The following is a 138,538-nucleotide window of genomic DNA, read 5'->3' as shown; positions in this document are numbered from 1 at the left end:
GTCCTTCAGTCCTTACTTGCTTCAGGTTAGTTCGCGCGCTGTCAGATCCAATCAAGTCGACACTCTTGACACAAAACGATGCGTAACTCTTCGAGAGGTTGCATGCAATTCATCAAAGGACCATGACCAGTGCCCCTGACTTTGGCTTGGCTTTGGCTCTGGATCTTTCAGGATCGCTAATTTGCCGACTTGCTTATGGACCTATTTTTACGTCTACCTCTCTAGCTCTCTTTTTATCTATCTGTCTCTCTCAAGTGCCTCGCAGCTGTCCAGCCAAATATGACAATAGCCAGTCCTAATTGCTGACTAGTCATTGCCTATAATTCAGGGATAAAAAGCTTCTTTATGCTAAAATATATTGTAAACTACTTATTATATAAATTTTAATTTATTTTAAATTTATTTATAGTAAATTTTTAAATTAAATTAAATTATTTTTACTATTAGTTTTTAGTTATTTTATAAACAGCGAGAAAAAAATTTGCTAAAATTTAAAAAACAATTATAAAATGGCTAAGTAAAATTAACAAATCAATTATATTATAAGGGATTTTAACTCCCAACTATAAAATACAAAATTTAAGCTAAAATTATTTAATTTAATAGTCAATATTGTAATAAATTTATAATCTTATAAATTTCTCATCAATCAAATGAAAATTTGCCCTTTTAGAGCTTCGTAACTAGTGTAATTTCTAAAATATCATAGATCATGCCGTCTTGATTATTTCTATCTTCAGGTCACTTTTCGTTCAACCTTCTCCCCCAGTCGAAAAACAAATGCCAGCTAATTGCAGGAAAACAGCATCCTGGCATACTTGATTCATTATCTTTCCCTGTTTTTTTATGAGTTGCGTTTTCAACTTTTGAACTCGTTTAAACCTATGAATTTAATTTAATTTAAACTTTAGCCCTAGATGTACCGTTTGCTGTCAATTGCCCCTGCTCTAGAGAACTTTGACCCTTGTCGCATTGTCTTTACCTGACCGAGAGCAGCGATCCTTTGCTGTAAGTTGCAACCCTTTTGTCACCTTTTAATTTGATGAACTCACTTCCGTTCAAGCCCCCAACCCAAATATTCAGCATCTCATCGCACAAGCCAAAGGCACATCTTCGGGATCGGAATTCGAATCGGAATCGGAATCTGGATCAGGCGAAGGATGGCGATGAGGATGAGGATCTGTCTTGTCTTGATCTCAAGCCGGTCTGTTGCCTTGTCAGTTTTGATTAGTTGAACCACTTCAGGTCGTTCCATACCCTGTCCCGTGTGGGAATGCGAGTCGAGTCCTTTTACCTGATCGTAATACGAGCAGCGATCTAGCAGCGGCGATAACACAATCTTCTACTCTATTCCTTGTGCAATTCCATATTGCACGTCCGAGTCTCGAGGTAGTTGCTTTTCATAATTTTCACATGACCAAAAGAGCTTAAGATCAAGTTAGCCATCTAAGCTGACAGCTGGCAGCCCCTTATGACAGTTCGCGAAACGTTAATCCCATCATAGACGTAAGTAAGCTCTCCTCCAGTTCCGTCCCAAGGAAATGCTCAACTGTTTCTTCTCCATTTCAAATTCAATTTCAGTTTCATTTGTTGTTTGTTATTTGCTATTTGTTGTTCTCTTTTTTTTTTTTGTGTTGTTTGCTTAGAAAGTTTTCCAAACATTGCCAAGTTAATCCCGCTAACCTGTTTTTCTGGCCCTATCGCTAACAGCATTATGTAAATTGCCAAGCAATTTAAAAACTATTTCCTTGGGACAGGGGGAGGGGCAGTGGGATGGGGGAACACCCAACTGATGATCAATAATAATCATAATGACAGTTTTAAGTGGGTTAGCCCTACGGCCCTACAACCATTGTGCATTTGCATTTATGTAAATCCGACCGACCGACAGACCGACCGACCGATGCGACGCCTTGATGGATAGCTGTCTGTCTCAGCTCAACTCAACTCACTTCAACTCAACTCATCTCATCATCTCTCTTACATCATAGCACTAAATACAATATGCAACCTTACATTGCTTCTTTTTATACACAATTTCCATTCTTTTGCCTCAGCTCCTACGAAGCAATCAATCAGCTTAGCGCTCGGCTTCATTATGATTATGATTATGGGCTTGTCCTTCATCCAACCGCATAGATTCTGCATATTCGCATATTTAAATGCATTCAAATGCCAATTTTTATGCCAAGATTGTCAAGATGCTCAATGCCTAATCCGACTGCCACTCTGCCTCTTCTCTCTATTCTAAGTTTCTTTGAGGTTTTTCCTTTTGAACTGACTCCATACAAAGCCTGAAAGAGCAAAAAAAAAAAAAGAAAAAGGAAAAATGAAGAATATCTGCCCATTGTTGGACCTTGCCTCTATTAATTCCTTTATAATTTGCGCCTGACTGACCAGGCTATAAGGGACAACCCACATCTTGGCCACTTCAACTCCCACACACACACACAGCAGCGTGTAAGCAGCTGAAGAGTTTAGGCATTGCTCGACTATGCTATTACCCTCTATTCAATGTTTATGATTGTTGCAGATTATCTAAAAATTAGCCTCTACTTCTTCCTTATATTGAATTATTGATTCAAAAATTTATTTCAGTCTTATTTTCCAAATTATCTCTAATTCAGAAATATTCTTTTAACCGAAAAATATTTACAAACTGTTGCTTATTTTATTAGCTTAATCAGAATACCCTACCCTGACTCAGTCACTGGGTATGACAAACAAAAATATGAAAGTTCCAATGGAAAAAAAAAAATGGAAAACATGACAAGAAGCAAAACCAAAGTATAGAAAAAGAAAAAAAGGAAAACTCAAGTATTTGTCATTTTTTTTTTTGGTTTGAGCAAAAAGCCAAGATTTTGCGGGTGTCCAGTTTGGGGATCCTTGAGTCGCAAAGTGGCAACTGATGCGTGTAACTACTCGTAACTGAATGGTCAGCCACAAATCGGATTAGCACTCGTCCGCAATTCAATTAGGTGACAGTAAAGCTCTAAGCAAAAGGTGCAAATTGCCTGGTCAAATGGGAAACGTATTGGAGCAGGGAAGAGCAAGAAGAAGGTGACGGAGAAGGGGATGTAGATGTGGAACGAGTCCTGTATCAAGCCTGACATTTGCTGCCATTAATTGGCCGCATCCTGTTTCCTTTTCTCAGCGACATAAATTACAAGTTTGCCAATGGGTTGACTTCGTTTTTTAGTAGGAAAATTCAATGAAAATTAGCGCATCCCATAAATTGTACCCTAATTTTCGGCACAAATTCTAATGATGCCACAGTTTAGGCCCATAAAATGCAACTTACAAGCTGAGAAAATATCCTGGCCCCGAAAAGGGGGTTGGCCCTAGCCCAAAAAGACAATCAAGGACTGACCCAAGGGCGGACGGATGTTACCTTAAAGATTGTCACATCGGGCAAAAAGGATAATAAAAAATTTGTAAGAATTACAACACAAGGGAGGGGAAGTAGAAGAAGTAAGGCAGGGGGAGAATCGACTGAAAGCATAGCGAAATTTATGTGTTTATGCTACATTTCCATGCTTGATCCGAAAGTTTTCCATTGTTTTGCTCAAATTGGAAAGTGCTTTCCATGAGATAGAAATTTCATTGGGTTTTCAGCTGCGCTGCAAGCGTTGGCGATGAGAAATTGCTTGAACCAATAGAACAATGAGAAGTTAATAACAAGAGCAACAAATAACAAATAATAATAACAAACAAACAACAACAACAACAGCGCAACGAGTGAAAAGATATGAAAAATGCAATGCATAACACAACGCATTTTTTTCGGGGCTTTTCTTTTCTTTCAATTCTTTCAATTCTTTTATTCTGTAGCTGTATCTGTCGGCTTAAAGGCGTGAAATACAACAATAACAATAAATATTTGTTAGTTGTTGTTGCATCTCAGTTTTGGGCATATTTTCATATGCTGTTTAAGTAGTTGTGATTGATGCGCACAGCGCGCGTGTTGAAAGATGCGCGTCGAGGCGATTTGTATCTGTAAGATACTTTAGCGCATGGTAAGCCAAGGGTAAGGGGAGTGTAGGCAGAAGGGCTGCTTAGCTGCTTGTTTGGGCACTTAATATGCAAGACTCACACTTCAATATTATGCTTGGACTTCAAAACGCATGCAGCAAGCTAATGAATATATCGATAACATATCGATCACATATTTAAAAAGTAAGTAAATGTAGTCATAAAATTATATCAATAAAAGCACATATTTTATAAATTTATTAAAGATTTGCTTGGTTTTAACTGCTGATTAATTACAGCAAAATTGGTTCGGTCTTAGATCTCAGGAACTATTAAGGCTTACGTGCTGAAATTTGGTATGTATGTAAACTATTGTACTGCCGTCTTGAAACTATTTCAACAGTCTAGAAAATTTCTTTATGTCCCAAAATAAACGCGCAATTCTATATATAGATTTCTATCGCTATTATTTAATCAAAACTTTCAGTCTCGACCCAAAGTAAACCTTTTCCCAAGCTATTCTTTAACATTAGCTGTCATTGTTTTTCCACGCTTTTTCCACTCAGAACTGTCGCATTGATAAATGAGCTTAGCTGGCTGGACAGTTACAATGACAATTGGCTTTTTGTGTAAGTTGCTTATAATTAAAATTTGGTGGTACAAACAAAAGGGCCAACAAACAACAGCAACTACTTAGAGCCACCGAAAAAGAAACGGCTCGAAAAAGTAGCGAAACGAATGTCACAAAAGCAATAGCAACAAACGAGAGAAAGGCAACAAGCAACAATAAAAACAACAAGCAAATACAACAACAAACAGCGAAGCAATCAAATGACAAAAGCCCACAAATCGGATTGCGGCCTGGACCTTTTCATGCCGTTCAATAACTAAACAACAAACCAATCTTTATTATTTGAACGTGTAATATGGCCAACCGACTGTCTAACTGATTGTATCTTTCGCTCTGTAAATGTATTTGTATCTGTAACGCATTTCTTTTTCTAATTAGAGTTAACGCAACGGTTTCAGCAGCGGTTCTGCAACTTTTGATTTCAATTGCTACCAAGCCGTTCTATATAGCGGTCTGCTCTCAGCTCAGACTTCGACCTCCTCCATTCCCTACTCCCTCCTTGAAAGACTTGCGCAATTCCCAATTGTCAGCGCTTTTCTAATATGCTTTATATCTTTCTAAAGTTCAGATATTATAAATTTCAAGTGGTCATGTGTGAGAGAAAACAAAACAATCCAATTTATTACCTATATTCATTGAAAATGGATCTACATTTTATCTTTTATATGGTAATTTTGTGCTTTATATTCAATATTTATTATCATCCAATTAATTGAAGAATACTATTCACATATTAAGAATTTTATTTTCGCATATAAATTGTGGTTGATCTTTAACAAAATATATTCTCAACAAACTTCATAATGGACCACTGTTTGATTTGCTTATAAATAGAAACTTCACCTTAATCTTTTAATAATTTGACAGAGTTTCGTAAATCAAACAGTTTTTAGACAATTGACTCTTCAAAATTAATTCTAATCTAAATTTGACAACTACGAATTATTTTACAATCAGAAGAAGAACGTTCTTTGTACAATATTTTTGAGATTAATGCAAAATAAATTTAGTTCATATTAATAATTTGGAATATTCTAAAATCCTAGATGATTAATAAAATCTTTTTATAAGTGCATTTAATAGTCGTTGTTACCCTTTGCTTATTAGCGCTTTTGTATCTTATGCTGACAATTTATTATAACAATTTATTTTTCGTTTGTTGACTTTATTGAATTGTTTAATTATTAAGCAATATTTGATTGATTGCGAATTCCATTTCATTTGTTGTTATACACTTATTTATTTTTTTAAGCTTTCTCGTGCTCTATTGTGGTTGTTGTTGCTATAGTTAATAGAAAATGCTTTGTATTTTGAACTTTTAGTACAATTTTGTCGCTCACACTCATTATTGTTACTTATTATTAACTACATATTTCGATCGTTATTTCTCACTTCTGCTTATTTTCTTAGCTTTGCCTTTTGTTATTACAAACGCTTATTGACCCAATTTCTGTTATATTCGCAATTTACCATTGAGCGTTAATTTCATAGCTTACAGAGGAGAAGACTGAAGGGGTAAGGGTGAGAGAGAGAGAGATAGAGGGAGGGGAGCACAGGAAGAGGGAGTAACTGCTGCCATAAACGCAGGCTCTGCCATTTGGCATTTCCAACTGTGCTCATAAATTTAAATCCATGACAAAGTTGCCAACTGCCTCGCAGAACCGCCCAAGTTGCCAACTCCGCCAAATTGACTACAGTTGGATCAACATGCGATATGAACTACAAATGGACACGGTTAGTGAGAGGAGGGAGAGAGAAACAGATAGAGTGGGACAGACAGGACGCAGTAACGCACGGTATTGCGACAACACTACAGAATAAGAAAAAGAAAAAAGATAAAGCAAAACCATTTTTAACACATTTTTCTAGCTGTTTTTTTTATCTTTTCCTTCCATTTTTTGCCTTTTTTGCTGAGCGCATTGCGCATTTTTGCCGCACTCTGGAATCTCAATGGAGTTGCGATTTCTGGCATGGGAGCTGGTGGCACAGTGTAGCTGTTGCTGCAAGTAGCTCAATTCATATTTTTATGACAATTTATTAAAACATTAAATATTATAAAAAGCCTAAAAGAGTTCTGTAGACTTTCTAGGGATTAGGGATTAAGAGATGAGCTTAATATAGAGTAAGAGTCCAATTGAAATCCAATAGCTGACTGCAGTTGTTAAAATTTTAGAAGGAGCTGTTTGCTAAAGAAAAAACTAGATAAATCTCTATAGCTTCTACTAAATTAATAATAATTATTTTAAAATTAACCTAAAATCTCCATCTCAGTTAAATTTATATTGCTATTATAGTACATACTAATTTGTGTTTTTAAATACTGATATTAAATTCTATAAAATGTGATGACATTTTTAAAGTAATTTTATAAATTAATATTTAAAGAGAAATAAATTGAAATTATATTTTACTATGGTATTATTGAAAATAATTGTAAAGTCTGAAAGGCACAATTTATGAGAACGCAATTTCATTCAGTTTTTGACATAAGTTGACCCAGTATGCCAGACGAAGTCATAATTCAGCTATTTCGCTTTCATTAGCTGATGCTTGGGTAGCCAAATGGACAGTTGTTGTTGTTGTTGTTTTGGCTGATGCTGAGAGAAACATTATCCTTTTGGGCGCTGATAGGCGCAACATATTTGGTTTGCTTTGCTTTCATTTGGTTTTCCCAGTTGCTGTTGTTGTTGCTGTTGCTGGTGCATTGATAAAGTGTGCCATAGCTTGGGGTTAATGTCGCGCCAATGATTTAGCACCTTGTTACAGAGAAGCCCCGCCTCCCCCTCTTCTCCTCCTCACCATTCTGTGATTCGACCCGAGGAGGCTTAATTGCGCTGATCGCGTGGACAGCAAACGGAGCAAGTTCCAGGTCCGATCGGAGCCCACCATGGGCGCGTGTCGAATTGGTTTTGTGTGGGTGCGTGCGCTGATTTGTTGTGATAAATAAGTGGCAGCCTATATAAGTAGTTACAGTTGCATGCCACATAAGAAAGAGACAACAGCAGAGACTGAGGCATCAACGCATTCGCATAAATTCCCAGCTCTTGTGGATTTTCATTAAAATTTTTTAGATTTCTTTTGTGGAGCCTTTTAATAAGAACAAACAGGCCGTTGAGTCGGCACAATCGCTTGGCGCCCCATGGTGCCACATATATATCCATATACATAAACACAAACTTGTACTTTCGTTGTTGTTGTTGCTGTTAATCCCCCAAGCCAAAAAAAGGCAGAAGAACGCGCACATAAAATTTTATTATTTATGGATGGCAACCAGTGCCATATCCTGTGGCATTTATGACACGACCGAAATTCCAATTGTTTCTGCCGCTCCCGTTGCTGCTGCTTCCCCTGTCCCCTATCCCCAACTCCCTCTCTCTCACACTCACGCACACATCATCTCTCTCTTTCGTTTTGTGGTCCTTTGCTGAGTCAAAGTCTGCATCCATGCAGTAGAGTGTAAAGCATCGCACGACCGCGCTTTGATTAACCTTAAGCGCATAAATAGTGGATTCAATCAGACCTGCAAGAGCTGCCATTCCGTGCCCAATCGACAAGGAACCGGTTCGCCTACACTGAAAAAGAATTAACTATAATTTTGTTAGAATAGAATTAAAAGAAGAAGTCTGATAGTTATTAGAATTGCAATAATTTTAAAGAATTTGAATACTCTTTCCATTAAAGAAATTAAAGAAATGATAAGATAAAGTTAAATAACATATAATTTACTGTAGATAATTGAATGATTTTGAAAACAGTTTATGTTAAAAGAGAAACGATAGAGCAAATAAAAAAAATATTTTTTGTAGAACAGACTGATTTTAAAATTTAAAGATCACAATTAATACCCAAGAATTTTGTCAAAATAAATAAAAAATAATAGAGAATATTGAGTTAAAATAATCAGATCAGTCAAAATCCCTACAAATAGAGAGGAAAAGATATGTTAAAAAAAAAAATAATTACTTGTATACTTTTTTATTTTTAAATTTTTTTTTTTTATCATTTCAGTTTTAATTTTAATTTTTCACAATTTCTTTATAATTTTAATCAACTGTTATTAACTGAAATATATAAATGTAAAAAAAAATTAAATCAATTATAAATTACTAATTATTGTCAAAAGTGTATTTAAATTTCTCTCAGTGCACGCTTCATATATGCAATGGCCTGTGCCCCGCCAGCAACTCATTAGGGTTCGATTCTTCTTTTGGGGGACTTCGTAAGAAACTTTTGCGGCCGCGTCATTGTTATTGTTGGACTGAGTTGCACTTTTGTTGCTGTTGCTGTCGCTGTTGTTGTTGTTGCTACAGTTGTTGCTATCTTTGTTGTTCGTAGTGTAACAAGTTGTGGATGCGCTTTTGTCAGATCTTGGAAAAGTAAAAATGAAATGAAAATGTTGTTGCTCTATTGATTATTGCATATTGATTGCTGTGTGGCTCTTTTTTATTGAGGCGAGCAGCGACAAATAAAAAATATAAAAAAATATATGCATTTCCCCCGTCTGCGCACACAGCTAAATTATTGATATGAAAACATTCCAACAGCCAGTTTCCCCCTTCTCCCTTTCCCCTTTCCTCTACACTTAGAGTCCACACAGAGTCCACTTGAGCTGGAGTCTCGGAGTCGCCGACTGGTCTGGTTATGGCCAGACAGTGTGGAGACCGGCTGTGGAGCCACCAGCTGTGTGTGCCATAACGAAGATCTTTGGGGGCACCTGGAGATCTCCAACTCCAACTCCACTCGAAACGCATTTCATACAAAGTCATCGTCATCGTCGTCGTCGTCGTCGAATGACAGTCGCCACTTTATAAGAGAGGCTGATCAATGGCTGGATCTTGGACCTGGACCTGTCTCTTGTCTCTTTTCTTTTCGTTTCTTGTCTTTTCTTGTCTTGTGGCAATGCATTTTCGTATTGTTTTGATCTGAAATTCGTTGAATTTTGAACAAAATTTTGACAGTTGCCACTCGGTTGCATTTGAAATTCCATGGAAATTGTATTTGTGGCGATCAAGTTAATTGAGTTATTTGCCCTGACAGCTGATTAGTTGAAGTTGCACAGTGGAGCATTATGCGGGGGTTGGGGGCAATTTCATGGTGCGTGGCAATGTGGCAAAGTGGAAAATTATTGTGTTGGCCCATTAAGTTGCCGGCATTGTGTGGCATCGACCCACGCATACGTTGTGGCACTCAAATTTCATGCCACATGCAAATTTTGTTGCACACTCTGCGCAGGCGTTGCCACGTTGCCACGTTGCATGCGGCAGCCAGCAGTCAGCTTTTTTTTCCCAGCGATCTTCAGTCAGGATAAAAGATTCAATTACAAGATGAGTCTTGATTCGTGTGACTTTTTTTATTTCTTTTTTTTTAAGCTGGCGAGTGGGCCAGACATGTAAACAACAACAACAAGAGGAAGAGGACGTTGCAACAAGCCATCAAAATGATGGATGACACTTTGATAGTCAACTTGGAAGTGTGCAATGCACTTCAGCGCAACCGCAAGGAAATTGCCAAACAACAAACAACAAAAAGGCAAACAGACAGCTGCCTGGCCAAAAAAAAAAAAAATAGAAGATAGATCTTAGAAGAGCGCAAAAAATCAAAAATAAATTAAAAATCAACAAACAGCAGACGACAGACGACACGTCAATGAATTTGAAATGCATGCAAATGCGAGCGGGCCAATTGTCCTCGGGGGGAGTTTTCTACTTCTTTTGGGTCCTGAACCAGGACATCTTTGCCATTTGAAGGCAATTCAAATGTCGCACAATCGATCTTTAGGGGTTTCTTTTTTCTTTTTTTTTGTTTCGGCAATTGGCAATGAATCTGCACATGAGTTGAGCTAAGTTGAACTTTTGCTTCATTTCGCCACGGTTGCAATTTCCTTTTGTTGTGCAATGAAATTGAATCTTTTTTCGGGTATTCGTTTGCGATTTGCATATAGATCGACATAAAGATCGCACACACTCGATTGATTTTGAATCGCAAATCAATGCATTTCATTTGCAAATTCATTCACTAGGTAAGTTGATACTTTAAATAAAGGTAACAAATATCAGATCAGGCCAGATCTGTGATATTGAGTGATCGCGTTTGCCTTTTGTGTTTTCTAGTCATTTCAAGATGTTCATTTTGCTTTGATTACGAAAGAATATCGTTTCCCAGATCATTCTTATCATATCTTACTATTCCACGTAGACTACGAGAGAAAAATCTAGAAAATTACCTTAAAATTTAAATCTGAGTAATAGACTAAAGCTTATTAAGAAATTCTTTATATTACCAATTTCTTCGGACTCCCGAAAATTAATTCTGTCTTTCGTTTATAGAAAATGTTAAATTTAAGCTGAGTTGTCATTGTAATATTGAATGCAAATTTTTAAACCAAGAGATTCCTGCCAATCAAAATAAAAGTTTAGTTGTATATTACGATCGAGTTTTCTAGTATTTTTGTAATTTTCAATAGATTCATAAATTTCCAGCAGTTACAAAACCTTTATTATTTTAAATGTCATGTTGATGTATGCAAATTCTTTTATTACTCTTACTTGAATAATTTGCATGTTCGTTAATTAAGTTGTTTTTTGATTGACAAAATCATTCAATTTAAGTCTTGTGAATTTTGCTCGTCCGTTTCCATTTCCATATAAGCCGCATGTCTTTCTTATTTTGGCGCGATTTCCTAATTTTCCGTATTTTCTTTTGCATGTTATTGCAATCAGGGAAACATTGTTTGCCCTCTAATGCAAAAATCAAACCCCTTTCTCAAACTATAGATATACATATATTTTTTTTTGCCAGTCAAATGTTGCTCTGATACCAATAAATAAACAACAAAAGAGTTAAATTCAATTGCAACAACTCTGTCTCGACCTTTGTCAATCCTCAATCTCAGACAATTACATGCTTGCAAATTTTCATTTTCGCCGTTCTCAATTATTTTGCACCTTTTGAACCGATCGAAGGATCAGCCGATGCGATCGCATAAACTCAATCAAGTCGAAAACCCAAGATGCGACCCCGTTTCCAATCCCAGATCGACCTACGACCCAGTTTTCAAATGCAAAAAACATAATAATGAAATGTATGTGACCCTTTTTCAAGAAGAGATCTCTTTCCTTTAAGATTCTTCTATTTTTTTGTCAACTGCGCAGGTGAGAGTTCGCAATTTGCGCTGATCGCTGATCTTTCACAGGGTTGCCCTTCGGAACGCATTGATTTCTTGACGGCATAAACAAAAACTACCACAACAACAACAAAAATGGCAAAAGGGTTGCGTACTTTGACAATCGATTGCCTAACGAATACCTTGATTTTCTTCAATTTCATTTTCTTTTGCCATTTTAGGGATTTTTGCAATGGTTTTGACTGTGAACACAAATCCATAAATCATAAGACTTGAGCAAATTTTGCATCGTGTGAACTTTATTCCGCTTTTAGCAGGATTCCTTGTTACAGTTTTTGAATTAAATTGTAGCTATTTGATAAATTATTTCTATTTTTAATATGTTCTTTATAGATCAGTGATTATTTTTTTTATCATAGGCGAGGATTCTCTGTACAGATCTATTCATCACAGATAATTGATCTTCTATTATTTTGGATCACTGTTAAAATTTCTCAAAAATGTAGGCAATGATATTTTTTAATTCTAACTAAAAATTTTTTTTTCAGCTCATAATTTGTATTTAATATTAATTTTAAATGTTAATTTTTGACATAATTTTTATTCTTAGTAATTTTTTTATTTGCCGACTGTTTTTAGTCGTGCATAAATAAATAAAATAAAAACATTTTGGTATGTTAATTGTGTACGCCTCTATATAGATCTCAGATCGTTGTAGATACCCGATGAAATTTCCCACAATTTGCATGCGGCTTTTAATTATACAAATCGCTGCTGAGCTGCGGTCATTTAAATCTGGCCATGGCTAACTGGCTAAGTCCTGTTGCCTGATAAGTAAAAGCCGGCTTAGGCTTAAACTTACTTACTCCTTCCTGTGTTTGTTTTTGCACCAGCTGTGCGAGCCTGGGAAACTCCGAGTTCTCCGAGCTCTCCTAGTCGTATCACAGGTGTTGTCGTTGTCGTTGTCATCCTCGTTGTCGTTGTCAATGTCATCCACGGATCGGTTGACTGTACCTCGGGCTATGCTTAAGTCTACCTGTTTGTTGCATTGTCTGGCTTAAACTACCTTTTATTTGGGAATTTCCCAAAACAAATGAAAATAAAGTGAAACGCACAACAAAAGTCAAATGCCCGGGGCACGGGTTCAATTCGGTTTTGGTTTTAGTATTATAGTATACTTGTCTCTAGTTTTGTTGGGCCTGGGTCACTGATCACTTACCACTGTGTAGGAGGCCATTGTTTTTGTATTCCCTTTCTCTGTCACTCTTTGTGTAAGTGATCCCCTTCTGTCTTTTATTTACATTTCTCTCAGTCTTGTGTCTTTATTTTTGTCTCGCTCTTATTGTGCGTGTTTTTATGTCCGCTCAGCTACTTGTCTGTCTCTCAGCCTCCCTCACTTACTCCCTAGCCCTCTCACTCTCACACTCCCTCTCCCTATTTCCCTCATATCGTGTGTTGGCGACAGACTGTCTGGCGTGTCGGCGTCTGAGTTCGACTCTCTTGTAGTTAAGTACCCCATATACAGGGTATATACATAAATACATACTTCAAGTGTTGTTCTATAGCGGAATATCATTAATATTATGGGATTATTGAAATCTGTTTGAGATCTGCTTATACTATTCTTATTTAAACTAAGCTATTCTATGTTGTTTAAAGATCTACCTTAAAAACTTGGTAGAATCGATAGATAAACTGAGATATTGACTAATGTTGTTCTAAAAAACTATCTTCATTAATTTTCAAGATATCTTCTTGTGTGGGAAATTTTGCGAAAGTCAAATGATGATAATTCTATATTAATTCCTTATAGATTTCTCAAATTTCATTCCTCTCGTCATATCTAAATGATCTCAATGTGAACAAAAGTATATTCAAAAGATTGTAGCTTCTTTTCGAACGAGTTTTCCTCACACAATTTGATGATGCACCCTAACAATTTGGTTGGGTATTTCCTTTTGTCGGATTCAACCCAAATGACACTCCAATTTGGAGAGGCATTTCCACATTAATAAGCAGAAACACATTGGTCATAAAAGCCAACTAAATAAATGTCATATAAAGCAAGAAGAAAAGATGAGGAAAATGCATTTTTATGGTGGGGCGCAGTCAAAAGGGAGAGAGAGAAAAAAAGACAAGAATAAGTAGAAGAAGCCGTTGTCTCTGTGCATTCTTCTATTGCATTTCAGTTCTACAGCTCTACAGTTCTCCAGTTGTTCTCTTGTTCTGTTGTTCCCTTGTTCTACTGTTTTGTCACACACTGTTCTACGAAAAGCGTGGTCAACAATGGAAATGGATCGTGTATGGTCTAGGCAGCAGACACATAAACTATTCCCAATGCCCAATGCCCAATGGACAATGGACTTCCTTTTGAGTCAGCTCGTAGGGATCTACCTGCTACATGGTCGCCAGCATGTCTGGCAGGAACAATGGATAGAGTCGGATAGAGAGTCGCCCTGCTGTCTGTTAGATTAGTATAGAATTGCAGATCATTCTGAAATTTCATTTCGTTTCATTCATTGTAATAATCGATTTTCTTTTAAATGTCCAACAATCAACTAAATATGCTCTCGAACTGTGCCGTGAAGTGCCAACAAACGGCGACAGACTGTCTGCCAGGATCACTAGACAAATCTGCTTCTTTCTCTTTTTTTTTCTTCTTGTATTCATTCTTCGTATTCTTGCTGTTCTATTGTCTAGGGTTAATCATCTTGCGACAATTCACTAAACTGTTTTATATCGATATATGTAGATAGTTTCTCTCTATAGGTTAGGAAGCAAGTGCTTTTACTGACAAAGCTGACCCTGGTCTTCGTTCCTGTTTCTGTTCCTGTTCCTACCCCTGGTCGCAAACAGAACAACCCCTCTTGAGAGGGAAAACAATGCAAAAATTAAATCCAAGCTTAGCATAATAAAAATTCAAACGAGCGTAAAACGCTAATCTCTGCCACAGAAAGTATCTGTATCTGTATCTCTGTATCTATATGTAACTTTAGAGGGTCCTGTGTCCTGAAATTTGTTTATTGGAAAATCTGTGCAACGATGCATCTCTGTCCAAATGTCAGATTAGATCAACGTTGACAGCATCCACTGCTACAAGAGAGAGCTACAAATGTGAGCTAAAATAGAGAGAGAGAGAGAAAAGCAGAGGAAGGTACAGTTATCCTTAGTCTAGGGGATCAATTAAAATGCTGTCATAATGCGCATTTAGTTGTTGTTAGTGCCATGCTCCATATAAATTAATGCCCATTGTAGCCACTTCAGACAGACTTCTCCTTCCCCCTTCCCCCTACCCTCATCCCTATTTTTTCGGGAATATCAGACGTAATAATGCTCGGGCATATAAAGCGCGAACAAAGCAAAACGATGCGATGACTGCGACTGTTGATTGTGAATGAAAGAAGGAAAAAAACAACAACAACAACAGCACACACACACACACAAACACACACACAAACAACACAACAAAGGCGGCAACACATATTGCGCAGGATATAGATACAAGGACACACCGTACATTGCAGGGGTGTGGGGTGAGAGGGGGTTGGGAAGGGGATTTATGTTTCAACAATTTCAATTGTTTCCTAATGTTTTTGTATTGCGTTTTTGCCATTGTATTTTGTTGTATTTTGAATTGTCTAATATGTCAGACGGGGCGAGAGTTCAAAGATTACATATACACTTCATGGATTTTGTATCAAATTCGATTGCTCCAGGTTATCGATAGGCAGCAGGCGGCAGTTATCGAACGGCAGCCGGCAATTCAATGTGGCATTTCAACATTAAAGTGTGAAATTTCAAGTGAATTTTGACAAGAAATCAGTCGGGGACGCTAATCGCTACTCGTTTTGTATCGTTTTGCTTATGTCTTCTCGGAAGTCTCGGGTTAAATTCAGGAATTTCCTGTGCTCAATAAACCCACTAATAAGGCCAAACAGGCCGAACACTGCCAAGGCATTAGCATTAGGCCAAACAATGGACATGCTAGCCATTTAGCTTTTATGCAGGACACGCGTCCTTGCCAGAGGAATTTCCCAAACGCCCAGAGAAATCTGTTTCTACTTAGCCAAAAGTGCTTTACGATCTGCGATTTGTGAGAAAAGGTCACTTTGCCTAATAACTTTAGGTCACAAATACGCCTCACAATCACTCCTACCCGAAGCACTGACTGCTGATCCGATCCCTCTACTCTCCTCACCTCTGCCACACTTTTACGATGCCCCTTGTCTCAAATGGGTGTTGTGTATAAGTTTCTCATAAGGTAAGCAACATCCTAGCCTAAGTACAACTCGTAAGTCGTAAAGGACTTTGAAAATATACAAGGGTTTTATAGAAGAGAAATAAAGCAATAGATATATATTAGATACAGATATTGAGTAATATATTGATATACGTCTTTCGCACAAGATTGTAAAAATGTAACATTTAAAAACATATAAATATCTACGAGCACAAACAAATATCTGTACATTATCTGCTGTTGTTTACTGACCCTCAAATAAAAATATAAATTTAAAATATTTTAAAATTAATTTACCCACCGATAGCCGATTACCGATAACCCTTTAGACGAGGTCAAAAACAGAGAAGTCTTAGTTCCACAGAGCTCAAATAACTGTGACGTCATTAGATTTAGTAGTTTTCTTTTTATCAGGAATCTCTCATTAAGAAAAAACTAATGAAACATACTGAAAATTATATTTACTAGATAAAACCAATAATTTATTAATAAATTAAATGCATATAAAATTAAAAAATTAAAAATAAAAATTATAAAAAAAATTATTGATACAGGTTCTACCGAGATTTGAACTCGGATCGCTGGATTCAAAGTCCAGAGTGCTAACCATTACACCATAGAACCTCACATTTGCTTCACGAATTTATTAACAAACAAAGGCAAAGAGGGTTTTCTTTTGGAAACAACTGAAGTAAGGGAGATTGTACTTAATTTTACGATTGCGATGCCTATTTTTCCTTGGTAAAATTCACATAAGCTTAAGTTGCCATATTAGGTAATAGTACTCTACTGAAACTTATATTTCAACTAAAAAAAAAATAAAAAAAAAGTTTTTTTCTTGGTCTCTATGTATGTATTTAATAACACCATCTGATGCAAACAACAATTCTAATGAGTGCCCAAGGCGATGTTCACAGTTCAGGGCTTTAAGGCTGACAGGCTGAACGGGTAATAAAGCGACTTCTGTAATTTTGAAGTAAGTAACTTCCTGAACTGTTTCACGAAGGCCCAAAGAACCGAAACTGAAATTGAAAATATTTTTATGTGCCATTTACTGTTGGCACTTGAGAGGCATATAACCGTTTGCAGCATGCAGCACGTGCAGATGGCCAGCACTTTCAGAGCCAGGTCCAAACAAATGCGCCAACAACGAGTTGTGGAGGGCGTTGCATCATTGGCATTGACCAGTTTCTGTTGCAACTGCTGCAGGAGATGAACAAAGGCAACGAGTCGAAACGATGTCTTTTGGTATGCTAACAATATGAGAATTTATATGACAGACTTGTCATATTTTTACAAACGTTATAAATCATGGCTCGCTAAATGAGAGAGGTGTGAGGTTGAGTACAGATCCTACGGATCGTTCCGATCGTTCAGATCGTTCTTTGAGCTCAGAACCAAATGCAAATATGCTTCAAGGCACGCGATTCTACACGATTCTCCGATTCTGCGATTCCCCGATTCCATTCCCCGGCGTTTATTACCGTACTTGGCCTGGTACTGGTCTCAGCCAGTTTTATGGTCTTCTTTCGATGCCTTGCGGTGGGTCTTCCGTTCTCTACAGACACTTATGAGTGCACATTTCTCTTGAAAACATTCAAAACTGAAAACGGAAAACTCAAACTGAACTCAAACTAGTACGAAAATGCAAATTTCCTTTTGACGAATGACAATTGACAATTGTTTTGTGGCATGGTTCAAAAGGTAACCCGCCAATCGGCATAGAAGAGAACAGAGCGGGACATCAGTGTAAAAAGGACAATTGCGTGTTTAAAAATGTAATTTTTAGTTGAAAGAAATTGTGAATGCGGCCGCAACAATTGAGACAAATGTCGCATTGTCAACGCTGCCGCATCAAAGTCATATTGGGAGGTCCTTCATTGTCCTGGCCAAAGACAGGCAAAGACAGACAAAGAGCCGCGTCTAAGACGCATTTAGTGGTAAATGCTCATCAAAACAGGCTAACCAGATGGTCCACTTAGGTCCTGTCGTACGTAGTCCTGTTAAGCATCCTTTTGGGTTAAATGCAGCGTATGCAAATCTAGTCCTCGGCTCGTCCACCTGGCAAATATTCAATTAGCACAACGAGTCGCGCGTAAAGTAAAAATTGCATCGCGCCAATTGCCACTCGACCATGCCACAACAGACATAAGCCAGAAACCAGAAAGCATACATGGCCACAGCTTAGCTAGTTGCATGCCGCTTTTAATTACTGCCTCAGCATTATCCTTTCCACTCAGCGCACATTGGCAAATGTTTCCACATGCTTTGGCATTTCCGTTTCCGTTCCCGTTCTCGTTCTCCTTCCCGTTCCGGTTTCCGCCTGGCGCCATCAGCTCAGCTCAGCTCAGCTCAGCTCGGTGGTTCATCGTTGCCCCATTGTTTGCCCCAAAAGTCAAGTGGCGTAAATTAATTACAGCACCAGCAACCTTTTCCATACAGTACCATATTCAGATTTTCATAGAGAGCATTCTCTGATATATCTGCACACTTTTGTTTTTGTTCTCGTTTCCATGTTCCTCTAATTGCTCCAAATCTCTGACGATATACGCATATGAATGTTTATAATCCATATGTAGCCATTGTTCTACATTAAAGAGCAAAATTCGCATAGAAATTAAAATGTTAACATATTGAAAATCAAGGCGAAATATTTTAATTGGATATTGCGTTAATGTGTATTTTTTTATTTTTTTTTTTTTGTGATGATAACTAGAAGAGGAAAGAGAGAAGTGTTAAAAGTGACAGCTTTTAACTAGATAAACATTAAGGCACATTGTTATATCTAATAATTTACTTTTATTGATCAAAACTTGAAAGCTATTACTTTAAAACAATTTTAGAATTGTAGTTGACCTCGAGAAAATTGAAAAGATTTCAGAAACTATAAAATATCTTAATAGCTAGTGTTATTCTAATTAAACTTATTCGTCGATTTTTCCCTTAAATTTCAGCTAGTTCAAATTGCACTGAAGTGTTATATTATCATTAGCATTAATTAGCTTACATCATTAGCAACAGAACTGACCCGCTTTTGCAATTGCATTACGATGGACTTTGATCGTTTCACACAGATCAGATATCAACTAAATGCTGGTAGTCAGATGATCAATATATTGATTGAAACCATGCTAATGATCAGTTTCATCATTTCATTTGATTTTTTGCCATTGATTTGGCTGTTGTTTGTTTATCAAATCCGTTTTTCGTTTCTTTTCTTTTATATTTTTTTTGATGTGACAATAGGCGAGCAACATTGATGCGGGATCAGTTGATGCTGCAGTTCGTGGATCGGGGATCGTCAATGGTCACTAGTCCCTGACCGTTACGTGTCACACGCTCCAAAAATGTAACCAAACTCAATGTTTTTTCATATACATGCATAATTTTTTTGATATTTCTCGTTCGATTTGTAACGTGTTTCAAATTTTTATGAGTTGGCTCGCCCCCTTCTGACAGTTGCTGCATAAATTTCGAAGATAGAAAGAGAGCGGGGAAGAGAAAGAGGGAGAAAGATGTAGTGAGAGACCCGAAAAGGTAGCCGTAGCTCCCATAAAATTAACATCTTTGACGCTAAGCCGTGATTTACTTTTGTTTTAATGTCGCCGTCTTTGTGCTCTCCACTTGATACAATGCAAATCGAAGTCGATTTCGATTTCGATATCAAACTGAAGATGATAAAGATGATGATGATGACGCCTACCTGTCTTGCCTCTGGCAGACTCTTTAACTGATTCAAATTGGATTTGCATAAGGCACTTAAAATTTTAAATGAAATAGGCATATGAGATAGTTAGAGTTATTCAACTATGGGATACTCTGTAGTTATCATAAAGAATTTTTTTTTGGGATTTTTTCAAAACTTTTCAAACCCTTTTTTAAACATTTTTGCGCATTTATTTTCTGCAATTTTCCAATTTGATGGACATATTTTCTTACATTTATAAAACACTTTCTGTCGCTTGGCTACAGGGTATTCAAATGGTCTCATTCCTAGGCCAATCAGAGTGCTTAAAAGACTCGTTTCGATGTGAAGTTGCTTTTACGAGTAGCTGCCACTTTTGCACGTCTAGAAAAACATGCCAAATCCTTGTTTAACCTTTGAACCCAAGCGGCAGCTATTTAACTTTGGCAAACACATAACATGTCCAAATTTTCGCGCCGCCTCAGGCCACAGGGAGACGAAAGACAAACTTTTCGCACACAAGCACACACACACACACACTGAGTAAATGGGCTTGAGAAGGGTTCAGGTTGCAAACGGGTTCAACTGGAATTGGCAAAGGTATGGGGCGCCTTAGGGGCAAGGGAATCGGGGCAACGGGAAAAGGGGCCAACGTGGACGTGTCGCTTATAATCTTCACGCAGCGACTCGCCTGCCGTTGAAAGGATAATGGAACATTGATTATTATTTTGATACCACCACTCAAAGTCTGCAAATTAAGTACGCATTTATCTCAAGTAATTTGGGTTCAAATGTGCGGCAACTGCGGTCAAATTGTTGCACATACTTGCGATACTTGCGAGAGACAGAGACAAAGAGATACTGGCTACTGCTTCTGGACTTCAGACTGGTTGCTTGAGAATGACATTAAATATATCGCATATAAATGGACAACAAACTGGCTACATTGGTTGCTGTTGTTGCCTCGATGCCTCACTGGATGGTCACTTTTGTCCACGTCCGTTTGGCGTAGCAAATGGACCGTCATAGTTTCAATGATAAATGGCCATTCAAAAGGGAACAAACAAGTAAGAAAATAAAGAAAACTTTATGTACGTTTATGCCTGAGGACTGTCAAAGGGGGAGACGGGAAGAGTTGGAAAGGGACTCCTTTCCAGAGACGGACTGGCGCTGGGATTTGTTATAATTTGCGATTTGTGTTAATTACTTGTCCATTATTATGAGCCAGATCAAGGCTAGACGAACCTGCAGAAGGAACAGATATAGAGATAAAGAGAGAGAAAGAGAGGAAGCTATCGGAATGCTGCGTGCCTTTAAAGTTTGTCTGTGTGTTGGTAAATTTGCATGTATTAGTGTGCTTTTGGCTGTAAAGCTGCTTCTGTGTGCATTTCATACGTGCGAAGCTTTAAGCTCAGCTGCCTTACACGTGCGTGTGTTGTATGTGTGAGCTGTAGATCTGCAATTGTATTTTATTAAATAAAAAATAATATTAAAAATGTTAAATTATATGAAATGTAAAATAAATTAAGATAACTTTTAAACATATTTTTATACCAAATGTTACATGATTTTGATTAAATATATTAGGATATTTTTTCTTATAGTCAACTCTTAAGAGCATCTTCTTCTTGTTAAGCTTTGCGCTCAGCTGATTACACAATTCTGTAATAAATTTATCATCACAATTTCGAAAGCTTACAGTATTAAGGTTATAGACTAATCTCTGCCAGACAATCACAACATTTACGTTCCATTTTTTCAGATGTTAATAGATCTATCTTAATGCCACTATAGTTTTTATGGACATTCAGCTACTTGAGCACCACAAAATGGCGTCGCACAATCAATCTCTGGCATCCACGTTCATTGTGCGCAGTGTGTTATGCATACGATACTATTACTTTAGATAAATGTATGGATGTATGGATGTGTGTATAGCTCAATAAGCACCTTTTGAAAAGTCACCTTTCTCTAAATGAGACAAATGCCAATGGCGGAGACAAATGCCGAGCAACGGTTTCACCGTCGTCGCCAACAAAAGCACGTGCCACTTGAGAGAGACCAAAGACATTGGGTCTAACCCAAACCAAAATCCAGCCCAACCCCAGCTCTAGATCCGGACAGCACTTGGCACTTGGTTGGCTTGACTTCGTTGTCGTTTTTTTTTTCCTTTTTTTTAAATTTTAATTTGACGCAATTGTTATAGCATCGATTTGAAATGATTTGAATTGGGTGACCCTAAAGAATTTACACAATTAATGTCAAAATGCGACTCAACTTGGCATTAAAGCGCTTTCAAATGTCACTGGCCATGTCAAGAGACTGGCCGCCATTCATGTTAAATAACCATATACAACTCATTACATATGTGTTAGATTTCTATACACGCATGTGTTTGTGAGTATTGTGCTCTTTTTTGCTACTGCAAATGGCTACCAGATAAGATCATTTCGGATTACGTCGAGGGATCTCTAGAAATTCCTATAAGAAACTTTTTTAAATTCTTTAATCCCAGATTAAAAATTAAGACTATGCTGTAATACAAAAATATTATTATTAAGTAATATAAAATTCACTTAAAACTTGAGCAATTCGAAAACATTATATTTATGAGACATATTAAATTTTATAAATCACTCAGTCTTTCTTCAGTGTTTATACAAAAATTTTCATTCTTAAAAACGGTATAAATTAGATTTGCAGCAATATTGTTAAAGATTCCCTCAATAATGGGCTAGGCTTAAAAATAAAATTAAAATCATTTTAAGCAATATGTTTTTATTTCTTAAAATAAATTAAATTTTAGGCACACCATTTAAGTTAGACAAATTTGAGATATGAAAAATCAGTTATATAAAAAACTTTTCCTGAAGTTCAACAGTTAAAGAGGGTATAGAAATTTCGCTGTGATAAGTTCTTAAGAGTTAAGCTCAAATTAAGTTTATAATTGGCTTTTGTTGTCTGTTGTTCTGTTGGACTGAAAACTCTTTAGCTCGTAACGACATGGCCGATTCATCATAATTCATTATAAATTTTTGACATTTTCCATGGTTGGGCCCAACGTTGTGGAAACTAATAAAGATGTCATTGGCAGACAATCGACATGGTTAGAACCAGTATACCCTCTAAGATATCTCTCTCTTGCCTCTCGATAAAAATGCTTTATACTCGTACGTAACTCAACCAAAGCAATTCATAATTTTCATAATTTACGCTTTGTTTGGCAAACATTTTGGCGCCTGCAATCGAATTTTCCGGGGTGTGTGTCTTGTTTTTCCCTAAGAATTGTGGTTCCTTACATAACTCAATTTTACGACTCGAAGTTACCTTCCCAATAAATCATAGAAAACCTACGGCGAGAGAGTGAGATAGAGAGGGAGGACTATAGTAAGAGAGAGCGAGAGAAGAGAAATTTCATAATTAATTTTTAATGCTTGACTGGATCTGCACATTTACAGAATTTTGATTTATTGTCGAATGGAATAAAAAAGCATCAAATCGAATGTATATTTTGTGTTCATTTTTTTTTCTTTTTTACTTTTTTGATTCACTTGAAATGTTTCGAGTGCATTTGGCGCAAGTTGAAGCCGTTTAAAGGCCGCGCAATTTATATTGTAATTGCAAAGTGAAATGTCATTATTGTATATTGTATTGCATTTTGTAGCCATTGAAGCAGCAGTCAAGTGCTTCGGCCTCGTTGCAGGCATGGGGCATGCAACACACACACACACACACACACACAACAGCTGGCCGCACGCCATTTCAAGTGCGGCAACTTCAGTTTTCATCTCAAAAATCAAAACTCAGACTTCGTTTCGATTGCCGACGGTAACATACAGCTTTGACTCACTGTATGTGAGTATGTGTATGTACATGTGTATGTGTGTGCTGTTCACATTGTTGCTGCTTTCTTTAGGTAACTGTCAGCTGTGGCTAATTAAATGAAAGCCTCGCAAGTGCTGCAACTCTCGCTAGTTGCATGACTGACTTTACTCTTCACTCTCCACTCTCTACTCTGACTCTACACTCCTCTCCATCGCAGAATGCGTCTCAGTTTTAGACGAGAAGCTTTTCATGCTTCTGTGAGCCTATAATTCTCAAAGGCTACACTTGCCATGTGTTTATGAATGTGTGTGTTTTTCCTAGAGTAACAGTTTAGTAACACCTGATCATAATGCTTCTACGTATGAATGCAACAGACCGATATTTGTATTTTTTCTTAGTTAGCATTCAGTCTAAACCTTGCTTAAATAAAGCTCTTTTAGTTTTAGCCAGGAACCGCAAAAATAATTATGTGTTTGAAAAACATTAAGCCCAAAAAGCCTCCAGAAATATGGTGATCAATACACATAATATATTCTTGTAAGGCAAATTCTATAAATCAATTTTATCAAAACTAATTATTATTTTTAAATTTTTATATAAAAAAATACATACAAATCATGTAATTTATCAAGTTCTGATATTCAAAAAAATTGGTTTATTGTAGGTTTTTTGAGCTTTACAAATCTTAAATATAATCATTATTTATACCTTCTGTATAATATTATCCTTTTATTGAAATAAACTCCTTAAAATTATTAAAAAAGTATTATTATTTTTAAATCTTTAAAGAATAACTACAAATACATTTTCCATTTGACTTCATTTCCATACAACTATAAAGCATAAAAGTATTTATTTTGTATCGCCTGAAAAGTACTTAGAATAGCGGCAAGCACTTGGTTTTTAAGCTCATTCTTTGGCCAATTTTGCGGCTTGTTTGGGCTTAAATAATGGCATCCATTGAATGCTGTCTGTCTAAGGATAACACAGCTGCCCCAGTACTGGCGAACTTCCTGCGCTTTTCATATCCCACAACAGCTGCTGAAAATCGCGAGATCCTTGCCGAAAATATGCTCGTCCTTTATGAATGAATAAACTATGAGTACACTCGTATTTTCATAGCGTTGATGCTGCCACTCAATTATCGTTTTTTCTATTTTTCCATTTTTTTTTTATTTGGGAAATCTGACCCCGCACAACAAAATACGCTTCGTTTTTTGTTGCTTTTGTAATTGTTATTTTTCGCGCACACTTAAACCTAATGAATAAATAACATTAAACACGCTCTAATGGGCGCGATTTTGGTCGAGTGGTCGTAGTTCCTAGGTCGACAGTTGGAGGAGAGAGAGGAGAGAAAGGCGGGCGGAAGGGTGGGAAAAGCGGCGCAAAACATTTTCATTGTGCGATTCCGCTAAGTGGGTGCAATTGAGACCAAGTCCAGAGTCGATGGATCCAAGGCGTAGCCTTCCTTTTTGTTATCCTGTGAGAACATATTTTCAAATTGCAATCAAATGGAAATTGCCAGCTAGAGTTGCAAGCAGAGCTATGGAATACCCTGGAAAAACATTTCCTTTGATACTGAATAGAATTTTGAGTAAAAGATATTTTAAACAAACTTTTATAATAATTCCAGAAAGAATTTGGTGTGGTTTTTAAACTCTACAAGTCAATAATGCCCCATTGCAGAGTATTAGTCGTCGTAAAGAAACTCGCACTCTACAATTGATATTAAGATTGGTCGAATCAATGGCCATGTTAACAATTGTTACCACAAAGACGAATTGTCGTTGCCAATGGAGCCAATATGAATCAAAATAATCAGTGCTAATTGGTAACACCAACTGTGATCTTCTTAGACGAATATAAAGCAATTCACGGATCGCAACAATATGGAAAATTTATATGCAATAATCAACATTAACAAAATGAACAACAGGCAAATCAATAAAGAATGACATCAAATCGAATAGCAGATACTCTTTATAAACAGATATAATAATAAGATCATAATAAAACAGAATAAAAGTTTTGAAACTGGATCTATCATTCGATCACTGTTGATATTATTTGGTAGAAATAGATTTCACGACAATTAGCAGGTCTAGCACAAGGCACCGAGTAAAAAGCACAAAAAGAAGAAGTCACGATAAATACAAGCTAATAAATAGAGAGAAAAAATCAAAATATCAATGAATGTGATAGAATTAATATGATCTGTGATGGAAACTATGCAATAAAAATGAGGCAAATTAGGCAAATGATAGTAATAAACAATAAACATAAAGTCGAGATAGCCGAATCAGCGGTAAACGGCCATCAAAAGAACTTACAAATTGGCCCATAAACACCAGGTCCAAACTGAATTGAAAGAGTCACAAAAAATAAAAAAAAAGAGAAAGAAAGAAAACCGACCGCAAAACTAAATCTAAATAAACGCCCCTTTGGGCGTCTGGTTAATTTCGATGCCGCGATAAACATGAAATTAGCCCCTGCAACTGACAGAAGTATACACAAGGACAGAAGGATACAAGGACATGGAAGGCAACTGTTTGCCGATTAGCCCCGACTGATAGTGGAGTGGCTGTGCGGATGAGAACTCAACCAACTGATGGCTGACACAGATAAGTGCAGCTGAGCCGAGTTCCTCTCAAGTGGACAGCAATTAGGGGTTGCAATTGCTGCCCGGAAATCGTCCTTGACAACAATCCACACGACTCACGCCCCAAATCACAGTATAACAAAAAAATCAAAGTTAGAAGAAAGACACACAAAAAAATAACGCAACAAAGTGTAAATAATATTATTAAAGGCGATCGGCGGGGAAACAAAAATAGAAAATGCAGTTTTTTCGCACAATTTGAGAGACATAAAAAATAGGAAATGAATACAGATGATAGAAAACTTACTTCAAATGGAAGTTCTGGATTAACCTTCTAACTGAAATCCAGAAATTACAACATTTATTATACTGTAAGATTACTTTTTAAACCAATTAAGCATTAATTTTGTTTTACGTAATATAAAATTAGTGAACTATTTTTCATAATTGCAAGTTTTAAGCAAACAACCTTTTGTCGATTTTACGTTGTTAATATAATTCACTTCTTACAAATTGGAATCCCAACTGATTGTCAATCAATCAGTAGTTACTTAACTTATCAGAATAAGAGTTACCTGAAGCATTGCTTATATTCTGCTTCAATTACTATCAAATGAAAACTGAACATACTATACAAATAAATACAAATAACAATTGAAACGAGATCATAAACAGACAATGCCAACGTATTTTGTTAGGCCACGTTCGTATAATGGACAATTGTTTCAATTAAATTGTATTCTCCCGTTCTCCCTCTCTCTCTCTCTCTTACTCTTACTCCAATTGCTGTAAACACTTGCGAGTATTCAGCACACAACTCTGTGACGTCGACATCCGATGGGCTTATAGATACTTTTATATATACGTATATTTATGTAGGTAGAGACACACCTGTGCAATCGCCAATTGAAGCTGTAAGTGACGCAGTTTCAATTTGGATTGCGCCGCTTCATTGCGTAATTTATAGAACTGCTGGAGTAACCGAATTGTACTGGTTTTAAAAAGAGTTCCATTGAGCTGAATTTTATTTTGTTAGTTAGTTTTGTTTTCAGTTTTAACAGGATGTTACTTGGCAAAAGTAGAGACTAGTTTAAAATTGAAAATATGAAAATTGATGTGGAGCAAAAAAAATTTATAAATTTTTTTAATATAAAAATTTTATATTTTAAAATAATTTATAAACTGTTATTTGCTAAGTTTCAATTTTTTTTTGCATTTTTAAGTCTTTTGATTATGATTGAGACAGCTTTAATTAGCTTGCCTGACTTTTGTTATATCTTTATTATTTATAACTTTTCAAACTCTAGAAAACTTAAAAATAAAATACATAAAAAGTTTTTAACTTGCTTTATATTGAAATACTCCTGTGAGGATCTTAATAATATGTATTGAACCTTAAAATTCAATTAAAAGTTACATATAAAATACTTCTGAATTAATCGAATCTTTGAATATATAAAAATATTGTCGCCCAACTTTAAACGAACGATATAAGTAGAAAAATCTTTTTTCATTGAATTGAAATGTATTTTTTTTTTTTTTGTCTGAATCCGTTTGCTTTCCATATGAAAACTCGAAATACAGCGAAAAATGTCTCGACAGTTTTTTCTGCGTGGCTTTTGGACTGATATGTATTTGTATGGGCCATTCAAATAACACTGAGCACCCTCATACCATATTCGGGCTGTCAGCACCCAAAATGGGCCAAATGGGTCGCTCGACTGTTGCTCCTTTTTGTGACAGTTTCGAGTCCTTTTTGCTGCTGGCGGCTTTTTGCATTGTGCTTGGCCATGATTTTGCTCCCCTTCTCCAAAATTTGGCAATTGCTGTTCACTTTCCGAGACGATCGTTATTTGATTTCTGGAATCTGAATCTCTACCTAATATTCGCCCAATGTTTTGTCTAATAAATTCCGAAACACTAAACTTCCGTCACATCATAAATCAACCCAAAAAAATGTAATAAATAAAGTGAGAAGAGAAGAGAAGAAAGAAATCAGAGGCCGCCACATGATTTGATAAGGGCTGTGGCAGGGTGAGAAAGAGAAAGGGATACTAGACTGGCTACCCTCATAACACAATGAATTAACGTAATTATGTTCGCATGTGTATAAATGACGAGGTTTTTGTATCAAAATTTGCAATGGTGTCGAGCGTAAACAAAAACAACAAAACAAGCGAAAAGAAATCAAACAATAAAGCGCAAATGAAATGAAATACAACAAAAACAGAGAAACACAGAGAGAGAAAAACACCTTTTTCTGGACATGGACACATCGATGCGCAAATAAAACATAATGAGCCTTAATGATATAGCCGAAGCACCCCAGATACAGAGCTATAGATACATGTACAGATACAGATACAGCTAGAGAGTTATACGGGGTGGGGCACATTGAAATTCGTTCGATCGATCGATCGTTTGTTCGCTCGCTCGTTGATATATGAGCTTGTACTTCTATGATTGTGCTAAACAACAAAACCAATCGAGTGTTAAGCGGGCCAACAACAACAACAACAACTGAGTGGAAAACTCGTTCAGCCCTATGAATTAAATGTTCAAACAAAACAAAGTCTACAAATGGCCAAGACAAACAGTTAAGGCGACTTTGCTTCTGCTCTTGTTGTTACAGCTCATTTGCATATTGCAGTTGCCACAGTACGAGTTCGACTATATGCTTTAGTTGCATTTAGCAGTTGCCACATCGTTGCCCAGTTTCAGTTGACGCCGCCACAGCTGATTAGAAGCTAATCGAGCCCAAAAGCGCAACCCGCGCTCTGTTTGTCATCATTTAGTGGCATCCAGTCAAGTCAAACAAGACTTTAAGACAGCTGAAAAAGAAGTCGACAAGGCAATACCCTTACAGAGCTGTAGAAATAACAAGAAAGTAAAGAAATTGACAGAAAGGTATAGAAGACTATAGAAATTATAGAAATAATTCGCAATTTATTTATTTATTTATTTAGTGTCAACTAAGAACAGTTAACTTAAGTTAAACTAAAATTTTGGAAAATATCCTTAAAATTGAAATTTGAATTTCATTTAATAAACTTAATTTTTGTAACTTAATATATTTTTTTTAATTCAGTATTAGGTCACTCTATTTAATACAAAATTACTAGTATTTGAAAGTGATAAAATTAAAGCTGATCTGTTTATAAATGATCTCTCTGGATTTTTAAAGATAGGTGAGGCTCTGTATAATGTTTCAACTTGAAAATAATACAGGTATAGTTTTTGCTTAGTTATAAATTGAATAATATTTTTTTTTCGCTATAACAAACATCACTACATAGTCACTGTGCCCACACTATAGTGTATTTTCAGTCTGCAGACTTTGTTCTGTAAGTGTAGCGCCAGCCAGATGCCACTACAAACAAATAAATGTAACCATACAAGGTATTACCAAACAGTAGTTGAACATTGTCCGATGGCGTTGAATATCTGGCTACGTTTAGCTCTCTGTTAATTGATTGTTCACATTTTTGATGGTATTTTATGCCTGATTCTATATGCAGTATTATGCAGAGCGAGTATTAACCAGGAATTTGTCGCATCACCGTGTCTGGGGCATTCTTTTAATTAACAGTCCAGGTGCAAGGATATTTCTCGATTGACTTTGTCGCGACAGATCAATGTTTACTAACAGCCTGTCTGGAGACAAAGCAAACGATGGTACAATTCCTGGTAATAACATGCCTGACTGACAGGACAAAGCTGTTAAATAACCTAAAACACTGTAGAAATAGACTGAGTCTATATACAATAACAAACATGAGTCCTTATTTTACAGGCACTTTCCATTGACTATACAAATCGTAAAATTGGGATAGTTTTGGTTTAAAATTGATGGACAAACCTTTAATTAACATTAAATTCTGTTATGTTTGCGAATCTAATAAAAATATAAGGTACAACACAATATTATATCTGCAGTTTCCCGAAACTTGAATTTAAAAATTGTATATTTAAGAGGCAACTTTATGAATTCTTTTAGAAATCCCTGTTCGTTTGTTACAAAAACCTACAGTTTATTGGGCTAGTGAACTTTCATTTAAATATTAAGATACTAAAGGTATCTATGATTATTAATAAAATAAAATGTCATATCCAGAAATTTCTTCTTTCTGTAGTGTATGATAAAATATGCCAATATTACAGTTAATTCCTGAATAATTACATTTCTATAGAAATTTGATAAATGTATGCAAAATTGTGATCTCAAAAAATCAGAAAATTTTACAAAGAATTCTAAAATTTATTTTACAAAGAATTCTAAAATTTATTTGTAAAATTAACATATGACATTTGTTGGGTTCACAAATTCCAATGTTTTTGGGTTTTTACAGCTGTAAACGTTTTTTGTTTCTTTGTCTAATACCACACCCATTCATGCCACTTGTTTTTAGGCGTTCAATAGTTTCTGTCCTAACTCAAATTGGGTCGCCAATATGGTCAAACCTATGCACTAGGGAGTATTTAGACATTTACGGTTCTTTACATAATTATTGGAACGTAACATTTGTCACAAATGTGTCCAGAAGAGGAGGAGGCAAGCGAAAGTGTTGCCCAGCCCCAGTTTTGGTTCTGGTTCTGTTGGCCACATTGTTGTTAACGTGGCCCAGCCCATGGCGTGCCAGAATGCAACTAGCAAATTTGTTGTGACAAAATGCAATTAATAGTCGTGATTCTGGCTGAGATCAGCTCAGTTAGATTAACGATAATTGCTGCCTGCTTTTGGTTTATACAGTAACCAAGTGCCACAAATAGTTGGTCGAAATAGTGAGTGTTGCTAATGAATGAACCTTGTGAATAACTTTGGGGGCATCGTCATCCTCCTCTCCATATTCATCGTCACCGTCATCGTCATCGTTGATGTTATTACTTCATTAAAAGCGCATTAATAGCGATGCCGACTGCTCTTCACTTGTTCGCTCTTCGATTTGTTTAAATCAATAATGAAAACAAGCAACAACAACAGCACAACAATGAGCACTGTTTTTTTGGTCAAGAAATGCCTGAACAAACCGAGAAGCCGATCCCATCCCGTACCACTCGCACAATGCCGATAAATTAGAAAATAATGCGAGTCCATTGTTCGATTGCTTTGTTTCATTTAAGCGCTTTTGTTGTCCATCGAGAGCTTCGAACTCGCCACTCGGCGGAGCCCTGAGCTCTGAGCCTCTTCCCTTCCACCCTTCTACCCTCCGTAGTCCCCGGCCCTGACCACTGCCCCATTCACCTCCACACGGACTGATGGGAAGCGAAACAAAAATATTGTATGGCAAACCTGGGCATTTCTGATACCCTTTTAATACTTTGGATTATTCAAATTGAAAGTAACTCAAGTGGAGGCAATTTTTAAAACTAAATATTTATTAGATTAACTCTTTTGTGAGTAAGTTTCAGAGCTTTGCTTCGTCTAAGGAACTCAAAATATTATTGCTTCGACTATTAAATAAACATTATTCGAAATGTAAGGAAACTTTTTGCTCAATTTTTGGAATAATCGCGTATATAATTTATCGAAATCTCTCAAAATAGCGTATAGAAAACTTCTTAATATATTATAATACGCTTATATCAAATATTTCAATCTGTTAATTTTAAAATTTTATAAGTACTTATTATGATTAGATTTTTTATTTAACAAAACTTAAACTAAATTTAAAACTATTGTCGAACTTATTATAGAAGCCAAACAAATGTATAATAATATAAACTATCAAATTGAAATGTCATTAGTTTTATTCAATTTTTTTTTTAATATTTAACCTTTATTCAAAGCACATATAGAGTATGTCCATATTCGCCCATGCTTATTATCATATTTTGTAGCTTGTTTCTTTTATTTAACTAGTCCCTGTGTCTTTCTGCTACACGTTTCTTGAATGAAGCTGATTACTCAAATTTTGCTTTGTTTACGATTCGTCAAGGCATTGATGAGACGTTCAGCCAATTTGAAGAGAGGGTGAGACGGAGGAGAAGGGAAACTCAATTCGCCAAGTTAACGCCAAAATGTTATTAAATATTATTAGTGATCAACAATGGGCAACAATTATGTGGGCACTGTCTCTCTTCTCTTCTCTCTCTTCGCTCTAGTCTTGTATCTGTATTGTCAATGCTTGCAGAGATTTGCTCAGGTCCAGTTACAGTTATAATCCCTAAGCTATTGCCAGTTACAACAGTTACAACAGCTGTGGCGTTTAACCCATTGATGAGATCAAACCAACAAGCTAACAAACAACAAACAACAAACAAGCAACCCAGTTATCAATATAAACTATTTCTATTTCTATGTCTGTTTCTATTTCTTTTGCTGTTGCTTTCTAACTGCTTTCTTTTTGGATTGTCGCAGCAGCTGGCGCTCAAAATCGACAACGGTCTCTGTCCATTGTCTGACATATGTATTATCAGACCCTTCTCCTTCTCCAACTTCAACTCCATACATCTCCTCTCTGTTCTTTCTGCTCTTCCGTCCCTCTGTGTCCAGTGGCTGTACGGGTTATTTGTTTGGGCCAGTTGGTAAGCAGTTTAGAGCCTGCATTTCCGTTCTTGTGTTGCCAAAAAATGTAAACAGTTTGCATTGTGCGTAATCCCCGCCAGCTTTGAGGCCCAATTGCGTTATGTAATCCCCAGTCGAGTAAACGAGGAGTTAATTATGTCATAATAGCACAGATCTCGATTGTACAGACTGAGTACTTTACTCATACTTTTACTCATACACCCATTCGTTGCCGTATTCGTTCTCGTACTCGTATTGTGGCAGTTGTTTTGATTGCCAGCACACGCCGTTCGATTGGAGCCGCAGCTGTAGCTCTCTGTCCCTCTGATAACAGACGAGGCTATAGCTCGGAGCTCTGCAGAGCGTGCCTAAGTCTTAACAGAGCCAACAATCAACTTCCTGCTTTATTTACTCATAAAGAAATGCGAATACTTTGTTCGCACAACTGTATAATAGAGATTCAATAGTGGATTTAAAAGTCTATCAATAATATTATTTGGAATTGCGAAATTGTAGATATTTTTCTAGTGTTTTCAGTGAACATTATAATTAAAACTTGGTCAACTTTTGAGATCGTTAGTTTTTAAATATCCCTGTTTTAAGAAGGAATTTCTTAATATTTGTTCTGAGTTTCTGACATTAATAAAATAAGCCTAGGTGTACGAATTAAATATGTTATAATATAATTGATCTTGTGTATTTAGAATTGATATGCAGATTATCAGATTAGAATTAAATACCCTTACTAATAAAACACCACAAATCATATTTCTCTTCTCCACTTTATTCCTTTCATGTTTCTTGACTGAAACCACTTATCTTCATAATTTTTCAATGAAAGAAACACTGAAAAGCAAAACGAACAATGTCAAAGTGACAAATTTTTAACAAATTAATAAAAAATAAAAATGAATTAATCGTTGTGAAGCACCCGCAAGCACCTCAACCACCTAAACCACATTAGCATTGGGCAGATGAGCACCACAAATCAAAGCCAGACAAAAAAAAAGATGAGAGATGAGAGCTAGTTGCACAATGGGCGGGTAGCTGAATGGAGGGAGAGGGGGAGGAGGAGGTGGAAGGTGGTTGAGTGGCTCGCAACATGCTAATAAAATACAAATTGACGATAAAATTATTACAAATTTATGCAAATATTTGCTGTGAGCCACCCTAACCAGCAAATTAATGGGCAAACACTTGAGTAGAGTCGGAGATACCCGAGGGTATCTATCGGTCTCACCCAGGCCACATGGGCAAGGGCTATGTGTAGTGCTCTCGTGGTGGTGGTGGTACTGCCGGTGGTCCTGCTCCTGCTCCTGCTTCTCGTGGTGGTGGTGGGTTAGCTTATGATTCGGGCAATAATTTATACGCCAATGCGCACGCGGATGCGGATGTGAGATGTCCTGCTGCGCGTAAACAGGAAACAAATTACGCTCGAGAGCAGTTATGAAATTCCATATTGCCAGGCGCCTTGTCCTGGGTCCATATCATCGTCTCACTGGACAGGAACAATAATGCATTAGACAGCCGCATTTATCGCCGCGCAGGATGAGCATATTGGTAAGGATGCGTCTCGTCCTGGCAATCACCCTGTGTGCTCAGCTTAACGCTAACGGCGGGCGTTCCTCCGTGCACGTGGAGAATCCTGGCATGCAGGATTTGCCGCGCCTCAAATCCCCCTTCAACTATTGCCATGTGAACACTGGACACCCGCTAGCAGCTTTAACCCCTTACTCACTGAAACGAATTGAGCTTTTCTTTAGTTGTCTCTCGATAAGCTTTAAAGTATTTAAACTTTATTATATAGTGTTTTAATTACTTCAGTAATTACAATAGTAATTGTAGCATTTGATTTGGGAATTCTAAACAGATTTTAGTGAATGCTCAATAAATAAATCATAAATTTTCAGACTTAAATTAAAATAATAATAAATAACTCATAACATTTTTTAGTTCATTCCTACGTTGCTTTGTTTACTGAATCTTCTCCAGAAGGAGACTAACAACAAATTTATCAAATCTTATAATTATAATATAATTATTTAAAAATTGTCAAGATAATTTTTTTAACTACTGAATTGTTATGCTACTTATCAAATTATTTGTATCTATTTTTTTGTTTTATTTTATTTATTTATTATTTTAGTAATAGCAATTTTAGTAATTTTAGTAATTAGCAAATAAATATTTCGAATAGCATTAATAAATGATTACTGAAGTAATTGTGGAATTAATCACAGATTTGTCAGTTCTAGGTACCAGAATTTTCTTTGACCAATACTAATCACAGTGTCAAAATGAAATCATCTAATTACTTGAGTAATTACAGTGGTAATTACAGCGCTGTTGACAGTACAGTAACTTTGGTAAATTGAGTTGTTGGATTTCTGCAATCAATCTCAACTCGTTTTACCGCCCGTCAGCTTATTTGAATGCCCCCTCTGACGCTGAAGATCCTCGGATCGTCAATTGGGAGTACACCACATGGACAGAAGTCCAGTTTGGGCTCATCAATCGCCGTCAGGCGTCATTGAGGGTTGTGCCAGGCAAAACCGCAACCACAACATGCCACACAGCGGTGGTCACACTGTCGCTGACGTTGATGTTAATGTTAATGTTGAAGTTGAAGCTGTTGCTGAAGTTGAAGCTGTTGCTGAATCTGATGTCGATGTGAATGTTGACGTTGTCGTCAGGTCGCTTCGCCTTGCGGCCTGACAAATGAAATGTCTCGCACCTAATCAAATTTTGTACAACTGAATGCGCCTCTCAGTTTCCGTTGCTTATTATGCAAATGCCAAAGAGGAGGCTCCTGTTGCCCCTGTTGTTGTTGCTGTTGCTGCTTCTGCTGCCACACGCAAATCAGTCGCGTCGAGTTGCAAATTTATCATCATTTAATTTCCATTTGGCGTCGTGCCATGTTAATGACGTTGTTGACAACACTCGAGAGCGCGTCTCGAGACGAGGAAGCTGACGAATCGCTGTTATCCTTTTGACTGCACTGCAGTTTCCCACTGCATTTACCATTTACCATTTGCCATTTTGCTTTGACGCGCCCTGACAAATTATGTCCCAGTTGGCATCGCTCATACGCCTCGTGGGCCGCTCTGCAAATGCTGCGCTGCTCATTTGCCTAAGTGCGCCGAGTATGCGGCGAGGCTTTTAATTAATTGTTAGCTGCGACTTATTGACGGTCTGGTTGGTTAGCTCGGTTGCCCATAACGACAACAACAACAACGGCAACAACAAGCGACAACAACCACTGCGACAGGGGAAAAAAATGTCAAACTAGCACTTAAAAGCCGCCACGCTTTGCTACTTGTCAACCACCCCCAACCACCCCCAACAATATGCTTCACGTCCAGGCACAAAACCCAAGTCCATAAATTACACAAAACAACACAATATTAATGCTAAAATATTGTGCGCATTAGTGAAACATTTGCAACTTATTTTTGACACTTAACAATTGTCTTCTTTTAATTGAATCTGTGTTAATAATGCTAAAATTCTGTTGTATAATACAAATTGATCATATAAATATTTATTTTTTACTAGTTCTTATAGTTATTTTTTTTCTAACTTACAGATTTTCATTCAAATCTACATGAAAATCGATTGTGCTTTAAGATTTTCAACAAATATTCCAATATTTATTTTATTTTACTCTATGATACGAATTTTCAAGCTAATAGATATAAAAATCAGGCTCTTAATATTTACATAATTTTTTTAAAATCGCTTTAAGTATTATAACATTAATATTTTCTAACATCCCTAAATTTGCATAAGAATATATTTATTTTTTTATATTCTTACTATATTGAAATATTGATGTATTATTTATACAATATCTATACATTTTTCTAAAGTGTTCGGCATTTTAAAGAAACAACATTTATTCAAAATTAATCGAAATTTTTCATACATAGGCTTGTGCAATATTTTGTTGTCTAGTGTATATGGAGAATCACCCCTGTGTACTGTATAAAATGTGAAACAGTTTGACAAAAGCCACCACCCACAAATTAGGCTGTAATACCAGACGCAGGACACTGGCCTGGCGACAGACAAGCCGCTCCCTCTCCCTCTCCGCCTACTTTTCCTCCCACTTTGTTGCCTCAGAATCGGTCGCCATATTTAGCCCAAGGGCTGGTTAACAGCGAATCGGCAACAGCAACAACAACCCGCTAACGCCAACTGCTTCTTGACCCCTTTGCAGCCTGGTCTTGGATGTTGTCATTGTTATTGCCATCGTTGTCGTTGTCAAAATCGTTGTCGTTGTTGCCGTTTATGGCATCTAACCTTCCATGTAAAAACGATATGTTGCCTTCAGCCTCGCGGCAATTATTGTAGCGAATTGTATCACCTTTATGCTAATCCGTTTCGCTAATCCGCCGGATTAGCGTTTCGCCTAAAAAAAAGACGACAAAACAAAACAAAAACAATTTGGAAAAACGGCGAAAATCAGACATGAAGACCAAATGATGACGTCGCGACGTTCCTCTCTACTTCTCTGTGGTTAATCCGGGTACTTCTCAGAGCAGGTAAAAAAATATATACCTTTATCGTATGAGAGTGAGAGAGAGAGAGAGAGAGAGACATATAAAACACCTCCGATTGCACACTCCTTTTGCTTTTCGGCGACGGCGAGACGCTAATCCGCCAATAAAGTCGTAAAAAAGAAAATATTATAGCCTGCGATTTGTTTTTGTCATCGGCTTTTGTTTTGCGAAATTATTTTCGTACACATATCCCCGAAACGAGGCTATATAACTTATATAGTAGGGTGTGGGTGTGGGCAGGGAATGGGATTGAAGCTGGTCATAAAATTGCACTGAGTTAAGAAATGCTTCAAGTGAAATCTTGGCAATATGGCCAAGAAGCGGAAGATGCTTTGTATAGGACTAGTTAAGATTAAATTTGGTAAGAAGATTTGCAAGCGAATGAACTTCCGATCCACTAAAGAAATTAGTTATTCATTGTTATGATATTTGTGAATTAAAAACTTAGGAATATATACGTAACATTTCTATTTAATTAAGAACTGAGATCCTAAATCATTTTAGACAATAACTATATTGAGTTTAGGTTTCTGTATATGTTGTCTTAGGCAGTTTATGATCATTGTAATCAATTTAGCTTTATATTTTATTTATATATTCCAAAAATAAATATTTTAGAATATTTATTTTATTTATTATTTTATTTTATCTTGGAATAATATTTTAAATATAATATATTTTTGTTTTTAATTTCTTTCTTTCTCTCTCTCTCTGTCGTGTTATTCAATTTTTATAAGCATTTATGGGTTATAATACCAAGAGCTTAGCCTAAAACTCACTCTTTATATAATTATTCAATATCACGTCAATGAAATGTAAATATTTACCAAATTCATAACGACACGAGAATTGAGAATAAACAAACAACAAACACAATATTTGATGTTTTAACACATTTCCAGCATAGACAATCGTACACACAGTTGGAGTCTACGAAAAGACAATGCAAGTAGATTTATTAATGACCGCAATTATTCTTATTATTATTACATGTTAGGATTGAAATAAAAAGCAGTGAAAAAATAAACAAAAAATAATAATGACGAAAAACGCGTTGATTTCTACGCTAGAGATCTATGGGATCTGCTAGCCGTCTAAGATTTCAATGGTCTAGGCCCCCGTTGCGCCCCAAACAAAAGGCCCCATATAGCCAAAAGAGATGCCCTTTACCCCAGGCGAATCGCGCGACCTTTGTTATTCCACCGTATCCCCTATATCATTGTTGGTCAAGGCGTTAAATAAACAGCGCATTAATCAATAGAAATTAATACAGCGCCAAGTAGTTGTATAATACTTCAAATATTTTTCTCTTTTTCCCGATCACTCTCTATCTGTCTCTCTCTCTCTCTCTTTATCGCTGTGTGCAAATCAAATTAACGTATTTTAAATAACAACAAAAAAAATATAATGAGCAAAATTTTTGGTTTCATATTTACTTGGTTCTATGAGAAATACACGTGGAGAGAAAGCTAATATTGATAGATAGCAATTGTTTCAGAAATAAAAAAAAAGTTAACTGGCTTATCTATAAACTAAGTCAACCTTAACCCGAAAAAGCTAATAATAATTTGTATCTTATTGCAAACAATTTTTTTGTTAAATTGTTTTTATTTTCTTTTTTTTTTTGTTATATGATTATTATTTTTTATGGTCAGGATACATGCTAATCAAAGCATTTTCAGTGTCAAAGCAAGATTTTTAACAAGATCAGGATGTAACACTTTTTGTACAAACTGAAGCTTCTCAAAAATTAGGATATTAATCCATTCTTCGATCTTTCAGTACTAAAAATTCTAATCTCAATCGATATCGTCAATAAAATTGTTGACTGTGTGAAAAAAAGGCTAAGGAAATAGCACACTTTCTTTAGAATCGCTGTAAACATCAAAATATAAATGAAAAGATTAAAAGATTTGTTTGTTTTTTGTCTTTTAATAAATGTCGTTTTTTATTAATTTTTAAATATTTTGCAATTCTCATCTTAAGTATTAACGTTTTTGTTTTCATTTTTCTTTAATTTTAATACAATTAATAATACATTTATAAATGTTTTTTGTTTCGTTTTTTTTGTTTTTGTTACTAATTTTTGGGCTGTGTTTCGACTCTATAACGAATTGGGCGTGATATTTACAATTTGTGTTAGAGGGGAAGTTAAAGAGAGGAAGTCACAGGACTTGTAACTAGGATATGAGAATATGGTGCTGATAAAAACAACAAGGAGCACTCGCTTAAAACTAAATAAAATTAATGTACAATTAGGTTTTGTTTAGTGACAAATGTATAAATTATAGATATTATTTATAGATAATACATATGTATTGTAGTATTATTTCATTAATATTACTCGTATTATTATTGGCTAGGAATGTTTCTTACGGTTTCTTTCTTGTGCAAAGATTGTACTAGACTTTTGCGAGCGTTGCTTAAATGGGCTTTGATAGATAGTTAAATAGAGTTAATAGAAAGAAAACTACTACACTGTACTTGGCTTACTTAGAGCTTTTAAAGATTTAAAACCAGTGGATCACTTTGGGAACGCTTCAACAATGCAAATTGTACTTTACTCTGGGACAGGCCCTTTTGGCTTAATAGAGCACTGGTACCGGTCGCCTCAGCGCGCTGTCCATGGAGCCATCCATGCCGTTGGGCGTGATGGTACCGGGTGAGGAGCCAGGAGAGGATGTGGAGGATGAGGTGTAGAGTCCAGCGGCGGCAGCGTTCGCAGAGTGGGCAGCGTACAGCGATGGCGCCGAGATGCCCGAGTAGATGCCGGAGTAGAAGCTGCTCAGTGACGTGGGTGGCAATTGTGGTGCTTGCTGTGCCTCCAGATGTTTGTGCGTCTGATTGTTGGCCGCCGCACTCTGATGCAGTTTGGACAGTGCCAAGGGATCGAAGCCTGTGAAATAGGGCACCGGATACGGTTGGTCCAGATGATGCGAGGGGGCAAAGTACGGTGGCAGCTGATGGAACGGGTTGTAGCCACCGCCCGCTGGACCCGCGCCAGCTCCTCCCAGCTTCTGTTGTGCCATATTCATGTTCATGTTCATGTTCATGTTCATATTCATATTCATGTTGCCCTGCATCTGTAAAGCACCCTGTGGACCGCCGGCCAACGGATTCTTGGGCTTGCGACGTGGTCGGTACTTGTAATCCGGATGCTCCTTCATGTGGAGGGCGCGCAGACGCTTGGCCTCATCGATGAAAGGACGTTTCTCGGATTCAGCCAGCAGTTTCCACTCAGCTCCCAGACGCTTTGAAATCTCTGAGTTGTGCATCTTGGGATTATCCTTGGCAATTTGACGACGCTGCAGACGTGACCAGACCATAAACGCGTTCATCGGTCGTTTGATGTGTCCCTCCTGGCCGGGGGATGTGGCCAAGCTGTGCATCGAGCCAGTACCACCGCCTGTGCCCGCTCCCGCTCCGACTCCCGCTCCCACGCCATGTGTGCCGCCCATACCAATGCCGCCGCCCATGCCGCTGCTGCCCAGACTGCTCTGGCTGCCCAAACTGCCGGCGGAGCCAATGGAGCTATTGGGCGATAGGGTCTGCTGTGCGGCCACCGCATTGTGCATGTGGTGTGCCATGTGGTGGCTCATGTTGCTGGCTGCCTGACTGCCGACACCGCCTGGACCACCACCGGGTGATCCACCCATGGCAGCCAAGCTGCTGGAGTAGTGCAGCACACGCTTAATATCCATGTCCATGCTGGGACTCAGCTGAGCATTGCCCAGACCTTGAGAGGCATAGTCGCCACGTGAGGGCAGCTCCAGACCCTGACCGGGTCCCAAATGGAAACCGTAGTTGGGATGTGATGATAATGTGGCCATTATGTGTTCGTTTATCACTTGATATTGTTTCGAATCAATCGTAATGTGCACTCTATAGTTGTTGTTATGTTGTTCTCTTGCTCTTGTCACTTCACTGTATTCACAATGTCTCTTGTCTTTTTTTGTATTTAATATAAACGCTGTTTGTGCTTGCGTCTGTCTCTCAGTGTTATGCAGTTGCTTTTACTGTTGCTTTTGCTTTGCTTTGCTGTTGCTCTTGCTACTGCTTCTGTTCGGCTCAACAGCTACACACTGACTGATTTGTCTGCGCAATAATTGAGACTGACACGACTACAGTCAAATCCAGTTTTCTGTTAAGTCCACAGTGGCCGCTCTCTGTTACTCTCACTCTCACTCCCTCTCTCAGCAGTCACAGCAGAAGCAGCAGCAGCAACAGCAACAAACAGCATCAACCCTCTGCACAGGTAAATGTGTGCGTCGGAGCGAGATGGCAACCAGGTTTTTGCTTCTACTCGCATACCTGTGCTCACACTGCCTTCTTCTTCTGTTGTGCTCGCTCTCGTGCTCTCTTTCTTTTTCTCTCTGCTGCTGCTGCTGCTTTGTTACGCTGTTTGTTGGCTTTGTTCCATTGGCTCCTTTATATCGGCCGCCTTGTTCGTTGTAGTTGTTTGCCCATTGAGGGGTGTGTTCAATAGAATGACTGAATAGCAGCAACAACAACGATAACAACAGCTCGCTCACTGTTCGGCTCTGTTCGTGTCTGGTCGCCTTGTTAGTAGTTTTTGGCTGCGCTGCTCCCATTTTTTGCGGCAGCGACCTCATTTAGAGCGCCCGAACTCCCGCTTATTATACTCCTACACTCCTGCTCTCCCTCATACTCTCGCTCTCTCTGTCTCTCTCTCCTTCTATCACTCTTTTGTTCTTTCTCTCTCTCCCGCTCTCTAAAATTGCATTGATTTTTCGCACACAGTGGGCACACAATTTCCGTTATTGTTTTGCCTGGCGCTGCACTTCCGCGGTATGTATTGTTATTTGTCCGAAGAGAGCTTTGAGAGTGTGAGAGCTAAAACGCATACGCTCAGAGAGTATGCATATATGTGTCCGTATGTGTGTGTGTGCGTGGCCCGTTGGCTTTGCCTTTTCAGCCAATCACAATGGCGCCTTGGTGTGAATTTTTGTATGCTCTGGCCATTGTGGGTGTCTGTGTGACTCTCTGTGCTATATACAAGCCACATGTACATACAATCATTGTGTGTGCGTGTATGTGTGTGTGTGTGTATGTGTGAAAAGCACATTTTAGTTTGTGAAAAGAACATGGAAACACGCTTTCCATTCTCTGCCGTTGTTCGTTTCTTCCTTTTTTTGCGCACGAAAGGATATTACTGCAATTATTTACTTATTTGGTAAAGAAAAGTGGAAAAGCAAAAGCGACACAATGCGCCACACAACACAATAACAAAACGAGAAACGAGAAACGAGAAAAACGCCCTGAATGGCTAGCCAAATTTATATACTTATAAAGTTTACCTAGGTGTATGTACATGTGGGTGAGTGGGACAGAGAGCTCTCCTCCTTTGATTGCACAATGCACAACAGAAAAAGTTAAGAAAAAACATACAAAATGAAGTGTTTTTCTTGCCTGAAGGAACATAATATGATATGATTCCTAATCAATTATGTTGAGCAGCATAACTGAAGTATCTTTATTATTCATTTGTGATAACATTATGTGAGAATAACAATTAACTGATAATATCAAGAAAATAATTAGGGGTAAGGCTTAGAATAAACACATTTTGAGAAACTTCTTATACTCGTATTAAAAGTGTACACCTATAAATAAATATGATCAGTTTGTTGTCACCTGTATTTGGCTGTTGTCCAAACCGATATGCCCACTTTACCCTTTTGTTTGTAGGGCATAAAAAGCTTTCAGCGCTTTCAACGTTTCCTTTGTGCTGCCCACCGAAAAAAGTATAAGTATAGAGAGGACGAAAAAATAAAAAACTGTTGATGTGTTGTGTAATGGAAAAAGTTTTGTTCAGCTAGCGTTTTGCTTTCTAACCATTCTACTTTTCACTTAACACTGGACGGAGAAGAGAAACGTAGAAGAAGGACGAATACTGAGGTAAAGGCATGGGAAGAGTTGAAAGAAGGACAGACTTTTGCTTTTTGCCATACGCATCTCACATTTAGCATTAAAATGTTGCAAAAAGAGTAAGAGAGAGAGAGAGAGAGAGAGAGATAGAGAGAGAGTGGTTGGGGGTTGTCATAGAATACGAGTAGTTACCGTTTTGATATGTTTTTTACTCTATTTTCAGATTTTTTATTGTGATAACATAATGGCAAGGCAGTCAGGTGTTATATGTACTTATGAGCACTCAATTTCGAGTCGAGTCTAGAGTCCAGAGTAGAATCAACAGTTCTGTAATTATGAAACCCATTATGAAATGCCTAACCCTAAACCTTAACCCTTTATGAGTATTGCCTTTCTCTGCCTGCATTCAATGCGCGCTCTCTTTCATTCAAACTCCGCTTTTATTCTCATCTTTCTCTCTTTGCATTAAATCCCGAGAGTCGCGCGCTCCATTGTTTGACATCTGTTGTTGTTGTTGCTAGCCATTGTTGTTGTTGTTGTCATTGTGAATTCTTCAATTGTGAATTGGGGCTCTGAGTCTGGTTGAGGCACAAATACATACACACCAAACAATTTGATTTTTTATTTCCTTTTAAATTAAATTCACAAACAATACAACAAATGTGATAATAACAATGATCATAAAGATAAACAAAAGCAAAACAAAAGCCAAAAGTCTGCGAGTCTTTTATATAAATTAAATGAGGTTAAATTGTGTTGACTTTCAACATTAATTGAATCGTTTCAATAAGTTTCTCAATGGAAAGAAATTAAATTTAATTATTGTTTATTTATGTATTAAGCTACATTAATTTTTCATTTAATCCTGGAGTGTTCACATCACCTGCCAATTATGTTTTCAGCTATTCCAACTTACATTTCCTCACGTAGTCAGGTCCTTTGTTCAGCTTGCAGTTTCCATTTCCATTTACCATTTTCCATTTCCCACTGCCCATTTCTCAATTCCATTTTCCCAACACCCCCACACACACAACACACACACATGCATTTGATTAAATTTTCCTAGGCGTACGTGTCCATTTGATTACTTAACAGATTTTGCGCTTTTCACGTGTCATTCGAGTTAAGAGCATTTTGCATGCACACGAAATCTAAAGATATTTCTTTCTCTGCATTTTCCACAATTTTTTTCTTTTGGGCTAAAAAATGATATATTATTCTCTGCAGATAAAAAGCATTAGTTTGGAGTAATGAACATGTTTTTACTTGGAAAATATGTAATTTAGACGTGTCTGTTTTTGATGACTGAACATCAAAGAAATCTATCCAAAAAAAGTGGTTAAATTTTTTCGCTACAAAGCGGCTATCAATATCGTAATCTTCGATGAATTCTAAGAAGAAAATTTTTAAGGAGAAAGTTATACGTACGTGTATTTTATATGGGTAACTGTCTGTACGCAAGCGTTTCTTCGAACAATATAAAAATTACTGCGTGTTTTTAGGGGCTTGTATTTATTTAATTATATTCAAATTAAGTTATTACTGCCGTTCTACTTGCCCGATCCAAATAATTTTTATTTCTAGATTCACCATAAATCAATTCAATTTTAAATGATATTTTTTTAAGTTTCTGCATTTTAAAAATGTTTACCAAAATTAGACTTTTTCATTTAAATAATGGAAATCTTAAAAGAATCTTATAATATGAGAATAGTTAACTCTGGAGAAGTGAAAATATAGTTCAGACAGTCTAAAATAATGGTATTCATAGTATATCCAATATCAAAAAGCATCTTATGTAGTGACAATAGAACTGTGGACATTCTTTAGGGTTTTAGATCTAGTTTGCTTTGTTGTTTAGTTCTGGCGAAAAAAAGAACAAAATGTTGGCAATAACCAAGGAACTAACTGCAGGGCTCATCCCATTAGGGATAAACAAAGAGATGATAAAAGAGGAGACAGAGGATACAGAGAAGACAGAGTTAAACATTGGGCGGTCGCTTGTGCCATGTTGTCGGTTGTCGGTTGTCGGTTGTCGGGTTCGGACTTCCGTTCGCATTCACCTGATTTGACCAGGTCGAAACGAAGCTGGTCAATTGTGCTGTCTCAGCAATGCTGCAACTCCTTTTGTCGTCCTTTATTGTCTGCAATTCAACGGAACTCGAATTGTGTTTGTTGTCCAATGCTGCAAATTGTTTCAGCCAAGGCAGAAAAAAAAACAAAACAAATAAATGAAATAATAATAATAAATGCATTTTGTTTACATTGTATTGCATGTGTTTCCGTATTGGCCGGAAATGCTCAGCTAACAATTAACCTATTCTCCACATACAATTTGCAAAAGGATCATACATATATGTTTTGGCTAAAACATGTGTAAGCCCACATGTAATAACGCCTGGAAAGTCAGTCTTCCAGTTGTAAGTGTGAGAATCTGTGAGAAGTTCTCGCCTGGGAAAATAAAAATAAGACCAATGCAAATGCAATTGAGGAGCTGTCAGAGCGTAGGATATTGATGGTACTCATAAGGCATGCTCGATTTGAGCTCATTAGGAGAAGCTCCCTTCTAGCCCTTTGCCCTTTTGCCATTCCTCCACATCTACATCTACTTAGATGTCATAACAGATTAACTAAGAAATGCTCCGTATATGCAAAAGTCCTACAGGATCGCAGGCTATTGTTCAAAAGTAAACCCCCTCCCACCCAGATCTTCGACTCCAGACCACGTCAGCCACTTGGCTAAACGACGTTAATTTCTCAATCAGCGCGAATAAAAAAAATATGAAAAAAAAAGAAAAAGCAAAGGGTTGCAGTCAAATGGCGAACCTTGACGGTACCGCAGTCGAGGCACTTCATAAGCCGGAATTCATCTTAAGTTTCGTCATGTAATCGAAACGGGCCACTTAAGAGCCGCTTCTCGTCCTACACTTGAGGAAATTTCTTTGTAAATTCCATTTTTTTTTGCGTTTTTGCATATCGTCATCTTGTGCTTCTTCTTCTTCTTACGTATTAGGGGTCATTCTTAGGGGTTGGTCCAACTCAAGTGCTTTGGTTTCGTCTAATTTTTGTTGTCGCTCGGCCCGCAAAACGTCGCCGCCTCGAAGTGGCCACTCGATGCGATTTCTGGAGTGCCGATTCCGACCACGGAATCCTGTTGCCAGATTCCGAATCCCACGGTGTGTGTTTACGACCAACAAGCACAGTTTGAAACGATTCCCGACTGAATTAGCTGCCCCAAAAAGTGTCAAAATTCTGCGGTTGCCTCAGGCCATCATCATCATCATCTATTCAGTCAACGTTCCTTCCTAACCGTACATCGAGCCGTGTTGTTTTTGGGTGGGCAAACGTGGGCGTTACCAGCAGGCAAATGAGGTTCTAAACAGAGTCGACACGTGGTGAGGCCTGTCAATGCCAGAACCGCAAATTTAAACCAAAAGTGTTGACAGCTAACCACTTTGATATTTTCATAATTATACCCTGCAACTGAATTTTCGTAATGGGCGAGCAATTGCCTATGAAAATAAAGTATGTCTATTAGAGTGCATCGATTTGTATGGGCTAAAAAAAAATGTACCCCATATTCGTAATCTACGGCCAAGAAACCATATTTCTAAAATCAATTCCGTGTCCCCACTTTTTAAGTTGAAAAACGAATTTTTTGATATTTTAGCATGATTACAAAATCTTTAGTATTTTTAGTACGATCCTGAAAAAATATGGGGTACCATTTTTTTTTTTCGAAAAAATTGATGCACCCTAATGTCTATTATCATTTCAATATTAATTAATTTATTGATTCTACAATTTCTAAAATAGTATCTTTGCAGTCTTGCTTACCCGTAACTAAAGTTAGCTGATATTTTGTCTAAGCAATTAGATTATCCACCCCAACAGCATTTAAATTGTACTTAATAATTTCTTACAGGGCATCTCTCTAGTTGTGCAAGTCCATTCGTGTTCAACGCTTTGCTGTGGCTTCTTGTAATTAATTTCACTCATTTGGCAAATGGGTTTGATGCAGTTACAAAGTCAAAGGGTTTCATTGCGCGTGCTTAATGCTGTCAAAGATCAAAGTGGAATTTCAGCAATAGGAAAACCGCTTCGACACCTTTATTCACCCAGCCGACCAACAAGTCCAATTCACCCAACCAACCACCCACTCTCTGAGTCCATTTGTTTACTTGTTTATTTGTGTTTTTCTTTTTAAATGCAACTTTTATTGTGGTGCGTATTTTCACTCAAGTGATTTGATTTTGCGAATTGAATTTATTTCAATTCGACTCTTAAGTATGTATGCATACCTCCTATCGCCTTTCAATCTATCAGTCAGTCAGTCAGTCAGTCAGTCAGTCGGTCTGTCTGTCTGTCTGTTTCGTTTGTCGATTTGTTTGTTTAGCGTCTCCCGCGAGACTCAAGTGGCAAAACATTATTTTGTTCAGGAAATTCAATTAAAACTTTGCGGTTTTTTGTTAACACCCCCCGCAAATAAACGTCAAGTGGTTCCCAATCAAAGCGAGGCGTATTCTCACAGAAGAGAATGTAGAAAGGTAGAGAAAGAAATTCAGATAGGGAGAGAGAGAGAAAGAGACAAAAAGAGCAAGACAAGTCAAGATGAGTTTTTCACAATTTAATCTGTGATTAAATTAAAAATCTTTAATTTAAGGCATTAGTTTCATAAGTCTAAACACTAGAATAAAATTTAATTATTGTTTGGATATTTAGATTATAAAAAATATTACCCAAATCCCAGGAAATCACATATAAAGATACTCTCTCCGAAACTCTACTATTTTCTACGATCAATAACATAATTCTTTTTGAATTCTAACAATTTAAAGAATTAGCAAAATTACCAGTCACAAAATAATTGATCTCTATTATTTCAAGTACACTTAGACTGCTGAAGATACTTTCCAAAAACAAGACAGGATATCTCTGTAATTTAGTAGATTCCAAACGACTTCCTCATGCGAATTCTTTTCCTTAATTTCTAATCATTTAAGGTCTCCACATTAAGAATTCATCATTTAATAGATTTCTAGCTTTCTCACTCAAGCACTCTTGAACAGACGCACTAAACTAACCAAATTTGTATTGTCCAACCTTTCAATGCACTCCATAATCCAATGACATATAATCAATAGATGATTCTAGAACTGTAACACAAGTGCGAATGTAAATGACAAGCACGAACAATCAAAATAAACCCCAAAATTCTACCAAAAAAAAAACTTTGATATTTATATGAAAGTATTGTAATAAATGGAAAACCATTGCTAATAACCACACAATAGTCACATGGTGGAGTTAAATACTCTGTGCTGAGACAAACTCCCAATAAAATAACTTAATATTTAATATTTATTCGAATATAATAGTTGATTATCTAATATCTAATGCCTTAAAGTTAACTTTGTTATTTAATATTTCCATATAGTGAGAAATTCTAATTCATTTTAACACACATGTGTGGTAAAGTCATTTCATTTTAAAGAAGTTTAGTTACTTCGCTTTGACTGTTTAAATAAATATGTTCAACACAATACCATAAACCCTTTTAGGGTTGCCACCTATAACACAATTTAGTTTTATCGCTTTGGCAGCGTAAATCAATAGTCAAATAGCTGAAATGCAAATAGAATTAACAAAGGTCAAGCAAATCCAGCAACCCTTGCCATTTACACCCACACACACACACACACACAATCCCACTCCACTTCAAACTGTCTAAATAAATTGCAAGCATTTTTTTTATGCTTTGCTTTTATTTGCATAAATAATTTAGTTTAAATAAACTCAAAGAACGCTTGAAACTTTGAAGCAAAGATTTAAGAAACGCCGTGGAAAGTGAGGAAGAGAAGGGGGGACTCCCAGGTGAACTGGCACCCCAGCTATAATTTTTATTTAAATGTACCATTGATTTGAATACTTTTTGCATTTCTCTTTTGGTCCAAAGAAAAAGTCCCAAAGGACTCTCGTTTGTGTTTCGGGTTTGTTCTCCAAAGATTTGTCAAGTGTTTGGGCTACGTTGGCAAAAGAACAAGTCGCAAACAAACGCGTTAGTTAGTTTAAAAGAAATATAAATAAATAAAAAAGTGAAAGAAATGTGAAAAATAATAATAAAAATCAAAGCAATCAACGGAACGCGACTGCCGCATTTAAAAGTCATTTGCAACGCCCCTCGAAAGCCGCTAAACGTGCCTCATAAACTGTTTTTCCCGGGAAATGTCGGTAACATTTTCCGCCTCTTTACGTTTTTATTGTTTTACAATGTTGTGAGTGTGTGTGTTTGAGTAATTAAACAATTTTGCCAACTTTCTCGAGCAGCTCGAACTTGAGTTTTTACCCGAGTCACGATTTTACGACTTGGGAAATTAACAAGTTGAGATCAGGATCGGGATCGGGCATCTTTATGGACATGCAAAAACTCGCACGGTTATTTTCAGAATAGAAAGCGCCTAGGGGAGGTCAGCCCAAAGTCTTGCCAAAAATAAAATGAATGCACATAAAATTATACATACACTGATAAAAAATATGTTCTAAAATCAAGATTTTGGTCCCAAACTAAGAATTTTGGTCTAAAAAATGCGTCGAGAACATAATATTCTTAGATTAAGAAAACATGGTGTTAAAATGTTCTTATTTTAAGAACAAAATATTTAAGATGAATGATCTTGATTTTAAAAGTTAGTTCTTTTTTCAGTGTATTTTTTCTTTATTTTTTTTTGGGTTACACAAAAGGAAGTGGGCGTCCTTTTGCACCCAATCCCATTGCCATTGCCATTGCCAGCTGCCCCATTAGCAGGCACAATGGTGTGGCAACAAAGGTCCTGGGGACATTGCTGGCAAAACATGTGATTAAATTGTCGCTTACAACGAATTCGACACCTCGCCAGGACTCTGTAATTACATAGCAAAAGGACGAGAGTGCCGAGAATCAACTGCCCGAACAATCAGAGAGAATAAAGCGAAAGACAGAGAGTGAGCAAGAACTGAGTGAGAACAGTCCAAAAGCCAATCCAGAGCTGGGAAAACGTATTGCGGATGTGACTAAAATACTATATATTCAAATGCTGGCATTGTTGTGATCGGCAAGGGTTGCCACCATATCATTAACGCCGCTAGCCGCGCTGTGGTGCCCATTGTGCAACCGCAGCTCAAGGGTTGTAGCTGCCACTGACAGTGGGAACCGTTCAACGAAGTCGCAAAAAGCTGACCAAAGCACTTACACTGAGCGAAATGGCGAGTGCTACACTTAATAAAATTAGGATAATGGAAATAGGGTTGCAAATAATTATGTTAACAAACATGTGAAAATTTTAAAATTTAAAAAAAGTATCTTGTAAATTCTATATCATTTTTTTACAGTGCATGCAAGTCTTGGCAAGTATCGTGCTCGTCACAGCATGTCCTAAATTGCTCTATTCAGATGCAATTAAAGTCAAGCTGGGCTTGCTGAGCAAAGGATTCAAAAGACTAAAGCCTGCAGTGATTCAAGAGCTAGATCGCTGCTTTTTAACACTTTCAATAGCACGGATGAACATGAAAAGGGAATGGCATCTACAGATCTTATAGCGTTCACAAACAAACAATAAGGACTAAACGTTTCCGGTGTATCCAGGCATTAGATTTTTGTTTCGCTAAAAAATTGAATGAAAAAAGAGAATCCCACGCATTGTCGATCGCCGATCGCTGATCATCATATCGATTTTGAGCCATCTCAAAGGATCCTTTGTTTGTGTGCACTTGCACCCTCGCCTCTGATGAGTCGGAGCAAGGACAATGAAAGGTGTCATGGTCCTTTGCAACAGTTGCAATTACGTAATCAAGATGCAGAGGACTGAAAAAAAGAAAATAATCTCTTGTTTGATAGACGGATGTTACCAAGGATATGCCGAAGAAGCAGACAGACAGACACTCTACTCCTCCCCCCACATCCTTTGAAACGGATTTATTGGCCAGACGTGCATAATAAAAATGATTATTATCATTCAAATGGCGCATTATTGGCACCCTCCATAGAAGGCGGACTGTTTGTCATGTCGTAAAGCTGAGTTTTATGATACGCATACGAATGCCAATTAAGGACATAAGTTTGTAAGGACAAGTTATTGTTGCTGGTGGTTGAAACCGCTCATAGACTAAACATTTATTGCACAATGTGAACAAATTTGGTTAACAGCAATTCCAAAATACAAGCGACCGCCATTGGTTCAATAAAACTTGAACTAAACCTAATTCACAGGACTTTACAGATTGTTATTCTCCATGCTGTCTGTTTTGGGCATGGTGCCAAAGAACTTCTCGTATTCCTGCTGGCGACGATGAGCTCGTGCTTCTCGCTCCATTTGACGCTTCTTGGAGAAGCGCTGATGAATGCGTTTCATTTCCTGCACCTCCTTCATCTCCTCCTTCTCCTCGTCCTGCAAGAATTGCATTAAATCAAAGACAATATGTATATGTTGCTTCTTCTTCTTTTAGCCTCACACTATGCAAATTTAAGGTGTCTAGCTCTTACAATTTCTGTGATCGACACTTTGATACAGTCAGCTCGACAAAGTCATTTTGCTGATCAAGAATATATATACATACTTTATTGGATCGGAGAAACATGCTGCTTTTTCCCTTCAGGATCAAAGTACCTAAAATTTAAGGCATCTAGCTCTTACAGTTTCTAAGATTGTTTCTTTCTTACAGACAGACAATTTAGGACATCTGCTCAGTAGAATCAACTTGCTGATTAAGAATATATAAATTTTAAATGATCCTAGCTGCCTTCTTCTTCCTATTAAATGCTTTGAGTAACAAGTATGAAAATCCATTATCCAACTCACCGTCATGTTTAAACGTAGAACCAGAGCACGTCTTCCATCCGACATGGACTGACTGTAGTGCATGAAGTTCTTGAGACGTTCCGCTGGCGGAACACTCCGCTCCACGACGAGGACAATGCGTGCCCATTGGCGTTGCCACTCGTTGCGTATTTCGGCTATCTTCTGATACGTATTACCCATCATGGCAATCAACATGTTGACCAGCAGCACACTCACAATCACCATGAACAGAAAGAAGAGTATCTTCGCTTCGTACTCATGCTGTGTGGACACCATCGCACCATAATAATCCCCAAAGTTCGTTAAGGACATTAGGAACATGGCCACAATAGATTCCATTGGCGAGGGCATTGGATTTGATTCAGCATCCTGATCCTCCGGCGTCGAAGGATTATCGAAGGTGAGAAATATTATATAAAAGGCTTGAGAGAAGCCCAAGACAAACACCAGGTAGATGGAGACGAATCGCAGCAAATCTCCCATTACCATGCGATATATCATCACAACGAAGGGTCCAACGGTCTTAAAGCCACTATAATTGAAAAAGAGGTAAAGGATATCCTGTTAAATTAATGAGGAGTTATACGCACCGACAGAAGAATAGAAAGTAGGGAGCTGTGGTCAACATTATCACAACCGTCACATGATCATCGATTTCGGTTAGACAGGACACTCTTAGCCAGGGTATGGTCATCATCAGCGCACAGGAGAAGAGAAACATAACACGCGATGGGGCTGTCATCTAAAATAAAATATTTGGAGTTGGATAGAACGCATTAAAATCTAGTCTTCAGTTTCCAAGAGGAAAGTTTAGAGTTTGTATCGAGTGTATTATGATATTTTTTGCCAAGTTCTTCTTATATTGAGGTGGTGAGAATGTGTTCATCAGGGATTGTGGCTTTCGTTGTTCCTAACTGAACTATTTCAATTCTTCAACATTTGAAATCAAGTTTGTTTTTCTTTCTTATTTTAAACTAACAAATTTCCTTTTGTCCTTTTCTACTAATATATCAGATAACTGAGAATTTGACTCCAAAAATATTTTGTTCTAATGTTTTCTTTATGAAGAAATCAAAATAATTTTAGAATTTTAATTTTACACATTTTGGAAAGAGTTCAGTTGATTTGGCGTGATATTTTTTACTCTAGCTAACATTGTATTAAGTTTTTCCAAATTTTCTTGCATTTTTTAGCTTTTTTCATATTTTTCTTACTTTCTGAAGAGCTCACTTTGAGCTTACCAAATTTTCGATGAACATTTTGTATCCTAAAAAGCGAGCCTCTCTCAAGGCCACAAGTAGATAGAGTATGGCACCCACAAAGTTGATTAACTCGGCTATAATGCGCAGTTTGGCCAAATCGGATTCCAGATTCATAAGTGGACACTGGGCATAGGTTTGCCACCAGGCAGGCAAGGTTTCCACCTCATTAGGATCGTAATATTCGGTGAAGTTTAGCCAAAAGGTTTCTGCAATAGGAATTAAAAATGATTTAAGAGGAAATTTTTAAGTCCTACTGGGAAATATAAATAGGACTAACTGTATTCGGTGCTGGAGGTGCCACGTTTGGAGTGTTGATTACCCAAACTTCCATTGATGTAGAGATCGTGTTGGGAACTGCCATTTGAGGACGGTAGGGATGTGCCCTCCTGCTCCTCATCTTCATCGTCTTTAGCCTCAGGACCCGGTCGCAATATAAAGCTGAACAGCGATATGAGAAAGTAGAAGGCAAACATGTAGAACTGTTTGTAGAAACGGGATTTGCAGAAAGTGTCCCATTTGGTCTTCAACAGATCAATGACCACACCATCCAGCAACTCCAAGTGCTCCAGCTTATCCCCAAAGACAACAAAATTGAGCACCGAATCCTTGTTAATATTTCCCGTCTCCTCGTTGATGGTGTCGATCATGAGCAAAGGATACGCGGCACATGTAATGCTTCCCAGTTGCCAATAAATCTCCCGCTCAATGCTCATCACATGGAAGAACATCTCGACACGTCCCAGCTTTGCTGCCAGTGTCAATGGCGTCAGATTCTGCACGTTCTTTATGTGAATATTGGTTCCCACCTCGTAGCCCACGTCAAACATCTCGATCTTCTCATAGATGACCAGCATATGCAGCACGGTATTACCATTGGTGTCCTGGAAATCCGGATCGGCACCACGAGCCAGTACCAGGCGAAAGCACTCTTCCTAAAAAGAGTATAGAGTTGGAAAGTAGTCAGTTGGGAGTGCATAACTACGAAATACCCTGCATCCAATATTTCAATAGGTGCTTTTTAGGCAGAACTGAATCAATCACCTGAGACAGACAGGCGGCAAAGCTTAAGGGGTACTCCCCCCAGTAGACATAGCCATCATAGTTGGTAATCGGCTGCAAGGCAACGTACTCGTGATCCGGTGAATCCGTTCGGGAAGCCTTTGTATCCTCCGCGGACATGAAGGCGCCACAGCAGCTGTTGAAGAGTATGCAATAATAAAAGATACTACTACTGTAACAGCTACTACTACTCCATTTACCGTTCCTGGACATCAGCATTGGCATCCAGCAGATACTTGACCATTGCAGGATCCTCATTGACAATGGCAATGTGCAGCACACTCTCTCCATAGTACTCATCACTCATGTAGATGTCCAATATGAGTTTGGGATAGAACTTTAACAGACGCTTAGCCAAATCCGCATGCAAGGAGGAGGCATTAAGCAGGCACAGATGTAGGATGGTCTCTCCCACTGCTCCACGCATCTAGGAAAAATAATACAGAGTTCAGAGTACAGAGTAAAAATCATATTAATAATTAAAATAAAAAACAACAGGAAGAAAAAGAAATAAAAATGTTGCTCACATTTAGATCCCAGCATACGAATCGATAGGCACTTGGATTCGAAATGTATTCCGCCTCGGATACCTCAGGACAATAATCGTGTATGTTGAAGTCATCATCGGGATTCTCGAGAGCGCGTATTTCGGGCAATTGCCTCGTTCGAGGTCTGTCCCGATTGCGCAGCAGCACCAGCTTCGATATGGGAAAATAACGGCCAGCGCCCTTGTTATATAAAAAGGGTTCAACCTTCGTTTTGATCGCATGGTCAATTTCCGCAAACTGTTTGGTTTGACAGGCGCGTTTCATCATGTCCACCAAAAGGCCACCGCCCTTGAGATTCACAAATTTGTAGAGGGCTTGAGTGGAGACGCCCGCCTGTTTTTTGACTCCGCTGGTCACATTGCTCTCGGTATTTCCCATGATGCCAGAGAATTCAGCTGATTAGCGATTCGATGATAAATCACCGCAAATCTTTCAGCTTTTTTTGCTTTTTCTAATTTTTATAACGCGACATTGCTGAATTTTCACAATTCATTTCCGTTTTTTCACGTTTTATTTTCGTTGTGCTCTTGCTTCTTGTCTGTTTTTATCCTTCGAGTGAGCATCGATTAAACATTCCATTGAATTGAGCGTTGCCAATGCAACAGCTGAACTTGAGCTCAATTTATTGTTTACAATCAGTTGCCAGGACATCAAACTTGTTGCATTTGTTCAACAAGTCTCTTTCGTCCTTATCCTCAATCATCGAAAACTTGTGGATTGCCAAACAAAAACTTGAACTTATCGTGTTTGTTATGGCCTTGCACTTTTATGTTGAACTACTTTTATAAATGTAAGCATATGAGTTCTGACCGTTATCTCAAACTGTTGCCACATTGATGAGCTGAAATTCCTTTACATTACTACTCCATAGCATTGAAATTTTTCTAGATTATTTAAACAAGAAAACTCAAGCAATTTTCTATTAATTATTCATGTTATATTAGAGTTATAATCGTTATTTGTATCATTCAAGTATTCCAACGATTAAAAACAATTCTAAATTTATATTAACTGCCTTTTAAAAATACAGATGGCATGGTCACTCTAATTTGAATTTGCCAAGCGTTCACAGCCAACTTCAAGTAGCGCAGCTGTTAACTCTAAGTGCGTTAACAGACTCTATTTTGCGTCAACATGGGATAACAGTATGTAAAAACCAAAACTAACGTTAAGCATTTAAGTATTTCAAAAATCTCTAATAAAATACAATCTCTAATACGTAATAAATCAAATTAATAATGAAAATTATTATGCTGTTTCATACTTGTTTATTGCTTTAAGCTTTTCTTATTGTACTTTGTAAACAATTTTTGGTTTCTATTTATAATTATTAAATATATATGATAGTGTTTCGAGCAGGACAGAAATTTACGTATATTTACATACATAATAAATATGAGTGTTGTGTGTTTGGGCTAATGCTGGGTGATAAAAAGTGAAACTTAATTCTACACTTAACAAAAATATCTTTTCTTTTCATATGTTTTTGCAGTAAAAAGCAAAATATGAGCATGTAAAAAATACCTAAGATGAGCTATGCATCAATATCAGAGGCACCTCGTTGCCATATTTGGAACGATCCTGACTAAGGAGCGTTGTATCGCTGGAATCCCGCAGCAGGGTAATGGAATTGTTGCGTTGTTCCCTCTGTCGCAAGCGACTGTGGCGAATGCCATATGACAGAAAGATGGCCAGGCCAATAGTGATCCATATGCTGAAACGTATCCAAGTCATAATGTCCAGTTTGATCATCAAATAGATGTTAATTAGTATGGAAATGCCGGGCAGCCAAGGCACCAGCGGCACCTTGAAGGACAACTGAACGCCCGAGGTGGGTTGGCGAGAGATGATAAACAGCATGAGTATCAGAGGGATGCCACCGAGAATTAGCAGCAGCACATCGAACTGAGTAGTATGAGCCAGATCCTCCTCGAATTTGGTAAGAATCTGTGAGAAGATCAGACTCCAGATTGCTGTAAGAAATAAACAATAAGTTAAATTATTAATATAACTCATAGTATTTATTTCAACTTACAGAACAGAGTAACCATGACAGTGACAACGCGCGATGTCTGTCTGGTGGATATCGTTTGGCCATTGAGATTGAATAGACGACGCCACAGGGAGCAGGATTGTTCCTGGCCCGGGTTGACGCGTCCGTTGCCGATAATACGACTATCCCGACGGTCGTCCACCTCGTAACGCAGCATCAGCACACAACTGGCCACCATGGAGTAGGCCAACAGTGTGCCAATAGACATCATGTTGACCAGCTGGCTAAGATTAAAGATGGCAGCCAGAATGCCACACAACAGACCCGTCAGTATGGTGCCCTTAAAGGGTGTCTTGTACTTGGTGCTAATCTCGCCCAGACACTTAAACAACAGTCCATCATTGGACATGGCAAACACAATGCGAGGCAAGGGAAACATGGCACCCATCAGACTGGCGCACAGTCCAAACATGGCACCAATGGTCACCACATACTCGGCCACATGCCAGCCGTAAATGCGAAAGACGTGTGGAAGTGGAGCACTCTCGTCCTGGGCGTAGTATGGCAGCATCATGGTCAACACGGTGGATACACCAAAGTAGGCCAGAAAGATCATCGCCAGCGATACGATCACAGCAAATGGAATTGATTTCTTAGGATTCTTAGCCTCCTCGCCGGCAGTGGCAATGCAATCAAAGCCAATAAAGCCATAAAAACAAACAGCGGCTCCCTTGATGATGCCAGAGACTCCGTAAGGCATAAAGCCGCCATTGCCGTAACCCTCAGGCACTTCCGACTTTGGTATGCTCCAGTTTTTGCTGGAAACTATAAGAAATAACGACAAATTAAATACGGAAATTAAATGGCAGCCTAAACTAAATTAGAATTAATAGAAACAATATGATCGATTTCATTAAACAAGCGCGGCTAACTTCTGTGCAATTTATCGATAAGCTGTCGCAAAAATTGTATGCGATCTTAAATCCTTGAGGGCGTGACGTCACAAGTTCGTAACTTATCGATAACATAACCGCTCTGTTAAACGATATCTAATGTTACTGTGAAGATACATTTACACTGTAAATGTTACAGATATTCAAGTAATTGTGTTGCGAATTTTATGTGTTGTCAAAATAATTAGAAATGTAAAAAAACATTCTCCGACTTACCCTTGAAAAGTCCTGCGATGATGACAAACAGCACAACGCCCAGATTGAGCATGGTGAAAACATTATTCACCCTGGTGGATTCTTTGGCGCCAGATGCAATTGCCCAGGAGAACAGTATGGTGACAATGAAGGCAAACAAATCCGGATACGCACTCAAGCCGTGCACGTTGATGGGCAGATGCTCTGCAAGGAAATCACGCATGGCATATCCGCACAGAGAGTCCAGATACGTGCTCAACCCCTTGACAACACTGGCGGAACCTACAATATCCATACGGCGAATCAATGAATCAATAACAAATATATTAATATTTTTGTGCCATTTGCTAACCAATTAGTTTCATCAATTAGATGTCGGCGGCGCCAATAAAACTTACCGATTGCGTATTCTAATATGAGATTCCAGCCGATGAGAAACGCGATGAACTCTCCAATGGTCACATAGCTGTAAATGTAGGCAGATCCCGCCTTGGGAACACGTGCGCCAAATTCCGCATAACAAAGTCCGGCAAAGATCGAGGCAACGGCGGCGATTAGGAAACTGATGACGACAGCAGGACCGGCATGACTCTTGGACACCTCACCGGCAAGCACATAGACACCCACACCTAGGGTGCTACCAATGCCCAGGGCTGTCAGATCAAAGGCGGATAACACCTTGGCCAGCTTCGATTCCGATGAATCCTCCAGCGGCTTACGGCGTGTGAGCACGCGAAAAGCATTTGTCACGCTCCAATTGGGCATACTGCAATAATTGATGACAAGACGCAAATCTTGAATTGAGTGAGGTACGAATACTTTTTGCTTAGCTATACGAAATACGAAATACGAGTATGTATCTGTTTTTACCCCGTGTAATTATTTGTATATCCATGTTAATCGAATCGACATATTAACACGTTCCCCAATTGTATGTCAAATTTATGTATACAATATTATTGAAAGCGGGTCGCGGTGGGTGGTTCCATTTGAATCCCAGCCCTGACATGGACATTTATAACCGTAAAGCCATAAGACAATTAGTGCGCGGGTGTTAATGCGCGATTTATAGTTCAGATTTCATTTATAGTAACGCGAAAGTCACTTGTCTTGTGACCGTCGGGGAAAATATCCATCATGACTAAGTGACAGAATGATTAAAGATCATTGATTGATCGATAAAAACATAAAGATCACCGATTTGAAATCGGTAGAGTCTTGTGATCTTTGTATAAAGTTTAATGTAAGGATATTTTTTTACAAGATTATAGAAGATTTTCAGTTATAATATCTAAAAGTCTTCTAAAATCCATTGACACATTATAAACGAAGAAGCCTTAAAATAAATTCTTTAAGATATAATTCCTATACTTAAGTTATTAATAATCACCTTTTTCAAATAATATAACCCTTTCTGTCAAATCTCTTGGTAAATATCGATCACTTGTTTGTTTTCCTCGCACAAAATATTTCTTTTTGCAAAGAATTCTTTAAATATCACAACAAATAGCCCATCATAGGGTTTGTGGCTTGCAAGTGTACCGAATCAAATTACGATATCAATATTAATAATAATAAACTGTTTTGATTTCGTTGTAAATTGAATTTCAGAACTCGATTGTCTCTTGCGCTCAAATTACTTCTGAACAGTTGGTGTGAATGCGAAGCCCGTTAAATACGAGCACGATTCCGGCAATCGTACAGACTTGAGATCGTGGTGAGTTTCCAGCCATTGGAAAGTCGAAATGTTGAGCACGCTTTTGGGGGTAGCGGGTGGGTTTCTACTGATGCGATCAGATCGATCCTCGTAACTGACCCGCCGTGAAACCGCAGAGAGATATTTCGCTGGTAAACACAAGTGACGGCTGCCCAGTTAAGGTTGTGTGTGTGTGTGTGTGTGTGACTTTGTTGATGTCGCTAATTAACAGTCGGTCAATCTGGCTAAGTATTAAGCAAACCGGGGTGGAAAAAACTTGGCCTATTCAACCTTTTGCTGCTTACACTGTCTTGATCGATTAGCGTGTTAACTTGTAGACATTTTAAATATAAAGGGACCCCAAGCAAATAAAAGTAATACAATTTTAAGGGTGGTTATGACTAAAATAGTTGATAAATGTTAGTTTAAATAGCAATTAATATAATTAAAATATTTGTTTTTCTTTTTAACAAACTGAAGATAGTTTACTAACTTTTTAAAAGCTTTCTTAAAATTATTTTTTTTTTATCTATGACTTGTTGTATGCATGCTCTCTCTATCTCTCTCCCTCTCTCCCTTACGCTCTTTCTACAGGGAATTTCTCAGTTGATCAATCACTGTTGAGCTGTGGAGTCTTGCAGTTTATTTTATTACATTATTACTAATTTAATATTGTTTGAAAAACTGATTTGCAGCTCAGCGGGGCTTTTGTTTATACTATTTTGTGCCACATTTCGCGTGGTCGTCAGGTGGGTGTTAAGTGTTATCTAAAAATAAAAGTGCTATTTGCATGCATTTACCGCTAATTTTAGACACTTGTAGCGTGCGTGTCAATGCCGGAGAAATGTCAGGTTACTTACCCAAAGAACTCCGAGAACTCATCCATTTTGTGTGTTCAATATTTCAATATCGATCAGTTCAATTTATTTCAATTGATTTGCCAGCTTTCTCTCATCAAATTTAAGTTAAATTTTCCACATGGAATATAGAAAAACGGAGCACAAACGCGTGCAAGAAGCAGCTGCGAGGAAAGTGAACGAGGTACTGCACACACATGTGCTCCGCTCTGCTTTGGTTTGGGTAACAAACATGTTGGGCCGCATACGAAACAAAAACAATTCAGCCAGCTGTCAGCTGCTCTATTCTGGCGCTCTTCTCTTTACTTTTGGCGCGAGAGAGTAACTGGGTTGCCAGCCACGCTGACAGCGACCAAATACTGCTACTTACTGACTTTGGTTAGCTGTTGCTTGACTTGACCTGACAACCCCAAAGAAAAAGCTCTCGCTGTTTTCAGCAGCCGGCAAAATCCAAGTTCCGCTCTTCCTCACTCTCACTCACACTTTTCCTCTCTTACCTCTTGCAGCTTATTCAATTGTCGCTATGCATTGCATCAGATCAGATTTGCCCATTTTCTGTGTACTTATTTTTTCGTTAGAAACTTTTGTTTGGGGATGCATTTGTTTTGGTTTTACAGCGTGACGCATATAAAGCATTTTTTTAACGAACAAGCAACAAATTAACCATCTTCTGCTAATTAATATGTGTTTTTAATAACACGTCCATTGACTGATACTCACCACATTTATAGCTCCAATTTTATGGTTTGTTGTTTATCATCATCACAATTTGATGACGTGTGGAGTAATTTGATTCATACATTTGAATCATGTGGACAATAGTTAAAATCAATATTTAATTTGAATAGCTTACGCTAAGCTACGTAAATTTGAATGCCCTAACGGTTTTTTGAATATTTATTTTTTTTTAGTTCTAAAGATGTCAGAGATTGACAAAAACACACACTTTTCTGATTTGGTACTTTTTATTTACATATTAAACATGTATTGTTCAGAATATATACTTTATTTATTCTCCAATAAGACATAAAGCCTCCATAACTAATAAAAGTTGCACTTATTTTGTCTCCTAAAAGTATGCTACAAAATATGAACGTTCAACATTTGGCCGTAATATCACATATCTTTTCTCAGCTCTCCGCTCTTTGCTCTGATCATCAATGATTATCACCCGCATGAGAGACAATGCTAAAGTAATGAATGAAAGCAACCGGTCTCGCAGCTCGGAATCCACACATGCAGTTTCAGTAGAGTGCGCGCTCTCAACGGTAACAGACGAGGGACCTGCCAAATATTTGATCTCGAGGGCAAATATAATATATTATAGCTCTGCCTTTAAATCGTGAATTTGCATTAATAATTGAGTATATAATGCGCTTGCAAAGCTGATAAGATCGACTTTTATTGTAAATGTTTGTGTGTGAAAGAACGTTAAAACTCTGTTTATAGAACCGAACCGATTGATTAGACTATTATTTGTTTGAGCATTTATTCATGCACGGTTGGAAAAAATAATAATAATAATCCATATTAAAATTGTTTATTTATAGTTATTTTGCCATCCACTAGTGAATTTACATAAAATGTTAGTACACAGTTAGTTATCAACTTATATACAATACAAATTATCAATGGATAATTAACACATTTTTTAAATACGTTTAATAATTGTAAAAAACAATGTTATGACAAAAAATTTTACTCACATTTTATAAGAAAAATTTTATCTATCAATCCACTGAGATTTATGAACTTTTGTAAAACCAATTAGAATTGCTTTCACATACAGAGCTATATCTGATATGGTTCTACAATTTCTACACCATATTGTCACAGCTCGTTATAAATAATTTCATGAAAACAAAAAATTTACTTATTTTAGTTTACCGATTTTTTAATACTCTTTAATTTTAAATATGGATAACAGTGAATAGCAAATTTTCAAATATAATTGACGTATATTAATATATAAATCATTATATTATTCTGAAATTTGATTTTTTCACCTCGATACAGGGTAACATCCCATCGAGTACAACTTAAAAAGGGCAACTTACGTGTCATTCGAGTTATAATCTGTAAATTAATTGAGCAGCAAGAACTTGTTGAAGTTACGATGAGTATTGTTAATAAGTTCCCGAAGTTAAGCAAAAATAATTAAAAAATGTGCAAAAGATCGTAAAATACTCATGTATAAATATTTCAGAAGTGTCATTAAATGCATTATTTAATTTCATGGCATTGGGTCCATTTAAATAACATATAACTAAAAATTGCTAATTGGGAATTAACTTAGTGTATTAGGTTCTAAAAAAGCAAAATGACTTACTCGTTTTTAATTTTATAAAATTATTTTTAAACTTTTTTAAATTAAATAACTTCTAAATAAGAACGAAACTCACATAACAGAAAAGTGCTTTCAAAAAGTAATTAAACAAAAAAAGTAAACTATCGTATTCCCACTCATTATGCAAATTTATCGCTATTGTTTTGTTGCTAATTTATTTGTAGTTACACGACCCCGTTCTAAGTCAGCGTAATGCGAACTATCGCTCTACTGTTGAATCTCATATTGGCCATAACGATAACAAATGGCCAAGACGATGATGAGGGTCGCAAGCCGCATATTATTATCATAATGGCAGATGATTTGGTAACTCCAGATGCAAATATTATAATTTGTATGGATGCGTTGACATTTTCTTTGCCAGGGCTTTGATGATGTGAGCTTCCGGGGATCGAATAGGTTTCTCACACCGAACATCGATGCGTTGGCCTACAATGGAGTTATAATCAACCAACTATATACACCCGCCATGTGCACGCCCAGCAGAGCAGCTCTGCTTACTGGCAAATATCCAATCAATACGGGTTAGTGATTCAACGTGAAGAGTTCATCGAACTACAAGGTTAATTAACCTGTTTTAAACTTTAGGCATGCAGCAATATGTGATCGTGAATGATCAACCCTGGGGATTGCCTTTAAATGAAACGACCATGGCTCAGATCTTTCGGGAGAGTGGTTATCACACGAATCTCTTGGGTAAATGGCATCTGGGAATGTCGCAGCGCAATTTTACACCCACCGAACGAGGCTTTGATCACCATTTGGGATATCTGGGTGCCTATGTGGATTACTATGACCAGACGTATAAGCAAAATGTAAGGATATATTCAGAACTATTATCTCCATTAAACCACATCTCACTGTAGGGCAAACCCTATGCTCGAGGACACGATTTCCGCGACGATTTAAAGGTCTCCCATAAACACATGGGTCACTATATGACGGATGTATTAACTGATGCTGCTGTGCAGCTAATCGAAAATCATAATGCCACCGCTCAACCCCTCTTCCTATTGCTCAGTCATTTGGCTCCACATGCCGCCAATACAGATGATCCTATGCAGGCGCCGATTGAGGAAGTATCTCAATTCGAGTATCTCACGAATATGACGGAACGTTACTATGCAGCGATGGTTTCACGGCTAGACAAGAGCGTGGGGCGTGTCATTGATGCACTGGCTCGCCAACAGCTGCTGGAGCAGAGCATAGTACTCTTTCTGTCGGACAACGGAGGTCCAACTGTGGGAGAACACTCCACTACAGCATCCAACTATCCACTGAGAGGCGTGAGTAGATTGATCCTTAGATTCGATCTATCCTAAGATAATACTGATATTTTCCATTTGACAGCAAAAGAACTCGCCTTGGGAAGGCGGACTACGCTCCTCGGCGGCCATTTGGAGCAAGAGGTTCTCAAGTCTTGGCAGAGTTTGGAGACAGCGTTTCTACATTGGAGACATACTGCCAACTTTGGCTGCTGCTGCAGGAATTCATCTGAAGGAGTCACTACAACTGGACGGTCTAAATCTGTGGCCAGCACTCATGTATGATTATGATTCGGTGGAGCGTGAGATTGTGCACAACATAGACGACTCGGTGCCATATTTATCCTATGTCGACGGCAGATGGAAGATTGTGAATGGCACCACCAACAAAGGTGAATATGATGGTTGGTTATCCGTGCGTCACAATGAATTCGATCCACGGGCTGATCACTATGAGGAGCTGATTAGGAACACCAGCGTGTGGCAGCAGCTAGAGCTGCTACGTGGCAACTTGACCTCAATAAACATCACCTCAATGCGAGAGCAGGCAACAGTGAAGTGTCGCAATCCAGATCCCGATGACAAACCGTGTCTGCCTCTGGAGGGTCCTTGTATCTTCGACATGGATGAGGATCCCTGTGAGCAGAACAATATATACGAGAAGGTTCGCGATGGACGTTTGATTGCTGATTATCTTGCCCGCATCGAGAAAATCAAAAGCAATGCACGTCCACCCGGCAATAAGCCATCTGATCCCAGCTGTGATCCACGTTATTACAACAATGAGTGGACCTGGTGGCAGGACGAACGCAATACAGGCGTCTCTGTATTACCAACTATTTTCCAGTATTTTCTAGTAATTTTATCGAGCCTTTGTTTGGTGTACTAACTATTGCTATATGTATATGTACATTGTACAATAGCTGATCTTACCATTAGTCACATATGTATATTATTGTATATTATCCACATCAGTTGATTAATTAGTTGACATTCCATAATAATAGAATTAAAAGAATAAAAGCCCCTGTTAAAGAATCTTTTATAAGCCATTTAACACTTCAATTATTCCACATTTAGTGCTCTCCTTATAAAAAATATCAATCGCATTTAATCTTAAGACATTTCTGTATGAGTCTTAGACGTAGATCACATTAACACACATATATTAAATACGATTCAATTAACAGACTGTTCCATTGATCTTTGATCTGGCGACGAGAATCTCGTACTTATCGAATTGACGCAGGGGCAAATCCTCGTTCTTGATAATGCACACCTTCCGGGATAGAAATAGAGTTCCAACTAACAAACCACCATCGGCCTTGGCACGGCACATATAAACATTTTCATTCCAATGTGTTGTTCCCACAGAAACTGCATTCCTCTCCTGGTAACCATCGAAGCTGCGAATCCACTCGAAGGAGACGTTATCCTCGGCAAGTAGCAGCTGATAGTTAACCAACCTGTAGCTCACAGTATCTGTGTTGAAGTAGGCAATGCCTTTTTCGGCAACAACACGAGCAGGCAGAATGTTGGTAGAATAAATAACGCGTCCTATATATGTGTAGTATCCATAGGGATCAAATCCTCCAATCACAGCATTAGCTGGCACGGTAATCGACAGATTTCCAGTCACCCATGTATACTCATTATCTTAAAAAAAACCAGGATTAGATCCAGCAGCTAAGACAGTTTTCTCCCTAGCATCTCTTACCATATGTCGAGGGCACAGCATAAACCGCGGCAAATAATCCGAACGCCAACAGGAGAGCAACTTTGTACATCTTAAAGCGATTCGAAAAAACTATTGAAGAATCGAACTATTTGGTTTCATTTTATATAGTAGCCATATCTATAAGTTATTACCGGTACTCGATTACATTAGATCGGCATGGGATTGAAGATTTATTGATATTTTCTTGGTAGCAAGTTTATCGACCCCGACAATTAATTGCTATAAATATATAGCAGGAAATTGTATAAAAGTTTGCTTTCACTATCTTTATAATGTGATAAAGTCACTACGTTTGTTATTCAATAAGATTAATATTATTTTTTTAAGACTATACAAATAGGTTGATCCTAAAAGTATGCTTTATATCTTCTTGTAGAAGTGATTGGATACTATTTAATGGATAGTTATATTAAATACAAAAATTCGAATCTTAAAGTAGATATTGGGATTTGGAATAAACTATCATCAGACCAGACAAAATGGACACTGATACAAAAATTTGCTTTTGTATTTTGATGTAGAATCAAAATATAGGCTAAATAATGATAAAATTAACATTGAAATCGCTTAAGATTTAACAAAGTTATGAAACTTTCATTCTTTAACTACAATTATTCAATAATTATTGACGTTTATTTATAGTTTGACTGCATCATTTGATGAAATGGTTGACTAAAATTTATTTTGTATTCAAAGCTTATCAATTTAAATTTTGATAATAAGCACTTATCTCATAATAATGCCGCAGCTTATCAATAAGGGATTCCCTGAGAGGTCTAACAACACAGACCAAAGTATTAACGACACAGTGGAACCTCCGGAATAAAGAACCAATAGATAAATACTTATGTAGCCTCTTATACAAATATTTTTATCTTACTTTAATTTATTTTCGAACTTAAAATTTTAATAATATACAAGACAATGCAGCTATTTGATGTTCGTTTTAGAGAAGCAAAACTGTATTAAGTACGTGTGCTTATCAATTGTAGGCACGTGTGAAATTATTTTGGTCATATATAGTTTAGTCATCTGTCATTCAAACCTTTGATTAATCAAGGAATAATAGTCGCATATCTAATCAACAACTACCCTCAAAATACAAACACCACAAAATTTACAGCACTGTGCTTCGCAAGAGTATTTAAACCGAAACGCAATTCCAAAATCAACAAAACACATTTCAATCCGTACCGAACAGTATTTGCAATGTACTCCGCCAAACAACTCTCACTCCTGGTGCTGGTTCTTGCCCAGCTGTTGGGCGCCATCCACTGTGCCATCTACGACAATACGGATAACTGGGTCCTCGCCGACAAGACCAAAACTTTCCCCGAGAATGCAGTTCTGGGTGGCTTTGATTCCAACGGTTACGACAACTTTGTCGCACGTGTAGTGTCCGGCAATAACATCCTGCCAGCTCGCGTTGTTTCCGAAACCGGAGGTGCATCGTACAACACCGATGCGACCGCCTATACCGCCAACTCCTACGAATTGTTGGTGTCCAACGCGACCCTTAGCTATCAATGGGTACGCAGCTACGATGGATACAGGGAGAAGAATGCGGTCGCCGTAGGCACAAATTCTTCCAACGATCTCATCTACATTTGCCGGGCCCGAGTCGATAACGGTCAATACATTGGCAGTCTATATCTGGCCAAGAGGAAGTGCTTCATCAAGATTGGAACCTTGGCCCTGAGACAGCTGGAGAAGTATGAAGTGCTCGTTCGGGAGTCTAAATCTGCGCCTTGGTCGCCTTTTGAAGCCTAGGTAATTTTTTACGAATGCAAAATAAAACAGAAAAAATATAAAAAAAAAAAAAAAAGTAAAGTAATTATTTATATGCAATCTCCAACTGTTACAAAAAGGGAGAATGTGCTGCTAACAGTGGCGTTTAAAAGTATATGTGTCTGGCCTGTTGAATGTACACGACTTAAAGAAAAAGATGATAAACTTAAGTTGTAATTGCAGCATTTATTTAGACAAATTTTTATGATCTCATAATACTTGAACAGACAAAATATTCATATTCATACATACTTGCATACAAGTAGAAAGAATATTTTGTCAATGTTTAATAAGATGTTCATAATAATTCAAAACTATTGGGGTAATAAACACAAACTTTCGCCTGGCACGATTAGAGTTGTGATGTTTTCTAAAGGATCGAGCCAATTAATCGAGCACCCGCTTTCGTAAGGGAGCCGAAACCCGAGGTGTATACCGCCACTCAACGAAGCGCGACAGATTGGCAACGTTTCGTTGAAGTCGGAAGATTCCGCTGAAACTGCTAAGTAACCGGAAGTGCAATTGGAGCCGCGAATCCATTCGCCCACGCCAATCAGAACTTGGAAGAGCTCTGCCGTGAATGGACCTGTTTCCGTGATGCCGCTGCAAAGACTGGTTATCGCATTGACCCTGCAGAGTTCATATGTTCCGTTGATATTTGCCATCCCGACATAGAATTTAACCCCAAATAAATTAACTCCGCCAACTACAGCATTACTGGGAAGAGGATACGACGAATTTTGTTCTACCCAATATTCCTCCGGATCTATTTATATAGTTAAATACAAAAATTAATAAATTATGTTAAAAATTAGTTAGGATTACTCACCATATTGGGAGAGCACGGTGTAAGCCACTCCGAAGAGGGCAACAAACAACAGGCAGGCAACTCTGTACATCTTTAAAAGTTATCGTAAGACTGATGACTTCGATTCGAACGGACCTCCTTTTATACAAATACTTAATGTAATTGTCAAGGTCGTAAAAATATTTGCGAATACACAAAAGTCGGTTGCAGTAAATTAATTTCAAATATAAACAAATTAATCAATTGTTGATACAGCTGTAAGAAAGTAAAATAGCATCACCTTCTCAAACAACGTTTCCAATCGCGTCATTGTCAAATTTCTAAGTTTAGGGACCTTAAATAAGTAGACAGCATAATTTGAATAAAGAATTCTGCATCATTTCTCAAATGTGCACGTAAAACTGAAAAATTAATCATCTCACAATCAGCGTTGGTTAGCATTGTTTTATCCAAAATATTGAAGTAATCGTGTTGGTCCAATATAGTTTTGTTCCCATTTACAGGTGTGCCACAGATATCGAAACCAACCGAAAATCTTTCAGAAATGTATGAAGATTTCAGAGATTTCTACGCCATGTTTAATGGTTTTTGTTGTATATTTTGGAGCTTTATAGACACCTGTCGTTCGAAAAAATATTATCACTTAACTATCATTTATTCGTATAATATTCCTTGTCTTTTAGCCTCCGCCATTAATAAGTTACTTTGCAGGAAGACACGATTACGTTTTATTACTAAAACTGGCTCTTTTTATTTCTGTTAGCGAAATGAGATTATTTTTATTGGAATAGGCTCTTTTTTGGTTTCAACAAACCTTTTTTGAAATCTATTTAAAATGTAATTCAGCTCTAGATATTTTTGCTACCAACAATAAAAATGTTGAGCACAATTGTACAGAAACTAAACTTATAATACTCGAACAGAAAAATATCTATATTAATACATACTCGTACATACTTTCTTACAAGTATAAAGTATATTTTGACAATTTTCAATAATATTTTGCATTAGTTTTGGGTACAGCAATCAAAACTTCGTACTTGTCGAATAAGTGTATGTAGTTAAAGGTAGTTAGACCCTTAATCAAGCACGCCTTTTTGGTCAGGAACAAAGATCCGATGATTAAACCGTCAACCGATTTGGCGCGACAGATGAACACCCTTTCGTTCAAGGCGGAAGTTCCCACTGAAACGGCGTTGTCCTCGAGAATGCCATCGTAACTGCGAATCCATTCGTAATCCATGTTATCCTTGGTAGTCAGAAGCTGATAGGCTCTTTCTGTGAATGTAAACAATTCCGTGTTGCCTTCGGCAACTCCAGTCGCCGCCTTCACACTGCAGGGTGCAATTGTTCCGGTGAAGTTTACACGGCCCACATAGAGTTTATACCCAAAAGAATCAAATCCGCCAACCAGAGCATTACTGGGAAGAGGATACGACAGATTTCCAGCTACCCAAACTTGTTCGGAATCTATTGCATTAATTAAATACTCAAATTATTTAATTATATTAATATTAATCAGGATTACTCACCATATTGGGAGGGCACGGCGTAAACCACTCCGAAGAGGGCAACAAGCAATAGGCAGGCAACTCTGTACATCTTTAAGAGTTCTCGTAAGACTGATGACTTCGATTCGAACGGACCTCCTTTTATACAAATACTTAATGTAATTATCAAGGTCGTAAACATATTTGCGAATACACAAAAGTCGGTTGCAGTAAATTAATTTCAAATATAAACAAATTAATCAATTGTTGATACAGCTGTAAGAAAGTAAAATAGCATCACCTTCTCAAACAACGTTTCCAATCGCGTCATTGTCAAATTTCTAAGTTTAGGGACCTTAAATAAGTAGACAGCATAATTTGAATAAAGAATTCTGCATCACTTCTCAAATGTGCACGTAAAACTAAAAAATTAATCATCTCACAATCAGCGTTGGTTAGCATTGTTTTATCCAAAATATTGAAGTAATCGTGTTGGTCCAATATGGTTTTGTTACCATTTACAGGTGTGCCACAGATATCGAAACCAACCGAAAATCTTTTGAGAAATGTATGAAGATTTCAGAGGTTTCTACGCCATGTTTAATGTTTTTTGTGTTATATAATTTGGAGCTTTATGGACCCCTGTCGTTCGAAAAAATATTACCACTTAACTATCATTTATCCATATAATATTCCTTGTTTTTTACCTCCGCCATTAATAAGTTAATTTGCAGGGAGACACGATTGATGTATTGTACTAAAACAGCCTATTTTTATTTCCGTTAGCGAGATGCCATTATTTTTATTGGAATTGGCTCTTTTTTGGTTTCAACACACCTTTTTTGAAATCTATTTAGACTGTAATTCAGTTCTAGATATTTTTGCTACCAACAATAAAAATGTTGAGCACAATTGTACAAAAACTAAACTTATAATACTCGAACAGAAAAAATATCTACATTTATACATACTCGTACATACTTTCTTACAAGTATAAAGTATATTTTGTCAATGTTCAATAATATTTTGCATTAGTTTTGGGTACAGCAATCAAAACTTCGTACTTGTCGAATGAGTGTATGTAGTTAAAAGTAGTTAGACCTTTAATCAAGCACGCCTTTTTGGTCAGGAACAAAGATCCGACGATTATACCGTCATCCGATTTAGCACGACAGATGAACACCCTTTCGTTCAAGGCGGAAGTTCCCACTGAAACGGCGTTGTCCTCGAGAATGCCATCGTAACTGCGAATCCATTCGTAATCCATGTTATCCTTGGTAGTCAGAAGCTGATAGGTTCTTTCTGTGAATGTATACAATTCCGTGTTGCCATCGGCAACTCCAGTCGCCGCCTTCACACTGCAGGGTGCAATTGTTCCGGTGAAGTTTACACGGCCCACATAGAGTTTATACCCAAAAGAATCAAATCCGCCAACCAGAGCATTACTGGGAAGGGGATACGACAGATTTCCAGGTAACCAAACTTGTTCCGAATCTATTGCATTAGTTAAATACTCAAATTATTCAATTATATCACTGCGGACGGCAGTTCGCGTTAGTGACGAAAGCAGCACGAAGGGTGCGAAAGGCGACTAACTATATATACAGCTAAGTTGGAAAATTTGCGCCGACTGTCCGATCAGATCGAGTTATATACCGATCGACAGGTTTAGTTCTAACTTACAAAATGGCGTACTAAAACTTTTTCTAACCAACCTGGGTCATGAGATACGGGGTGTAAGTGGGAGGGAAAAATTTTGATAATTGCAGCTTATGGGGCCGTTGGGGCTTTTGGTAAAATTTATTATTTTAAAAATTCTACTTAAAAATACGCGTCGATTGATACCTCAATCACCCAAATCCGATAACTGGTTCAAAGATAAATAAATTTGAAAATTTTAGTGGACTTCTCAAAATGAAATGAAAAGTCAGTTTGTTTGTCTGTTTGTCTGTTTGTCTGTTTGTCTGTTTGTCTGTTTGTCTGTTTGCATCAAAGCGCTAAAGAAGCTTAAATGTAATGATGGGGATTGATTCCTTTTCAAAAATCTAGAAATGTTTGTTTTACGACTTTTTCAATTTCCCGCTAGTTTAGCGGGAAAACGCTAAATCCCGCCAAAATTGAAACCTCAACAGTTTCCAAACCATAGAAGCTACAGATATGTTCTATATATCATTAGAAAGGTGTGTTTGAGGGCTTTTACGCGTACCTTTAATTTTTTTTCTAAAGTATTCAGGTAACATTTTACAGGTGAAATAAAGTTTTTTAGCTTACATTTTAGCGATTTCTGACAAAACGGCTCTAACGATTTTTGTTAAATTTTAATATGTTGTAATACGTACAATTTCGCGTTTTTTGGTATATAAAACATAAATTTTGGTTGAGGGGTTCGGAAGATATTACCTGTTAAGTGAATAAATACATTTTTCCATCGGTCGAAAATCACGTTTTAGTACGAAAAATTTTTTGGTTTTATGAGATATCTCAACCAAAATGATACAATATGCATTTAACTTGGTTTTATATATTCTGACCAAAGTTGGTTCAAATCGAACCACTATATCATATAGCTGTCATAGGACCGATCGGGTCAAAATTAGGTTTTAGTATGAAAAACTTTTTTGTTTAATGAGAAATCTTAACCAAACTAATACAATATGCATTTAACTTGGTTTTATATATCCTGACCAAAGTTGGTTCAAATCGGACCACTATATCATATAGCTGTCATAGGACCGATCGGTCCAATATTAAGTCTTAGTATGAAAAACTTTTTTGTTTTACTAGATATCGTAACCAAACTAATAGAATATGCATTTATTTAAGACTTATATATCCTGAACAAAGTTGGTTCTAATCGGAACCACTATATCATATAGCTGTCATAGGACCGATCGGGTGAAATCAAGTCTTAGTATGAAAAACTTTTTTTTCATAGTAAGTACGAGGTCTCCGACAGTATAGTATGCTCGGCTGTAGCATGAGCAAAGCGAGCAGGGCAGCCCCTAATTTTCTTTATAATTAAAGAAAAAAATTTTTTAAATATTAAATACGTTCAACAACTAAATTTTTATATTTTACTATTTGCCTGCATTAATGATAAAGTTACAATGTCAAAAGCAAAAGCAATTGCAAAAATTTCTGATATCCACAAAAAAACCTCTAAACGAGGTAAAGTCTAGTGAAAGCAATTTCTAGACCCAAATTTCTGATATCCAATTTTGTGACGAACAAAATTCAGTTTAATCTAAAAATTTTAAATAAAAATATAAATTAATATAAAAAAACGAAAATTGGCATTCGGCACTGCGCAAAAAGTTATTTTTATGTACAAAGAAGATCACCCTTTTTACTCACAGTGCACAATGCCAATTTTCGTTTTTTTATATTAATTTATATTTTATTTAAAATTTTAGATTAAACTGAATTTTGTTCGTCAAAATGATATCAGAAATTTTAGTCTAAAAAATACTAGACTTTACCTCGTTTAGATTTTTGGATAATAATAGTTAGGATTACTCACCATATTGGGAGGGCACGGCGTAAACCACTCCGAAGAGGGCAACAAGCAATAGGCAGGCAACTTTGTACATTCTTAAAGTTCTCGTAAAACTGATGTCTTCGACCCGGGCGGACTTTCTTTTATAGAAATACATAAATACCATGTCATTGATAAGTATTATGATACGGAATTAGACTGTCTACCGTTACTTTGTTATCAGTCAAGAAATCACCGTGTTCTCGAAAAAGACTTTTGTGATTCACATTTAACAAGCATATTGACAAATTTATCAGTCTAATAAGCTCTGACATAACTTTAATCCAGAATATATTCTGTATATATAATTTATTTGATCATCGACTTTAATTTATAATTTGTCCTTATCATTTCCTTGGAACTTTGATGAAATGGTTGACAACCTAATAGTTACTTTTTTCCATAGTTTATTAATTTGAAATTTTGATAATAAGCGGTTATCTTGAGATTAATAATGCGGTATATTATCAAAAGGGGTTCCCTGAAAAGTCTAGCATTACTATTCTCCGAAAAATTAAAATAACATGTTGGCATATCTAATCAACATCTTACTCTAAAACTTTACCCCAACACTAGGAAATTTATAATACAGGTTCTTATCAGGAAATTATTCCGCCTAAAACGTATATAAACCCTAATGCACAATCACAATCCTCAGTACAAACTTTAATCAATATCCGGATAGCATTCGCAATGTACTCTGCCAAACAACTCTCCCTCCTGGCGCTGGTTCTTGCCCAGCTGTTGGGTGCCATCCATTGTGGCATTTATGACAACACGGATAGCTGGATTCTTTCTGATAAGACGAAGAACTTCCCTGAAAACGCTGTTCTGGGTGGATTCGATTCTAACGGCTATGAGAACTTTGTTGGTCGCGTAGTTTCCGGTGCCAACATCCTGCCAGCCCGTGTTGTTGCCGAAACGGGAGTTGCATCCTTCAACACCGAGTCGGTTAGCAACACAGCCACTTCCTACGAATTGTTGGTGTCCAACGCGACCGTTAGCTATCAATGGGTGCGCAGCTACGATGGCTACAGGGAGAAGAATGCCGTCTCAGTAGGCACAAACTCTACCAACGATCGCGTCTACATTTGCCGCTTCAGAGAATTCTGCATCAAAGAATTCTGCATCACTTCTCAAATGTGCACGTAAAACTAAAAAATTAATCATCTCACAATCAGCGTTGGTTAGCATTGTTTTATCCAAAATATTGAAGTAATCGTGTTGGTCCAATATGGTTTTGTTACCATTTACAGGTGTGCCACAGATATCGAAACCAACCGAAAATCTTTTGAGAAATGTATGAAGATTTCAGAGGTTTCTACGCCATGTTTAATGTTTTTTTGTGTTATATAATTTGGAGCTTTATGGACCCTGTCGTTCGAAAAAATATTACCATAACTATCATTTATCCATATAATATTCCTTGTTTTTTACCTCCGCCATTAATAAGTTAATTTGCAGGGAGACACGATTGATGTATTGTACTAAAACAGCCTATTTTTATTTCCGTTAGCGAGATGCCATTATTTTTATTGGAATTGGCTCTTTTTTGGTTTCAACACACCTTTTTTGAAATCTATTTAGACTGTAATTCAGTTCTAGATATTTTTGCTACCAACAATAAAAATGTTGAGCACAATTGTACAAAAACTAAACTTATAATACTCGAACAGAAAAAATATCTACATTTATACATACTCGTACATACTTTCTTACAAGTATAAAGTATATTTTGTCAATGTTCAATAATATTTTGCATTAGTTTTGGGTACAGCAATCAAAACTTCGTACTTGTCGAATGAGTGTATGTAGTTAAAAGTAGTTAGACCTTTAATCAAGCACGCCTTTTGGTCAGGAACAAAGATCCGACGATTATACCGTCATCCGATTTAGCACGACAGATGAACACCCTTTCGTTCAAGGCGGAAGTTCCCACTGAAACGGCGTTGTCCTCGAGAATGCCATCGTAACTGCGAATCCATTCGTAATCCATGTTATCCTTGGTAGTCAGAAGCTGATAGGTTCTTTCTGTGAATGTATACAATTCCGTGTTGCCATCGGCAACTCCAGTCGCCGCCTTCACACTGCAGGGTGCAATTGTTCCGGTGAAGTTTACACGGCCCACATAGAGTTTATACCCAAAAGAATCAAATCCGCCAACCAGAGCATTACTGGGAAGGGGATACGACAGATTTCCAGGTAACCAAACTTGTTCCGAATCTATTGCATTAGTTAAATACTCAAATTATTCAATTATATTAATATTAATAGTTAGGATTACTCACCATATTGGGAGGGCACGGCGTAAACCACTCCGAAGAGGGCAACAAGCAATAGGCAGGCAACTTTGTACATTCTTAAAAGTTCTCGTAAAACTGATGTCTTCGACCCGGGCGGACTTTCTTTTATAGAAATACATAAATACCATGTCATTGATAAGTATTATGATACGGGAATTAGACTGTCTACCGTTACTTTGTTATCAGTCAAGAAATCACCGTGTTCTCGAAAAAGACTTTTGTGATTCACATTTAACAAGCATATTGACAAATTTATCAGTCTAATAAGCTCTGACATAACTTTAATCCAGAATATATTCTGTATATATAATTTATTTGATCATCGACTTTAATTTATAATTTGTCCTTATCATTTCCTTGGAACTTTGATGAAATGGTTGACAACCTAATAGTTACTTTTTTCCATAGTTTATTAATTTGAAATTTTGATAATAAGCGGTTATCTTGAGATTAATAATGCGGTATATTATCAAAAAGGGGTTCCCTGAAAAGTCTAGCATTACTATTCTCCGAAAAATTAAAATAACATGTTGGCATATCTAATCAACATCTTACTCTAAAACTTTACCCCCAACACTAGGAAATTTATAATACAGGTTCTTATCAGGAAATTATTCCGCCTAAAACGTATATAAACCCTAATGCACAATCACAATCCTCAGTACAAACTTTAATCAATATCCGGATAGCATTCGCAATGTACTCTGCCAAACAACTCTCCCTCCTGGCGCTGGTTCTTGCCCAGCTGTTGGGTGCCATCCATTGTGGCATTTATGACAACACGGATAGCTGGATTCTTTCTGATAAGACGAAGAACTTCCCCTGAAAACGCTGTTCTGGGTGGATTCGATTCTAACGGCTATGAGAACTTTGTTGGTCGCGTAGTTTCCGGTGCCAACATCCTGCCAGCCCGTGTTGTTGCCGAAACGGGAGTTGCATCCTTCAACACCGAGTCGGTTAGCAACACAGCCACTTCCTACGAATTGTTGGTGTCCAACGCGACCGTTAGCTATCAATGGGTGCGCAGCTACGATGGCTACAGGGAGAAGAATGCCGTCTCAGTAGGCACAAACTCTACCAACGATCGCGTCTACATTTGCCGCTTCAGAGCCGATAACGGTCTCTTCATTGGCACTCTTTATCTCGCCCAGAGGAAGTGCATCGTCAAGAATGGAACTCAGCCTCTGAGGCAGTCGGACAAGTACGAGGTGCTTGCTCGAGAGACTAAGCCCGCTCCATGGGTGCCATTTGAAGCTTAGAATACTTTATAGAAAAACAAATAAAACGGGAAAAAACTAAACTGTATTGCTTTGAAGAGAGACTAAGCTGCTCTATGAGTGCGCCGAACAAAGTTTTCAATGTATGTGAAAGTCTATTATTGAAGAGTGCGCGAACGCCCATGTATGTGTGTGAGATGAAGAGCGACTTGTTGTCAGAAAGAGTAACTAAGCGGGAGTGTATTGCTTACAGTGTATGTATGGGTGCAAGCGATTGGTTTGCGTTAACAGTAGCATCTGAGCGAGATGTGGTGAATTGAGAGAGAGCATTTTACATTGGCTGTCAACAGTTATGCGCTCTGCACTGTTATTTACATTTAGCGTGTGCAATTAACAAGCATATATTCTCTTTAGTTCACACTTTATTTTATTCGCATTGAGTAGATGAAATCTTAGATTTGTGTAACGAGCCTTGCTCGTTTGCGCCAAGCGAGCAGCGCTGGTGTCAGATCCTTGTCTGTGATGGCGGGCATGCGGATGAGGGAACTGTAGACGCCGATGTCCGCAACGGACATTTGATCACCGCCAAAGAACTGCTGCTGCTGCAGTCGCTTGTCCAGCAGACGAACCATGGCCACTTGGCTTTTGTGTGTGCTGCAGCGGAGCAGTTGATAGCAAATGTCGAGCACGGCATCGATTTCATTGCAGAGTGGTGAGTTCTCATAACGATATTCGGTGGGTCCGACACGACCCAAATACCTAATAATATTAACCTCGCCGTAGATGGGCACATACATGGTGGGTGAGCTGATCATTTCCGTGTGCTCGCCTGCTCAGTAAATCAATTATATTAGCAAAGCATAAATGAAATCTAAAGTTTCCACATTACAGTTCTTCCATATGAGCGTCACATTGATCTTGGGCAGCGCTGCATTGACGGGCACCTTAGCCAAGTTAGCCTCGAATTCCCTGGCAGCTGGTCCAATGTCAGCCATTGTCGAGTGTGTGAAGGTCTTCACATCGATGGTGTAGAGATCGCGCCAAGCGTTCTTCAATGCCAACAGTGCATAGGGTATAAAATTGGGATGACCATTGACGACAACATCATGGAGTGGCACCTGTTAAATGAACTCACCTCTTAGTTAATCACACCACAATGTTTACAATGTTAACTCACCTCTTTGAGTCCACCATTCTGATAGGCTGTCGTATGTTGCACCGTTTTGCCGCACACACGCACACCCAAGCTAGAGCGTATTTTGCCCAATTGAGCTTTAAGCTCTTCCAGCTGCTTCAGCACTTTTTCCTGGCGCTGCATTACCGCTGCTGTGTCTTCCTGCTGCAAAAGAGAAAGGACAACATTAGACAGGGGCAAGACGTTCTCACACATATTATTGACTCGCATGTAAACTAGAGATGGGCGCGTGACAATAACATTATCGTGATTACTTTGTGAACAGTCTCCCAACAAGTCAATAGATTGCACTTTTTTTACTAAGATTTAAAAACTTTTTACAACCTTACCATTAATTAATAAATAAACAAAAATTTCATCATGCGCCCATTTCTATTGTGATCACAGTTAGCAACACAAATTTGGCAAGCACCGTGCGTATTATGCGTTTGAGTTAGTCAGTAATGTTTATAAATAGATTTATAATTTTGTGTTTAGTATAGACATATATATTTATTTTAACCTTTAGCAATTGTTGTATTTGTCGGCCTAAAATGTCCAAATCAAGTGCACAAGTGACTGACTTTGTCGTTTCGCTCGCACACTCCGTAACGCCATTGCATTGAATTAACTTGCCCTTTATTGATTTTGAAAATTAAATGTAAGCGTTATCAAAGAATTCCTTTAGAACATAAGCTAATATCTGATTTAAATTAATTCGAGGCATGGGCAACCGCTATAACAAAAATCACAGTCACTTTTGCACTGTGACTTTTTGAGTCACAGTTGCGCTCATCTCTAATATTCGCCACGGCATCTGATGAAATTTTGCACTTACTGCGGGGCCTGCTGCAGCACCAGCGGAGAGGCTGGTATTCTTTAATTCGTACATACAGGTCGGCAGTTTAATATCGAATTGCGGCAACAAAGTTTTTAATTCGTACATTTCACGTTTTAATTTTAAAGAAAATCCAATTGCAATACGCGAACAATGTGCTGCTGTAGCGGTGCTGCCAACTTGTTTTAATGGTCCGTGTCACAACAAAAAACTGTCGATTACATCGACTTTAATTATATTGTATTAAAATCGATTTGGTTTAAAAATCGACTTAAATTGATTTTTTTGGTACTTGGTACTAGAAGACAGCTGATTGGAATAGTTGGCAACGCTATAATGGAGGCTCTACTAAAATACCGCTATAGTTTTTTGGCTGGCGCTTGCGCTGCCGGCGGCAGCTTTTTTGGCAAATTGCCCAGTTTTTTAAGCGCACTGCACTTGCTGCAACCAACAACCGGCTTTTCGTATGTGGGTGCGTATTTGCATGACCGATTCATAAATAAACTAATTTAAATTTGAGTTTTCGTATCCAGAATTTGCACTAGTGCAATTGCTTCCAATTGGCCTAATGCTCTTTTGTAATGTGTGCAACCTGCGCTACTTCCTTAAGGCACTGCAAATGAGCCAACAAACACTAACGGCAACCGTTTTAACAGCCGCCTCCAATTACGTCTTATCGGTGCGTTTTCTTTGCTTGCAACATTTACAACTGTCAATTTTAATTGGTTATGTAGTTTATTTTAGGTGCACTCGTTTATCAGGAGCCGCTGACGACATTATCCGGCATAGGCATGACTCTTATATTGGCCGGACTATGGTTTTTATGTGATACGTCTGCGGACTCCACAATTCAGAAGAGATCTGAAATTAAGAGCAAGCAATCATGAAAATTCTTTCAATGATATCAGCACCATTCCAGTCAAGCGATTTTCATTCGAACTGAACGAATTGCAAACTTAACGAAACAAATTCAAATTGGAATTGGCTTCCATTTGAATTTAAATAAATGACATCGGTTACTTATATCATTTTGTTTAATGTACTATTTTGCAAATACATAATTTTCGTTTGTTTCTTTTATAATGCACATAAGTGGGGCATAATGTTGTATTCTGTATTTGTTAAATATACAGTTCTACATACAATTAATGTATATGTATATATATCTATTAAATATGCGCGCTTTTCGCTTTGTTGTGTGCTTGCAGAAAATAAAGAGATATAAACAGAAAAAAAATGGTAGTAAGAGCACAAACTATAAATATATTTGTTTATAGTAAATTACATAAGTTGCATTCGGTTTTTGTTTTTCATATTTTCATCATCCATTCGCAATGTATTATATTAATTAATTAAATATAATTTGTATGTTTCGAAATTGTAATTTAATTGCTAAGACGTATAAATACTTTTATTTTCTGTTTCCATTGTATTTAATAACTTGAAAAGTTTCACGCACTTTTCTCCGCATCTTTCTCTATTCGTTATTCCTTTCTTCCGCTTTCTTCTGTGCAGCTGTTTGTCCAGTGCCCATGCACTTTCATTCTTTCTCTGCATTCCATTCCTTTTTATATATTTATGATTTTTGTTTTGCTTTTGGGTTTTAAAAACCCCTTTGCATTATATTCTTGTTGGTTGTTGCTTTCGTGTGTGTGTGTGTGTAGTTTTTGTTTTTGAACTTTCCTGTATGTGTTGTATTTGTTTTTATAGGTGTTCTAATAACTATGTTGTTTTTGTTTTTATTATTAATTAATTAAATAAATCATAATTATATAGAAACATTTAATTGTATTTGAAAAAAAATGCGCAAACTTTTCCGTTTGTTTTCTTTTTTTTGCAGCTTTTTCGCGTTGCTGACTAACGGTAAATTGAACGCCAACGTGGCAACGCTGCTTGTGAATATGTGTATGTGTGTGTGGGTGACAGTGGGAGTGTGGTAATGATGTGTAATGCGTATATTATATGTAAATGGATGTGTAGATGTGTGAGAGGAGCTTTTCTTTTAATACATGTGCCACGGCCAAACAGCTGCGACGATTTTCACTGCTTAGTTTTTATTCTCCAAGCCCAGCGGCATTCTTTGCTGCTGCTGTGATTGACGCTGATTAATGTAACCTCCGCCGCCGTTGCCCGGCCCCGATCCTCCACCCGTGTTGCGTCCACGATCCCCCATGGGTCGTCCAAAGGGTCCGTTGCCGTTGCGCTGATTACCGCCGCGCTGACCGCGATAGGAGCCGCCACCTGATGAATCATAGCGTGATTCCTTGTTGTAAACTCCACCACCACCACCACCGCCGTTTTGATAGTAGTTGTTGTTGCCGCCTCCACCTCCGGCGCCGTTGCCAGCGCCGCTTCCGCCTCCTCCACTCGACTCATTGTTGCGGAAATAGACGCCACTGTTGCGTCCATTCTGCTGCGTTGACGACGAATTACCGTATTGTCGGGTGCGATAGTTGCCACCTCCGCCTCCTCCTCCGTTACGTCCACGCTCGTCTCCGGCGCCATTGCGACGTTGCTGCTGCTGTTGGTAATTACCGGAATTGCGTCGCACCTGGTTGCCATTATCCTGGGACTGCTGTGCGGAGTTGTTCCAATGATTGTTGGCAGTATCGTTGTTGTCATAGCCACCTCCACGTCCGTTGCTATTGTCCCTGGGCGTGGCCCATTCCTGCTTGTTGCCATTGCTGCTGTTGCTGCCATTGGATGCTGCGCTGCTCATCGCATTCATTTCGCTGCTCCACTTGTTGTTGTTGTTGGCAGGAACAGGTGTCACCACCTGATCCACCAATACCGATGATTGGGTCTTGAGCACATTGGTCAGCGCAGCTGTGGCAGCTGCATTTGTGTCGCCACCACGTCCATGCCACTCCTCCACCTCATTTACAGTCTGCTGTTGCTGCTGTTGTTCCTCAATCTTTGACTGTGGTGGCTGTTGCTGCTGTTGTTGCTTCAGTCCCAACTGTTGTTGCAGCTGCTGCTCGTAGCTGACCACGGCACTGTCATAAGGGAACACTGCGGTGACATCACCTGGTTGCATGCCAATTCCCTGAGGAGCAGGTGGTGCCTGTTGCTGTTGTTGTTGCTGTGGTTGCTGCTGTTGTTGTTGTGGTGGCAAACGTGTCATGATCAGCATCGGTTGTTGTTGTTGGCGTTGCTGATCGTGTATCAACACAGGCGAGAACAATTGTTGTTGCTGTGGTTGCAGTGGCTGCTGCTGTTGTTGTTGTTGCTGCTGCTGCAGGGACGGGAAGGACTGATTGGTAAAGGTCAGCGTGGTTATAGTCTGCGGTTCATCCACATGATTCTGGCTTTGCTGCGCTTGTTGTTGTTGCTCAAAAACTAATCCCTGCACCGGCAATTGCTGTGGCGGCGGTGCCTGTTGCTGTTGCTGCTGAGGAGGCATTACCTCCGGCGCATCCAGTTCGCTGTCCTGCAGAAAGTGGAAGCTGCCGGTGCCAAGTACCTCGGCCAGCGGACGCATTTGCTGCATGAACTGCTGCTGCTGTTGTTGTTGTGGCGTTGGCTGTGGTGGCTGCAGCGGCGCTTGCTTGAAGTAATTATGCTCCACAGCGCGCACAGTGGGTGGCCCAAAGTGTTGTGGTTGCTGCTGCTGTGGCTGTTGTTGCTGTGGGGCCACCGATGGCACAGCGGCAACGCCCGCCTGGGGCTGGTGCAAGGCCTGGAGATTCACGGGGCTGCTCAGCAGCTGGTGCGGATGTGGATGCTGGATTGGCGCTGGCGGTGCCTGCTGTGGCTGTGGTGGTGCTGATGCATACACCACATGGACAGGCGTCGTGTTACCCGTAGCTGCAGCCGCCGGAGCAGCATTATAGACGCCCGCCTGCTGCTGGACAACCAATTGCTGCTGCTGCTGATCATGGGGAGCACGTTGATGCTGCGACTCGTGCAGTACATGAGCACGCTCCGGCTGATGCAGCTCCGGCAGGACAGCGCCAGCATCGCCAATGGACAGCTTGTCCAGACCTTCCTCCAATGAATTATGTGCCGATGGCTCCGATATAAGCGTATCCGGATCAGCAACGGGCGCATCATTCAGCAACGTCTCACCTTCACCGCTTACCGTGCCGCTGTCCGTGCTGTTGCCCTGATCCGCCAGAGGAATCAAATAGTACTTGTCCAAATAGCCACAGTCCTGAATTTGTTGGAAGATCGCGCGCACTTTCTCGAACGTCAGTTCACCGTACGGCTTGGCCCGAGCATTGATCGTCATGGCAAAGAGCTCGGCTGCCTTTTGGGCGGTCGTCAGAAAGCTTATGTCCTCCGCCGTCTCCGGGCGACGAGTTTGCACCTCTAGGCAGCTATATAACAAAAGAACAGATATTGTAATCCGCAATCGATTAATAATGATCTACAAAGATACTTATAATTAATAATAGCTAGTTTTGAGTATTCTTATCTTATCTGACATTTATGTTAAGTTGCTGTTAGCAAATCTAAACAGCAAGGAGATTAACAGCGCTGTAGCTGTAATGTAATGTAAGACTCCAATGTAGAGTTCGTTTTGTTTATAGCAACTTACAACTTCTCAAGCGTCGCCAGTTCGTTGGCTTCCAGTTTACAGGCGCCATTCTCACCGGCCAGGAAATCATTGCGCACCTGCTCATCGTTGAAACAGGTGAGAACGTTCTGAATGACCAAAAGATCGCGAATCTTGGCAGTCTCAGCCACCGCCTTGGCCTGGTTGTCCTGCATCCAGATAAAACCAATTGTTTGTCAAATTAAATTCAATATTTTTTATGTAATTAATTTACCTTGCGCAACTGTTTCTTCTGCTCCTTCTCGGCCTCCTTGAACATCTGCTGCGTTTGCTTGGAGAAGTCGCGAGCAAATTCCATAGTCGCCAGGACAGAGTCGTATTTGGCCACGGCAGCTGCCTGGTCGGAGCTCAGTTCCTTGCCTCCGCTCTGTATCGCCCGATACGATTCCAGTTTGGTCTATATGCATGATAAATGATAACAAGTGGGACAGATGAGTCATTGCTTAGAAAATAACATTGGCGACGCATCATTTTAAGCATTTTGCTTTGCAAAACAAAAAACAAACAAAGCGCAAGCGAAAATGAAACCAATACGAAAAACGATAGTTTAAAAATGTCGGGCCGCATGCGGCGACAGTGCTGCCACATTGTAAGCTCGCGCCCAAAACACTCACGACTAATTTAATCACATTACTCTCGCACAAATACACAAAACATCAAAAAAAAATTAAATAAGCTAGTTTTTTTTTTAATTTTTTATAACATGTCAACTTATTTTCATTGACTTGCTTTAAAATTTGTTATTCATTCAGTCACGGTCGTTGATCTGGCAACTCTGTAAGATAGCAAACATGGCGTCGCGAAAAATCTGCGTGCACAAGGGGAACAAGCAAACACGAGCAACAAAAAAAAAGACGAAATGAAACAAAGCGGGCGACGAACGAAAATAATAAAATGGTGGACAATGCCAATCCTCTGCCCCAATTTAATTTTCATGCCTCTTTCACGCTCACCTTACGCTTCTCCAAGTTGCGAATCTTGTGCTCAATGGTGACCAGAATTTGCTTCATCGGATTGTACGGCTCAGCGGCCGCGGCGGCGGCAGCAGTCAGTTTCAGCGTTTTGGCATTGACATTATTGTTGTTGGTCAAATCAGTTTGGCTACCTCCGCTACCAGCTGCAGTTGCTGCTGCTGCGACAACAACAGTCTTGGCACATTCAGCTAGATTGGTATTACTGCTATGCTGTCCGTTGCTTGCGTTGCTATTGTTGCAGCCGCCGCTGCCGCCACCACCCACGCCGCCGCCGACGCTGCTGCTCGCACCAATTGAGCTGACCGAGGCGCGTTTCTCCTTGCTATTGTTGTTGTTGTTGGTGAATGTGGTAGCAGCCGAAGGCATTGTTTGCCGTGTGTTCTTCTGGTTGCTTACTACGGTTACTATAAATTAGGAATGAAATTGAAACTGCTGCCTTGTCCTGCCTGCCGTTCTTTCTTTTTGTTCTTCGAAAAACTTAGGGATGGCTCAAATGTAGAGTTGTATCAAATCGTTCGGATTAAGTTCTATTGAACTAATCACTAAAGTGAACGAACGAACTAAATCCCTGATTGTAGGTCATTTAGTTCAGTGACTAGAATTCTAACAGTGATCACTATCGTTCACTGAATAGATTCCAGGACAGTTCGTTCAGTGAATGAAAAGTGTCATTATTTTTCGGCGCAGCGTCCTTAAACCGAGTGCTACCACTCTAGTAAAATTTTCCGATCTGGTTTTATTTTTTTACTTAAACATTTTTTTTAGCTACATTTTTTTAAATTTTTGTTTATTTGCTCGATTTTTTGATATATATGTTTTTTAAGAATTAAATTTTCTAACTTCTTTTCCCGAGGGCTGACGAACCTTCATTAAAATGTATACCTGAATTTTGTCTTGTATCAAATTTAAAATTTTCATCAATTTTATTCATTTTCTATTGAGTTTTTTCGTTTTTAAATTTTCGACTTTTATCAGCGATAGGCGACAATATTGCAAAATAAGTAAACCATCGATAACAAAGATTAGTTCATTCATCTAATACTATCAATAATACTATCGCTAGAGTTGCCATTTTATATTTGGACTGTCTATCGACATTTTTACGATAGTCCGCTTATCGGTATTTAAAAAATTTATTTAAAAATAAGCGCCATTGTGGTGACGGTTTAATTAAATGAGTTTTTATTTTGTATAATTTATTGGTAAGTTATGTAGTTAAACAATCTAAAATGTTAAACTTTCCGTTTCATTGTCCGTATTTAAGGCAAGTTGTCTGACGCGCAGTCCGCGTTCATTTCCGTTGTCTGCCTGCTTGAAAAATATATACTCCTCATATACATAATCTTTTTGTTTTAACATAAATGCTTTGCTTACACTTAAATATGCTTAAGTACAATTATAGGTTAGAGATACGATTATAACATTTTGATTTCAGTAATCGCAAACACAAGTTTATGAACTAGCGAAATGGCTTTAAAAGCCATTCGCCAGACGCTTAACCAAATGGTGCGATATGTTTGATTTTCCGTTACAGCTTAAACAATTACAAGATTAACTAAACAAGGGTACATTTAGAGAGCAAGCGTTTAGATAATTTGTGTACAGAAATATTGTTTAAACATAGGTACGAGAGTACAATTACAATAATACATTATAATGGTTTTAAGATTAATAAAGCGTAATTAATATAGATTTCACTACAAAACCGAAGAAGGGCGTATCTTTCCAATATACATACAAATTACAACAACTTTAAGTACAAATACATATATGCCTAGGCTCTCTTTTGTGTATGTGTGTGTGTGTGTATAAATATTAAAAATATATAGCTCATTTGAAACTTCTTCATGTCTTTTCTACATTAAAAATATAAGAGTTGCGTAGATCTTCCAGCGCGCTGTCAAATTAGTCCAATTACCGCTGAAATAAACTCCAGAGCTTGTAGCTGGACACACGTTTGGCCAGATTGGCAGCGGCACTGCTTGGCGGCGCTGTTGTCGTCTCACTGGTGGCCACACGGCGATTGTTGATCAGCTTGGAGCGCATTTGCTCATCGATCAGCTCCTGCATGTCCATTTGCCACTGCTCCAGCTGCTGGGATAGCTCCACTTTCTGTTGTATAGACTCGAGCAGCTGACTGTTGGCCTGCATCAGTTCGACTCGATTCTTGGCCAGTTCCACCTCGGCCTTGGTCCGACGCTCATTGGCCGCATCGCGTTCCTTTTGCGCCTTTGTTAGCAGCTCATCACGATCGGTGTTATCGACCAGATCGCCACGTGCCTGATCTCGTTCTTCCTTCACATTCTGCAGCTCGACATCGGTTACCGTGACCTTGGCCTCCAGTTGCTGTATCAGCTGGTGACTGCGTTTGATCTCGTCCTCCTGTTCCAGCACAAGATTGCGGGTTTGGTCCAGCATTTTCTTAAAGTTACCCGCATCCAAATTAAGCAGCAGCCGCGTCAGCTCATCCGACATAGAGGACAGCATGCCCTGACGAAAGTCAATGGCGATATGGTCACCCTCACTTCGCTCTGTGCTTGACATTGTATTATCCATGGATTCCAGATCCAGCGATATGTCAGAGTTAAGACCTGTGTTGATAAAAGAAGAGTTTATATTTAGATGATATTTGTGATTGATCAATCAACCAATCACTCACCTGAGTCATCGTCATGGCTCACTTTTAGCGAATCCACCAGGGATTTCAGTTGTATATAAACTGATCGCGCTTCAATCCACATTTGACTGGGTTTACCCGTTTCTGAGAAGCTCGCCTCTTCCTCATCGCATTCCATTTCAAATTGCAAACTCTTCTTGCCGGGCATTGAGTTGGTGTCCTACCAAAAATTAAATAGGTTTTTATAAGTAGGGGTTCGTATAGAATTAATTATTTTTAAAACAAAAGAAAAGCTTACTTAAACTAATAAATACGGATCACAATCAGGGATCGCAACGATTATAATTTTTGTAAATAGGAATTCTTTTTCTAAAGAGCAAGTTTTATTTCTCAATATAACTTATTAAAATTATTAAATTATGATCGAATTTTAGTTTTCATAAGAGCAAATATTTTATTAATATAAATATAAATAAAAAATATAAAACATCTGTCATTTATTGAAAAAAGTGCTTTCGGCTAAATGACAATGCAATTTAAATATTTAGAAGAATTAATAGCAATATTATAAAATAATAACTAAAAAAAATTTTTACTAAAAATAAAGATTGCTTAGGAGAGTGAAAGAGAGAACTTACAGCGCCCAAACGCTCGCTGAGTACATTATTCTCACGCTGAGATCGCTCCAATGCTTGTAAGGTGGTCTGCAAAGATAGAATAAACAGTTAAGAGATACTCAAAGCTAAAAAAAAAAAATCAAAAAACTTTCGACTTATCTCTGCAAAAAATATAGCCGAAAGAAAGTCATTCATAAACATAGATAAGTTGGACACTTGAGTAATTGCGCAGTTCTTGTGAACGACATAAATAATCTCAGTGTTTTGGAAATCACGATTTCGATTTCGTTTAAATTTAAGTCGAAATGGAAATGTATGCGACGTGATAACGTCAACAAATTTGAATGCTGAGCTCACCTCTAATTTTGTTTCCTGCTCGCGAGCATGTCGCTCCAGCATGTGAATTCTGTCGGACGCTTCTTCCAGTGATAAGGTGAGGCTCTCCTTCTCCTCCTGCGCGTGCTGCAGACGACGCTCCAGCTCCTGTCGTTTGCCTGTGGTGAGGTTAAGTTCGGTTTTGATGGATTCCAGACTGTTGACGTGCTCCTAACAATATACAACCTTGTCAAAACATTTGTCTTTAAATGGGTTTATTTACAGGAAATTTACCTGTAAGCTGCTGTTTCTGTAGTGATACTGATCCTTGAGTTCCTGTATCTGTGCGCTGAGCTTCATTTCCGTGGCATGTGCCTCCTGTATCTGCTCGGTGAGTCGGGTGTTCTGATGCTGGAGCTCATCGATGAGTATGGTCTTCTCCTTTTCCGCCTGCCTGATGGCCGCATCCTGTGTCTGCAGCTTATCCTTTAACTCATTGAGATCGGATTGCAGTTCCAGGACACGCTGATCGCTTTCATCCTCCGCTATGGCCAGTTTCTGGCGCAGCACATGCTTCTCCTGTTCAAGTTTCTGCAAAGCAACAACAAAATGGAAAGTTAATTAAATGCACATAAGCAAAGATAAATAAAAAATGAAAAAAAAAAGTTATTGTTTGTTCTATGACGCTTCAGCAATTACAGCAACTAACCAGCAAGACAATGAAAGTACGAGTAAGTAAAATAAACAATGTGCACGTACACAAAATTAAAAGTAAAAAAAGAAGAAACAATCAACCAACAAAGGCAACCGCAAGGTTAACACAACTCGACAACTAATTGCACAGGTACCATTTGCATTTTGAATATTTTTTCTTCTATTTTTTGTTGCAGCAGCAAGAAAACCTTATCGAGTGGAATCCCTCAAGCTTCAGGTAATTATAATAATTGCAATGAGATAGTCTTAGTGCCGAATAGCTAGCAAAATGGTGCTCCCAGCAAATGCCATAATAAATACCGGCTCTTCTTAGACCCTGTACTTCAAAGGTACGAAGATTTTAATTATTATTTTTTATTATGTTAATTTCTTTAATATCCAAAACAGATGATTTAAACAAATGCTCAATATCCTACTGGAGAGTGTATAAGATTCTTTATTATTAGTTAAACTCTTAATCAAAACAAGTGCAGGGTCTAATAGTTATAATTTGATCTATTTTTGGTTTTCCCTCGCTTTGACCCACGGTGCTCAGCTAACAATGGCGCCTTGACTGTTGACACCATTGCCCGACGAACAAGACAACCACAAAATTCACATCATTCAAATAAATTAAAATGCAATTGAATTTTCACTTCTTTTGCGGTGCATTCAAATCCAAAACGTCTGTGGGATTTGGCCATTAACTGCAGGCATTCAATTTAACCGTCAATTTGCTGAGCTTAGGCTGAGTTCAGTTGAGCGATACGATACGTGTAAGTGAAATCGTTGGTTCTTATGATCGGCACATTTCTAATAAGCGAGCTTAATTATCGATAAATACAATTGGTCACTTTTTCTCAAGTCTAAACGGCTTTCGATTGTCAATTATAATTATTCATATTGATATAATTTGCATAATTGACATTCGCTTGGGGCAGGTGGGGCATATTTGGATCAAGGTTTGCGGTGACATTGAAAACTGCAGGCAAAGTTTAATCGATAAATGTGAGAACCTTCAAAAGTCAACAAAGAACACGCTAGCGGTGATAAAGGCCATAATGAAATACAAGAGTATTTATTTACTATCTCACTATAAATAATACAAATTAAAAGAGAGTTTGGCTTATCTTATCGGTAAAAATAAGTGCGGAAAATGCACTAACAACACGTAGCAAATTAAAAGACAGCAATAAATATGAGAAGTCAACGCAGCAGAAAAGTAACGAAAATTATTGCCGTTAATAAAATGGAGCGACAAAACTGTAAATGAAAAGCTTTAATAAAATTACCGGCAATTTGCATAAAATGCGACGACGCCGCCAAAAAATTTAAAAAACCACAAAAATTGCTGTCGCTGTTGTTGTTGTTGGTAAAAGGGGGCGACGCTCGGATCGCGCCTTAACAATTGCAATTGCAGCAGAAAGAAAGAAAACTGCAGCCAGACAATGGAAAACTTAAATAGGAAAAAATAAAAAATAAAGAAACACTGCAAAGCAGGCGACTGCACTGACAGTTTGCCAGCGAAATAAAACAAAACAAAATCAAATGAAAAGAGCGGAGAAGAAAATATACAAAATAAAAATAAAATTATTGTGCATACTTTCTCTGTTTCTATTTCACGCTCAATGAAATGTGTTGATGATGGCTGGCTGTAAGCGACAGCAGCAGCGACGGGCAGCAGCGGTGGCTGCGGTGGCGGCTTTAAAATCAGCTAACAACAGCGGAAGTTGGCATCAGCTCAGCTCAGCCGCAGAAATGAGTTCACAACAAACGAGCGAGCGTTTGTACATTTCAATTGTTTGTTCAAATTAAAAGAGTATACTCTATAGAAAAGATACGCAACAACAACAATAAGATGATCTCTAGTCGAGTTGGCCAGTTTTGTTTTTGACTTAATTTTATTACGTATTTTTGAATTTCTTAGACACAGTCACAGCTAATTGCAATTGCATGATTACCAGGCGGCAGTTGTAATTTGTTTAAGCGCCACACACGCATACGAGGGTCGATTAATTCGTTATATTACAACTTTCGCACAAGTGTTGTCATTTTAGTCAAGTTTAACTTGTTCTCTATATTTTAACATTGTTCAAATTCGTGCACATTCGAGAAATATGATTTATGAAATATTAAATTAATTTTCTGCCTCCTAAAAGTATTTAACTCCGATAAATATAGTTTCTGAATAATATTATATATTAAAAACCTATATTTAAAAGAAAAAAACTATTGTCAAAGCACTTTCTTGTCTGACTGTATGTATGTAGTTGTAATTACTTGCTGATCGACCCTCGCACATATATTTATGTTAGTTATTGCTTTTTGCCGCGTTGTTGTATTCAAATGCGACGTAACATGACCCACTTTTGTGTGGTGCGAGTGCTTATTTGGTTTTGCAAAGAAAATTATAAATATTTGTATTTCTGCAGCACAAATTGCAGCGCTTTAGGGCAGGAAATGCCTAAACGCAATTGACACAATTGCCGCAAGCCCTGCGTGGCTGAGTCATCAATGCAAATTTCTTACTTTGAATAAAAAAAGATATAACAACAATAAATGCTGGAGTTAAATACAAACAACATAAAAAAGAATAACAGCAATCGATACACTTAACGCAACGATAACAAAGTGTTGATGCGATTACTTGCCAAATTTAACGAATCGCATTGCCAAATCGATTGCTAATTAGTTTTGAACGTTTCAACTAAAAGTGTGACCTCACAAAATCATCAACTGCATGACGAACACTTTGTGGCACTTGCTGACTATTTTGTTGGGTGTTGAAAGCGATTGTGGCAACTGCATTCGATAATTGATGTTAATAATTAACTAAATTACACGGCACTTGCAAGAATCGTGCCTTTTAAAACGGCCGAGAAGAATGAGGCAAAAAGACGAATGTCAAATGCTTGCAATTACCTAAGCGACCTATTAATAAACACTTTTCTCAAGTGGCTCAAAAGCCGAGCCGAAACCAACCGAACTGAACTGAACCGGCAATGACTCAGGAGCGTGAAGTCAGCTTTTGTAGCATGAGTCAATGGCCAGGTAAAAATTGTACGCTGACTTGATCTGGCCAATTTCCACAGCACAACATTTTTCGAATGATGCGTATTTAATGCACATTTTCCTGGGGCTAAAACCCCAATAAATCAGTTGCACTCTGTTCCACAGCGTTGCTCATCCTGCAACGTTGCGTATGCGCAACGTGGCCACAACTCCAACTTTCAGTTTCATTTTGGAGTGCTCTTCGTCCGTTTTAAGTTTCGCTTTAGTTCGTCTATCAATGCCGCCTACTTTTCACTCGCTTTGCAATTAAATTGCATTTGATTTTAATTAGTAGAAAAAATAAAATCAAATGAAATTTCACACATAATAGCAAATTGCATTTTGCATTTTATTGGCATGAAGAGCATTATGCAAATTACTAGCTATAAGCGTTTAATAATACATATTTATGCATTTGCATATGTATTTTGGCCATTTTGTGCTCATTTAAATGATAGCTAATTGCCGTTCGTTGATAAACGGATAAACGGGAAGTCTTGTAAAAGATGGCATTTAAGCTTATGCATGCAAAAGTGTTGAAAGCGTATCTGAGAAATTCAACAATTAGCGATAATGAAGTGAGTTTCCACATTGCAAAGCTTTAACTGTACACAATTAAGCCTTAAGCTTATTAAAAAATTAATATATGCATAGACATATTCTTTGCTGATTTCGCTAGCTTTTAATATAAATTACAATCAATAATAATAAAAAGTTTGCAATGAAAATGCAGCAATTGCAATGCGGAAAACTCAATTGACCTTATTTTGTACTACATACTTATAAAGAACTATAATTTATTCATTCATTGCGACAATGACCCCTCACCATATGTGTTTGATGGCCGCAAAAAAAAAAAAAAAAAAACATGAAAATAACAATGCGACATGCTAATTCTCCAACAATTGCCAAAGTTTGTTTATGCGCTTTAAGGTCACGTCGCTGTAGTCGCAATTCCTACGACTTCGACTCCGACTTGATTGTGGGCTTTTTTAGTGGGCGTGGTTGCCACAGTCGACTGCCCAGTTTGCTGGCCCTTTAGCCAAAGCAATGCCAAAAAGCAGCAGCCATAATAATAACCATCATAATAATGGCATATAATACGCTCTATTGTTGTTACTATTGTTGTCGTTCCTTTTGTTGATGTTGTTGTTGTTGCAGGCGATCAAATGGGCCTAGAGGATGGATGGGCTTTGAAGTTGGCCTTGCAAATAAGCCAAATAGTGTCGGCCTCTTTGGAAGTTGCTCGCAATGTGCAAAATGCGTTGCAACCAAAAAAGAAGACACAGAAAATAAATAAAAGAGTCATCCATATTTTTTTCATTCGATTCGATTGGCATTCATTGCGGATGATTCGAAGTTTTCTTATGTTTCAAAATGCACATGGAGAATCACAATAGAGCTATTAAAAATCTACAAATCATTTTCAATTATTCGTATATATTTGTGCTCTATAAATAGTTTATTACAAAATATGATATTAGTTTCTGTCTCGAAGATTATATTTATTTGATTAACATCTCTTTGCACTAAATATGACTGAAATAAACGCATCTTTCTGTTAAGGTTCCACATTCGTTGCACTAAGATAACCCATTTATTTTTGATTTTCTTACAAATGAAAAATTGAAAGTTAAACAAAAACTTGAAATGTAAACATTCATTGCACTTAATTTTACGTTTCATATTTATTTTGGCATTGACAATTTCTGTAGGTTTGTTGTTTTTTTCCCCTATTGTTAATGAAATTGTGCAAAAAAGTGAACGAAATTGAGCAAGTTAATTTTTATTTTGTCGTTTTTGCGGTACTTAAATTTAATGTAAACTGCAAGTACAGAGGGAGAAACAGTTAATTAAAACTAGCTGAAGAGCATTTTAGCCTTTTTTGTGGGTATATTTTGAATGGCGCAATTGAAAGTGACAAGGAAAAATGAGTTGATTAGTTAAGTTCAGCGAATATTTTGCCCCCTTTGAAATTTTGAAAATTTTAAAACTCAAGTTTACACTTTAAATCAACTCGTAATTAGTATAAAACAACACAGATAATGCATAAGGTATTTTGTGATAGTTCCTTAAACTATAAAGATCCCTGTAGAGCAGCAGATTAAAAATATATGTTATTCTGAAATTTGTTGTGCTATTTAGCTATTTTTGTTCTGAAAGTTGTATTATTAAATATTGCAAATTTTCCCGCATATGTTCATTCAAAAGCCCTAAGGTTATGGGCTTACGTTTGGCTATTATGAGATTTTGAGGAGGGTATTACAATAATTGCATAGAGTTAATTATGATTAATTAATGTGTATTGTTGGCATACTTATTATATTTTTCCCCTATGACTCATCTGATAATTAAAGAGAAGTACGAACAATTTTTTATCTTATCGGTAGAACGGAAAGAGCAGAAATAAATCAGACCTCATATCAGAGTTCTGATAAGAAGCAAAAACAAGCAACAGTTTCGGGCCAATTTGCAGTGTTTGACGCGTGAAAATGCAATAACAACAATATTGCCAAAGGGGAGAGGGTCAGGGGGTCAGGCGGGATAGGAAACGTTCTAAATCAAAATGTCTTTGATTAAAAAATCCCCCAAAGCAGAGTCAAAATTATTAGGCCATAAATACGAGATGTTACGGCAAATTGTAACGCCCACTGCGCATGCGCACAGATCTGAGACGAGGCAGAGTGGCAAAAGGGAATACAGAAAGGGGCGTAGTAGGGCAGGGGCTTCTTCAGAGTTGCCACAGCAAGTTTCAGCGCATTCCCAGACATCTTTCACATGTCGCACTCCACGCAAGTGCGTGGGTTCGCCTCTTGTCAAGTCAACAAAGCGCAAAAATTACAGACAGACTCCAAAAGAAAGATAGAAAAATACAAAGAGAGTTGCCAAGTGGCAGTATGGTTGATGAGGTAGCTGCGACTGAGGTAGTTTCGACTTTCAGGTAACTTCTACAATTAGTCACCGTTGAAGCTTAAGATGACTGCGGGCCAAACAAGTTCAGCACAATAAACCACCAACGACTACAATAGAAGTTGAAAGGCTTTAAAAATAGTACTCAAAAATGACTGAGCTGGATGTACCTCTATAATAATCTCTATAGGAATTCTATTGGCAATGCTCAAATAATTACTTTGTATGATAGTGTTTAGTATTGTTATTCTATTTCTTTTTTAAATTCAGTTTCAAGATCTCTTTGGTGGCTACTTTTAAGCTTGTACATCTAGTTTCAATTAAAATATCTTTTTTTTGCCTCATAATTTGTCTATACCTCTGAAATAATAATTTCTTTATATTTTTTTCTAAGGCAATTGCTATGATTATTTAGTTTTGGATATATGTTCTTAGCAGAGTTCTTAACTATGTGATCCTCCTATCTTTTCTCCGTCTCCACATTTTGATTTGTTAACTTTTATGTATTAATGACAAGGTCATTGATGGACTTTCAGTCACAGTCTAAATTGTCTAACTTCAATTCTCTCATGGTTTTCAGCAGATGATTAAAAATTGCACAAGTAAACAATAAAATGTTGTTTTGTCTTTAATTGTCTTCGCTTTGACTGCCAACTGGAGGCTTTTCGCTCGCAATTCTTTTGTGTTCCTCAAAAAAACAAACAAGAAAAAAAACAAACAACAACTACAACCATAACAACAACTATAATTTGAACAGTTTTTTAATTGTGCTCCTCAAAACAGCATTGCAAAACCTGATGAAAAATGTACAAGTAATATAGCAAAATTATGAAAAATTATCACTATGCGATGAAGTTGAAGCTAATGAAGAAGTAAATGAACTTGCTGGAAAAACAACTGTTTAAATAATAATATTGATTATACAATGTCGATAAACAGTCAAAAATTTATCAACTTTTTGTTGATTGATTTATTTTTAAAAATTTCTTAAAGTCAATCACAATTTAGTGTAAAAATAACGAGCGAAAAAAAAGATTCAGTTAAGGAAAAAGCGAAAATAAAAATGAAATAGTTATTTGACTATCTTAAAATTTTCAAGTAGCTATTGAATTATTTATATAGGTAAACAATAAATCTGTAAATCTAAATCATTCATATGCAAATCCAGTTATTCGTATCTTTGTCAAAAACCGCACCCAAAAGAAAAAAAAATTAGCAAGTTTTTATTATTTATATGTATTTATTTCCGATACTACAATTTCACTTTCGCACCTTTAATTCAGTAATATTTATAAATAATTTGTTTATTTAATACTTCCTTGTCATTAATCTTAAAATAGCTCGTTTAAAAACAAAGAAGATACCATTAAGTAGAGTCAGGGTTAATCTACAAAAGGGGGAGGATGGGAAAGGGGAAGCAGCTTCTGTTGGATGAGCTCAGCTCGAACAACAATTCAAGTATTTGACGGGCAGATTATTTCGTCTTATGCCTAAAGACTGCAAGTTCCTTTGTTCAACTGAAGACAAGAAAAATTTATGAGCTAATTATGTATGGGAAAAACAATGCTTTATGTCTCTTGTCTGACGATTAATTTGTGGTTGTTTTGCCTTTTAGTTTGTTTTTATCAACATAAGTTGGTCAAATTGTTGTCCATTGTAATTGTGTGTTCCCCCCAACAATATTGATTTATCTATGATTTATATGCTTAAAGCTGACAAATGTGTGTTAGAATCTAGAATATTATTGAAACTGATATAGTTTAAGAACAAGTTTTTAACAAGTTTTTTTTTTAATTTCTCTTGTTTTCGGAATGGTTTTCTTGATTAATAAGAAAATTCATTGGGAAGATTCAGCTATAACTTTTCTTGATTAATAAGAAAATTCATTGGGAAGATTCAGCTATAACTAATATTTAAATTATTAAAATATCTTAAAAAAAAAATTTACTGCTCATCAAGAAAATTAAAAATTAATAATATCTTCAAGAACTTGATTATTAGAAAAATTAAATTAAATTGAAGTACAATCTCTACCTAAAGTATTATTTTCCTAGAGCTTCAAAAACCTGAGATGAGTAATTACTCTACTCTACGGTAAATATAAACTTAAAATGCCTCTTTTAAACGAGCTTTTATTTCTCTAGGTTTATCCAACAGCTCCCAGACAAGTTTAGTTTATGGCAAACATTATCGCTTACCGTGTAAGGAGGTTGTTAACTTAAACAATGATAGCAGCTCTTGACTCAACAGTCCCCGTTAGTTAAAGATGTGTGGCAATCTGTCCATAACTTAGGTGCATATTATCCAACAACAATCGCAGGCACTTGCCACCTTTTAACTAGTTGTAAGTAATTGCAGAGGAGTTCCAACAAAGTGACAATCGACTTAGTTCTCAGGCTATGCTAAATGGTTTCCTCGAAAAAAAAAGTTAAGAAAAACACTCCACATATTTCTCCATGTCTCCATGTCCCATGTGGGGGAGAAAACTTTTACGCAAACGGCAAAACAATAGCAAAAGATCGCTAATTACAGAGAGAAAGAGAGCGAAGGAGTGGAAGAAAGAGAGGTAGAGCAAGTTAAAGTACAGTCTTAGCGCAATTGCAACGCTAAAAAACAATGGAAAGAAGACGAAGAAAAAAAACAAATCCAAAAAAGAGTCTAAAAACACTTTGCCAAATGCGCAAAAATAATGCCGTTTAGACGAAAAGCCGTTACATAACTTCGAAACGAACTAACTAACTTGCATTATATGCTCGTACTATCTAGACGACTCTATCACATCGGAGTCTTTTAAACTATTTCAAATGCAACTCGCTATACCCTGTAAGTGTTGGGCATGTTTTAAATGGATTCAAATGGCTTGCGGAGCAGTAAACAGGAACAAAGAAAATAAATAAAGTACTTTCAGTAAAGTCCATTTAGCTAACTATTTGAAGACAGCGACTATAAAAGATAGGAACACCAAATTTGGTACATAGCTTCCCTCATCAGAAAAGTATTATATATTATAGACTTAAAAAATGTATACGATGTTCCTAACACAAAAGCCATGATTACAGATCATCCTTGTTATCTACAAATTTCAGAAAAATCATTTTATAAACAAAGAAATATGCAGAAAAATGGATGAATACAGGGTATTTACTAACATAGCAGTCTTATTTCTTTAACTTATTTCTATTTCTACTTCTCTGCGCAGTCGCGCATGCGCAGCAGAGCATCGACGTCGCTGTCGCATTCGAAATGGGTCAAACTTGTAGTTTAACTAATTTTATTGAATTGTGCAATGTGCAGTCAATTTGAACTTGCCCAAGAGGCAATGGGTTAGCATCTTTTTCTTTTAAACAAAAATCTTTAAAGTTGATCAGCTTGTTAATTGGGCATAAAATTGGTATTTAATTGTTGTTATTTCTGTGACCTTGTGGTTTATTCATTTCGGTTGTCGTTGATGACGAATTTTTTTAGTTCTCTTAACTTGAATATTAGTAGCCAAAACAAATTGTAATTTTGTCAATGAAATACTTTCAATATAAATGAGTTTTTGTAATAGTTTTACAATCTAAATTAAAACTCTCACTTTAATGAGATACCCTTTACATCTCTCAGACACATTTGTAACTATTATTCGAGCCTTACAACATTTTCAAAAAATATTCGTACTTAATAAATTCAACTGTATTAAAAAAGTCGTGAAGTAAAATTTGATTCATTTATTAAGTTTGGTCACTTTTAGGTCATATTTCCCCCCACAGAATCTGGCATATTCTGTTTAATACATAAATATTTTGATCTATGCGCGATAACAGAATCAAGACAGCTTTGTAATTAACCAATATCTATGGTTATAGTTAAACCGTTCACATTCGAACTGAGAAAAGACAAAGCTTATATTGCTGGGGGGCTTGAGGGGTGCATAAATTATAGTCATTGGCACTGGGAGTTGAGGGGCAACAAGCCCAAATTAAATTAAACACGCCAAATGTACTGACAAAAGACTCGAAGCAAAGCGCAAGAGCCTTCCCCTTACCCGTTAACTCACTTGCCTCCCCTCGCAGTTGCCACCAACTCTGACACATTGTTTAGGCCACTTTGGCTGACACTCAAATTTGCTATCAGATTTTGCGTGAGGCAAGACAAAAGTTTTAGCAATTCAGCTCAGGGTATTTATATGTGTATTTATGTTTGTTTCCTTTATACCCTTTATTCATCATGCATAATGAGCTTAGAGTATATATTTAAAAAAAAAACGCCAGCTAACAAGATTAAAATCAGATTGTTTTTCATATACTCTGTAAAAATCAGAATTATTCGTTACTAAACTCTGTTGCTGATAATAGTAATTGAATAAGTTAAGATGTTAGTATTGGACATCTTCTAGTTGTATATTTAACTCTTATAGCTCCAGTTTTGCCTTAATTAAGAGCTTAGTAATATGTGTCCTCATTTTTAGTGCAGGGTATTTTTAATTCGTTGCTGGAAATCTGAAACTTAATTTTTTTCGCTTCAGGGTATCGTATTTTGTGAAATCGTCTATTATTGTCATCATGCTAACGTTCGATTGGCATATACATATGTATATGAATATTTGCCATAATATGTATATATAAATGTAAATATATGAGTATGTATATATGTGTTTACCATATGTACGTATGCACATGTATTTGGCCTTTGAAATTGCCAATTGGTTGGCAGTTTGAGTCGCTCGTTGGTCTCGTTGTTGTCTCTTAGTCACAATTCAAATATTTTTATTATTGCAATGAAAGCTGGCCAATTAGCAAGGCTCATACACACACAGCCATATTTGTACATACACATACACACAGATATGTAATTCTATTTGCACATGAGGGGAGTGTGTACTATTCGCTATATAACGATACTTTTAATTAAATGTCAGTGAGTCAGTGGGTCTATCAAAAAAAAAAAGGCTTGTGAGTGGGTTATTTATTTGATAAGTCGGGATATGGAAATGATATGATATGATGTACTACGATAGAGCTATGATAAAAGTAATGATAAAATAAATTACTTTATTATATAAATATTTTATATGCTTATGAGGCTTAAATAGTTTTTATGATAACAATATGTATTTTTTCTGTGTTTTATTTATTATATATGTATTATCGCATAACTTCTGTACTTATTATCTGATTGTTATGAAACTTTCAATATTAAAAGCATTTCACTCAAATTTAAAGTGATGCGTGTTTGAATAAATTTAAAAATTTATAGATACACCTATCTAAAATACACAAATAATTTGAATTATATACATACATTCTCAACATCTCATTCATATCAAATTATCAACTCTAAATATTTGTATTGTTCCCAAGCCACGCTTTGATATTAAATTTGGTTTGGAAAGTGAAAAGGCTTTCACCTTCAGCAATTCGTTATAAAAAAAATATTTGAGTAAGAAAGAAAAATTAAATAAAATTACACACATACACAAACACACTCCACTTATGGGAGCCAAGCAATAACAATAAGCAAAAGGTGGCAGTAGGTGGTGTCGCATTGTTGTGGTAGTCTTGGGAGTCTTCGGAGTCTTTGGAGTCAACAAGCTAGCAATGTCAGTCATAAATTGCTCTTAGGCAGTTTTTACAAAATTCACGACCCGACATTGCATGTTGGATAATTATATGCTGACTCTCAACAGCAACAACATTTCTATTATAATTTGCACATCAATAAAACTTTGATATTGCAAGACGATCCACAAGAAGACAAGATAATTTGTTACCGTTTGCCCATGGACAGGAGACAGGCCTATATTATAAAATTATCCAAATTAAATCAATATCAAATGCAATTATTATTTAATTTATACCGGACATGCACAGCTGTATTCAATATTTTACTTCCTGATAATCTTTAAGCTTATTGAATAACATGGAAATATGTAATAATTATTTAGCTACAGTTAGTTGATCATGAATCAAAGATGAAGGCCCACTCTACAGATCTGTAATTTGAAGAGCCAACGGTGCGCAGACACTTTGACAATTACGGCTGGGCAAATGCTCTACAATCCAGCTCTACCACGTGTAACACTCCATTTGACACAAACAAGATAAATCGGGAGTAGATTAAGCATTAAAATCATTATCAAAAAAATAAATTTCTTTATTTTCTGTTTTACATCTTTTTTCACTTTTTTTAATTTTTTATTTTACTTGTTATAAACATAGGTAGTTTTCGCCAGAACCAAACTGCAATATTCCCATTGTCAATTGTTCCAGCATTAGGCTGTGATTCATATGAATACATCGGCATGCTCTTGGAGATAAACATTGGAGCTCGTGGATCCAGAGAAAAGTAAGACCGCCGCATCTCTCAAATTTAATTGAAATACGCTCTCCGCTTTATAATTCCAACAGTCACAAATCCCACGAGGATTCGAACCCAGTTCTTTGCAGACGAACTGACAGTTCTAATTGTGGCAGGTCCGCGACTCTAACCTCTGAGCCACTGGACCACCGAAACACACCACTGCACAATGTGTATATAAGGCACAGTGCTGCATAACAACGCAACATGCTAAAACAGCTTAAATCTATCCAAGGTTGCCAATAAAAACTTTAAAATGAGCTAACAAATATGGCAACTGGCTGCGATGTGTCTTGATTTTTTATTTGGCAAAGTATTAAATTTAAAAAAGTCAATTTCTTATAAAAAAAAAAATAATTAAAAATTTGCTCAGAGTTGGTCTGCAGGGGGATTTGATCCTATGTAATTCACATCAATCAATTGCCTACACTTAATACTTGCATTTGTCAACACTAAATACCTACAATTGTCAACACTAAATACTTGCATTTGTTAACACTAACCGCAGCTCACGTAATAATTACCGATGCCGTTACGATGCTCAGTTCAAAACCCTCTTAAAACAGTTTTCAATACGGCAATGTAAGATTCATAGTTTTTATATGCATAAAGCTCATTAGCAGCACATACGAGTATGCCAACCATTTAAAAAGCAAAAGGGGCCCTACAAACAATACGGAAAATCCGCATTAAAAACTCGAGTTTCCCTTGTGACACACAAAAAAAATAAAATAAAATACGCAGCACAACAAGGAAAGTAATTTGCAATAGACGACGAATCCAACAGTCACCATGACATTTGCAGGCCCATACAAGAGACCAAAAACAAAAGAAAGAAATGCTATTACTGGGCACAAGTGGTAAGTGGTTAATGGGGTGACCATACTGGGTGAAGCGAGATGTATGGGTATGTATTATAATCATAGCAACTATTTTGAGCGACCTTAATTTGCTGTGGGTAGTACGAACTCAAAAAAAAACTATTAACCAGGTTACGTATTGAGGGGGAGCAGTTCTCCAAGTCATAAAACTGCCCGCACTACGTAATTTACAAAGAACTCGAGTCTAGGAATGTGGCAAATTACAGGGTTTTAAGAAATGAAAGGTAAATGTGCTTTAATACGAAGATTCACTCTCTGCATGTGAATCAGCAAAGTTAAAGAATAAAAAACAACAAATCTACACATACATACATAAAAAAAAATTTATATATGTATATACTTATGTATATGTTAAAATAAAATTAAAACATTTATAAAACTGGTTTTCAACAATTGAGGACGGCTGGACGAGCTCGCACAGTCACTCTACATGCAAATGAGTTAATTTTTAAATTTTGCAGCTCTTTTTTTCAGTATATTTTTTTTTACTTTGTTTTTGTTTTAGCAAATTCGTCAATAAATCGTCGGACATCGGACGGAGCGACGATGTGTTGATGACTTCACCCCAAAATTTGCACGCGTACGTGAGCCAAGTTTGTGGATATTGTTGGAGCATTGAAAGTAAGTTAATATTTTAATGTTATTTTTATACACATTATCTAATCAGAGCATTGGACAGTTGTGCATGCGAGTGTGTGTGTGTGTGTATGTTTACTTTCGAGTGTAGTTGTGTAGGTTTTCTGAATTCACACGATCTGAACGATTTGTTCTTAAGCGTTGGCGTTAAACTGGAGATCTGATTGCTTTATATGGTCAGCAAGTGAGTGAGTCAGTTGATGGGTGGGCGAAAGGCGGAAAACATAATGAGAACGCTTGAAATTGTTATTTTAATGGGCAACTGTAAAGTGCCGACTTGAGATTGCGACTATCGATAGATACTGCCAGTTATGTTGACTGCGCTTCTGTTGCAATTTATCGATAAATCGCATTGCCAACTGTTTTAAATTTAAATTTAAATTAACATTTAAATCAATGCAAGATATCCGCTAATTATAAAAATGACAGTTTTTCACTTCTACTCAGTCATTAAAGCATCCTGTTGCAATCAAGGCTAATCAAAGTGAATTTAAATTGCTTTATAAAGTTCTTGCAAAGCTTGTATATCGTAATTGATCAAAGAACAAATTATAGACAATGGAAAAGCCCATTTAAGTTCCATTCAACGGGCTTAATAAATTAGAAAAAAAACTGGTTATTCTAAACGAATCAAAACAAATACTAAAACCGTAAGCTAAAACAACTTATTAAAGCAGATAGACGGACATACACTTTCGAAAAGGCCAGGGGTAACCACAACAACTTAAAGTCGTACTATTTATATATCTATATAAAACATAAATACGCCTACACAAAACATTTAATACGATTTTTGGTGCGACTGTTCCGAAAATGACAAACAAAACGCGTCATAAAATCGAGCGGTAAAGTGGTTCCAGATTTAACGCTTAACAAATAACTACAACAATTGGCTGTAAATCGTGATTATCAAAAGCGAATGAGAGACTTGTGAAATAAGCTCAATTGATAGACGCTGGAATCGACAATTGTTCTCTGTTGAACGAGTTTAGTTAAAAATTGTTTAGAAATAACTTGACCAGCCAGTTGGGCGTAGAAACACGTTTCACAGACAGTGGAAACTGTGAATGAGATACATAGCTTTGAATTGAAATTAAAGTTCTCAGTGAATGCAGAAATTAACTTCAGTTTTGTCTAGACTATATATTCCGGCTCAATATTGGTTTTGACCATTTTTAAGTAGTTATAGGCGTCTGATTTACATAGCAGAATTAGGCATAGGCCATAAAATGTTATATGTGTTACAAATGTTGGCTAAAAATAAAAACCTAGTGCTCGTAAATTGGCACACACGCTTCACCAGACCGCAAAAAAAGGCGCGCTTGATGATTCGAATTTCGAACAACGAACCAACACCTACATCGACCAGTCCCAAGTCTAATTACGTCAGTCAGCCATAGCTATACAAAACTACTAACTATGCTGTATACTATATACAATTTCTGCGAGTGGACATCAACTAAAATGACCAACAACAATGGCAAATGGCATTGTGATTATGACGCATCAGCGAACAGTTTGAAAAGGCGCGTAGAAGCCCAAAATTAATTAGAGACCATTTTTTATTTTTTTTTTGCATATGCCAAAAAAGCACGCAAAAAACTACAACAACAAAATAACAAACAAAAACAAAGTCCAAACGTCACTTGCTAAACGATAAACCGAAAACCTAAGCTAACTTTAAATATTGTCAAGGTGGCAAGTCGCGAGATTTATGCTATATCCACATGCCACAAATTCTGAGACCATAACAGAGATGGAGAAGGAGAGATCTTTTTCTTTTTGAGGCTTACAAATTAATTAATATATTTGGAGTATTTTGTATTCACTCGTAACGCCCGAGTGACAAATTGATCCACTCAACGGCGCACAGTTGACCTTTGCGGCTTGACCAATTTCATTTGCGCCAAAGCAAAAGCTGCAAGCGAATTGTTTAGTTTTTTTTTTTTGGTTAATGAAAAAGTGGAACATGGGAACATATTTCTGTTTCGCTTTGGATTTGTAATGAGCAATCGACTTTAAACAGACGGTAAATAGTTCACTTGGCCCTGTTTTCTTATGGGTTTTTAATAAGCATGCAATTAGACAATCGATCATCAATAGTTCATCCTCCAAGACATGGAAAATAAACATGAATATTTCAACGTATATTTGATCCTTGAAAAATGTTTTTCATGGAATTATGACACAATGGTTTAGTTCCCAGGAGAAACCTTTGCACTTTCATTTCGTAAGTGAAGATGAAGTCATGCCACAAATTTCAGTACGAATACAAAAAGTTGGTTTCTTGGCATGACTAAACCAACACGTAAATTTCCCGAATAACCCGCTCTACGCATCGATAGTTGAAGTTCAACGTTTTGTGCTGTCCTCTGTCTGGGTTACTGACACCTGAGGGCACTACACTTCCGAGACTCCAACTCCTATTCCGCCTACGGCCATTTACATGACACATTAACCAACAACAAAAATAAAAGCCAATATTATTGATAAAAAAAAATACATTGTGCGCTTGTCGGGAAATGTCAACAAAAACAATAGAGAACATTGCCATTAGTCAAAGTATCGTTTCGGGAAGGGGAAAATAGTTTCGGGTGAGTGCAGAGTTAGTACGGAGTAATATGCTAATGAACGGCCACGAACTTGAGCCGGGCACTTGTAATGCCTTGAACCAGAACATTTGGAAAGCTACCTGAACATTAGGGCTGGCATATTATCTATTCTACGAGTGTGCTAGTGTGTGTGTGTGTGTGTGTGTGAGTAAACAGGTGCAGGCATAGACAACACCCACTGTGGTTCAAGGTCGCAACGCGCAGACATTGCTAGAAACAAACAAAACTTTAACGCTGTTATTATTTTTATTTTACTTGTGTCTCTAGCTGCTGACGTTATCAGAATTAGCGCGTGTTCAGCTGATAATACGAGTGGAAGAACTAAAGAACGGTAACGGCTGCAACGGTTCATAAACTAATTCTTTAGCATGCAACAAATGCAAAGTAAACTCGCCTGAAAAATCGATAGCACTATACAGATAATACATATACATACATGTGCACTATATAACTAAACTATTTACAGACAGTATGTCAAGTATTTATTTAACTGTAAATGTCATTTGTTTTGAAATATCTAAACTAAATGTATCATATTTGTTATAATTGTAATACAAGAAAGCAAAAGCAACTATTTTGTTTTTTTTGTTTCTATGCTATGCTTTTGTTTCAATGTCAAAATAGTTACTTGGCTAACTGTATGTAGTTTAGTAGTTTACTGCGCACTTTTGTCGTGAATTCAAAATGACATGACAGACAAACATTTCGTTGACCATCCATTTGGGAAATATGTATGACATAGTGTAGTTTATATGAATATATATATATATACATATGTAAGTATAGAAGTACGTGTGTGTCTAAATATTTAATGCATAGCTCAGTGCAGTTGACAAAATGACTGCAATTTGGCCAGCACAAGCAAATCAATATGCCACAAATTATTCATGTCGATTGTTAAATTAATCGCTGGGAATTTAAGCCGCGTGTGTGCAGAGCTCACAGTTTATTCATTAAGCACACATCAACGAATTAAAAAAATCAATGTAAATTGAAAGATGAGTCAGCAGGAAGTATTCTGTTTGATCAGCGACAATGTAAAATGGAAATAACACAAAGCTAACAAAGTTAACATAACAAGGATGTAAGCTAAAACGATCAATGTTAAGTAAATCGATAGCATGTACAATCGATCAGTTCTATTTGATCAATTTTTCAATTTCAAATAAGAATAGCGTAAAAGTTGGCTTAAAATACAAATATAAATTCTACTTCAACTTACCTCAATTTTACCAGAATAATCCTCAATCAGTTTCTCCTGCTGCTTGACCAGCTCCTCGTTCTTTTCGAGCAGTGCTTTGCCGAGCTCAGCGGCTAACAGTATATCCGATTCCTTCTGCTGCAACTGAGCCCACACATCCGGCTCGTTGTCGTTGCGTCGTGCCTCCATGGCGCTGATGTAATGTTCTAAATCAATTGAAGCGTCTATTAGTTTGGAGTGCGAATGCTGTTCGTATTGTGACGATGACGATGACGAGTTCAATGCAGACTCGTTAGTTGCTGCTGTGCCGATTGTTGCTGCTGGATTGCTGAATTGACGTGAACGTTTTGATTTGTTGTTGTTACTATTGCTGTTGCTGTTGTTGTTTTTTGATATGGATGAGGCAATACCGGCAGCAGTTATAGGATTTGCTAGCTTTGGTCTATGCATGATCGTTAACGGCAGGCAGGTGGTGGTTGGGTGGTATTACAAACAACAAATAAAATAATAAAAACACACACAAACATAACACAAATGCGATACTTTAAATATATTGCTGATGATGATGATGTTGATGTTGGCGATCGACCAAACGATTAACGATTAGCGATTTATGTTGTTAGCGGCGATTATTATTTTTTTTTTGACTTGTTTAGGTTAGGTTTTCAGATGTAATCGATGCTGTTGTTGTTGTTGTAGCCGCTTATATTGTTGTTGCTGTGCGTCGCCGTTGACAAGTCCAAGCCACATGATGTTTCCATAGGTGTCTGCTGCCCAAAAAAGCAGCTCAACATGCGTTTTGTATTAGACGATTTAACTGTAGTTGGGTGTATATATTTGGTAAGTTAGTAAGTACATAGCAATAATGAGAATTAGAGCCGAATTGGCAGCATGGCATGTGGAAATATAATACAAGAGCTGCTTTAGCCCCAAAAGAGGGCACGTAAACTGAGCTAAGCTAACCAAAAGGAGCGCCGGTCACGTTGTTAATTTACAAGCACGTTTTTGAATACACTGGCAAGAAGGGTTAACAGCAGACAGGGGCGGGTTAAGACAGTATTTACATGGTGATGACATATAACTACTGTATATGTATATCTGGTAAGGCAAATGTAAAATGACTGTTTAGTTAAGTTGCATGCGATTAATATGGTCACGGTAATGGTTAAGGTTTCGATGGGCTTCAAATAGTCAAATCGTATTTTAACACTAATAGTTATTGATCTGATTGGGGTTTTTTCAATTCGTGCAACAAATTTTGTATTAATTACAAAAATTGTGCGAATACCTTTCAGTTTTTAATTACAATTATTTGTAATTTATTTGAATTGTTCATTAAAATCATTAGTTTGAAATTATTTTTAAAAAATGTTAAAAATATTTGTATACTTGTAATAAAGTTCGAATTGCCCTACACAACTATTAAGTTAAAAAAAACAGCATTATAAAGCTAAGCTTAAAAATTTCAAAAGTATTTTAAGTGAAAAATTTATAGTTTAATTAATTATTTATTGATTACGTGAGCTTACGTGTGTTTTATGTGAAGGAAATTGGCGCTAGTTTAGCTTAGCTTAGTTTACTTTCAAGTTAGAAGCAGCTAAGGGTTAATGTACAGTTTTAGTAGTATGTCAAATATAATATGTATCGCATTCTAGGATTAAATTTAGCACACTTTCACGTCAATAGAGCAAAGGTTTGGGACCTTGTTAGGGTTAAGAACCCGTTGTTGTTGTTGTTAACTTGTTGGTTTTAACACCAACCAAGTTACGAGTATATTGCCTAGAAACCGAGTTTTAACGCGCCAATTTTGGATTCAGTTTTTATGCATGAATTTCTAATTTTTTTTTTTGAAGCGCAGAGTTTCGTTTACTTTGTTGTTTTTTTTTTTTGAAAATTATAATATAGAAAATTCATTTGGTAAGCACTTCACGCTTTGCTGCATTTGGTGGCAGCAGCTTGTTGTTGTTGTTTTTGTTATTGTTGTTGTTTTTGCCAATATATAATGCGCTTAACGCGTTCGGTTTTGGCCAACATTTGATTAATGTTGTTATTGTTGTTGGCTAGCAACAAACAATCTGACGGGTTATTGTTGTTTTTATTGGGTATAGTCGAGCACTTCCGTTATTTGTGTCACAGTCACCTACTCGTAAGTAGATACCTGGGGATTATTACTGGATAGATTCGACGGTTTCTCAGTCTTGCAATTTATTGACAAAACAACAAAACAAACGCGCGCTCAAATCGGAAGGTATCTATGAGATACTTTCCACTTTCGCAAGCAACCAACTAACTATAGTTATAACTACACATTTATATGTATGAATATATGCACAAACTTATGTTTATATATGTATATGTAAATAGACAGTCAGAAACCTCGGTCACGACGACGGCAAGCCAAGAAGAACTTCCGATTCCGATTTCGATGCCGACGCGATGTTTGAAGTTCGCTTTTTGGGTTTTTCTATCGTTTTTATTCGACTCTCAACGCTCTGTGTGAGAATAAGTATGTGTGTGTGTGTGTGCGTGTGTGTGTGGGGAGAACACACAACGTCTGACTGGCGCGAGTGTTTAGTGTTAACTGAAACTGGCCAACAACGCTACAAAAATTGGCAAAACAAATGAGTAACCAAGTCAACTTGGTAACTTGGCAACAACAACTAAACAAACGACCAAAGAGAGTAGGAAGAGCGCGTATGCTTAAGAGAGAGTCCAACAGGGCTGTCGAGTGTCGTTAAAGTGCAAACTATTTAAGCACTGAACAGATAAGATGACAAATCAAGGTTTTCGAGATATGCGTTTATCAAAAGTGTGCTATGTGCCAATAGATCAGAATTAGATAAGAAATGCAATTGTTTATGGATATTTTTAGAATTGTTTGTATGTATAGGTTACACACACAAACAATGTGAAGAATAGTTTAGCCAATAATTTTTAAATAATTTAATTAATTTTTATAAATTTATAAATAATAAAATTATTTTTTGAGCACAACATAGTGTTGATAATAACAATAATACATCATATTATAAACAAATAAACATTTTTAGTGTTATATTTACAATACATATAGCTAAGCAAATTATTATCTTTTCATTAACTAAATCGCCTAGGTTGCCTTAGCTTTAAAGTTTAAGTTTTAAAATTTAATGCATTTGTAAATTCATTTTCTACAATAATAATTTTCCTTATTTAATACTTGATGTTTAGCTTGCTTCCTTATCTTATATATAGATTATTTGCCTAGTGATATTACTTATTTAATTCCACTCAATTTAAAACAGCATGGCAACCCTGTTAAGCACTGCTCAACTTTAAATGCAACCAATTACAAACTTTACCTGAGCGCACTCTCTTAACTGCCATCTGTTATATATTGCTCTCTTGCGCTCGGAGTTTCTTGTGCGCTTTCAGTGTGTCTCTCTCTCTCGCTCTGTCTCTCTCTGTTAACCCTTTTGTGGCTGACTTACGAAAGCGTTCAAGTGAACTACAATGCAACTTGGCAAGCGGGCGAGAGGGGAGAACGGATGCGCTCTGGACCTCCAAAACACCCAAGTGAACCGACAATATTCATATGACGCCAGGCCAAAAGCAACAGCAACAACAACAACAAGAAGAAGAACAACAACAATGGGCACACACATGTAAGAGCGTCAATAACAATGGAGCACAGACATAGACATTGGGTCTAGTGCGTGCTACTAAACAAATCTCAAGACTTGTCCCCCTTCACCACTTCACCACTCCGCCAGACCAAAACAACATGCACATTGAGTGTTTCAAGTGGCCAACCGCCAAGTGAAGATGCCTCAAGCTCGAATCTAGCACTTGCCCCATTGTTCAGAACCCGGAGACGGAACCAAAGCCCAAGTCGAAGTCATATCCACAAGCCATTAGTCTGATGGTTCAAGTAGCATAGTCGTATTTCTTGCGTGGTCTTTTGTTTATGTTTTCGGGGACGTCTCTTGGTAGTTGATGGTTGATAGTTGATGGCCGATGGCTTCTGTTTGGTCATTTACCAAATTGAGCATCGAGATTAACCAGGCGTAACTAACAGAACCCCAAAAGAATGCAAGTGAAACTTCTTCCGCGCTTCCGTTTCTTGATCTTAAGTTAATGCACCTCTACAGTTCGAACATTTGTAGGGTATCCGCTTGGAGTTCTGTGCGATCTTCAGTCAGTTGTAACCATGTTGCATGAGTTCTTGAGCTGCCTCAGCTGCACTCTCGATCTTGTTGTGGTCACTCGGTAATCCCCCTCTGAGGTCTCGCCCCAAACTGGTTTCGGTATTGATTTTGCTCTGCTGCGTATCGTACATTTCTGTTTAATTATTTTTTTAATACCCTGCAAAATACAGTGCTGTAAGGTAGGTCTTGCACCTAAATAACCTTTATGAATGCTCTAAAGAATTCGAATTGTGTTAGTATTAAAAATAAGTAATATGTGTTATATTATTTCAAAAAATCTATAAGAATACCTTTTATACTTTAACTTTTCTGTTATTTTTATTTTTTATATGACCCAAGGATTCTTTTGTAATTTCTAAGAAAAAGCCCAAATACAGGAAATACTCCAAGTAGAAAATGTATATTTATTATTTTCATATTTCTTAGATGATATGTATAAATAGCTTCCAATTATATTTTAGAACTCCTTAATACAGGGTATACTTAACGTGCATCACGATCAAATTGATTATTTGAAAATATCTTATAATACCATAATTATGTTGTTTTTTATAGCACTTGGCATGAGTCAACATCTCCGGAGCCATTACAAGCTTTGCTTTATGAGCCAACTTTTTGTTTTGATTATTTTTTTTGTTATTGTTTTGGTTTTTTTGTTCATTTTTCGCAATGTAAGCCAATGACAAGAGAACTTGGGTCGGTTGTTGGGTTGGTTATTGGATATGTATGTCAGTGACAGTTAAGGATCTCTTGTCAAATCTTGACGGACATCGCAAGCAGAGCGAATCGTAGTCAGATATAGATACATCTACAGATAAATATACTACAATTGCAGTTGTAGTTACAGATACATTTCAATTTCAACATACGTTAGAACTTGTAAGTCTGGCTTTTAACCCAGATATGAGACTGTTTTGGGCAGCATATTACAAAACAGACGAGAGAAAAACCCAAAAAAAAAATACCGTAAAAAGGTCAAAACTGGGCGTGAGAATTGACAGAGTAAAAAAGGTGAACCGCAGCACAGCGAACCCAACAACCGACACACATTAAAGTCGCTCTATAAAAACAACACAATGAACAGTTGCCCCTTCCGTCCACCCTCCCTCCTCCTCACTCCTCTCTCTCGAAGAGAATGGTCAGCTCATATGCTCCAATGCGCTGATCACTTGGGTTAGAATTGTAATGGAGCTTCCGCAAGCGGCTCAATTAAAGAAAAGACTAGAAGAACTGCATTTACAGTGCACTCAGGGACTCCAAGAGAGAGATGGAATGTGGTCAGATGAAGGCTCAAAGTTTTTCCGACCAGGCTTAGGGGGAAAGGCCAATGAAAGAGGTGGAAGACTGTTTACATTTTGCATTGCATGCCAGCGTTAAGGGGTCTGAGGTAAGTGGAGGGGGGTGCTACTATTTTGTGACCATCATGGTTTATGGTCGTCTAGTGTAATAGTTTCTATGTCTATTGCAGCTGTTGTTGTTATTATTGTGGCTGTTTTTGTTGTTGTTGCTGTAACCAAGCGGCATTGAGCGCTGTTGTTGTTGTTGCTGCTTTTGTGTTGAGCAAGCAGCCGCTAGAGCTGCAGAGCAAGGGAGAGCGCCCATCAAAAAAGAGCAGAAACATCCACTCTTACGCTCTTGCGTTTGTTGGAACTTAAGAGCGACAAGTGTATGCTAAGTGGAACATAAGCTGCTGTTTGTCCAATGGCGGTTTCTATTTGAAATGTGAAGAGCAACTTTATAATGTACTAGAAAACTAAAACAATAAATTTTTCAATTACATAAATAGTTATTACGTTTATAGAAGTCCTTTCGTTAATTTTCTAAACACGTGGAATGTCTGTACCCGATTAGTTATAATTTAATAGGTGTTGTAAAAAGTTCTCTAGCATTAAATAATAATAATTATAATACATCGAATTTAAATATATAATAATTAGCATCGATTTCCTGTATACTTTTATGATATTGGAGTACGTATTTTTCTGAAATAATAGTTTTTAAATTATACTGTCATTAAATAAAAGACATTTTTGCTATGTTTTCAACAACATCTGGAAAATATACTCGTTTATTTCTGTATATATGTATATAACTGTATATATTTCTCATATGCAAATTGAATTTGGGTTTAGTTACAAATATTTAGATTGTGTCTTCAAGTGTCTTTTTTATTCACATTTTTCTCTCTTCATGGATAGATAATACATATTTTGTTATACAATCATATAAATAGCTATAAAAAGGGGTTCGCTTGAGTTGATTTCAGAATAGGCCTTGTTAAAGATACACAGTTACATAAGTTACATAGATATTTATACAAACATATATTAAATAAGAATTATAATAAAAATAATTTTACACGCATCATCATCAATATCTCCATAGCTTGGCAAAGAAGGGACTTTCCCAGTTCCAGAAAAATCGAAGACCCTTGGGAAAGCGCAGCCAGTAGATGAATACAATTATCAGGAGGACCGTTGAGGCTACCACATAGGGTGTATACTAATAAATGGAGCAGGAGGAGAAGAAAGGGATTAGTGGATGTTAGTGCTGCGTTTAGGGATAAGCTGCTGTATCTGTGTGTGTGTTTATTTCTGTACTGCCAATTAGGGGGTTTCCCCTTTCTAAAACCTTTGTGCTAACCATATAAATTAATAAAGAGGTGACCTAGCCTAGCTATTGCCCAATATTCCCCGCGTGCAACCCTTAAATCTGTAGCACACGCTTCACATCGACGGTGGGAAAGGCAGCAAACTGTCCACTTGCAGCACGATGTGGCTTCCGTTGCAGATATTCCGTCAGGATGTCCGAGGCGAGACGCGATGCCTGTGTGCTAATCTCTGACTTTTGTGGCACCGGCTGATGGCGACGTTGCATGGCCACAGTGTTGACATTGGCAGTGGCGCCATTGGCTTGCAACTGGAGCAGCGACAACACCCAGGCATGCTTCATCTTGGTCAGCTGCGACTCGAGTGCATTAATGCGGTGATCCTGCGGCTGTGGCACATGGATGGGTTCGAATTGTTGCAACTTGGCGCGCATGTCCTGAGCCTGCAGACGCAATCGCTCATTCCTCTCATTGTTGAAGGCACACTTGAGCAGCTGCATCTCCTCGGCGACCAAAGGAGCAGTGCCAGCGGGCGCCGTGTAGCTGACATTGGCGCTGCCCGGGCCCAGACCCGTGCCGGATAGATTGTGAATGGAGGAGGAGTGCGAATCGGATGCCTGACTCTTGCCGGCGCTGGTGTTTAGCTTCAGTTTGTCCCGCAGATCGCTCTTCTCGCTCTCGAGTGCATCGATATCGCTCTGCAGGTGATCCATGGTCTCCTCGAATTCCTTCTCCTTCTTCAATAGACTCTGTTGCGTCTCCTCGTACTGTTGCTTCCACTTGTTCACCGCATGCTCATACTCGGACTGCAGCACACTCAGCTTCTTCTCGGCGAGATCTTTGCGTATTTGCATTTCGCTCAACTCGTTCAGCTTCATCTTGGCCGCCAGCTTAAGTTGTTTAATGTCCGCCTCGCGATTCTCCAGTGTTGCAGCCAGGACATTCTTCTGCTCCAGCTGCTTCTTGATCAACTGCGCCCGCTGATTAATGGGCGTATTTTGGGCCTGGACACGTGGAGTTCCACCCGCTGCTGACATAATCTCATACTCCTTGTCCAGCAGATGCTGGGCAATGTGCTGCAGATCCGCATTGGCCTGTCCCAGCAGCGCCTTGAAGTTCTGCGTTGGCCCACGATCGTCCTGCTCGTAGATACGCTCACAGGCTGATGAGAGGAGGGACCAGTACTTGTCCTGGGGCAATGTATGCTCGGCGGCATTGTCGCTCTCCGTGTTGGCCACAATGGCAGCCAGCGCCTGTTTGGTGGCCAAATGCATGGCTGACATTATCCGGCTGATATGCTGGGCGAGAGCACGCATTGCATCCATTTTATGGGGCGGCAATCCGCACTTGATCACATGCTGATCGTTGGGCAGACGACGCTTGATCAGCTTCACCTGCTGCTTGATGCTCTCCATGTGCTCGTTGAGGAACTGAATGAGCAGCATTGAATCACTGGTGGCTCCCGCCTCCTCGATAATCACCTTGGCGATTGCCGTATCATTTAATATGGACTCACAGGCAGCTCCCAGCGAGGCAACACAATCCCGTATCATTTGTGTCTCGTTCAGCAGCTGCTCGCCCGCCAACAGCACCGAGTTCATGGCATTGAAGAATGCCACACACTTCTCAATGTTATCCGTGGTGCTGTTCTCGTCCAGCTGATTGGACTTAAGCAGCTCAATGATGCCATCAACGATCTTCTCCTGGGCAACCATCTCTGGCAGCGAGCTGCCCGCCCGGAGCAGCGTCTCCGGCTGGCAACTGTTGAGCCCATAAAGGATTTGATGCAACGCACACTGCAGATTGTGGATGTAGTGCATCAGGCGGCACTTGAACGCGTATTGCTGCACGGCATAACCCTGAGTCACCGCCTCCCTGGTGACCGCCTCGACGGCGGGGAAGCGTTCACGTGTCTGGGAGACAACAATGCCACACTTGAAGACAATGCGCGAGATTAGCAGTATGACCAGAATGGAGTCATGATCTCCGCCGCGATTCATAAACGATTCGGGCATAAAGGCAGTCAGCATCTGTACATGCTCATTGGCCTGGCTAAGCTCAATCTGTCGCAGCTGGACATCAATGGCTCTCGTGTACGCCTTGGATTCGGCAAACATTTGCTTGTAGTCGATGGTTTCCGTGGCCAATTTGAGGCTTGGATCCTGTAGAGACTTTTGCTCGTTGCTGGAGCTGCGATCCCGCAGCTCGATAAGCTGTTCGTTGAGCTTCTGGACAAGTTCCCGGAACTTGGTGATGGTCTGATCGCGATCATAGATTGTCTCAATGGCAGCATCACGTTCCCGCAACACTTCCTTCTTGGCTCCATTGGCCAAGTCCAGTTCCTCGCGCAAATCCAGCTCCAGTTCATGATTGCTCTCCACCAGCTGTTCGTGCACCTCCTCCAGCGCCTCGAGTTGTGCAATTTCCTCCTCCAGCAGTTTCACTTTATCCTCCAATTCCATTTTCTTCTCGGCCAATTGCTCAACCATCTCCTCGGCTCCCAGTGCAGCATCCACTTGTTCCTTTAGAATGGCAATAACAAATTGATTTCCATTTAAATAATTTCTTTTTCTTCGAGTTAAGTTATAAATGTTAATGGGATAGCGTAAATCAAAATTCGGGGAAAAACAAAAGAACATGAATATGATTATGAAAATTGTACAAATTTGAATTTACCTCCTTATTTTTATGTAGGCCGGCAAAGAAAATAATTAAAGATTTATTAAGAATTGGGAGCGAAAGAACACCGAATGTATATTTTCTGTTATTAAAAAAGTTCAAGTGATAAAGAATAAAGAAATTAAAGCAAAGCAAAAGAAGCCGTGTATTGCAAATTTGTGATTGAAAAGCGATTAAGAAAAAGGAGAAAGGGAAGAGAGTGAGTGAGTGTAAGAGAGCGTAGGCTTAACATTTTTGGAGCTTTGAAAGCATATTGTGAGCGTGCTTTTAAAGAGTGTACATATACATATATTCATATTCAGACCTGTTCCCGATTTCATTAAAAAATTAATTAGTTTAATTAAAAAATTTCCAGATAAATGATTAATAACCATTGGAAAAGTAGCTATACTACCAAACAAATCAGGTTCATCAACTTAATTAACAAAACATTAATTTCAATTTAAAAGTTAATTAGCTAAATGATTACTAAAAATAAGAAAAACTAATAAACTTTTAAAAATTATTTGATTCTTAATAATTTAAATTTGATCCGATCGAAAGGAAGAAATTGGGGTACATGACTGTTTATATCAATAAAAGAGTTCATCTCACCTGCAAGTCGGCGACTGTGGCTTCCAGCTCATCAATTTTGGAGCTGAGCTTCTCCTTGGTGCGCTCCAGTTCGGCAACCTCGGAGCGTTTCATCTCCAGCTCCTTGGTGAGCTTCTGTATGTCGTGCTTATCGTGCGCGGTCAGATCTCGCAGACGAACTAGAGTGTCCTTGAGGCGTATGTTTTGTTGTTCCAGCTGCTTGAATTCATAGGTGGACATGCCGCCGTCGCCAGCCGAAATGTTGGACTCTGTTTTGTTTTGCATTTCGGAACGCAACAGTTCCAAATCCACTTGCAGTTCCTCAATGCGCTCCTTGCTCGACTCCAGCTCCAGTTGCAGTGTGTCAGCTTTCTCCTCGGCCATTTCTTTGTCCAGCGTGATCATTTCCACGTTGTCGGAAAGCTCGGCCATTTCCTGAGCATGTTGTTCCTTGGCCTCGATGGCATCCTTTGCTTCCTGCTTGGCACGCTGCAGCTCTTTTTGCAACGAGCCCTGGGCGGCCATAATCTTAGTGCGAAACTCTTGCAGCTGCTCGAATTGAATCTTCATCTTGTCGAATTCACGCAGACGTTCCTTGTCCTCGTTGCGACGCTGCTTGAGCGTCTCCAGCTTCTCAGTGACATCGGCCAGCTGTGCCTGCAGCTCTGCGCTGGTCTTCTGCGCCTCCAGCAAGGCTACCTTGTCCTCTGTCGAATTCGGCGGCGTTGTGAAAGATGGTGAACGCATTGGCTGCGATGGTGTAAACTGTGGCTTCAGAATCTCCAGGAAACCCGTCTCCACGAACGAAGCACGTTTTGATGCGGCTGCAGATGTTGCTGGGCCGCCTTCAACAGCCAATGATCCAGTGCTGGAGGCATCCTTGTCCTTGCTACTCTGCGGCGCAAGGGATTTGCGTGTGGCCAAGCTGCTGTTGGACCCGGTGCGTTCGCTCAGAGATGTGGTGAGTTGTGTGCGTGATCCAAGCAATGACTGGCGACTGGATGAGAGTGAGGTGCGTGATCCGCTGAGCCGTGCCTTTGTGGGTTGTACTGTGGGCGTGGCATTGCCAGAGCCACCGCCACCGGCTTGCTCGCCGCCAGCTGGTGTCACCACACGCAGCTGTGTTGGCCTCACAAACATGCCACAATTCTCATCGCACTGAAAGTATTGCTGGCCCTTGATGGAACCACTATTCTTTCCCTTTGGCTCGTCCAGCACCACGCCCACCCACTTGCCAACGGCAAAGCTGGTCATGCCCACGTAGGCGATCGTGCCGAACAGCTCCTTGCCGGTCAGTTCGACCCGGGCGCCCACTTTTATGTTCTTCTCCGACATGTCGATCTTTCTACTATCGCCTCGCCAGTTTTGTGCGTGTGTGCGTTATGAAACTGCAGTAAGATGGCGTTGTGTGTGTGTGGGTGTGTGTGTAAAATGTGTGCAAAAAACAGTCGCATTAAATTCAAATTCAGGTTTATAATCAAAAGTCGTCCGCAGAAACTTACGTCTTGTTTCTATGCACCTGCCACAGTCACGTCCAGCTTTTAAATATGGCAAACGCCAGGTAGCTGCAGAATAAAAGAAAAAAAGAGAAAACGCAAAAATGTTGACATCATTAGTCACCAACACACGCATATACACCTGCCGCAGAGCCATGCCAAATGTCTAAAATGCAGTGCGTATGTACGTTGCCGTTTGTTGTACTTACAAATTGAGAACAATTGTTGGTTGCTGTCTACTAGTTTTCAACAAATTCTCGTTAAATAAAAGTTGTAAAATTGCAAATTTTCAGAAACCAAAACAGCTGTGCGATAGAGATGTACTGACATCTAGAGTTGTATTAAATCTTTCGGACACTGTTACCAACCTAGCTATTTTATAGCTAGTTCTGGCTATATTCAGAGCTCGTTTGGCAATTTAAATATATATTCAGCTAAGTTTTGCTATTAACCTTTTTGGTGAAAAATGCTTTCCGGCCAGAAATAACCATTTTATCCTCTAAAAGTTGGCAGCACTGCTTTCGGATTAAGTTCAATTGAACTAGTAACACAAGTCAACGAACGAACGAGCTCGATATATTAGAAAACGATTCTGTTAACTGGCAACACTCCCACTTTGTTTACGTTTGTTAGCCAGCTGAGCGCAAAGTGGCAGCATTAATAAATATTCTGCCGAATTGTCCGTCGCAAAATAGATAATATATTGCAAACATGGATGAAGAGGAGCATCTGCATCGCTTTGGCACACCTTTGGATCCGATAGAGAAGGGTAAGTCTAATGTAAATGCAAGTAAACACATTTTTAATACATGTATAAACGTTTAGATGAAGTACCCGCCAAGAAACCGCTGGCCATTGAGGATCAAATTGTTAAGGATGAAAATGGTAAACGTCGGTTTCATGGTGCCTTCACCGGCGGCTTTAGCGCTGGATTTTGGAATACCGTTGGTTCACTGGAGGGCTGGACGCCGCAGAATTTCAAGAGCTCACGTGGCGAGAAGGCCGGCAAAGTGCAACAACGACCGGAGGATTTTATGGACAAAGAGGATTTGGGTGAATTTGGCATTGCGCCACAAGGAATACGCACACGCGATGAGTTCGCCAAAGAGAGCGAGAAGGAGCAGCGAACGGGTCAACGCAAGCGAAAGTTGATGCAGCCACAGACCGATGGACCTATACCCGGTGTTCCCGTGCTGGAGCAACTGCTGCGTCCTGTGCGGGACAAGGTCGCAGTACGCATACTAAAAAGCATGGGCTGGAAGCCTGGCCAGGGGGTCGGTCCTCGACAGACCCGCAAGGAGAAGCGACAGACAACTGCACGCAACAAAAGAGAACAATATCTATTGGAGCACTATGGCACTGAGGGATTGCCTAGCAACAGCAAGGCAAGTGACGATGACGAGGATGAGGAGCAGGACGAGGACGACGATGAGGATATTACATTTGCACCCGATGACTATGAGCCCATTTTTTATACGCCCAAGGACAATCGTTTTGGCATGAGCTACTCGGGATTGAGTCGGGATCCCGTACTGTCCAAGGGAAGTACACCTGCGGCGCCCATGCAGCACATAAACCTATTTGGCCAAATGGAAACGGCGGCCAAGAATAAACAGTTGTCCATACGTGGCCAGGCCTTTGGTGTTGGCGCTTTTGAGGAGGAGGACGACGACATCTATGCCAGGGATGACATGACACGCTACGATTTCTCATTGGCCGACAAGCAGCCGAAGCAGAAGAAGATACAGCATGTCCAGCAGCGAAATGTCATTGATGGCTTTAGCGAGGATAAGAGCGGATCAACGCACACTCAACCCTATTCCATCGATTTACCACGCGACTTTCAGCCACGTAACTGGCTTCAGCGTAGGAGTCGATTTGCTCCAATGGATGAGCAACGGGCACGCAAACTGGCCGAGGAGGGGGAGCATAGAAAGGCGGGTCTCGGCAGGCACGATCTTAACCCAGATCAGCGAGCTCAGCTGCTGGGCGAAACACAGACCAAAAAGAATCCTTTCAAGACGGCCACCAGCGTCAGCAATCCGCAGGAACGGGGCAAGTCTTTGCTAGAACTAATCAGCGCCAAAAGTGACAACTTTACCAAGGGTGGACTTATTACCCCAACTGGCGAGGAGCAGCCGGCGGAGAGAGTGGAGATCAGCAAGGAACTGCAGAAATCTAATGCAGCAATTCTGGAACAGGCCGCAGCCAAGACCAAAAACCTCGGTATGTACTACCTACAATCAAAAAATAAATCAATTTAACTAATTGTTTCCTTTTGTGACAGCTTCCAGTACACCTGCCAGCGGTTTCAAGCCATTCCTTGCGGATGATGCCAAGCAAAAGCGATATGAGCAGTTTCTGGCCGCCAATTTAAAAGATGATACGGAGATTACGCAATTTCTGGCGGATTTGCAACCGGTTACGCTTTCGTTATGGGATCGTGAAATGGAAAAGAAGGAATTTATACAAGCAGCGAAAATCTATCGACCTTTAGCTGGTCTCATGCTCGATAGATTCGTCTCGGAAGCCACGGTGCAGGCGCAAGAAGTGCAGGAGCAAATTAAGCCAGCGGAGCACAAGAAAATTGTAATGGAGCGGACAAAGAGTATGTGGAAACCCAATGCCTTGCTGTGCAAGCGCTACAATATAGCCGAACCCTTTTGTGGTGCTCTGCCTGATCTCGAGAAGGAGCTAAAAGCCAAACCTAAAATGTCCATCTTCGATTACCTGGAAACTTCAATCAATACCAAGGCAAATTTCCAAACTCCCAGCATTATACCCAAGCACAGCGAGGTATCCAAGCAGCAGCAGAAGGAATTGGTGACATTGCCGCCTGCTGAGCTTGTTGTGACACAGGAGGAAGCGAAACCAACGCCTTCTGACCAGCCAGCAACATCGGCATCCACATCCAAACCTAGCTTTGTTCCAAGAACGCCACTGGAACAAGCTGTGGATGCGGCACGGGATAAGCCCATTTCGGAAAAGACTGATCTCTTCAAGAGTATATTCGAAGATAGCGACGAGGAGACGAATACAGCAGCTGCCTTAGATGAGGAGCAGGAGCAGCAGACGGCAGCTGACAAACTGGCTGCCATGCAGGCTGCTCTGGGCCTGCCGAGCAGCTCCACATCCGCTGCAGCAGCCAATGTCCTGCGCAATAATTCCCCGCCGCGTGGTATTTTTGCAGCGCTCTTTAAACCAGCCGAGGAGCAAGTGCCTCAGCCAGCATCCGCTTCAGCTCCTGCTAAATTTACACCCATTGAAGGCAACAAATTGAAGATTGCGTACAAATCACGCGAGGAGCGGCTGAAGAACGACAAGGAATTGGCAATGTCCCAGGTTCCCGCCGAAGAGCTCTATGGACCCAAGTTGCCAGCCAGCCAGGTAAAACAGACGCCTCCAGATGACACCAAGCAGGCCGAGTCCAGCATCGATGCCAAGTTGCAACAGTTGTGGCAGCAACATGCGACAACCAAACGCAAACCGGAAAAATGGGTGGAACGTAAGCTAAGCAGCAGCGATAGCGACGATAGCATCGATAGCGACGAGGACAGCTCCGATAGCTCCGACTGCAGCAGCTCAAGGGCGAAGCGTGCCAAATCCAAGAAGTCACACAAGAAAAGCAGCGCCAAAAAGTCCAAGAAATCAAAACTGAAGTCTAAGAAAAAGGCCAAGAAAAGCGAGAAATCCAAGCAAAAAGCAAAGAAAAAGAAGAGCAAACATTAAAACTAATTTTTTAAGTATGTAAATAATACTAATTAAAGTTAATTTACAAATGGTAATAAGAACTACAAATTAATTTAATAATTCATTTGTTTTATTTTCAATAATAAATAGAATTTTTAAAATCTATGTATGTTATGTATGAGCTGCGAAAGATATTTTTAAATTATTTTACTAGCCGATAACCGATTGTTGATGTAGGTCAAAAACGGAACACAGCGCAAATTCCCCAGAGTTCAAATGACTGTGACGCCCTTGGCTTTGGGTTGATTTGTTTTTATCAGCAATTGGGAATTGGTTTTCTATGGGGAATTTATTTAAAAATTACCTACATATTGTGGCAGGTTGGCAGCTCTAGCAGTTCCTTTTAAATTCTAGGATGATTGGCATCTAGCTATCTCGCTTTCACCTTTATCCCACATACGAATACAGCATTCGCTCTCGTTAAACACACACGATCAGCCATAAATAACAAAACATTAAAAAAGTTGTATTTACTAGAAAGATCAAATAAATTATTAATAAATTATTTGATTGAAATAAAATCAAGATAATTAAAGATAAGATAAAATATAAAATTTTAAAAATAAAAATTAAAAAAAAAAGCATTGCTACAGGTTCTACCGAGATTTGAACTCGGATCGCTGGATTCAAAGTCCAGAGTGCTAACCATTACACCATAGAACCTTACATTTGTCTCAAGAATTTATTAACAAACAAAGACAAATAGAGTTTTGTTGGGTCTACTTTGTGTTTATGTGCTTATTAACAATATCATGAGCTCAATAATATTTCAAATAAAAATAACAACAATTATAGCAAAGCAAATTTAGATTTTTTTTTTCATTTGTGAAAAAATTAAATAATTTGATTGTGAAATAAATAGATAGTATTGCTTAAAAGAATATTTTTAAAATAAGTCACCTATAAATATGTAATCTATAAATATTTAAAGAAACAACTTTAATAGTCCGGAAAATATTACTGAAAAGAAATACTTATACCTATTTGATATCTTACAAAAATATTTTTAAACAACGAAAATGTAGTGAGAAGCTACCATAAATATGTATGTTTAAATATTGTTATTTTTAAGCTGTATCCGCACAAAATACTTACATATATTTTGAGATCCATGCGAGATATAAGAGTAACTGATAATAATATAGTGGTAGCCTCAGCGTTTACGCCCCTTTCACGCCGCATATAAATAGAAACAAGCAACTCCGGAGACTTCAGTCTCCGCGCGACAATACGGCTAAGCATAACTCGAAAAGTGGCACTTTCAATTAGTTAATTATAGAACTTATCCTTATTTGAGTATTGAAAATGAAAACTTGTGAATAATGTGTAAAAATATTTATTGGATTAAAACTACAATCTATTGTGGCCTTTTATTTTTGCTGCAATTGCCGGAAGCCACGGCAAGTAATCCTTCTGCTCAAGCTTTATTACATGGAGGAGATGATGGAACCCTGTGCTTTGAGGCAGCAAAGGATCAGAATATAACATTCCGCCTTATGGGTGATGCGGCCACATTGCTCCTAAACGGCATGGATATCGTACCCTTACTGCAGCGACGTCAACGTGCAGTAGCGGCAGCAGCCCAGTCAACAGATATTGAGAGGGAGCCTCTGTCCCTGGACGCACTCAAGGAACAGTTTCGCGGGGTCCAACGTGATCTTTCTCGTCTGTCCCGTGGGCTAATCAATATGCACAATGGCACTCGTCGAGGTAGATTAACTCAGCGGTTGCTCCGCCGCACTTTACAGCGTGTGCAGATTGTTGGAAATACTCTGGAAACCCTGGAAGCCAACCTGCGCAAGGACGAGTGCACCTCCAATCCCTGCAAGAATGGCGGCACCTGCCTCGACGCCTATAAAGCCTTCCAATGTAACTGTCCCGCTGGCTGGCAAGTGAGTACTCAGTCCCTCGCTAGGGGGCGTCTCCCGCTCCAAGAGAGAACACTGAAAATATGGGGCGTATATCATAGCTTTATCACAGTTCTTATCTCAGTCCAAAAACCGAGTTGACAATACTTTTAAAATGCATATAGTAAAGGTGCTAGATCATTCTCTGACATTAAAGACTGTATAGATCAGATTTAAGCTATGGATCCGGTTTCTTTTAGATTGTCAAATTGTGAATTATAGTAATTTCATATGAATCATATATATTGTAATTAATTATTTAATTTTTTCATTATTTTCATTATCTAGTATTCTGATCTTAAATTTATCATTTTATCAGTGGGTACTCAGTATAACGAAAATGGACAGTGATGCGAAAAAATTGAATTTTTCAATATTGATGCAGAATCAAAATAGAGGACAAATATTGATAAAATTGACATTCCGCAAGGAAATCGGAAAAGTTTTTCCAAAGTTATGACAGTTTAAGGATATTGAATAGGTGTCAAGGGGAAAACGTGAAAAATTGAACAGTGATGGAAAAATTTAAATTTTAAATTTAATTTTAATGCAGATTTAAAATAGAGGCCAAGTAGTGATAAAAATGACATTCCTCGATTTAATCAGTTAAGATTTGACAAAGTTATGATTCCGAGATTACCGAGCTTTTGACACCGTTTTGAATTGATTTTTTCCTGCATTAAATTTATTTTCTATGCAATCCTTCTTTATCCTTCTTTCAGGGCGTTACTTGCGAGGACGATGTGAACGAATGCTTCGACTTGGCCAGCACCGACTTGGCTGTCTGCATGAACGATGCTCAGTGCATTAACACACCCGGCAGCTATCGGTGAGTTCGAGATGGAACACACTCAATCCTCAATCTCTGGCTCAATTTTGAATCCAATCCTTCAGCTGTGTCTGTCGCAAGGGCTACTCGGGCACCCACTGTCGACTGCATCAGAACGCCTGCCTGGCCAATCAGTCTGCGGAGTTGTGCGGCAGCCACGGCACCTGTCTGACCTCCAGCAATGACGCAGGCTTTGTGTGCATCTGTGATCAGGGCTGGACGTGGGCGGATACCAATGTGAGCATGGCAAGTCCCAGTCCCTGCACCCGTGACGTCGACGAATGTGCTCCAGATATAAATCCCTGTCACAATGAGTGCATCAATCTGCCAGGCAGCTTCCGTTGTGGCGCCTGTCCGCCGGGCTATACAGGTTGGAAAAGACCCTTATTTTTTTTATATATCCGGTACTCAAAGGGATAATGGGAGTAATTGTGGTAACTCCGACCCTATTATTGATCCATCCATATCAAATTATTTAATCAATCCTACTTCTGAATGATAATTTTAAAAGTTTCAAAATGGCAAATACTGGGTATTTCACAGTTGAGCATATGCTTACTTGAAGCGTTCCCCTTTCTCTTGCCAGGTGATGGGAAGTTCTGTCGCGACCTTGATGAATGCGCCGATGGAAACAACGGAGGCTGCAGTCAACGACCGACGGTGAACTGCATCAACACGGAGGGATCCTATCGCTGTGGACGCTGCCCGGTTGGCTGGACAGGAGATGGACACACCTGCGAGGAGGCCAAGTCGAATTCGTGTAATGGTGAAAAGATTTGTCATCCCAGTGCCAACTGTGAGTACATCTCTGACACGATCGTCTGCAGCTGTCCGGCTGGATACTTTGGACATGGCTATGGCAGCGATGGTTGCACCGAGGATGCCAACCGGAAACCCTGCGATAATCATCCTTGTTTGAACAATGGAACCTGTGTGCTCAGCGGTCGTGGCACCAGTTGCATCTGTCAGCCTGGTTATATGGGTGCACTGTGCGGTGAGACGGACGCCTGTCATCCGAATCCTTGCCAGAATGGTGGCACCTGTCGCCTGCTACCCGGTAATAAGTTCATGTGCGTCTGTGCCGCCGGCTACTCGGGCAGCACTTGCTCCAATCTGCGCAGCTTCTGTGGGCTGATCCTTCGCAACGAGACGGGCAGCATGCAGTTCCCGTCCAGCCAGGATATCACTCCAACGGAGTATCAGCCGAGTGAGCGTTGTCCCTTCATCATCGCCACACGGCCGGGCATGATCTTGAACGTGACCTTTGGCCTTTTCGATCTGGAGTCCAGCAACGAGTGCACTGCGGACTTCCTTCAGATACATGATGGTAGCTCCCTTACCGCCCGACTCATTGGGCGCTTCTGTGGCAACAAGCTGCCGCTGGGCAATGGCACCGTGCTGACCACCCAGGAGCAGATGTTCCTTTGGTTCCTTTCGAACAATGCTACGCAGGGTCGAGGCTTTAATCTCACTTGGACCTCGATGCCAATGGTGTGCGGCGGAGAACTGAACCTGAAATTGGGTCAAAGCGGAGTTCTACGTTCACCCAGCTATCCTGGAAAGACGCGACCCGGCATCGATTGTCGTTGGCATTTGGAGGCTCCGTTTGGCACCCGTCTGCTTTTGCACTTCTACGAGATTACCCTTGGCCTGGCTAACAGTCCTACGACCCCACCGGTGAACTGCAGCAATGGTGATTATCTGAAGGTACTAGATTCGGATCGACAGCTGTACTTGGCCTGCCAGTCGGCACAGCCGGAGCCAGTGTACAGCTCATCACATAAATTGAATATACACTTCCACACGGATCTCTTCCGCATGGACAGCTCGTTCCAGCTGCATTACGAGGTCATAGCGGGTCATCCCAGCTGTGGTGGCATTTTCACTGAACCCCGAGGACTCATCCGTGGCCACACAAATGACCATGTCTGTTTATATCTCATACAACAGCCAAATGGCACAAAAATAGAGCTGAATTTCCAAAAACTCCGACTCTTATTCACCGGAAATTGCAGGCTACAGCAACTGCAGGTCTTTGATGGAGGCAGTGAGGATCAACCTCAGCTGCGACGTTTCTGTGGACAACCGGAAGATAGCGAACTTCAGCCTTTCATGTCCAGCGGCAATGTCGTCCTCATGCGCTATGATTATGCATTACACGGCTTTGATCTTCCTACAAACTTTGAGCTACGTTATAGTCGAGGTGAGTAGTTGAATTCAGAAAATGTATTTTATTACCGTTAGGGAAAGATTTTCAACAGTCGAGGTGGACATATGTAATTGGAAATCGGAAACTCAACTTTACTTACATCAAAAACAGGTGGAATAATTTTGTGTGAAATTTTTTTTTATGCAAAGAACCTCCGATCTTGGGAATAATAACAACATCAACAAGAAAAATGCAGAATTAATGATTAGCGTATCTCTATGACTGGTTTAAAATTAATTTAAGTCCAGATAGTTTAATGATTCTAATCAATTTCCTTGCTTGTTTCTTTAGTTTGCAACGCCAATTTCAGCGGTGATCAAGGCGGCATTATCACAACTCCAAACTATCCGAATGGTTACTACGAGAACATGGACTGCACCTTCAATATAATCGGACCATTGAACACAAAAGTGAAGATTAATATAACTGACCTTTCGCTTAGCGGAACGGAGCCTTCACTTGTTCAACCGGATGATGATGACTCAACCATCAATGTTGGATCTCAACTTAACTATTTAGACGTAGGTGAATCTTCCAGCAATTGCATCTCTTTCATATTAGCTTCTTTGTAGGTATATCTCTTTGGGAACGAGAACAAATGGCAACGGTTTGCAAGAAATTTGACAAATCTTCTGCAGGTCTCGACAAACAACAAGTTACGCCTGGTCTTTCATGGCACCAACAATCCCCATCGAGCACGTGGTCTCCGTTTGGAGTACGAATTCATCCGAAGTGGTTGCGGAGGTGTATTGACTTCTCCAAACACGACCGTACATCGGTTTCTTAATTACCCTTGTCAGTGGATCATTGAGGTGCCAGGAAGAAAGCATTTGGTAGTCTCAATGAGGAGTTTCACCAGATTAGCTGCAGAAATATATATCTATGATAACATCACCGCTGGGGAGGCTAAACTTCTTAGGCGAGTCCAATTGAGCAATGACATCCGTAATTTCAAAATGAATGAATATACGGATTCGAGTCTCTTAACCATAAATGTGCCCACAAGTTCAATGTATGTTATAGATATTCGATATGAGCCAGCCAATGAAGGTAACATAACCTTAATAATTTCTAACATATCCTGTAATAAGATTCTATCCTTTATACATTTATAGTATGCGGTGGCAATTTTACATCTCGTTACGGAACCATCAAAAGTCCCAATTGGCCCGAGAACTATGGTTCAAGGGAGAATTGCACTTGGATCATTACGGTTCCGTTGGGAGAGCGCATCGAGCTAATCGTTCACAAGTTCACAGTTGAAACCACATCGGAGGAGTGCCACGATGACTATCTGGAAATAAGGTACCCCAACAAAAACTCATCTTCCATGTATTCCATTTACGACAATAGCCTATAGAATCTTAAATTTCCTATATAACGAGCCTGGTTTGGAAACGTAAAATGAATCAATTATAATTGATAATTATCAAAATAATTTGCAGTTTTATCAACATTGGATATAATTTAAGCATTAATCCTTGGATCCCCTGCACTCTTTGTAGTTGCTATTTCTTATTTCTATATTTGTAACTCGCCCATGTTTTGATTGTGGGTCTGTGTTTTTTATTACTCTATGTTCATGTACAATGTGAGCGTATTGCTTAAATTCGGACATATTAAAAAAAAAAATATAAATATATATATATAGTATATATAATTTGTAACTAACTCTTATCTCCTTTTTGTTCTCTCTTCTGTTAAACAAATAGAAATGGAGACCATATAGGTGCACCTCTAATTGGACGGTACTGTGGCTATAGTATACCACCGCGAATACCATCCTTCGGCAATGCGCTCTATGTGCACTTCCATTCGGATCATGTGATAGAGGAGCAAGGATTCTATCTCAACTGGCAGATGGCGGCCAGTGGATGCGGTGGCAAGTTGACATCGCCAGTGGGTGCCATTCACTCTCCTCACAGCATGGCAGGTAATCGTGGTGCGTTGTCCTGTGACTGGCAGATCAGCGTGTCGTTGGGTTCGACGGTTCAGATGCAGCTGCAGAGTCGGGACAATCTGTGCAATGGGCTGCTAAGCATCCACGATGGACCCACAACACGTAGTCCGAAGCTGTCGCTGAACTGCAGCAGCGGTGAAGAACCGCTGGAAAAGATGTTAACGCTTTCGTCCAGTGGGAATCAAGTGCTGGTCCGCTATGATGTCGGCACAAATTCACCCGATGGGATTGGCTTTGTGCTCGACTACTCGACAAACTGTTGGGTGCGGTTGGAGCAGTTGCATGGCACTATCGAAACTCCCAACTTTCCGGAAAACTATCCGCCCGACATCAGATGCACGTGGGATATTCGAGGTGGTCAGGGAAGCAATCGCATTCAATTGGCCTTCTCACACATGACCATGGAGAATAATGATGCCAGGTGTGACTACGACTATGTCCTGCTGCGAGACTACCGGGATAATCAGTTAATCAGCGAGCAACGTCTGTGCGACCTCAAGGATGAGATCATCAGCAGTGTGGGAAATCGTCTGGTGGTGAAATTTAACAGTGACTACACCATAGTAGCTCAAGGATTCCATGCGGAATACAAACGCCTGGGATGCGGTGAAGAGTTTCTAAATGAAGAAGGTCAATTTGAGACACCCAATGCTCCATACAGTGTGGATCTGGACTGCCATTGGCGGATTGTTGTGCCCGAGGGTAAAAGAATCCGTCTGGTGTTCAAGGATCTACACATCGAGACGACACAACGCGATTGCAGCCAGGATTCGCTTACCGTTTGGGCTGGATCCAATTCATCTGAGGCTTTGCTGCGTAGCTGCCAAGTGGAGTCCTCCATCCAAACCCTTATATCGCCAACTAACGAAATTAATGTCCGTTTTCGAAGTAGCTCCCAACGTGCCCGCAAATACTTGAACGTCACCTATGATTCAATTGCAGCTGAATGTGGAGGGTATTTAAGTGCTAGTAACGGGATTATAGCATCTCCCAGCTACTATCAGCCAGGCCTGGATGTCTACTATAAGGATGTGGAGTGCGTGTGGACCATAGAGGTGAGTCGAAGCCACAACACTTGGTCTATTAAGGTCTATCTCATTTGAACCGCTAATTCAGGTATTGGACTCATATGGCATCAAGCTGGAGTACCAGACGTTCAACTTGACCGGCAAATGCGACGAGTCTGAACTTAAGATCTTTGACTTCGGCACCGAAAATGTCAAAAGGCAGGCTCAATATGAATGCGGAGCAGATCCCTACGATTTAGTTTTCTTAACAAAGAAACTCCAGTTGCGTTTTAAGGTGAAGGCGGGATCCTGGGGTAAGTTTGCCATGCGTTATAAACGGATTTGCGGAGGATTGCGGATAGCGGATGAAGGTTATCTTAACTCGCGACTGGATTCAAATTGTTATTGGATCATCCAAGGAGCGGAGGGCAGCAAGATCAGTCTTAATATAAATCAACTGGAATGTCCGGCCTGTACAGCTCCTGCTGGCAACTGTACGGCAGGATTGCGTGTGTTAAATGAAGACAGTGCAGTGACCTATTACAATCTGTGCCGAGAGCATCCGGCCAATTTGATGATCCCCAGCAACAAGGCACGCATTGAGGCAGTGGGAATTGTGCTTTCAGCGCAGTACACTACCATCGATAATTCCTGTGGTGGAAATATTACCTCTGCACGTGGCACACTCAGCTCTCCGAACTATCCGGAATCCTATCCCTCGAATGTGGAATGCGATTGGTTAATCACACCTCGTGCCGGCAATGCTATCGAGCTAAACTTTGAGGCAATGGACATTGCCAAGTCGGAACACTGCAATGTGGACTTCCTGGAGGTGCGGGCCGACCGTCTGGGCCCCTTGTTGGGCCTCTACTGCGACAATATCCTGCCCGCTGAGCCAATTGTTTCCACTACCAACATCTGGCTTAAATTTCGCACTCTGCCGGGCAGTAGCGGTAATGGCTTCAAGTTGCGCTGGAACTATGGTGAGTCAACTAACAAAGACAATGTATTCTGTTACTAATCCTTGAGTTGCCACAGTTCACGATGTCGAACTGATAAACCGCACAAGTGGTACTATCGAATCGCCACCCACGCTGACGGTTCGTGGTGATGAGCAGCCCTACAGCTGGAGAATCTATCCCCCAAGTGACTCAGTTGTTGTTCTGGACTTTAAGGAGTACCTCTCAGGCTTACAGGTAAGCAGCGAAAGAGGGTTGTACTCACGACATTTAGTCGTAGGCATTTAAAACTGGTAAAGCGTGTACTTATTTTGACATAAAAAGTTGATCCAAAGGTGAAGCTTTAGATCATTTATTCTGCCGCAGCGCTGCTTGCACACGTACAGCGTAAGCTTTCGTGTATCGTCGCTGTTACGACATTTTGCTGTTAACTCGCTGTCGTGGCGCTGTTATAGGGCTGTTACGCTGTAATGCGGCTGTAGAGACGAAGCAAAATGAATCAGCAGCAAACGTCAGATGCTTGATGTCTGTTAACGCTCTGTTAATTCGCACACTAGCGTAATCAATTATATGAATGTTTTGCTGCTGACCACTGCTTTAGATCAACAATTTAGAACTTTAATGAAACAAAAGGAAAGTCCGTTTCCGGTACTAAAAATGAAACGGTTAGTTTTGTTGTGATATTAAAATTTGATAGGGATTTTGGGTACTCTCGATTCGACTGTTTGTTACTTGATATTCCTTTAATTATTTCAGCTGTTTGATGGCTTTGATGATACCGGCTTAAGCATCGACATTGAGAACTCGCCCTGGCAGTTCATCTCAAGCAGTAACGTGCTTTATTTGAAAACTGTAAATACCGATTTCGTTTCATTTCGGCTTGAGTGGAAAATAATGAAGTCTGATAAGCTGACTAAAAATGTGACGCTAACTGAAGAGTGTAATAAGATTCATATCGTGGACAAGGACACAGCAATTGAGGTTACATCTCCAGGTTACCCGCATGGCTATAGGTCACGACTGAACTGCGAGTGGACATTTAAGCCTTCGGATGTAGCACATCACGTCTTTGTGGATCTGTATGAAGCTCAGCTAGAGGATTCGGAACAGTGTTCATTTGACTATCTAAGCATACAGAGCTCTAGCAATCTGGCTAGCTGGCAAGAGCAGTTGCGAGTCTGCAATAAGAGCGCCGATCCATTGGACAATCCCTTGCAACGTGTGCATGGCACCCCGAATCTCAAGCTGAAGTTTTATACTGACATATCGATGAATGGGACTGGCTTTCGAGCAATCGTTAACACAAAGTGTGGCTCCAATATGACGGATTCTGTGGGCACCATCATAAGCTCTAGTGTGCTGCCATCCACGACAGTGGGAGAAAGCAGCTTCTGCGAGTGGCACATTGATGTGAGACCCAATAGAGTCATCGATATTAGTATTGAATACAATGGACAGCCCATCAATAAAAATTGTACACATTTCGGTATCATCTACGATGGTGTAGACATCGGAGCACCGATGTTGCCTCACGGCAAATTCTGTAATCAGTTGAATTTAAATACAGGTTCATATCGGACAAGTGGACCTCATGCTACCATTAGATACTTCATGCCGGCTCTCTTTGCGAAAGCTAATCCTCCCCAAAACAATTGGACACTGACGTACCGCGAGTTTAGGGATTGCAATACCGAGATACGCCTCACCCATCTAGCGCCCAGCTATGTCTTTAGCACACCCGGCTATCCCGATTCCCCCCATGCACACACTGACTGCACCTGGCTGGTAGTAGCGCCCTTGGGAGAATCCATTGCTGCCAACTTTGTAGATGCATTTGACCTGAGCACTCGCGATTGTGATAAGGAGTTCGTTGAGCTGTACGATGGCTCCACAATGCTGTCTCGACGTCTGTTACAATCATGTCGCAGGCCGGATACCCAACGCACCTCGGCAAACTTTCTGCTCGTGCACTACCAAACGGAACTTAATGAGCCGCATTCGGGATTCACGCTGAATGTATCGCTTAGCCAGTGTGGCGGACAGCAACCAAGCAGCGGCGGCTTCATCACCTCCGAGCACTATCCGGCCTATCCCAAGCCAGCTGCTTGCGAGTACACCATAAAAACGTTACATTCCTCACACTATGTAGTAAACATAACCGATCTTCATTTGCCCTATAATGCGAATGCTAAAGCGGATGATCTAGATCGCATTGAGTTTTTGGATCTGATGGATCAGCGTCGCATCATGTTGGTTCTATATGGTAACATGACTCAGCTGCCATATACGGATTCACTCCAAACCAGTGAAGTTGCCATACGATTCGTTGCAACGAGCGCAAATGTTAACAGCTATCGAGGATTTAAGCTTGAGTACAAATCGGAGCTGGGTTCTTGCGATCGGAGTATCAATGCTGCTTCTGGAGAGCTGAATATACAAAAATCTGTTGTGCCCCTGAGGGGGATGAGAAATTGTGTATGGCGTATTTTTGTGCCCAAGGGTCAACGCGTCCGTCTCGAGTTCCTTAACCTGGAAGACTTGCGGGCGCCTTCTACGGTTCACCTACCTCACAGAGTCCCATTCGGAATCTCACCGCGGCAACAGTTTACCGCCTACAATGATATTTTCCACATGGCAAAGATAATCGATTTTAATTTGAACTTATATAATGGCAGCGGAATAATTGAGTCAAGCGATAACTATATGGGTGTACGTATCATACTATCGCCTAGCATGGCACAGAAAACGCTCCGAGCACGGTTTAGCTCCAATGAACCGTCAGCTTGTCCGCCGGACATTGGAGGCCAGGCAGCTGGCATGCTGTCCAACCAGGAACTTATTAATCTGCCCAGCTATTACTGCACCATTAAATTTGTGGCTGAACCAGGCGTAACCATTAGCTTTAATACTCAGTATTCAAGTTACACACAGATCTGGGGCTATGTTCGGTTCAAGGACGATGTGCAAGGAGGGGAGCAACTGTTGCTTACAACTGGCAATGTGACGTTCTCGGTGGCTACTACATCTGGACACCTTGTGATCTACCAGAGCGAACTGTCCGCCCAGCTTCACTTCCGGGCCACTTATCAACGGTATGCGTGCGGTGGACACATCAAACTGACGGAGGGAATGACAATTGAGATACCTCGTTTGACAGAGCACTTTGGCATATTAGACTGCATGTGGAGGTTGGATAACAGCGAAGGCTACGAGCTGATGATCAATTCAAGCTTCAGCGATAGTTGCGATAATGAAAATCTGGTCATTTCCAATGTGAACACTGAGGTGGCACGGTTCTGTCGTGGAATGACCCAGAACAACAATACAACTCTGAAACATAAAGCTTACCACGTGCGCTACCATGCAACCCAGTATCACTCGGGTAGCAGTGAATTCCAGTTGCTGGCCACCAAACCAGATACCGCCAATGGCGACATTGTAAGGGTTGGGTACTCTCCCGAGCCGGCAGTGACCGTCGATGCGAAGAGGTATAAGAACAACATGGAGCTCACCTGGGAGTTCCGAGCAAGTCAATTCAGGACACTGCGATTGAAGTTCCAGAATAGATTCTTCATTGAGATGGCGCCCAACTGTAGCAATGATCGGCTCGAGGTGTTATCCTATCAGTCGGATATCTGGCAACCGATTGCCACCTTCTGCGGAAGGGACTTACCACAGCCGTTGCACGTTCATTCAAATCGAATGCGCCTTATATTCCGCACCAATGGCAACGTCACAGGCGATGGCTTTACATTTGTGGTCCTTTCCACTTGCGATGTCAAGCGCCAGGCCACCCACGATCTGCAAACTATACTCAGCGGTCGCGACATTGCAAGAAGACTCAGGGGGGAAACTGTCTGCAACTATGAGTTCACCACGGACACGGAGCATCAGGTGCTGGTCATGGTCAAAGGTATACATAACACAAAATGGTCCCAGATTACCTGTCAATACTTTGCATACTTTGAGGCCTATCGCAGGGTCGAAGGTGATACTCAGCAGGAGCAGTTGATCAATAACAGACTCTGTCCCATATTTGAGGCAAGCGGATATGGAGCTGTCCATCTGGTCCATAAGATCGCTGATCGGTCGATACCCTTCGAGATCCAGTATCAGTTAATTGGTTGTGGTGGTAATCACACTGCCCCGTTTATTCTACGTCCTCCACTGAGCGAATCTGGTAGCTCCTATAAGCATGGTGTTGAATGTTTATGGCATGTGGTGGCACCACCACAACATGCTATATTCCTGCACTTCAAGTACTTCGAACTAGATACTCAATATCAGATGGACGAACTGAACGTTTATCGTGGTAGCAGCCCGAGGGAGGAGCAACGTGTTAGCCGACTCCGAGGCAACTTATCGACACCATTCATCATGATTGACAGCAATGAGGCGCTTATTGTGGCCAACCTGCCAGGCTATTCAGATGAAAATAGACGTGGTTTCCTGGCCTCTGTTAGCTTTACGCCCAACTGCAATGAGCGTCTGGCGTTGAGTGAGGGCAACAACCGGATGAGCCTGGTACGGCACTTCCAGATGAATGACACCAACAGCACTGAGGATCTACACTGTTACTTCCGAGCCAGTGCACCGCCGGGTTACCGCCTATCTATTTCGCTGAAGCAACTGCATCTGAACGGGCCACATTGCAGAAACTGTAACTCATTGGAAGTGGTCGATGGCTTCGATATGGAAAGTCCCAGTTTAGGCACCTACTATGCTAATGTGGACAACGGCACAAAGCTCCTAAGCTCAGCAAATGATGTGATTATCAAGGTCAGCGGAAAGAAACCTTCGCAGTCAATTAGCTTTGAGTTGATGCTACAAATGGAGGCTACGATCTGTGGTCAGGTAGAGTATACGCTGAGTGGAAATCAGGTGGGTAACTCAAATCATGTCCCAAAGACTCTTAGCAATCCCTTCTATTATCTCATCTAAGACCGTCAATCTTCGACTGAGCTCCAACAACACCTCCAGCAACTACGAAGGCAATATCCACTGTAAATGGCACTTCATCTCGGATAAGTCGGTGACCATCTATATGCATGCCGTGCAACTTCAGGATGTCTCCCAGTTGACTCGAAAATGCAACGACTACCTGCTCATCAAGGGGGAATATGTAATAGATACACAGCCAGAAAGTATTTCGAATTCTTATTTCCATATTATATTCACTTAGAGTGGTCCCAAAATATATTGCGGACAATTCAGCAATAACTCCTTAGACCTAACGGTGATCAATGGCTTTGATGTAACATTCCACAGCAATGGAGGAGAAACAACCTATGCATTGGACATAACAGTTGGAATACAAAAATGTAAGTTTACATATCTTAATAATATAATGACTTATACTTTTTTTTAAGTATTAGCTATTTAAAAAAAATATTTCCTTATTATAACATTTTTTTAAAATTTATTTAGATTGTAACCGCACCCACACCGCTCTAGATGGTAGCATCTATTATTATGCCATCGAAAATGACGATCTTAAAAACTGCATCAATGAGATACATGTGCCACACGGTTTCGCGGTGGCAATGGAACTGGAGTTTGTACAGTTTGAGCGAGGTGAAAATGCATCTTATTTGAATGTGAGTAAAACGGTTTTTTTTTTCAAAAACAGGACAATTAAATGTTATTCAATGCATCATTTTGTAGATTACGGATCTGGGAGCAAACCGCACGCTCCTTAATGCAACAGATAATTTTGAAAGCTCGCCTATTTCCATTTTGAGCACTTCAAATAAAATACGCATTGCGGCATCTGGAGTGAGATATATACAAATATACTATCATTCCAATATCAATACACTGCCCACTGGCTGTGGAGGGCAGCTCACAAGTCTGGAGGGTTACTTTGCTAATCCACCCTACGAAAGTCGTGAATATTCGGAATGCACCTGGCAAATCGCTGTTCCAGCGGGCATCACACTGAAATTCAACTTCAGAAGTAAGCTGTCATTTATTGTATGGTCCGTATTATACCTATTCCATTCTCGTTAGGCTTTGATATGGGTCCCAGCTCCAACTGCGCGCTCGATAACGTGAAGATTTATGAACTTCTTGCCGACAACAGCGAAAGTCTTCGCCATACCTTCTGTGGACATGAGATGCCCGAGGATTTCACAGTGAACAGTAATCGGCTGAAGGTCGTCTCCAAGAAATCGCCCAACTTTGTTGGAACTGGCTTTCGAGTATATTATAATCAAATCTATGAACAAATGTAGTATATTTCTAGATTCGTTATTTCTATTAATAATCTTTTTAAATTGTAATAAAGGCAGCTTATAAAGAGCACTCCACTATTCTTTATTAATCCGGTTCCAAAAGAGCTAAAGTACAGACATCGGTAAATTTTCATTAACGTCACAGCTATGTTAATAAGTTTCTTGCAAAGTTAATCAATTTACAAGATTATTTATTTGCAGATAGGTGAATTAACAATACAAAACTATTAGAATTATACTACCAAGGGATAGTATGCATAACTGGCAATTGAACATTGATTATTCCGATTGCGAGCCATGCGAATATATCCGTTCTGACCCCAATTCGGGCCCCACGAGTTCCTCGCCAGCCAATAGTCTCCTCCGAACTTATCAGTTCCGTAGCCATCTACTACCACACAGTGGTTTGTATTTTTAGAGCACGACGGGTTATTGAAGACACCTCCTTTGTAAAACTGAAAGTGGCTGGAATCGATACACACCGAGACTGGACCTTCATTGGCCACGGCCGATGCCAATGCGTATTCATTTCCCCTAGGAATTGTTACATAGCCGGAGATTTTCGAGCCAATGTAGTTCCTATTGTAGCGGCAACTATTTTCTTTGTCTTGATAGGGATAGTAACTTGCAGTATTTATACCACCATTATCTCTTATATATTCATAGGCTTTATCCGTCCAGCCACTTACGCAGCCGGAGTTGTAATATGGTGATTGTCTGGTGCAGTCCACCAAATTTTGTTCAGACAGGGATACCCTCTGCCCTTTCTTAAGAAAATGGTGACTTTCCAGTGCACCGATGGCAGAGAAAGCCCAACAAGAACCGCAGGATCCCTGATCCTTAACTGGGGGAACAGCGCCTGAATAACGCCAATCAACACCACTTGGAATGCCAGCCCTTGCCGAGACATTATAAATATTGTCGATGTCTTCCTTTAAGTAATCGGTTGTCATATTTGTTAGCATAAGTCTTTTGAATTCCGATGCCGACATGTCTGTGAAATGATTAACGCCCATTTCGTAGGTCTCCTCTCCGGCGGCAAAGCGTTTGTTGTGCCTTTCGATCAGCACCATGTTGTCCTTGAAGATCTGCATGCGCTGCAACTCCTCGTATATATCCTTGTAGATTTTACCATGCTTAACCTTAAAGGACTTAAACTCTGCTTTAAGGACATCTTTAAAGTTAGTTGCCTGGGCAAATCCGACAAGAGCCAAAATTACAATTACTGCTTTCATTTTGATAGAGTTTAAGACCCGTAGAACATCTATGGGAAACTGATATGCTTCTACCAAATTGAGTCTTTTATATGCCTTCCATATGTCCAATGGTATCAGTATTTATTGTTTAAGCCTGCTATGGGCACGAGATATTAAAACGGAAGCACTACAAGAACAAACACAACATCTGAAATCATAAATTATAGCAAAGCACATCGAGCATTTGTGTCTTTGCGGCGATAAAACTAGCGGAGTGAGCGCCTCAAAGTTCAAATTCGTTGGAGAGCAGCAGGTGCAAGAACGTGTCTAAATATATAAAAAATCATATATTAAAAAAAAAGTGCATTAGAGCCCTACGTCTTACGTTGGCCACAAACAAGGGGACGTATTAGAAAAGGGGGTAAAATTGATCGTGATAAATTATGTATTTGCCCCCTATCTTCATATCACCATGAAGGGGACGTGGGGAAATATTTCAATAATTCTTTTGCAACCCTGTCAGTTAGTGGACGCAATTGTCAAAGTATTCTTCTCTTCACATCACCGGCTATTTTTTTTTTCGAGCTTTGGGACTGGTGTAAACTATGAC

General features: G+C 38.8%; 19 protein-coding genes, 2 non-coding genes and 1 pseudogene across 30 annotated transcripts; 7 read left to right on the top strand and 15 right to left on the bottom strand.

Moving 5' to 3' along the window:
* Positions 1–16,518: 16,518 nt before the first annotated feature.
* Positions 16,519–16,590, bottom strand: Trnaq-uug. The gene has a single exon. It is a non-coding gene; the product is annotated as a tRNA-Gln (tRNA).
* Positions 16,591–39,171: 22,581 nt separating this feature from the next.
* LOC117786320 (SOX domain-containing protein dichaete) lies at positions 39,172–41,259 on the bottom strand. Its single transcript, XM_034624509.1, has one exon. The coding sequence runs from the start codon at positions 40,970–40,972 to the stop codon at positions 39,728–39,730; it is 1,245 nt and encodes a 414-aa protein (XP_034480400.1). The 5' UTR covers positions 40,973–41,259; the 3' UTR covers positions 39,172–39,727.
* A 9,886-nt stretch (positions 41,260–51,145) lies between these two features.
* LOC117786317 (transient receptor potential cation channel subfamily V member 5) lies at positions 51,146–55,112 on the bottom strand. Its single transcript, XM_034624504.1, has 8 exons — positions 54,714–55,112; positions 54,387–54,613; positions 54,169–54,322; positions 53,405–54,059; positions 53,107–53,333; positions 52,456–52,607; positions 51,866–52,397; positions 51,146–51,454 (listed from the first exon to the last, which is right to left on the bottom strand). Exons 1-8 carry the CDS (start codon positions 55,110–55,112, stop codon positions 51,281–51,283), a joined length of 2,520 nt encoding a protein of 839 aa, XP_034480395.1. The 3' UTR covers positions 51,146–51,280.
* Positions 55,113–55,982: 870 nt separating this feature from the next.
* LOC117786318 (cationic amino acid transporter 2) lies at positions 55,983–60,628 on the bottom strand. Of its 2 annotated transcripts, none has more exons than XM_034624505.1 (5): positions 60,432–60,628; positions 58,274–58,641; positions 57,897–58,157; positions 56,770–57,552; positions 55,983–56,707 (listed from the first exon to the last, which is right to left on the bottom strand). In XM_034624505.1, the coding sequence occupies exons 1-5, from the start codon at positions 60,455–60,457 to the stop codon at positions 56,259–56,261; spliced, it is 1,887 nt and encodes a 628-aa protein (XP_034480396.1). In that variant the 5' UTR covers positions 60,458–60,628; the 3' UTR covers positions 55,983–56,258. The 2 variants fall into 2 exon arrangements, with proteins under 2 accessions (XP_034480396.1, XP_034480397.1); XM_034624506.1 differs by lacking the exon at positions 60,432–60,628 and adding an exon at positions 59,266–59,516.
* A 1,054-nt stretch (positions 60,629–61,682) lies between these two features.
* On the top strand, positions 61,683–65,223 carry LOC117786319 (arylsulfatase B). 2 transcript variants are annotated; one of them, XM_034624508.1, is made up of 6 exons: positions 61,683–61,696; positions 62,940–63,081; positions 63,140–63,299; positions 63,364–63,590; positions 63,642–64,061; positions 64,126–65,223. In XM_034624508.1, the coding sequence occupies exons 2-6, from the start codon at positions 62,968–62,970 to the stop codon at positions 64,927–64,929; spliced, it is 1,725 nt and encodes a 574-aa protein (XP_034480399.1). In that variant the 5' UTR covers positions 61,683–61,696; positions 62,940–62,967; the 3' UTR covers positions 64,930–65,223. The 2 variants fall into 2 exon arrangements, with proteins under 2 accessions (XP_034480399.1, XP_034480398.1); XM_034624507.1 differs by having other exon boundaries at positions 61,689–62,013.
* LOC117786321 lies at positions 65,209–65,891 on the bottom strand. The gene is made up of 2 exons (XM_034624510.1): positions 65,758–65,891; positions 65,209–65,696 (listed from the first exon to the last, which is right to left on the bottom strand). Exons 1-2 carry the CDS (start codon positions 65,825–65,827, stop codon positions 65,224–65,226), a joined length of 543 nt encoding a protein of 180 aa, XP_034480401.1. The 5' UTR covers positions 65,828–65,891; the 3' UTR covers positions 65,209–65,223.
* Positions 65,892–66,987: 1,096 nt separating this feature from the next.
* Positions 66,988–67,548, top strand: LOC117787125. Its single transcript, XM_034625567.1, has one exon. It carries the CDS (start codon positions 66,988–66,990, stop codon positions 67,546–67,548), a length of 561 nt encoding a protein of 186 aa, XP_034481458.1.
* Positions 67,549–67,672: 124 nt separating this feature from the next.
* Positions 67,673–68,465, bottom strand: LOC117787120. Its single transcript, XM_034625561.1, has 3 exons — positions 68,396–68,465; positions 68,003–68,332; positions 67,673–67,710 (listed from the first exon to the last, which is right to left on the bottom strand). Exons 1-3 carry the CDS (start codon positions 68,463–68,465, stop codon positions 67,673–67,675), a joined length of 438 nt encoding a protein of 145 aa, XP_034481452.1.
* Positions 68,466–69,351: 886 nt separating this feature from the next.
* Positions 69,352–70,025, bottom strand: LOC117788269. Its single transcript, XM_034626984.1, has 2 exons — positions 69,907–70,025; positions 69,352–69,844 (listed from the first exon to the last, which is right to left on the bottom strand). Exons 1-2 carry the CDS (start codon positions 69,974–69,976, stop codon positions 69,366–69,368), a joined length of 549 nt encoding a protein of 182 aa, XP_034482875.1. The 5' UTR covers positions 69,977–70,025; the 3' UTR covers positions 69,352–69,365.
* A 799-nt stretch (positions 70,026–70,824) lies between these two features.
* On the bottom strand, positions 70,825–73,465 carry LOC117788270. The gene is made up of 2 exons (XM_034626986.1): positions 73,385–73,465; positions 70,825–71,358 (listed from the first exon to the last, which is right to left on the bottom strand). The coding sequence occupies exons 1-2, from the start codon at positions 73,452–73,454 to the stop codon at positions 70,880–70,882; spliced, it is 549 nt and encodes a 182-aa protein (XP_034482877.1). The 5' UTR covers positions 73,455–73,465; the 3' UTR covers positions 70,825–70,879.
* Positions 73,466–74,092: 627 nt separating this feature from the next.
* On the top strand, positions 74,093–74,551 carry LOC117787119. Its single transcript, XM_034625560.1, has one exon. It carries the CDS (start codon positions 74,093–74,095, stop codon positions 74,549–74,551), a length of 459 nt encoding a protein of 152 aa, XP_034481451.1.
* A 534-nt stretch (positions 74,552–75,085) lies between these two features.
* Positions 75,086–75,807, bottom strand: LOC117788890. Its single transcript, XM_034627824.1, has 2 exons — positions 75,688–75,807; positions 75,086–75,622 (listed from the first exon to the last, which is right to left on the bottom strand). Exons 1-2 carry the CDS (start codon positions 75,755–75,757, stop codon positions 75,237–75,239), a joined length of 456 nt encoding a protein of 151 aa, XP_034483715.1. The 5' UTR covers positions 75,758–75,807; the 3' UTR covers positions 75,086–75,236.
* Positions 75,808–76,371: 564 nt separating this feature from the next.
* Positions 76,372–77,002, top strand: LOC117788889 (annotated as a pseudogene).
* Positions 77,003–77,323: 321 nt separating this feature from the next.
* LOC117788888 (probable aminoacyl tRNA synthase complex-interacting multifunctional protein 2) lies at positions 77,324–79,126 on the bottom strand. 2 transcript variants are annotated; one of them, XM_034627821.1, is made up of 5 exons: positions 78,932–79,126; positions 78,617–78,730; positions 78,097–78,258; positions 77,809–78,037; positions 77,324–77,748 (listed from the first exon to the last, which is right to left on the bottom strand). In XM_034627821.1, the coding sequence occupies exons 1-5, from the start codon at positions 79,037–79,039 to the stop codon at positions 77,372–77,374; spliced, it is 990 nt and encodes a 329-aa protein (XP_034483712.1). In that variant the 5' UTR covers positions 79,040–79,126; the 3' UTR covers positions 77,324–77,371. The 2 variants fall into 2 exon arrangements, with proteins under 2 accessions (XP_034483712.1, XP_034483713.1); XM_034627822.1 differs by lacking the exon at positions 78,617–78,730 and having other exon boundaries at positions 78,932–79,124.
* A 110-nt stretch (positions 79,127–79,236) lies between these two features.
* Positions 79,237–79,956, top strand: LOC117788891. Of its 2 annotated transcripts, none has more exons than XM_034627826.1 (3): positions 79,237–79,400; positions 79,462–79,610; positions 79,666–79,956. In XM_034627826.1, exons 1-3 carry the CDS (start codon positions 79,268–79,270, stop codon positions 79,816–79,818), a joined length of 435 nt encoding a protein of 144 aa, XP_034483717.1. In that variant the 5' UTR covers positions 79,237–79,267; the 3' UTR covers positions 79,819–79,956. The 2 variants fall into 2 exon arrangements, with proteins under 2 accessions (XP_034483717.1, XP_034483716.1); XM_034627825.1 differs by having other exon boundaries at positions 79,237–79,403; positions 79,465–79,610.
* Positions 79,957–80,171: 215 nt separating this feature from the next.
* LOC117788886 (caprin homolog) lies at positions 80,172–85,041 on the bottom strand. 3 transcript variants are annotated; one of them, XM_034627819.1, is made up of 5 exons: positions 84,443–85,041; positions 83,704–83,886; positions 83,472–83,638; positions 82,140–83,250; positions 80,172–82,028 (listed from the first exon to the last, which is right to left on the bottom strand). In XM_034627819.1, the coding sequence occupies exons 1-5, from the start codon at positions 84,827–84,829 to the stop codon at positions 80,979–80,981; spliced, it is 2,898 nt and encodes a 965-aa protein (XP_034483710.1). In that variant the 5' UTR covers positions 84,830–85,041; the 3' UTR covers positions 80,172–80,978. The 3 variants fall into 3 exon arrangements, with proteins under 3 accessions (XP_034483710.1, XP_034483711.1, XP_034483709.1); XM_034627820.1 differs by having other exon boundaries at positions 80,172–82,151; positions 82,425–83,250; positions 84,443–85,040; XM_034627818.1 differs by having other exon boundaries at positions 80,172–83,250.
* Positions 85,042–85,632: 591 nt separating this feature from the next.
* LOC117786248 (bicaudal D-related protein homolog) lies at positions 85,633–108,933 on the bottom strand. Of its 4 annotated transcripts, none has more exons than XM_034624398.1 (7): positions 108,712–108,933; positions 106,357–107,152; positions 88,307–88,603; positions 88,055–88,243; positions 87,719–87,784; positions 87,123–87,300; positions 85,633–87,054 (listed from the first exon to the last, which is right to left on the bottom strand). In XM_034624398.1, exons 2-7 carry the CDS (start codon positions 106,783–106,785, stop codon positions 86,378–86,380), a joined length of 1,836 nt encoding a protein of 611 aa, XP_034480289.1. In that variant the 5' UTR covers positions 106,786–107,152; positions 108,712–108,933; the 3' UTR covers positions 85,633–86,377. The 4 variants fall into 4 exon arrangements, with proteins under 4 accessions (XP_034480289.1, XP_034480292.1, XP_034480290.1 ...); XM_034624401.1 differs by having other exon boundaries at positions 106,357–106,541; XM_034624399.1 differs by lacking the exon at positions 108,712–108,933 and adding an exon at positions 108,038–108,651.
* A 3,720-nt stretch (positions 108,934–112,653) lies between these two features.
* Positions 112,654–118,207, bottom strand: LOC117786506 (dynactin subunit 1). Its single transcript, XM_034624805.1, has 4 exons — positions 118,088–118,207; positions 117,885–117,947; positions 116,404–117,770; positions 112,654–115,652 (listed from the first exon to the last, which is right to left on the bottom strand). The coding sequence occupies exons 3-4, from the start codon at positions 117,715–117,717 to the stop codon at positions 113,229–113,231; spliced, it is 3,738 nt and encodes a 1,245-aa protein (XP_034480696.1). The 5' UTR covers positions 117,718–117,770; positions 117,885–117,947; positions 118,088–118,207; the 3' UTR covers positions 112,654–113,228.
* A 309-nt stretch (positions 118,208–118,516) lies between these two features.
* Positions 118,517–121,607, top strand: LOC117786507 (G patch domain-containing protein 1 homolog). Its single transcript, XM_034624806.1, has 3 exons — positions 118,517–118,647; positions 118,704–120,104; positions 120,166–121,607. Exons 1-3 carry the CDS (start codon positions 118,590–118,592, stop codon positions 121,605–121,607), a joined length of 2,901 nt encoding a protein of 966 aa, XP_034480697.1. The 5' UTR covers positions 118,517–118,589.
* Positions 121,608–122,219: 612 nt separating this feature from the next.
* Trnaq-uug lies at positions 122,220–122,291 on the bottom strand. Its single transcript has one exon. It is a non-coding gene; the product is annotated as a tRNA-Gln (tRNA).
* Positions 122,292–122,950: 659 nt separating this feature from the next.
* On the top strand, positions 122,951–136,910 carry LOC117787115 (cubilin homolog). Its single transcript, XM_034625557.1, has 16 exons — positions 122,951–123,520; positions 124,258–124,364; positions 124,430–124,734; positions 124,951–126,567; positions 126,865–127,094; positions 127,212–127,623; positions 127,689–127,878; positions 128,286–129,588; positions 129,650–130,523; positions 130,579–130,736; positions 131,256–135,380; positions 135,442–135,621; positions 135,682–135,820; positions 135,927–136,096; positions 136,164–136,455; positions 136,509–136,910. Exons 1-16 carry the CDS (start codon positions 122,951–122,953, stop codon positions 136,730–136,732), a joined length of 10,896 nt encoding a protein of 3,631 aa, XP_034481448.1. The 3' UTR covers positions 136,733–136,910.
* On the bottom strand, positions 136,887–138,014 carry LOC117787497 (cathepsin L1-like). Its single transcript, XM_034626041.1, has one exon. The coding sequence runs from the start codon at positions 137,965–137,967 to the stop codon at positions 136,966–136,968; it is 1,002 nt and encodes a 333-aa protein (XP_034481932.1). The 5' UTR covers positions 137,968–138,014; the 3' UTR covers positions 136,887–136,965.
* Between the last annotated feature and the right edge of the window lie 524 nt (positions 138,015–138,538).

Source organism: Drosophila innubila (genome assembly GCF_004354385.1).
Source record: "Drosophila innubila isolate TH190305 chromosome 3L unlocalized genomic scaffold, UK_Dinn_1.0 0_D_3L, whole genome shotgun sequence".
NCBI lineage: Eukaryota > Metazoa > Arthropoda > Insecta > Diptera > Drosophilidae > Drosophila > Drosophila innubila.
The sequence above is the reverse complement of the archived record's forward strand: the minus strand, read 5'-3'. Positions and strand labels throughout refer to the sequence as shown.

What these genes read in the sequence shown, in the direction of transcription:
- LOC117786320 (XM_034624509.1), bottom strand. Translation starts at nt 40,972, where the DNA reads ATGGCCACATTATCATCACATCCCAACTACGGTTTCCATTTGGGACCC.
- LOC117786317 (XM_034624504.1), bottom strand. Translation starts at nt 55,112, where the DNA reads ATGGGAAATACCGAGAGCAATGTGACCAGCGGAGTCAAAAAACAGGCG. An exon ending in TCGTATGCTGGGATCTAAAT is followed by an intron (nt 54,614 to 54,713) that starts GTGAGCAACATT and finishes TATTTTTCCTAG; the next exon opens with ATGCGTGGAGCAGTGGGAGA. An exon ending in AAATGTTCATCGAAAATTTG is followed by an intron (nt 52,608 to 53,106) that starts GTAAGCTCAAAG and finishes ATTTTATTTTAG; the next exon opens with ATGACAGCCCCATCGCGTGT.
- LOC117786318 (XM_034624505.1), bottom strand. Translation starts at nt 60,457, where the DNA reads ATGGATGAGTTCTCGGAGTTCTTTGG. An exon ending in GAGTTCTCGGAGTTCTTTGG is followed by an intron (nt 58,642 to 60,431) that starts GTAAGTAACCTG and finishes CAATTATTGCAG; the next exon opens with TATGCCCAATTGGAGCGTGA. An exon ending in TGTCATGGTTACTCTGTTCT is followed by an intron (nt 56,708 to 56,769) that starts GTAAGTTGAAAT and finishes TATTTCTTACAG; the next exon opens with CAATCTGGAGTCTGATCTTC.
- LOC117786319 (XM_034624508.1), top strand. Translation starts at nt 62,968, where the DNA reads ATGCGAACTATCGCTCTACTGTTGAATCTCATATTGGCCATAACGATA. An exon ending in TCATAATGGCAGATGATTTG is followed by an intron (nt 63,082 to 63,139) that starts GTAACTCCAGAT and finishes TTTCTTTGCCAG; the next exon opens with GGCTTTGATGATGTGAGCTT. An exon ending in ACCAGACGTATAAGCAAAAT is followed by an intron (nt 63,591 to 63,641) that starts GTAAGGATATAT and finishes ATCTCACTGTAG; the next exon opens with GGCAAACCCTATGCTCGAGG.
- LOC117786321 (XM_034624510.1), bottom strand. Translation starts at nt 65,827, where the DNA reads ATGTACAAAGTTGCTCTCCTGTTGGCGTTCGGATTATTTGCCGCGGTT. An exon ending in TGCTGTGCCCTCGACATATG is followed by an intron (nt 65,697 to 65,757) that starts GTAAGAGATGCT and finishes GTTTTTTTTAAG; the next exon opens with ATAATGAGTATACATGGGTG.
- LOC117787125 (XM_034625567.1), top strand. Translation starts at nt 66,988, where the DNA reads ATGTACTCCGCCAAACAACTCTCACTCCTGGTGCTGGTTCTTGCCCAG.
- LOC117787120 (XM_034625561.1), bottom strand. Translation starts at nt 68,465, where the DNA reads ATGTACAGAGTTGCCTGCCTGTTGTTTGTTGCCCTCTTCGGAGTGGCT. An exon ending in CACCGTGCTCTCCCAATATG is followed by an intron (nt 68,333 to 68,395) that starts GTGAGTAATCCT and finishes CTATATAAATAG; the next exon opens with ATCCGGAGGAATATTGGGTA. An exon ending in TCGCGCTTCGTTGAGTGGCG is followed by an intron (nt 67,711 to 68,002) that starts GTATACACCTCG and finishes TTTTTCTTTAAG; the next exon opens with TCGTGTACATTCAACAGGCC.
- LOC117788269 (XM_034626984.1), bottom strand. Translation starts at nt 69,976, where the DNA reads ATGTACAGAGTTGCCTGCCTATTGCTTGTTGCCCTCTTCGGAGTGGTT. An exon ending in CGCCGTGCCCTCCCAATATG is followed by an intron (nt 69,845 to 69,906) that starts GTGAGTAATCCT and finishes TTAATGCAATAG; the next exon opens with ATTCCGAACAAGTTTGGGTA.
- LOC117788270 (XM_034626986.1), bottom strand. Translation starts at nt 73,454, where the DNA reads ATGTACAAAGTTGCCTGCCTATTGCTTGTTGCCCTCTTCGGAGTGGTT. An exon ending in CGCCGTGCCCTCCCAATATG is followed by an intron (nt 71,359 to 73,384) that starts GTGAGTAATCCT and finishes CTAATGCAATAG; the next exon opens with ATTCGGAACAAGTTTGGTTA.
- LOC117787119 (XM_034625560.1), top strand. Translation starts at nt 74,093, where the DNA reads ATGTACTCTGCCAAACAACTCTCCCTCCTGGCGCTGGTTCTTGCCCAG.
- LOC117788890 (XM_034627824.1), bottom strand. Translation starts at nt 75,757, where the DNA reads ATGTACAAAGTTGCCTGCCTATTGCTTGTTGCCCTCTTCGGAGTGGTT. An exon ending in CGCCGTGCCCTCCCAATATG is followed by an intron (nt 75,623 to 75,687) that starts GTGAGTAATCCT and finishes CTAATGCAATAG; the next exon opens with ATTCGGAACAAGTTTGGTTA.
- LOC117788888 (XM_034627821.1), bottom strand. Translation starts at nt 79,039, where the DNA reads ATGTACGAATTAAAAACTTTGTTGCCGCAATTCGATATTAAACTGCCG. An exon ending in GTGCTGCAGCAGGCCCCGCA is followed by an intron (nt 78,731 to 78,931) that starts GTAAGTGCAAAA and finishes AAATCAATAAAG; the next exon opens with GGCAAGTTAATTCAATGCAA. An exon ending in AGAATGGTGGACTCAAAGAG is followed by an intron (nt 78,038 to 78,096) that starts GTGAGTTAACAT and finishes TTCATTTAACAG; the next exon opens with GTGCCACTCCATGATGTTGT.
- LOC117788891 (XM_034627826.1), top strand. Translation starts at nt 79,268, where the DNA reads ATGGAGGCTCTACTAAAATACCGCTATAGTTTTTTGGCTGGCGCTTGC. An exon ending in AACAACCGGCTTTTCGTATG is followed by an intron (nt 79,401 to 79,461) that starts TGGGTGCGTATT and finishes AGTTTTCGTATC; the next exon opens with CAGAATTTGCACTAGTGCAA. An exon ending in CCTCCAATTACGTCTTATCG is followed by an intron (nt 79,611 to 79,665) that starts GTGCGTTTTCTT and finishes TTGGTTATGTAG; the next exon opens with TTTATTTTAGGTGCACTCGT.
- LOC117788886 (XM_034627818.1), bottom strand. Translation starts at nt 84,829, where the DNA reads ATGCCTTCGGCTGCTACCACATTCACCAACAACAACAACAATAGCAAG. An exon ending in GCAACTTGGAGAAGCGTAAG is followed by an intron (nt 83,887 to 84,442) that starts GTGAGCGTGAAA and finishes TCATGCATATAG; the next exon opens with ACCAAACTGGAATCGTATCG. An exon ending in CTGGCGACGCTTGAGAAGTT is followed by an intron (nt 83,251 to 83,471) that starts GTAAGTTGCTAT and finishes TTTGTTATATAG; the next exon opens with CTGCCTAGAGGTGCAAACTC.
- LOC117786248 (XM_034624398.1), bottom strand. Translation starts at nt 106,785, where the DNA reads ATGCATAGACCAAAGCTAGCAAATCCTATAACTGCTGCCGGTATTGCC. An exon ending in ATTATTCTGGTAAAATTGAG is followed by an intron (nt 88,604 to 106,356) that starts GTAAGTTGAAGT and finishes GTTGCTTTGCAG; the next exon opens with AAACTTGAACAGGAGAAGCA. An exon ending in AGCAGGAAACAAAATTAGAG is followed by an intron (nt 87,785 to 88,054) that starts GTGAGCTCAGCA and finishes CTATCTTTGCAG; the next exon opens with ACCACCTTACAAGCATTGGA.
- LOC117786506 (XM_034624805.1), bottom strand. Translation starts at nt 117,717, where the DNA reads ATGTCGGAGAAGAACATAAAAGTGGGCGCCCGGGTCGAACTGACCGGC. An exon ending in CCACAGTCGCCGACTTGCAG is followed by an intron (nt 115,653 to 116,403) that starts GTGAGATGAACT and finishes GCCATTCTAAAG; the next exon opens with GAACAAGTGGATGCTGCACT.
- LOC117786507 (XM_034624806.1), top strand. Translation starts at nt 118,590, where the DNA reads ATGGATGAAGAGGAGCATCTGCATCGCTTTGGCACACCTTTGGATCCG. An exon ending in TTTGGATCCGATAGAGAAGG is followed by an intron (nt 118,648 to 118,703) that starts GTAAGTCTAATG and finishes ATAAACGTTTAG; the next exon opens with ATGAAGTACCCGCCAAGAAA. An exon ending in AGCCAAGACCAAAAACCTCG is followed by an intron (nt 120,105 to 120,165) that starts GTATGTACTACC and finishes CTTTTGTGACAG; the next exon opens with CTTCCAGTACACCTGCCAGC.
- LOC117787115 (XM_034625557.1), top strand. Translation starts at nt 122,951, where the DNA reads ATGTGTAAAAATATTTATTGGATTAAAACTACAATCTATTGTGGCCTT. An exon ending in CTGTCCGCCGGGCTATACAG is followed by an intron (nt 124,735 to 124,950) that starts GTTGGAAAAGAC and finishes TTCTCTTGCCAG; the next exon opens with GTGATGGGAAGTTCTGTCGC. An exon ending in TGCTCATCAAGGGGGAATAT is followed by an intron (nt 135,622 to 135,681) that starts GTAATAGATACA and finishes ATATTCACTTAG; the next exon opens with AGTGGTCCCAAAATATATTG.
- LOC117787497 (XM_034626041.1), bottom strand. Translation starts at nt 137,967, where the DNA reads ATGAAAGCAGTAATTGTAATTTTGGCTCTTGTCGGATTTGCCCAGGCA.